Source organism: Syngnathus typhle, linkage group LG8, assembly GCF_033458585.1.
Source record: "Syngnathus typhle isolate RoL2023-S1 ecotype Sweden linkage group LG8, RoL_Styp_1.0, whole genome shotgun sequence".
Lineage (NCBI taxonomy): Eukaryota > Metazoa > Chordata > Actinopteri > Syngnathiformes > Syngnathidae > Syngnathus > Syngnathus typhle.
The window spans coordinates 15,232,480-15,374,831 of NC_083745.1; the positions used below are offsets into that span (position 1 = coordinate 15,232,480).

Consider the following 142,352-nt stretch of genomic DNA (forward strand, 5'->3'; position numbering starts at 1 on the left):
TCTAGAGCATTTTCTATTCGGGCTCCAGAGCTTTGGAATGCCCTACCAATGGATATCAGGACTGCTGCCTCAGTAGAAACATTTAAGACACGTTTAAAGACACATTTCTATGACATGGCCTTTAACTAACCTGTAGTGGCCGATTCGGCTGGAGTTTGTTTTCTCTCCCTCTACACCCCCTCCCTCCCCCCTCCCCGGCCGGGGAGGTGGTTAGGTGGCACCCATGCTGACAGCGGCTATCTGGATTCTCGTGGGCCAATTCAGGATGGGGGAACTGCAGCTCAACCTCCTCGAAGACACTGCCAGGACAATTGAGGGCTCCTTCGGCAGCCCTCTGCTCTGACATGGACATCCACTTTTTATTTCATTGATTTTCATGTTGTATCATTTGTGCCCTCTCTGCATCCATTTCAACCTGGTGATCCTGAAAGGGGGATCCTTCCATCTGTGGTCCCTTCTCAAGGTTTCTCATTTTCCCCCGGTAGGGTTTTTCTGAGTTTTTCCTTGCACTTTTGGGAGCTTAAGATCAGCTTTGAGAATAATTGTCAATTTCTGTCTATGTGAAGCCCTTTGAGACTGCTTGTGATTTAAGGCTATACAAATAAACTTGACTTGACTTGACAAGACCAGCGACGAGATGGTCTCGGTTACCAAGAGAACCAAGAAGGAACTTGCCGCGCACTGGTCTGGCGCTGATGAGGAGGAGAGCGAGTTACCCCGGGAGGATTGCGGCCAGTATCCCGATGGGTTGGAGGATGTCAGGTTTATTTCGATGACTGAATAACTATTAAGAGAAGAGCAACAGCAAACAAACCACAAGTGAGACAGAATATTAAGTCTTTTCTCACGAGGAGTGCAGTACAGATAGCTTACAACAATCTCTACACACACTAAATCTCTGTATGCACTCCCGCTCTTTTTATTTGGATTTGCCCTACCCACAATTTGTGAGACAAGCCCCTAAAGGACGGAGGGGGAAAGCATGTGGGCTTTGCCTCGTAAGGAAAAATCACTAGGTGTTTACATACTAATAAAAACATCTGGGAAGAGGAGTTTGAGTGGACTGGATATAGAAGAGAAAACCTTTGACCTCTAGTTAAAACATAGCAAGGGGAGTTTTACGACATCGTGTAGGATGCAACAAGCTAAGTTATTTATTACTGGTTATATACATTCCAACCTAATCCTACGATCAAGATAGTTAGGAAACCCTGACTTTAATGGTCACTTGGAGGTTCATCTGGGGTGCAGGACAGCAATGAGGCATGTTGTCTAACAAAGTGGTCTTTGTTAGAAAGGAACTGTCCTTCTGTGGTACATCATAAAAACAGCAAGGCCAAACAGCAAGCATATATTGCAGTAATATCAAAGTCAAAGTCAAAGTCAGCTTTATTGTCAATCTCTCCACATGTCACAACACACAAAGAGACCGAAATTACGTTTTTCTCTATCCCACGGTGACGAGACACATAACACGATAGACATACATGTACGCGACACAATATAAAAACAAGAAGGCAAAAATTCAAACAATCAATAGTAAGAGTGATGAATAAATAATAAATAAACAGATAACACAATAAATAACGGAGCCAGCAAGCATAGCGCAAAAGTAAAAAACATCATAAACAAAAAGGCACAAACAATAAATAAGAGTAATAACAAATAATAAATAATAAGAGCCAGTGTGCATTCAGACAGTTCAGATAGTAAAAGTACAGGACGCTACGCAGAACGGGGGAGCGAGTTCAGGATCCTAACAGCCTGGAGTATGAAGCTGTTTGAGAGTCTGGAGGTGCGGGAGCGCAGGCTTCTGTACCTCTTCCCAGAGGGCAGAAGCTCGAACAAAGAGTGAGCGGGGTGACTCGCATCACTCACAATCGTGGTCGCCTTGCGGGTGAGATGGGAGGTGTAAATGTCCTTCAAGGAGGGGAGCGAAGCACCAGCAATCTTACCAGCAGTGTTCACTATGCGCTGCAGGGCCTTCAAGTTGTAGTCAGTGCAGCCGCCACCCCAAACAGCAATACAGCTGGAGAGGACGCTCTCAATGGTGCCGCGGTAAAATGCAGTCATGACGGCCGGAGGAGCGCTATATTGCGGTAAAGCATTGATTAGAGAACGCATGCTAACATATATATACATTTTTCTAACAGAGGACATGCTGAAGGGTGAGTTGCACGCAGCTATCTCAAGTCTTCATGCTTCTTGCGCAATGAATTTGGCCTTCTCATCTTCTCGTTTTGCCATAACTTGTCTTCACCTTGACCTGCTTTTGGCAGCATTTCCTTTCTTTTCTTTCTCTCACCGAGGTCCACTTGGTGTCCTTCCACATCACATTTACAATTGTCTCGGCTGCTTTGCCAACGGTTGGCTGGAGCACAACATTTTATGTGATTTTCAATCTTTTCTTGTGAAGAAGCTAAGTGTTTTTTTTTTTAAGCTGACGCCACGGCCGAACATCTATATCTGGCTGTCGTTTGTCCGCAGCCTTTAACGTGTCCTGGGGAAGAAGACTGTGCTGGAGAAAGTCGGGGGGGTGATGGACATCCTGAAGAAAGAAGGCCCGCGACGGGACCCACTGCAGAACCTGGCTGGCGTCATCTTCATCCGCTGGCTGCTGCGGGAGAAGAACTCGTCCAGAAGCGACTCTGTCCCGAGCGTCCAGTGAGGCTGGCCTTCGCAAGCCTCCTGAGTTGACATTTGCCTCTTGTTGACTTGGCAGTGTGTCTTCTTGGCATAGAGACAAAGTTGTGAAGCTGCTGGTAGAGCTGCTTGGCTCGCCATGTCCAAACCTGGTCGGCTGCACACTGAGGCTGGCGCATTCGCTCATGCGCCGACACGAGTGGAGGGTTACCTTTGCCACCAAGGGTGGCGTCAAAGCCGTCCTGACGTGCATGCAGGAGATAGCCGACATGCCTCATGTGCAGCAGCTGGTGCTGGTGGTCAGGAACTGCACACACGCACGCACAGTCCCCACCAAGAGTTTGTTGCTTTTGACGCCCACGTTCTCAGACGCTGAAAGTCCTGATGGGGGCCATGTGGCAGCGAGGTTCCCATGCTCTCTGAGGCAGGCGCTCAGATGATGCTGGAGCTCTTCGCCAGCCTCGGCTCGGCCACGCCCGAAGGCTCCAAAGGCCCGCTGGCTGCCATACCTGCCGCCCTTGACCTCATGCTGCGGACGCCAGAGTAAGGGCTCGCGGCTGTCTTGCGCGTCCGGCTTTGGCGTCGGGTTAAGGAGGTTCCGGCGTCGGTTCTCCGCAGCTGCGCAATGGCTGTGCGCGATGGCCTGACGCTCGTGGTGATGCTGGTCTCCGACCACTAGAGCTTGGCCTCGCAGCTGGTGTCCTGTGGCATCACGGCCGTCCTGGAGAAGTGTCTGGCGCTGTCCCAGGACGAGACCATGCTGGCCATCGTTGCCCTCAACCACATCTTGATGGCGCAGAAGCTGGAGAACAAAGGTGAACACATCGCTCCAAAATGTGCCTTTGCACCTCCTCGAGGTCCGCCGAAAAAGCCTTTGTAGCGATTGGAGATGAAGAACGTAACTTTTTGACAGTTTGGCATTGAAGCGCTCGCTTGAAGGCCAGTCTTGCTCTAAGCCTGTTATCCGCGGCCATCTTGGAAATGACGTTCAGTGAACGCAGAGCCGTGGTTTTGCATGGGGTCTGTGCCACACCGGGAGGGAGGCCCCTCCCTAGTTCAGCTTGCCTGAAGCTTCTTGAGTGTGACCAAGGTGTTTGTGGCATGGGGGACGAAACACATCCAAAACTGCATCAATGGAAGAAAGCCTCAAGCGCTGAACAGGAGGACAAGCTTTTTGGAAAGAAACCTTCATACAAGTATGGCAACTACAATTTTGGTTGGATTTAAGTGGTCTCCTGACTGTGCTTGATACTAAAGAAAGCAGTACATTGCAGAGGCCTTGCCTCATTGGGTGGCTTTTAGCAAAAAAGATGGCAGCGCCGAATCGCGTTTGCTCTATCCTCCATGCCCCACTTTGCTCGTCCTGCCCTGAAGCCACCCTCTCTGCCCCTCTGCGAGCCCCTCAGATCCTCCAGAGCAGTTGCAGCTGAAGGACATCCAGCTGCAGAAATTGCCGATGAGTCTGAAGGGGATGACGGCTACTGCCAAAGAAGTCATCCACATGCTGAAGCAGCTGCTGTGCCAGTCGGCGTCTCTGCCCGAGGGCCTGCGTAGCCAGGTAGACGATGGAAGACGGGCTTTTGTTGCAACCAGCAGCTTTGGAAACTTTATGTCCACAGGTATCTCAGAGTCGGGACGTGTTTCAGGACCTCCTGCGTCTGATGAAGCCGCTGAGAGCGGACCGGAACGTCCAGCTGTCCATTTTTAGGTGACGCCACGCACCTCGCGTTTGTACCGCGCCTCGGGCTGACCACCCACTCTGGGCCCCGCCAGGACCTCAACAAGTCTCTGTACAGCTACCAGGAGGACGCGCTGCCCTGGCATGACAGCATCAAACCCTGCCTGGCATCTTTGAGCGCCTTTGTCACGGACAAAGAGGTGGGTAGGGAAGGCCGCAGCTGCGGATGCTGAACGAGAGGCGCACCTGAAGCTGTACGTGTGTCCTTCTAGGTTGTTCAGCAGCTGCTGCTCTTCCTCCACCGCCTGACCCGCGTCAACATAGACTATGCTGTGGTCATGTGCCGGCATGGCACCAAAGAGCTTTTGAACAAGGCCCAGGACAAACAGGACGGCGCCCTCAACGCCGCAGCCGGCTTTCCGCTCGGCCAATAGTGAGCTTGCCCTTGTGCCATCAGATGACGTTAGATCAGATTGAGGAGCATCGGCGCAGCCGCGAGCCCATCAACGTTCCCTTCTTTGATGTCTTGCTTCGGAATCTCTGCCAAGGTCAGAACCGCAAACGTCATTGACCTCCTTTTGGTCTCACTCCATCACTGATAAAATAACAGCACTTAGCTTTTCTTGGGGGCGCAGGCAAACGTGAATTGCCCCAAATGAAGCATTGTGTTGATGGATGCTTCGTGTTCCTTCCATCAGTTTTTCATCATCCCAAACGCTTGGCCAATACAACTTAAGTACAACATCTTCATGCACAGAGGTGTCGTCATCAGGTCAGCGGAACTCCCTCTGTTTATTTTGGGTTTGTTTTTTTGTCAACAAAGTCAAAGTCCGCTTTATTGTCAATCTTTTCACATGCCAAGACACACAAAGAAATCGAAATTACGTTTTCACCATCCCACGGTGACAAGACATAGTACACGACATACATACAAGCAAACAACACAAAATAAAACCAAGAAGGCACAACCAATGAATAATAAGAGTGATGAATAAATAAACAAATAACACAATAAATAAATAAATAAATAAATAAATAAATAAATAAATAAATAAATAAATAAATAAATAAATAAATAAATAAATAAATAAATAAATAAATAAATAAATAAATAAATAAATAAAGTTTTTTTCCGTGTATAGTGCGCCCCCATGTATAATACGCACCCTAAAAATGGCATGCTGATGCTGGAAAAAAGCCTGTACCCATGTATAATACGCACCCAGTTTTTATGAATTTTTTTTTTTTTTTTTTTTTTTTAAGTCCCAATGATCGTCACACAGGCAGGGAGGCAATGGGTCCCATTTTTATAGTCTTTGGTATGGTCTTAACTAGGCTGGATGTAATTTTTTTTGTTGGCGTTGATTTCTCCGACTGCCCGTAAACGCACCACCGCGCTCCGTGCGCGCATGTAAAAAGGCGTGCGGACGTGAAAAAGGCGGCTCTGTATGGGAGAGACGTTGAAGAGGAATAAAAACACCCTTGGAAACCAAAACTTGGCCCTCGTCGTGACTCGGAGCCGCAACAAATGTTTCGGATTTGTGTAGGGTACATTGTGACAGCAAACGAGCAGGTGATCGAGCAAGCGTCTGATACGAGAGCATTGCGGTCGTATGGAGCGTGTTTGAAGTGAACAGCAGAGACGAAAGGAACAAGGCAAAGTGTGAAATAAAATATTACCTGTAATACGCATTTTGTTATTTGCTGATTGAAACTGCAAATTAAACTGTGAATTGAAACTAATAGGTGGAGAACTGAACTCTCGCTCTTTATGTAGCTGACGTGTCTTGCGCATCCGTTCTGCGCATCTGTAATGGCGGCCTCCGTATGACGTCCGGTCCGCGATGGAGATTAAAAAACAAACAATATTTGACAATAACACACCATCAAGGATTGCACCATCGCATCAAACGATGTGTCGTCAATTATGAATTTTACTAAGTGTGTTGGGCAGGATGGCTGAATGCGATGCGCGATTGACAACAAACAAGAAGAAAGGTGATTTCAAGTTTTATTTCGAGGGAGATTTGTCATGTCTTGTTCCCAGTTTTGCTATGTGTCTAGGTTGCCATAGTTTCTGTTCGCGTCGCCCTTCTCTTCCTGTGTCACCTCAATCGATGTAACGTGTTTTGTATTTAAGTCCTGTCTGCCCCTCGCTCACCGTCGGATCATTGCATGTGTTACTGTCATGATGTCTGTTTGGTTTCTGTTCCTGTCTTTGGTAATGTCACCCTGTCTTTTTGTTCCACGACTTTGTCGGTCAGTCCTGTTGTTGATTTTGTTGTACCATGACTTTCTTTAAAAAAAAAAAAAAAAAAAGAAAAAATTAAAGGACAATAAATTAGTTAAATTTTGCGCACTATACACGGAAAAAAACAGTAAGAGGAGCAAAACAGAGCAAGTGTGCATACAGCAGACAGTCGGAATATAGCGCAAAGGTACAGGACGCTAACCAGAAGGGGGGAGAGAGTTCAGGAGCCTAACAGCCTGGAGTATGAAGCTGTTGGCGAGTCTGGTGGTGCGGGAGCGCAGGCTCCTGTACCTCTTCCCAGAGGGCAGAAGATCGAACAAAGAGGGAGCGGGGTGAAATGCGTGTGTTCGCATCTTTGTACAGGTAGCTGGCCATCCTGGTTGCCAACGAGGACTCCAGCTACATGCCGGCCAAGATCCTGGTACTGGGCGGAGACAACCAAGGAAACATTAGTACTGAACTCAACATGGTGACCGACATCTTTCTCTCAGACAATAGTCATTTCTTTTGCCCCAACCTCCTTCACTTTGAACTTTGTGTAGGTGAATGTGACGACGTCAGCCACTCGGATTGTTCTGCTAGAAAATATGACCAGATGCTGGTCCATCGTTCAGGGCCGCATCAAGAGATGCCAGCAGGTCAGACTTGTTGTCGCTCACATAGCTTGGTACCTTTTGAGGAGAACTGTCAAATGCTTTAAAAATGCTTTCTCTCTGTGTCACTCTCTCTCTGGCATGCACACTCTCGCACTCTCTCACTGTCTCTCTCTCTGGCACTCTGTGTGTCTCTCTGTCTCTGGTACAATCTCTCTCTGGCAATGTCTCTCTCGCTGGCACTCTCTCTGGCACTCTCCGTCTGTGTGTGTGTCTCTCTGTCTGTGTGTCTGCCTGTCTCTGTGTATTTCTCTTTCGCTCTCTCTCGCCGCCACGTCACACACGCCTGTTGCAGGATGAACAGCGCCTTCAGGCACGAGCAGATGTTTGCTGAGCGCTTCCTGCCGGATGCCGAAGCCGCCGAAGCCTTGGGCCGAACCTCCTGGGAGGCGCTGGTCACGCCGATCGTCCGCGCCATCACATTGTCAGGTTTGAGCCCACCTTTCTTACGCGGTCCCTCAGAAGAGAGACCAATGTTGGGTTGCGTTTCCTCCCCAGAACAAGGCGGCCCCAGCCCGCTGTCCTGGCTGCTCGACGAGTACCTGGCCAAGTCGGACTCGGCCCCCTACCGCTGCAAATTCAGGGCGGCCATCTTTAACTCCTGCGTCCGACGCCTGACTCATCTCCTGGTGCACGCCGACACTCGCCCAGAGCGCCCGGGCCTTCCCGCCAAGTCTCGTGAGTCCTGCAAGACGAAAGGCATCCGATTTGAGCAAGCGCGCAGGCACGCACACACAGGCAAACAAGCCAAGTGGACTTTTGTTTTGCTTGGATGTGCTAGCGCTCTACCTCCTCACTTTGCTTTCCACGCCCGACGTCCATCAGCTCATTCCAATTGGCTGTTTCTGTTTGGAAATGCTTCCTCCAGAAGACAAAGAAGCCCAGAACAAAGAAAGCGCAGCGGCTCCAATGAGGAGCCGGACATCCGCGTCCTGCTTCTGTCTCCTCGCTGCTGGACTGTCTCGCCCCTCTGCTTCATGGACAAGCCGTCGCGCCACTTGCCGGACCGCCTGAGCTTATACCTTGCTCAATTTGCACACTTCTAGTGCCACTGTCAGTCAGCAGCTTGAATCTCTTTGCAAAGCCGTCTGGTTCCTCGCAACTGCTATGACCGATATTTGGGTGGGTGGGATTGAAGCAAGCAAGGTTGAATTATTGGTGGCTGCTTTGTCAGTGTTCTCATGTCATGCGCTCAACGCTTTTGTGGGCCATATGACGGTGTGCGCGTTCCTTTAGGCCAGTCTGTGTCTTTCGGGAGTCGGGGTATACCTGGGGGTCTACAGTGGACGTGGCTCGGGCACGCCGATGTGCAGTTTGGCTGTTTGACGCTTCACGTTTCCACGCTCCAGATGTTCATCCTTCTGCAATTTAACACGCAGCAGGTAACACGCACACGCAGCAGGTAACACGCACACGCACGCACACACAGGTACTGAGTGTAACAGGTGCTGCTCTGCAGGAAGTGGGTGTGGCCCCGTTGCTGAATGGGCCTGGCCTTTCAAAGGAGCTAGTGCTTAACGCTCTGCAGCCTCTGATTGATGATGAAGGGCCGCTCAACTGCAGCCATCCGCTAGACCCTTGCCAAGGTCTCTTACACTCACACACACACGTGCGCTGAAGGCGGGCAATGCGATCTGGGCCTGGACCACGCGACAGGCAGACGCGGCTCTGACTTGCGCTGTGCTTCCAGGCATGCTGCAGCCCAAGTGGCAGGCAGCGCCTGGCCCATACAAATGCGTGGAGCTTCAGCCACCACAGACCTACTTGAATGTGGACAAAGATGCCACCCCCGCCCTGGAGACCAAACGGAACTTCATCTACTGCCTCATTGTCAACATCCTCAAGCAAGAGAAGATGTATATCGACAACCTGGTATTCAAGGTCGCGCACTACTTCTCAGCCGGCCTGCCTGCTTGCCAGCCACTCTCACACGTCTCGTGCGCGCCGCAGGTTCTCCAGTACCTCAGCGCTGGCGTGGAGCAGAACCTGGTGACAAACTTTAACTGTCCCATACCCGACGGCCGGGGCCAGGCCACATCCCGCTTCTTCCTCTCCATCGTCACAGACAAGGACACCGTCGCCAAGGTGCCTGCATTTTGTAAGGAGCACGCGTTATCAAGAGCAGTGGTCCCCAACCTTTTTTGCGCCACGGACCAGTTACGTGTCAGAAATATTTTTGCAGACCGCCCTTTATATAAATAAATAATAAATTTATATAAATAAATAATACATTTATAATAAAAATATAATTACGATGAAATAAAATGATACGACTGGCATAAAAACAAGTATAAACGACATAAAAATAAAACTCACCATTTCGTTGAATTAGTGGGAGCACTGAGCTTGTTTCTCAGAAACGAGCCGGTCCCATCTAGGCGTAATCGGAGACAATGACACCCGAAGTTGTTAAGGTTTGTCTTTTAATGCAGGATGCTTGGTCTCCATGTGCCGAAGCAGTTTTGAAGGCTTCATTGCCCTCGTTAGCTAGCTTGTTGCCACATATTATGCAGAGAGGGCTTGGCGCGTCAGAGTCACCTGTGGCAATAAATCCATACAAAGTAGGACTCCAGGAATTTTCTTTGAAATGCAGCATTCCTTCTCTTAGAAGTCGTAGCCTCTTCTTCTTCCGTCTCCTCATTGGGCTTTCCCTTTCCAAAGAAGCTTTCCAAACATCTCTGTTTCTTGCTCATACTTGCTTGCTTCGCGGGCTCAACTGAGGTGACGTGCCATGTGACCGAGACGAGTGTCTTGACCTGAACGTACTGATGTAATTGGGAGAGAATCGGCAATATTTTTTTTATATTTTGCAAAATAAATTCTTACTCGTTTTTGCTAGCTTTGTGGGCTCGACTGGGGAAACATGTCACGTGATCGGGACAAGCATCTTGACCTGAATTAATTGATGGTCGATAAAAAAAAAAAAAAAAAATTCTGTGCGGCTTGGCGGCCCGGTACCAATTGACCCGCGGCCCGGTGTTCGGGGACCCCTGGTCATGAGGACATTTAGCACGTCGCCTATAAAAGGTGTTCCACACTGTCTGCTTGTGTCACACATTTGTCTTTTTGCTTTCTTTTGCTGGTTGCCTTTAGTCAAAGTCAAAGTCTGCTTTATTGTCAATCGCTTCACATGCCAAGACACACAAAGAAACCGAAATTACGTTTCCACTATCCCAGGGTGACAAGACATAGTACACGACCTACATACAAGCAAACAACACAAAATAAAAACAAGAAGGCACAAACAATGATGCGAGTCACCCCGCTCACTCTTTGTTCGAGCTTCTGCCCTCTGGGAAGAGGTACAGAAGCCTGCGCTCCCGCACCTCCAGACTCTCAAACAGCTTCATACTCCAGGCTGTTAGGATCCTGAACTCGCTCCCCCGTTCTGCGTAGCGTCCTGTACTTTTACTGTCTGAACTGTCTGAATGCACACTGGCTCTTATTATTTATTATTTGTTATTACTCTTATTTATTGTTTGTGCCTTTTTGTTTATGATGTTTTTTTACTTTTGCGCTATGCTTGCTGGCTCCGTTATTTATTGTGTTATCTGTTTATTTATTATTTATTCATCACTCTTACTATTGATTGTTTGAATTTTTGCCTTCTTGTTTTTATATTGTGTCGCGTACATGTATGTCTATCGTGTTATGTGTCTCGTCACCGTGGGATAGAGAAAAACGTAATTTCGGTCTCTTTGTGTGTTGTGACATGTGGAGAGATTGACAATAAAGCTGACTTTGACTTTGAGAATAAGAGTGATGAATAAATAATAAACAATAACACAATAATGTATTGTGATCTTTACTTACTAAAGATACTAAATGAGAAGACGCGTCTGCGAGGCTTTGTGGAGTCCTGCTCCAACCTGACATGGTGCACCAACCCGCAGGGCTGCGATCAGATCCTGTGCAAAGAGAACATGGGCAGCATGAGCAAGTGCGGAGGTCGGTGCGCTTGACGGAAGGCTGGCTGGATCGCTGTCTGTCTGAGTGACCTACAATCACGCCTTCCCCGCAGGCACACTGCCCGGCCAGCTGCAGTCACATGTCTCAGTGGATAGACGATGGCGGCTTCTACGAAAGCATGAGCGCAGACGCTCAGAGCAAACACTTGGCCAGGCTCATCTCCAAACGCTGCCCCAACTGCCAGGCACAGATCGAGAAGAATGAGGGCTGCCTCCAGTGCGTGAGTCGGGCAGCCGTCCCCCGCCTCGCCACTTAGCATGCGCTGACGTGCCGCTGCGGTGTGTCTTCAGTATGACCTGTGCCAAGTGTAACCACGGCTTCTGCTGCATGGCGCTGCCTCAAAGCATGGAACCCCATGCACAAGGACTACTACAACTGCGCCGCCATGGTGGGTCACCTAAACTCGCCGGCAACACATCCCTGCCAATATATCTTTGTCAAATTTCAGAATCAATAAAGTGCTTACACCTCTGGCCACTCGTATTCATTTCTCTGTGACACATGCGCGTTCACACACACATATGCTTAGTCATTTTATTTCTTACTGTCTCTCACTCACAAAGTCACCAAATATTTAAGTTATGTATCCCGCTGCACTGAACACTAATAACGGATGTTCAATATAACACTGTCTGCTTTTATTGTTATGTATGCAGTGTGTACTGGATTCCACATCATCGGGGATAATCGTTCCATACATTACAATCTAATTTTATCAACAAATCGAAGTGGTACTTAAGAAATGTCCCTTGACCTACAAACGAAAGCGTCACATTGAAACATGAACTGAACTTTAGACGGCGCTAAAGAGCCTGACGTGTGAATGCTTGCCCGCCGCATGGAAGAAGAAGAAAACCGAAGAGGATAAAGCACCAACTGACAACGCATGACTCACTGGCGAAGCCGGAGAACACCTCGCTCGCATTCTTCGGTACGCTTGTTCGTTCCAACATTTTGTCATTCAAGTCAGCAGAAAAAAAGAGACGATTAACCACCAACACGGACGTCGATTTCTGAACATAATGACTTCATGACTTTCCTCAACTCGTTAGCTTCCTAGTTTAGCTCTCTAGCACAAAACAGCGACGCGATGGGTCGAAGACGAAATCCCTACCAAGACGGACCGCCACCTCCGGGCTGTTGGGCGTCGCCCAGAGAATGGGGCCCCTCTCCTCCAGGGGGATGGGGCCCGCCGCTGCATGGAGGCTGGGGCCCGCCGCCGCCCCCAGGCTGGGGCCCTCCGCCTCCGGGAGGATGCCGCCCCCCGACGCCAGCCAGTTGCGGCCCACGACCACCTGGGGGCTGGTGCCCGCCAGGCCCACCTCCCCCCGAAGGCTGGGGCCTGCCCCCTCCTGAGAGCTGGGGCCCGCCCGGTTTACCCCCTCCTGAGGGCTGCGGCCCTCCCGGCCTGCCCCCTCCTGAGGGCTGGGGTTCCACTCCTCTGGGAAGCTGGGGGCCCCTTCCTACCGGAGGCTGGGGTCTGCCCCCTCCTGGAGGTTGGGGCCCACCCCCACCGGATGAATGGAACACTGGCCGACCCCCGTCACCAGGCTGGGGTCATCCGATTCCTCCCCCTCACTGGGAACCCGACACTCCTCTTCCGGGCTGGGACCCATATGGCCCGATGCACACTCCTTGCCTGCCTCTGCTTCCGGATGTGGGTAAAGCGGTCCCCCCTCAGGGCTGCATCCCTCCATTTGGCTTCCCCGGACCGCCTCCTCAAGACTCGGTGAGTTTTGATTTCCGCCTGTTTTGCTTCATGTCCTTTGCAAAGTCCGGTTTCCTCCCACATTCCAAAGGCACGCATAGTAGGCCGAGTGACCGCTCCAAATTGTCCATTGTGTCAATTGGGATTGTGAGTGTAAATGTTTGTTTGTCTATGTGTGCCCTGCGATGGGCCAGCAACCATTTCAGGGTGTCCCCCGGCTACCACCCAAAGTCAGCTGGCATCAGAACGCCCGCGAGCCTCGTAAGGAAATGTGATACAGAAAATGAATGAATGGAAATAGTGAAATCAATCAATAATGAGTGTGACTTAGGTCAAATAAAACCAATGTTGTGCTTAGTTGAAAACAAAGTTGACTGTGTGTTGTCGGCTGTGGTTCAGCTGGTCCAGTGGGTCGTCCGGTCTTCAGAAGGTTGGCGGTTTGATTACTGACTCCAACAGCTCCAAAGAAAGAATAAAGGATGAATCCAGGTCAAGCATACTTGGATGGTTCCCCTTTATCTTCTGAACTCACCCAGGTCACCATTTTGTCCGAGACTTGTTTGAGTCTGGCATGGCAGCCTGCTTATCTGACCACGAAGTGGCAAAGTGTTCCATTCTTCTTTGGAGTAAATACATTATCACAAAATGAAATGACTTTCACAGTGCACACTAATGCTATCCATCTTTTCCAACAAAGTGTCCGTTTTGTTGCAGATGCCCGTGCAGGGAGCGGCAAGCAATCCGTTGCCGGAGCAGCCCCAGTGGGTGAGTGAGCGGCCCCCCTTACCGGGCGGCGGCGTTAACGTCTCTGAATTTTGTCCGTCAGATTAAAGCGTTGATTTCAGCCCCACCCACGGACGGTGCCACGGCTGAAAGTAAGCCGGTGCCTGACGAGCTTGCTGCCGTCCCGGAAACAGCGGTCACCTCCAAAACTGCATCTGCCGACTCTGCCCTGGCAGCAGAAGCCGGCGGGACAGCCAAAGTCTTGGGACTGTTGGGAAATCGATCATTTGACAAGTAGGTCTACGCCGCTCACACTCGTCTGATGGCGTGTGATTGGCCGCTTGACCAGCCATGTGATTGCCCTTGTTGTCAGGCCTCCGGCGGGTAGATCGACAGGCATCATCTCATTCATCGGGGTAGGTCCTGCTCAACTTGGCCTGACTCGGCCTTTCTGGCACGATGGCTAACAGTGAGCACAAATGAGGAAATCAATCAATCAAGTTAGTGATCGAGCAGCACCTGAGCCCCCCCAGAACTGCGAAGTCATTTTCAGTCATGGGCAAGTGGCAAAATGGCGCTGGATATTGCACAAAAGCGCTACGAATCAGACTACCGTGTTTCAGCTTGTGGGGGCGTTGTGTACCTGCTGTTCAATGACGTTTTCTATTCTATAATCATGTCATGACGACACTTTTTGACCTGATTCACACTAACTCTTTTGGCAAAAGTCAAAGATGTGGACGTGAGCCGTGGTGAACATGCAAAGATTGGAATGAATTTTGTTGGCATGCTTTGCGTCCTCAGCCCACATTTGGCCACATCGAGCGAGAAGACATGAAAAAGTTCACCTTTGACTTTGGCGTCTTCTTCGGGAACCCCAAAGCCATGAAGCCCGGCGTGCGAGTGCATTTCACCGCCTGTATCTTGAAGGTGTGACGCTCATTGTTGGCTAAGACGCCGGCAACAGTCCAATTGTTACCGTGGTGTACGTTGCTGCCAGAACGCCCAGATCGCCACGGATGTGAAAGTGGCACCTGGGGGCACGGAGAACGTGGACCAGGACATCTACGAAGGTGTGGTCAGCCAGCCCATCGTGGAGGCACAGGTGAGCTCTGTCCGGCCAGCCCGCAGGGATGAAGGTGGCGGCCTCCCCTTCCCGTCGCCCAGTCTTGTCTTCCCGCAGGCCGGCGAGCGGCAGTTACCCGGCCAGGTGCACGTGGACATTGTGCCGGTGAGGCTCAACCTGCCCTTCGACAGGAAGGACAGCACTGTCACTTTGCTAAAGAACGATCAAGTTCTCATCAACTTGCTGAGTGACATAGTCACCGAAAAGAGGCGCGCCACCAACATCCGACCCAAGATCCCTGAAACCTTCCAGTTTACAGCGGAGACCCGTGAAACGGTAAGGCTGTGCCAATGGAAGCCCTTTTGACACCAATCCTTTCAATTGGTCTGCGTTCAGCTCCCCGTCAAGGTGTTGTACTCGGACACGTCTTCGTTGGATTCTGGTCAATCCACGTTGGACGGCGCTGGCATTTTGCGCATCCCTCCCATCCTCTGGTCACGCTTAGTGTCATGCCACTTTGCAGGGCACCATCGTCAGCGTGGGTGACACCGAAGGCGTGATCAAGTTGAATGCGCATGGCGAGCTTCCCTTTGATCTCAAGGAGAACTTTAGCGAGGTGGACTTTACCGCTGAAGACGTGGACGAACAAGTGGAGTTCACACTCCACAAGGTAAGACCTTGGTGAGGCTGGGAACCGGGACCAAGCCCCAAATGTCTGTCTGTCCTCCCATCGATCAGCTGCGAGCGGGCCAGCGGGCAATTCGGATCCAGCGGGTGAAGGAGCCTCTCCTGCTGACCCTCTGCAGCTCCACCTCAAAGACGGCGCTGTCAGCAAAGGTCAAGCTGCTGCCGGCCAATATGTGGCTGGACCCCGAACTGTACGAGGGCGTGGTCAGCCAGCCCATTATCAAGGCCACGGTGAGCGGCCGTCCCGTCCGTCGCTTGATGTCTCGGGAACCCTCGGTTTTGAGTTTGTTTGGCGCGCAGGCTGGTAAGCAAGGCTACCCGGGGCAGATCTTTGCCAACATCGGACCCCTCCACACCAACGTGACCTTTGACCAACGGGACTGTAGTGTCACGCTACTGAAGAACGACCGCGTGCTCCTCAGCCTGCTGGTGGACACCAGGACCCAGAAGAAGCGTGCCACCAACATTCGTCCCAAGACACCCTTCACCTTTGTCCACACCAAGGAGAAGCGACAACTGGTAGGGGGGGTCTGCTGACGTGTCTGCACGTACACACCCACGCGCACGCACGCTCGCACACACACACACATGCACACGCAGCACTTTGGACTGTGCCGCCGCTCCAGGGTGTCATCAAGAGGTTGTCTGGGTCTGAGGGCATCCTGACCTGCGAGGAGCATGGAGAGTTGCCCTTCAACCTCTGCGAGAACTTCAGTGACACAGAGTTCGATGCCCAAGACGTTAACAAAGAGGTTGAATTCACCTTAACCCAGGTTAGTCCTGTCGTGAATGATCCTTATAGATTACAAGCGGACCCTGACGGCTCTGTACCTGCAAAGGTTGAGGACGAAAAGAGGGCCATCAGACTCCGTCGGACCAAGATGGTGGAGGACCGAATCGAGACTGAGAAGAGATGGCAAGAGGAGGAGGACAAAAAGAAAGAAGAGAAGAAGTCGAAAGACAAGAAGTGGAAGGAGGCGGCGTCTGTGGGACTTGCTGCCGCCAAGGACAAGGTGAGTTTTGTAGCGTGCTCCCTCGAGAGTCTCCGTCGGCCATTGGTCGCCAGCTTCCTGCCTTTTGATGCTGCGTCTACCCGCTTGCCACAGTGGACGCTGCTGGGCTTCAACGTGCCCATTCCTGACAGTCAGCTGGAAATCAGCAAGGAACGCTTCGACGGTACTGTCCTCAAAGCAGCCAGAAGACAGCGCATGGAAAAGGAGATCCGGGACGAGCAGGTGAAAACGTCATTGTTGGCTACTAAGAACGAGGATGAGGATGATGATGTGCATTGCTATCTCTCAGGAGAAAAGCAAAGCGGAGGAAACAAAAATCAAGCAGGAGCCCCAGGATGAGCTTGTATGAGCGTTTCTGCTTCTCACGGTGTTCGTGCAGGCGGCGGGGCATTAGTTAAGTAATCGTGACCCATCGTAAGCTATCGTAAGCCATTGTAAGGCATCGTAAGCCATCATACGTCATTGTAAGCCATCACAAGGCATCGTAAGCGATTGTCGCGAGGACTTTCACTTCTCAAAAGATTCCTTTTGTGTCCTTTTGTAAGTAAAGGGTGAAAAACAGGCAATGATTGATAGAACTTTATTCATCCCACAGCGGGGAAATTCACTTGTCACAGCAGCGCATACGAGTGCAAGAATAATACGAGAGCTTGAAGTTCGTGGCCATATGGGCCAGCCAAAATGCTTAGGGAATGCGACCAGCCCCGTGCTGTCTTGCAGGGAACAATTGCAGAGGAAGACGTGAAGATCAAGCAGGAGCAAACGGACCCCAAACAAGAAGTGGATGGCCAGGGAAAGACACAAGAGGAGGTCGGGCGGCTGGTGATGACCATGGAGGGTCGCCAGAAGCAGCTTCCTTTTGGGCCCGGTGACCTCCTGACCGGTGCCACCATGTTGACTGGAGACAAGGTGAGCAGGAAAACGCTCCTGCACTCACAAAGGTCCCCAAACACTTGTCACGAAGGTGGGGCCCACTTTTGACCGGGCCAATGCGCACGCGAGGCCTGCCGCCACTCGTCAAATGGACTGTCAGTCACCGCCCGCCATTGGTTTGAATCGATGACACGAAATCCAAAACAAGTATCTGCTTGAAATGTCCTTGGCACAGTGCACTTCAAGTTATTCTTTTGACTTTGATAGTATGAATGCCACTCTGCACAGTGTGTCGTTTCCATTTTGCTCAACAAAAAATGCAAGGCACTCAATTTCAGGTGCTCAAAATGTCAGGCACCATCAGTATTGTCTTGACAATTCCTTTAAATTCAGGCTGGAAGCCAACCACGGTGGCCACAGGTTCTGTACAGCGCCATTTACATTGGCTCCATTTTGTGAGTGGACTCACAGCGACGACTGTTAGCGATGAGTTGACGAGCAAAATACAGGACAAGCACAATGCTGTGCCGTGCTGACAGTCACCGTTTGCAGGTGCGCTTCAACGTGGCTGTCAATCGGGAGACCAAAGAAGAGCGAGCCACTTTGGTGGAAATCCTTCCCGCCACCTTTGAAGAGTCCACGGAGCAACGGCGACACGTGAGCTGTTTTACTCAATCGGCGGTGAGGGCGGGTGACGCTTGACGCTTGCGCGCCTTTGCAGGGCATCGTCATCGAGTTCTCAGAGGAGCACGGCCTCATCAAGTGCACGCAGAACCCACAACTCTTCTTCTCCTTGTCTGAAGTCATTGGAAAAAGGAAATTGCAGTTGAACGAGAAGGTGGAGTTTAGCGTGGTCCCGGTAAGTCAAGTTAGGGCTGGTCTCTGGGCCCAGCCCTCGCTCGGCGGTGCTCATGTGTGCTTTTTGCTCCAGCACGACAATGCGGCGGGCGGCCACCAGGCTATCAGGATCAAACACTGCGCCGAGAGTGTTTTCTTACCAGCCAGAAAACTGATCGCCGCCACCGTCGGCAAAGGGAAGGTGAGTTTGAGGTTTTTTTTGAGTTTTTATTCACGCAATATCAAAGACATACAACATGAAACAACAAACAGTAATTAAGGATGCGTGAAAGGTCACCCCAAGCAAGCTATTTAAAGCTTTTAATAGGGTGCCTGGTTTCCCATAAGTATCAGATATTGGCCAGATATCCTTACATTTTGGACAACATACAGATATATAATAGACAACAATAACAAACACACAACAAGGTACAGCACACAACAACCATACGACAAGCAATAGACAACCTCAGTATTGTGGTTACACTGGATGTGATGTAAAGTACATTTGCAATTTATAAATTAACAACTAATATATTAACAACAGGACACAGGTGTTCATGCGATTTATAACCAGCATATTAAATATACATTGACAAGAGTTGATTTTTTAGATTTGCCTTGAAGATGGATATGGATTGCAACATTTTTAGTGTTTCATCAAGTTCATTCCAAATCTGTTGCCCTCTGCACACAATACTAAAGCTTGTAGATTTTAGTTTCCGTTTTTTCCCAATGATTAGATTTCTATTCCTGGTGGTGTGGGTGTGGCTGGGAGTACAGATTGGGTTGAGTTGACAGAGTTTGTGGTTTCGTTTATGGACAGTCTGATACATGACGCAAGCATTCTGGAAATAGTTATATTCAACAAGCCTCAGAAGATTGTGTTGGTGAAAGATTGTTTTAGTGGGGGCGTTAAACTCAGACCATGTTATGGCGCGTATCAAAGTCAAAGTCTGCTTTGCTTTAACGTCTTCACATGCCGAGACACACAAAGAGATCGAAATTACGTTTTCCCTATCCCACGGTGACAAGACATATTACACGATAGACATACAAGTAAACGACGCAATATAAAAACCAAGAAGGCACAAACAATAAATAATAAGCGTACCGTATTTTCCGCCCTATTAGGCGCATCGGGGTATAAGGCGCACCTTCAATGAACGGCTCATTTTAAAACTTTGTCCATATATAAGGCGCGCCGGCCTATAAGGCGCATAAAATAGAAGCTTTCTGCAACAAACTGAGGTTGACTAGGGTTGCGGTATGCACCCACTAGCCAATAACCAACGAGCCCTCTGTAAACAATTGCGTTTCTAAAACGATCTCCTATAAAATGATTGGAACTGACTAAAGTTCAATCTAACGCATTGGTACTACTTACCTATGTTTCCCTTCCATACCGATCCGTAGATTTACTCGAAACATGAACAGAGCAGCCTATTTTGACATGAAATAGCCTCGCGCGTATAGCAGCTATCGTTATAGCATTAGCCATCCGCAAAAACCCATGACCCTCAGCTCGCAATCTCCCATGAGCCTCAGCAAAGTGTAAACAATCGCGTCTCTCAAACGAGCTCCTATAAAATGATCAGAACTGACTAAAGTTCGATCTAACGCATTGGTACTACTTACCTATGTTTCCCTTCCATATCGATCCGTAGATTTACTCGAAACATGAACAGAGCAGCCTATTTTGACATGAAATAGCCTCGCGCGTATAGCAGCTATCGTTATAGCATTAGCCATCCGCAAAAACCCATGACCCTCAGCTCGCAATCTCCCATGAGCCTCAGCAAAGTGTAAACAATCGCGTCTCTCAAACGACCTCCTATAAAATGATCAGGACTGACTAAAGTTCAATCTAACGCATTGGTACTACTTACCTATGTTTCCCTTCCATATCGATCCGTAGATTTACTCGAAACATTAACGGAGCAGCCTATTTTGAAATGAAATAGCCTCGCGGGTACAACAGCTATTCGGTGACGCCCCCTGACTACAGTTACCGTAATGCTGGGAAGCGATGTGACCTTGTAATTTACTAGTCGTACTAAAATGTACTAAAACATTTTGGCAGAGCACTGTGTACTACCAGTATGGATCAACAAATTCATCACTTGATCCATATATAAGGCGCACCGGACTATAAGGCGCACTGTTGACTTTTGATAAAAATTTAGGTTTTTAGGTGCGCCTTATAGAGCAGAAAATACGGTAATAATAAATAAACAGATAACACAACAAATAAGAGCCAGTGTGCATACAGACAGTAAAAGTACAGGACGCTACGCAGAACGGGGAAGCGAGTTCAGGATCCTGACAGCCTGGAGTACGAAGCTGTTTGAGAGTCTGGTGGTGCGGGAGCGCAGGCTTCTGTACCTCTTCCCAGAGGGCAGAAGCTCGAACAAAGAGTGAGCGGGGTGACTCACATCACTCACAATCGTGGTCGCCTTGCGGGTGAGATGGGAGGTGTAAATTTCCTTCAAGGAGGGGAGCGAAGCACCAATAATCATACCAGCCGTGTTCACTATGCGCTGCAGGGCCTTCAAGTTGTAGTCAGTGCAGCCGCCACCCCAAACAGCATTACAGCTGGAGAGGACGCTCTCAATGGTGCCGCGGTAAAATGTAGTCATGACGGCCGGAGGAGCTCTCGCTCGCCTGAGTTTCCGCAGGAAGTACAGGCGGCGCTGGGCTTTCTTTGTCAGTGATGCGGTGTTGGTGGACCAGGAGAGATCCTCACTGATGTGCACCCCCAGGAACTTGGCGCTGCTCACTCTCTCCACCACAGCACCGTCGATGGTCAGCGGCAGGTGTTGGGTGTGACCCTTCCGGAAGTCCACAACAATCTCCTTGGTCTTGTCGACGTTCAGCAGGAGGTTGTTGTCCCTGCACCACGTGGTCAGAAGGTCAACCTCCAGCCTGTATTGAGTCTAGTCTCCCTTGGTGATGAGACCCACCAGAGTCGTGTCGTCAGCAAACTTCACTATACGGTTGTCGCTGTAGGTTGCAGTGCAGTCATGCGTCAGGAGGGTGAAGAGCAGCGGACTGAGCACACAGCCTTGGGGGGCCCCCGTGCTCAGCGTGATGCTGGCGGAGATTTTGTCGCCAACACGTACTACCTGTGGCCTCTGACAGAGGGAGTCCAGTAGCCAGTTGCAGAGGTAGGTACTGAGGCCCAGCGTGTCAAGTTTGCTGATGAGGCGTTGTGGCACAATGGTGTTGAAGGCAGAACTGAAGTCCACAAACAGCAATCTCACATACGAGTCCCTTCTCTCCAGGTGGGTGAGGGCCGAGTGGAGGGCAGAGCAGATAGCATCCTCAGAGGACCGTTTGGCTCGGTACGCAAACTGGAAGGGGTCAATGGTGGGGGGGAGAACGGATCGGATGTGCTCCATGACAAGCCGCTCAAAGCACTTCATGATGATGGGCGTAAGTGCCACGGGGCGGTAGTCATTGAACCAGGACGGAGCGGGTTTCTTCGGCACAGGTACGATGGTGGCAGCTTTGAAACATGACGGGACGATGGCCTGCTGCAGGGAAGTGTTAAAGATGTCTGTGAAGACATCCGTCAGCTCACCAGCGCAGTCCTTCAGCGCTCGACCCGGGATGTTGTCAGGACCCGCCGCCTTACGGATGTTGATAGCGGCAAGCGCCCTCCTCACGCTGTCGGCGGAGAGGCACAGGGGCAGCTCGTGTGAAGGGGGAGTGGCCTTCAGCGGGCAAGTGCTGTTCTGAGCGTCGAAGCGAGCAAAGAAGCGGTTGAGGTCATTGAGCAGACGGACGTCGCCTTCACAGCTCTGCGGCGCGGGGTTGAAATCCGTGATGGTCTGAATGCCCTGCCAAAGGCTCCGTGCGTCCCTGCTGTCCTTGAAGTGGGCGGTAATTTTGCACGAGAACGCCCTCTTTGCATCTTTGATGCCCCGGGACAGGTCAGCCCTCGCAGTCCTCAAGCCAGCCTCAACCCCCGCTCTAAAGGCTTTGTCCCTGGTCCTCAGCAGCCTGAAGACAGCCCCCGTCAGCCATGGCTTCCGGTTAGCCCGAGTGACGATGGATTTTGAGTGAGTCACATCATCAATGCACTTCCTGATGTAGAAGGAAACAGAGTCAGTATACTCCTCAATGTCTGTCCGATCGTCGCAAGTGGCAGCCCTCCTAAACATGTCCCAGTAAGTAGAGCAAAGCAGTCACGCAGTGCATCAGAGGCACCCTCAGGCCACACCCGTACCTGCTTGCGAACTGGCCTGGACGCTCTCACCATTTGTCTGTATGCGGGCAAAAGCATAACAGTGATATGGTCAGAAAGTCCAAGATGGGGGAGGGGGGCGGCTTTGAAAGCTCCTTTATGCGAAGAGTAGACCAGGTCCAGGAAGCTGTCGCCACGCGTAGGAAAATTAACATGCTGGTGAAGCCTCGGAAAAACAGACTTCAGGTTAGCATGATTAAAATCCCCAGCGAAGATGGTGAAACCGTCAGGGTGCCCTGTCTCTTATTCACTGACAGCCTGGTACAGTTCACTAAGAGCCGCGATCCTGTCGCCTTCGATGTTGGAAGGCGGGATGTAAACCGCGACGAGCAGAATCGCGGTAAATTCCCTTGGCAGGTAAAAAGGACGGCACTTAATGATCACAAACTCCGCCAGTGGCGAGCAGTGCTTGCATACCACTACAGTCCCGGCACCATTCGTCACGGATGTAGACTCATATTCCACCTCCACGAGATTTCCCCCCCCTTGTACAATGGCCCGGTCCGCCCGATAGCACGCTAGCCGTATGACCTTTTTCTGAAGTATCGCCAGCTTTTTTAGATGGGTTGGAAATGTGTTACACCATATAATATTGCAGTATTTTAAATGAGGTTCAAATAAGGATTTGTACAGAATAAGAAGTGCAGTGAGTGGGAGATAATGTCTCAATTTGAAGAATAAAGCCCCATATTTAGACAGTTTGATTGTGAGATCATCAATATTTTTTTTTCAAGTTCAGGAATTCGTCAATGTGGATCTCCAGGAATTTAGTAGAGCTGACTCTTTCAATGGTTTGTCCGTTAATTATTATGCAAATTTGGTCAATGTCCTTTTTTTTATGGGACCGGAATACAATGGAGTACCGGTTTTTTCCGTGTATAGTGCGCAAAATTTAACTAATTTATTGTCCTAAAATCTGGGGTGCGCATTATACATGGGTACAAAAAAAAAGTAAAATTTTTAAAAAAATTTTTTTTTTTTTTTTTTTTTTTTTTAAGTCCCAATGATCGTCACACACGCAGGGAGGCAATGGGTCCCATTTTTATAGTCTTTGGTATGGTCTTAACTAGGCTGGATGTAATTTTTTTTGTTGGCGTTGATTTCTCCGACTGCCCGTAAACGCACCACCGCGCACGGGAAAGAGGCGGCTCTGTATGGGAGAGACGTTGAAGAGGAATAAAAACACCCTTGGAAACCAAAACTTGCACCTCGTCATGACTCGGAGCCGCAACAAATGTTTCGGATTTGTGTAGGGTACATTGTGAGACAGCAAACGAGCAGGTGATCGAGCAAGCCTTGTCTGATACGAGAGCATTGCGGTCGCATGGAGCGTGTTTGAAGTGAACAGCAGAGAAGAAAGGAACAAGGCAAAGTGTTACCAAAGACTATAAAAATGGGACCCATTGCCTCCCTGCGTGTGTGACGATCATTGGGACTTAAAAAAAAAAAATAAAAAAAAAAAAAAAAAATTTTTTTTTTTAAAAAATCATAAAAATTGGGTGCGTATTATACATGGGTACAAGCTTTTTTCCAGCATCAGCATGCCATTTTTAGGGGTGCGTACTATACATGGGGGCGCACTATACACGGAAAAAACCGGTATGTTTTATTGACATTTAGGGAGAGTTTGTTGCATTTAAACCATGTGCTTATTTTCGCTAACTCACTATTTATAATTTGTTCAAGTGTATTTGGATTTTTGTGGGAAAGAAACAAGTTTGTATCGTCAGCAAATAATACCGTTTTTTTCCGTGTATAGTGCGCCCCCATGTATAATACGCACCCTAAAAATGGCATGCTGATGCTGGAAAAAAGCCTGTACCCATGTATAATACGCACCCAATTTTTCTGAATTTTAAAAATTTTATTTATTTATTTATTTTTTTAAGTCCCAATGATCGTCACACACGCAGGGAGGCAATGGGTCCCATTTTTATAGTCTTTGGTATGGTCTTAACTAGGCTGGATGTAATTTTTTTTTGTTGGCGTTGATTTCTCCGACTGCCCGTAAACGCACCACCGCGCTCCGTGCGCGCACGGGAAAGAGGCGGCTCTGTATGGGAGAGACGTTGAAGAGGAATAAAAACACCCTTGGAAACCAAAACATGCCCCTCGTCGTGACTCGGAGCCGCAACAAATGTTTCGGATTTGTGTAGGGTACATTGTGACAGACAGCAAACGAGCAGGTGATCGAGCAAGCGTCTGATACAAGAGCATTGCGGTCGCATGGAGCGTGTTTGAAGTGAACAGCAGAGAAGAAAGGAACAAGGCAAAGTGTTGTGAAATAAAATGCACAGAACGGATGCGCAAGACACGTCAGCTATATAAAGAGCGAGAGTTGTTTTCTTCCTATTAGTTTCAATTCACAGTTTAATTAGCAGTTTCAATCAGCAAATAACAAAATGCGTATTACAGGTAATGTTTTATTTCACAACACTTTGCCTTGTTCCTTTGGTCTCTGCTAGAGATGCACCGATCCGATATCTGGATCGGATATCGGCCCCGATATCAACAAAATAGATGGATCGGGTATCGGAAAATACAGCCGATCTGTGAGCCGATACTTTCCTTAATCTATTGGGACGCGGGCTACGTCATACGTCAGCAGCACGTGTGCCGCATGCCACGAGAGTTTTCTAAACAAACGCAAACATGGAGCGAACGTTCGCTTCTCTTCCCCGGGTTGCTAAGCGGACGTCAAACCCTGCGCGTTCGCTTCTCTTCGGGTTGCTAATGGGACGTCAAAGGCTGCGCGTTCGCTTCTCTCCCGAATGGGGGGGGGGGGGGGGCTAATCGGATGTCAAACGCTGCGTGTTCGCTTCTCTTCCGGGGGGGTGTTAATGGGACGTCAAACGCTTTGTGTGGCGGGCTCCATCTAGTGTGGAAACTGAGAAGCTGAGCTCAAGCTTCTTGTGCGGGCCATATTCAATTATGTTTTCAGAATTTGCTGCGGGCCAATAAAAACTGGACCGTTAGTTTGGACACCCCTAATTTAGAGCAAAGAACTGTGTAGTCTGCCTGATGCCATTGCCTTTGGTCTTTTCTGTTCCACATGTAGAGTTATGTAGCTTGTTAAGTCAACCATAATATCGGATCGGTATCGGGTATCGACCGATACGCAAAGCCACGGCATCGGTATCGGTATCGGAACTGAAAAAGTCGGATCGGTGCATCTCTAGTCTCTGCTGTTCATCCTAAAACACAAAGGCGCTCTTTAAGCAATGCGACAGTGAGCGCCCGGCGCGCTGCGGTTGCGCGACCGCACCAAATTAAGCTCCCTGCGCAGTGCGCACTGAGGTCCACTTAAATTTTAGAAAGTACATCAGGACTTTAAAAATATCTTCTAAATTTCAGCGACGGCTCTGTCACAATAATGCGACCAGCGTGGTGCAGTTGGGCGGTCGGCGGCGCGCTACGGTTGAGCGTTCTCTCTCGCTCTCTCTCGCTCTCGCACACATGCGCACACACGCAAACCGGATATCATACGGAGGCCGCCATTACAGATGCGCAGAACGGATGCGCAAGACACGTCAGCTATATAAAGAGCGAGAGTTCAGTTCTCTACCTAAATCCGTATTACAGGTAATATTTTATTTCACAACACTTTGCCTTGTTCCTTTCGTCTCTGCTGTTCACTTCAAACACGCTCCATACGAGCGCAATGCTCTCGTATCAGACAAGGCTTGCTCCATCACCTGCTCGTTTGCTGTCTGTCACAATGTACCCTACACAAATCCGAAACATTTGTTGCGGCTCCGAGTCACGACGAGGGGCAAGTTTTGGTTTCCAAGGGTGTGTTTATTCCTCTTCAACGTCTCGGTGGTGCGTTTACGGGCAGTCGGAGAAATCAACGCCAACAAAAAAAATTACATCCAGCCTAGTTAAGACCATACCAAAGACTATAAAAATGGGACCCATTGCCTCCCTGCGTGTGTGACGATCATTGGGACTTAAAAAAAAAAAAAAAAATTAAAAAAAAAAAATTAAAAATTTTTTGTACCCATGTATAATGCGCACCCCAGATTTTAGGACAATAAATTAGTTAAATTTTGCGCACTATACACGAAAAAAAACGGTACTTAATGTAGTATGGGTGAAGTATTAACAATGTCATTGATGTATAAGATGAAAAGGAGCGGCCCTAAGATGGACCCTTGAGGAACTCCATAATTGATGGGCTTGTATGAAGAGTTATGGTTCTTAATAGAGACATATTGATGTCTTCCAAACAGATAGCTGCGGAACCAGTCTAACGCCAGGCCTCTAATACCATAGTGTTGTAATTTATTTATAAGAATGTCAATCGTGATGGTGTCAAAAGCTTTAGACAAGTCCAGAAAAATCCCAATACCATATTCGCCTTTATCGATTGCCCCGTAGATTTTATCAGTCAAGTCAAATACTGCCATACATGTAGTGTTTTCCTTTCTGAAACCATACTGGGATGGGGCAATGATGTTTAGTTTGTTTAGATAGTTGTTAAGTTTATTGTAAACTACTCATTGGTCTGTAGTTGCTAAGATCGTTTTTGTCTCCTGATTTAACGACCGGTGTGATACGTGCTATTTTTGCTATTTGTGGCACTACTCCAGAGAGTAGAGACAGATTGATGCAATATGTAAGAGGTGCAGTTAATATATTGGAGATGCTTTTCAGAATTTTACTTGAGATACCATCTGTTCCAGCTGAGTTTGAATTCTTCATATTCATGATTATTTTTATTATTAAGAAATAATAATTCTTAATAATTACGATTATTTTTGCTCTTTCAAAAGTCAACCTCTGCGCCTCGTCGCCGACCCCCCCAAATGCCTTTACCAACCTCTATATTTGATACCAAGCAAAAACGCTATGATGCCAAGCAAAAAGGTTATGGCCCGCCATCGCTTGGTGATTTGGATTCTTTGTTTGTTTTGTTAGGCAAGGTAGTTGCGAGCCAGCTTCAAAGAAGGTGGCTGGGTGGGTGGATGAGTGTATGGATCAAGGCAAATGTGTCATGTCCTGGCATCACAGTCACCATCATCCACTGGCTAACTGTGTAAAAAGACACAGGAACACACTCATATCAGCCAACATTGCGCATAAGTACCGAGAGCGGGCCTGACATGAGCTGCTTTGCACTGGCGACAACAACTATCCAAGCAGAGCAGGGACCCAGCACTGACACTCTGCTTCTTAAACAGGACAATTACAAACCAAAGAGCATGGACAGAGCACATCTCACATCCAACTAAGCATGCAGTCAATGCCCAATGCGTTTTCCTACTCATGTTGTTAACGCTTCCTTCTACTCCTCAGATGAGCATCAAGCTGGCAAACTCCTCAGATGACTCCAAGTAAGTCATTTGATCCCGCCCCATTGAATGTTTTGAACCATGGCAATCATTTCGTCTTCCCTTAAAGGAAGGAGGCGCCGAGCAGCGACAGGCTGAAGACAGTGGTGAAACAATTGCGAGCTCAGGACAAGTGGACGGCGAGTCTGGATCGAGGCTACAGCCGGAGTCCGAGTCCAAGTCCGCCCAAAGACAAGTTTGGACGACAAATGAAAAGGAGACTCAGCACGAGTCTGGAACGCAAGCAAAAAACCAGCCGGCATAGACGGAGCGCCAGTCGGGAACGCCACTACAGGCGTACCAGAAGTCGTAGCAGGAGCGCTAGCTGGGAAAGAGCTGGAGCGAGAAGGAGCAAAGTCAGTGGGGAGCAAGACCAGGGGCACAAGAGGAGGAGGGAGCGCAGTCCTCTTCCCAGGGCTCGTGCAGGACCGGTAGATGACGAGCTGGCAAGAAAGAAGCGAGAACTGGAGGAGCTCAATGATATGATTGCCTTCAAGAAGTCTCTGATGGCTGTCCGGGGCCCGGAGCCCCGACAACGAACGTGCATAGACTACGACCACGGTCGCATCGCCAACCCTTTGGCGGATTTCATACCTGTCCGCTCCATTTTGAAGAAACGGCAAGAAGAGCCGGAGTACCCCCGCCGTCTTCCACCAACGTACGACAAGCTTGACTTTGGCCAGCCATACCCACACTTGGCCGAGCGCTATGCTGATGGCTATACTGATAGCTATGCTGATAGATATCCTAGCGTTTTTGCCAGTCCTCTGTACGGTGAGCGAGCGTACGACAGCTATGGTAAAGGTCCGTTTGAGAGCCCTTCCTCTGTTGGCCAGCGTTACATGGATCGCTACGACGTTTACGATGAGCCCTACGATGATCCGTACCGTGACCTGACATCTGCGGAGCGACCGCATCACAGTCACCAGCCAAAGTGCCAGGCTCCAGAAGATTGTGCGCCGTCGTCAGCCTCTGTCTCGTGTGCGCCGTGCCAGTCTCCGGAAGATTGTGCGCCGTTGTCGGCCTCTGTTTCAAGTGCGCCGTTGTCGGCCTCTGTCTCAAGTGCGCCGTCATCGGCTTTTGTCTCGTCATCTCTGCAAACGTCCTTCAGACCATCCTCTCCCACTCAACCGCTGTCCAAAAGCCCCTCGCCAGCCTGCGCAAATACGGCGAAGCCCCCACTCGATCGCTTTCTTGATATGCTTCAGAAGAAGGAGAATCCTGAAATAAGAGCAGAACCGGTTCCTGTCATCGACGAACTTCTGCCACATGAACGGGCGCTTGAAGATGGCAAAGACTTCTCTTGGATTGTTGGTTTGGCTCAAGAATCTTCTGGCACCCGTGTGGCTGTGCACGATGAGAAGAAATCAGCGTCTGTGGAAAGGACTGCTCAGGTGCCTAAGACTGCCCCCTATCGCCAGATCCAGACTTTGCTGCGTACAATTGGCCTGAAGTTGACCACGGAAGACATGGCGCAGCTGGCCAGCCATGCCTCGTCGCCCAAGAGAGAGGGGACTTCAACAAAATGGGAAGGAACCTTGAGACACGGAGGCTCATCCCTGCAGGCGGACACTGTCCCTTCCCCATGCCCCACCAGATCATCCAGTTCGGAGCCCTCTAGCAAAAAAAAAGGTATTTCCGAGTATGAAGAATTCCTCGATCAACAAGAGTTGGAGATGCTCAAAAGGGCTCAAGAGCTGCAAGATCTTACCAAAACAATGGGAAGCGCCTCATCTGCGCCCAGCCCACCTGCTGGGCCTCCCCCTGCACACTACCGCCATCCGTCCCCTCCAGTCAACTGGCCGCTGGAGATTTCACCCAAAGTTCCTCCTGCTGCTATGGGCCGTCTTCCCCCTGGACCACCTCCCGGACCGCCTCCTCGACGTCTTCCTGGACAACCTATTTTTACGGTGGCCTGTAGGGACGCAAAGCCGTCTGTAGCTCCAGCCCTTTGGTCCTCGGACCCGCGCCCCCCTGGCACTGCCACCCGAGGAACCTCGCCATTGGTGACTGACACCAAGGATCAGTCCAACATCTCCACAACAGTGGCCAAATGCCTGCAGGTCATTAAAAGCGTCAAGTGTTTGGCTGCGACACCAGCAGCAACGCCACTCAAATCGGTCCAGTTTAGTTTGCCGTCGGAGTTGCCGTTGGCTTATGGTCCCGCTGGCTCACTCAAGCAAGTTGGTGTCGTGAAAAGCAAGCAGAAAGAGAAGGTACAGTCTGCTGCTGCAGCATTTGCCTGCTCCAGCTGCTCCAGCTGCTGTATTTTGTTGTGTTGCAGTTGGATTTGTACAACCAGAAGCTCGTGGACCTGCAAGAACAGCAGTCCAGGGACGCACAAGGCCACCAGAAACCAGGCAATGGTGCCATGATTGCCTCAGGTATCAATGTTCATTGTCTTGACGATGCGTTACCTCGTGAGTCTCAGCCTTGGTCCTCCTGATTTGATATGGATTGTCGTGCTGAGGAACTGTCTGACTTTCAGTAGGTTTCATGAAGATACCTCAACCACAAAAGGGAAAAAAAACGTGGTACGTAATTATTAGTGATGGGTCCATAAGGCGTCATGTGTCTTCCTAACACACTGTGTCGCTGACTGCTGACACCCGCTGGACCTTAAAAATACTACAGGCAACCTAGTTGACAGACACGACTGACACTGATTTGATGACCTAGTATATACATTCAGTAATTTAAGTAATTTTATATTGTATTGTTTCACATATTCATTTAAATTGAAAATATATTTTATAGTGACAGTCAATCAATAATGTGAACATGTATCGTAACAAAAATCGGAGTGAACGTGTTGTGAAAGAGGATGCTTGTGCACCGAGATTTGTTTTTTACTAATTTTTATTTAAAACAAGTTTTTCCAATGTTTTGAAATTGAGCCTGTTGCGCTTTTTGGACACAATTTCTCCCACCGTTGAAAACACACACACAGCACAGATGAGGCTGGAGTGCAATGTAGTGGGTCTATTGATTGTCCCAGTATCTCACTTGGGGCTGCACCATAATTCTTGATAACTTTGAGGATGAACCGCAAAAGATCAGATATTGTTTTAGCAGATCCATCCTGTTGACAATGCATTTCCTTTAACAGAGCTAAAGCGCGCTTCCTTGACAGACTACAATGCTGCTCGTTCGGTCACGTGGCGTTTTTAAAGAGATATGCGCACCGACACGGGGCTTCGCTCTACGAGCTCGACACATGCGCCGAGGCATCGGTGTTGCCGGACCCATCACTAGTAATTATGTTTGGCTGTCGGTTGTCAGCCATCCAGCTCAAGATCATCTGCTGAAGTTGAATGCTGGGAACCAGACTCTTGTTGGCTCTCAAAAGTGTTTTGCCCTGAATACAAAAGGTGAGATGTCTTCAAAAGCAAAGAAGAGTTCCATCGCCTCATTTCAACTTAGCAGAAAATCATATTGAGCTTCTAAGGTTTTCGTCCCTCGCACCGCGCGCTAGTGAACGCTAGTGTTTGAGTACAGATGTTAAGAAAAGAAGCTAACTGCAAGTGTCTCCGCCAAGTAACTTCTATGTCTTCGTAAACTTTTGCTAGCATCTTCCTAGCATCTTGTGTCAAAACTGCTACCGGCGGTGAGCAGCACTCGCTAAGGCGCACAAACTTACCATGTCTTGGTAGCGACTCGTTTGCCAGCAAATGTTTTCAATGTCAAGTCATTGCTTAAGTCATGGCCTAGATCAGTGCTTCTCAAATAGTGGGGCGCGCCCCCCTTGGGGGGCGCCGTGCTATACCTGGGGGGGCGCGTGTGACCCTGGGGAACAGGCTTTTTTTTTTTTTGCAGTACTAGAATAAAGTGTAATTGCGCATCTTCCCAGCAGGGGGCAGTGGCGCTCTCATTGTTACTTCTGTGACGTTTGCGACAGTGCAACATTTTACGACTTACAAGACAAGTTAGGATAGTCACGGTGGGGAGGGGGGGCGCGAATAGTTTTCTTCTTGCTAAGGGGGGGCGTAACAGAAAATAATTGAGAAGCACTGGCCTAGATAGATAGATAGATAGATAGATAGATAGATAGATAGATAGATAGATAGATAGATAGATAGATAGATAGATAGATAGATAGATAGATAGATAGATAGATCTCATTGCTGGCAAAAACGAGTCCTATTTTGCAGGTGTCCAATGTTTTTGTGAACTTTTCACAGCCTGCTGGATCTTTACTTCACGTGCAGCAATTTTGACCAGCGAGTGTTTTGCTGCTCAACTCCTTTTCTGCATTGCGTTGATCGATGTTGCGTTTCCAGCGATGTGGTGGTCAGCGTTCGAGGACATGGCTTCAAGTTGTGTGGCGTGAGAACAAAGACATTAGGTACAGAGCTCCTGATAATATAAAGTTGACCCGGCAAAAAAATGCAATTTTTGTTGGAGCCACATATGTAAGCCATGTTGACAAAAGCTTTCACCCATGAAAACATTTCTGCATCAAGACGTCACTTTGGACAGATTGCCATGCACGGTGAGACAAGGTGTTAACTGTAGCTTGTTGTCAAAGGCTGTTCTGTTTTGTTTCAACTGTGGTAAGTCTTGGTACAGAGTCAGGGTAAGTAAAGTCAACATCTTTGCTATTCTGACAACATTTTAATTTTGACAGCAGCCAATTTAGCGCACCGTCCTATCCATGTTTGTCAGCTAAAATTAGCCACGTCATCTCCGTCGGGTTCGTAGCCAGTTCTTTGAAGAGCTTTTCGACTTACCTGAAACATGTCGTGTGTGTGGTGGCATGCATGTACAGTATAAAACCTCATATTTAGCTTGACAAAAGCGATTGGTTTAAGGATGCGCCTTCTGAGACCAAGCTAGCCACGATAGCTAGACAAACAGGAAAATGTCTTACACTAAGCCTGCTGCCAAGTTTAGCCTCTCCCCTGCCCTTGGAATCACACAGCTAGTAGCATTTTCTTGCTAGTTAGCCACAATCATGTGGAACTTTGTCTTTGTGTCATTTTTTCACGGAAGAGGCATCCGCCACGTACCAAGGATGCAAGTCCTACGACACATCATTTGTTTGCAGTAGACGTCTGCTCATATGACATTTTGAGTGGCAGAGGAAGCTAACCTAATGAATAATTACATTGTCTGATCCAGTGTTTCCCAGCCTTTATTGAGCCAAGAAGGCACATCTTTGGCGATAGAAAACTCTCTGTCCCGGCTATCGATGCTAGTAACTTATTAAAAAAAAATCTAAACAAAAAAAACACGATCCGGGTTTACAGTAACGACTCGTGTAACACGTTGCGTCCATCTGTGAAGTGTTATGTCTCCAGTTACTTTGCAGTCACAAATGGATGCTGCGAATATTACTATGAGTGTTGGCAAGTATCAGCTATAAAAGTATCACAGATATCTCACTGCCACCAGGGCCAAGGGTATTTGTCGCCCTAGGCCAATGGTTCCCAAACTTTTGCAGGCTGGCTCCCCAGTGAATTCCTAGCGACCCCCCTCCCCTCCCCCCCCCAACAGACGCATATGGAAACAAACACTTCTTTCTAGATATTTGGTATGCTGCAATTTGAAAAGAGAAAGGTTAAACACAAATGTGTATTTCACAAATAAAACCCAGTTTAGGAAACCAATTTATTTTTTAGCAGTTTTAACTGTTTCAGCAACATAGAATGGTAAATAAACATTCCACCAGTAACCTTCATTGTCTCACACTTAATATTAATGGGATGGATGTGCTTGGTGCAGGGACATAAGCTTCTCAACATCAGGCTGGAACTCACTAAGAAGAAGTCGTAGATCCCCGCGGTCAGTAATTTTCAGTCGTTTTTGTTTTCAGTCAAACAAACGTCGACTTCGGACTGCCGCCCCCCTACCGCCCCTTTCTTCCTCACTGCCCCCCCCCCCCAGATCTTTCCACCGCCCCCAGGGTGGCGGTACCGCCCACTTTGGGAACCACTGCCCTAGGCAATTTCCAAAAATGGTGCACCCGTCCCAACCACCACCAATTTCCAAGTTATCGTTGAACTACTAATAGTAGTTTGAACTACTACTAATAGTTCAAAGATAACTTGGAAATTGGTGGTCTGAGTGAGAGCGCTGGAGCTGATGGCAAAAATGCCGGGGCACAATTATTCACTTGATGATTGTGCCGCCCACAAGATTTTGCCGCCCCTTAGATTTTGCTGCCCTAGGCGGCTGCCTAGCTCACCTAACAGTAGGGCTGCCACATGGTTTATTCTTCACGTGTGAGCTGATGTCATGGCTCAGCGGTTGGGAACCACTGGTCAGGTTGTCTGGGCTTTTGCTCATCTGCTTCTACAAAATGAATTCAATAGGCCAAGGTAGGTTATTGTCATTTTTCAACCTGTTTCAACCTTTGACTTTACACATGCTGAGAAGGTCGCTAACTACCTACCTTTGGATGTGAACACTAATCTGTAAACATCTGTAAACATCTAATAAGAGGCGCTAATGCACTATGACAAGCAGCTTAGGAGCGTCACCCATCAGTTTTCCTCCATGTCCGCAGGAAAACCAGTTGGCCTTGGCCCCCGCAACGTTTGGATTTGCGGCCATTCGCTGGTGTACTGGGCAGAGTCGCGGGCCAAATCAGTGGGGGTAGGTGCGCAGCTGGGCATGGACTCCGACAAGGTGGTGCTCTGGTGGAAGGGAATCCAGGGCTTGACCTGGGCCGAGCTGCTGCCCCTGCTCCAGCAGCTCAAGGTCAGCTGGCCTGACCCCCACGTCATCATCATGCACCTGGACGGCAACGACTTGAACACGGAAACGCCCAGCGATCTGCTGTCATCTGTCAGGAGAGACCTGGTTTCCGTGAGGACTGCCTTCCCGTACTGCGTCTTGGTTTGCTCCCAGATCCTCCCCCGTCGGGCGTGGCGTCACTTAGCTGATGCCCACGAAGTGGATCTGGTCCGAAGCACAGTCAACCGCCGCATCCACAACATTATTGCCGAGGTGGGTGGCATGTTTCTGACCCACGACAACATCCGCTGTGGGGCCAACACGGGCCTCTACCAACCCGATGGAGTGCATTTGTCGCACAAAGGAATGGATGTGTTCAATGGGAACCTGCAAAACTTTCTGGAGAAGTGGACTGAGGAAATCACTGCCACAGCCGCCTCCCAATAATGCCACCTGCAGTCTTCTTGTCTTGGCTCAAACAGCATCTTTACTTCAGATTTTTTTTTTTTTAAACGTTTAAATAAATCTCGTTTGACCTTTGCTCTTGATGTACCGTTTTTTTCCATGTATAATGCGCAAAATTTTAACTAATGTATTGTCCTAAAATCTAGGGTGCGCATTATACATGGGTACAATTTTATTAAAACTTTAAAAAAACATTTTTTTGAAGAAGAAGAAAATCATGGTACAACAATTTTTGAAGAAAACTTGTCACGGATAGAGTGTGGAAAGGAGCAGGGCGACCAAGTGCAGCTTGGACTAGGGTTCATTGGAGGAACTCAAAACACAGACTTGGTAAACTAACATAACTCTCGAACAAAACCAACAACAGGACTGACCGACAAAGACGTGGAACAAAAAGACAGGGTGACATTACCAAAGACAGAAACCTGTGTTATTGTCAAATATTGTTTGTTTTTTAATCTCCATCGCGGACTGGATGTCATACGGAGGCAGTATCACTGCGCATGCGCACTATAGATCCGATGCGACTAGTCCTCTTCTAATTCTCTGGTTCTTCTATATCAAACAATTTTGTTTTAGGTTTATTTACCTGACATGTTTCGGCGGATTCTTCCGCCTTCATCAGTGTCACCGATGTGGTTGTGACGCGTCTTAATCAGCTGATGGATGAAGGCGTGGCTCACCTGTCAGATTTGACAGGTGAGTCACGCCCTCTGCTGTCAGTTCACCTCTCCAAAACACTGTTCCAGGTTGTAGAGAGCATGTAGGCTCCCTCGTCCCTGTTGATGGTCCTCGGGCCCCGCTTGCGGATCTCAATGGCCTCCCTGATCCAACGCTGATGTTTGTTTTCTTCAGTGGGGATGACTCTGGCCCTCTCCCAGTCCATGATGTGGTTTTCCCTTTTACAGTGGTCGGTGATGGCTGACTTGTAGTGTTCCTGCTGTGCTTGTAGTTTTATTGCTCTTGTTTGTCTTGTTGCGGTCTCCTTCTCACATTCCTTCTTGTGTTCCGTTTTTCTTGTGATGAAGTTCCTCCCTGTCTCCCCGATATATGATTTATTACATGATTTGCATGGAATTTCGTATATGGAATTGCATTTATTTTCCGGATTGATTCTGTCCTTTGGGTGGACCAGTATCTGACGGAGTGTTATATGTGGTTTGATAGGCGTGCTTATGTTGTATTTTTTCATTGCTCTTTTGATGCGTTCCGTAATTCCTCTCACATACGGCAACGTCACCATTCCGCTGGGTTCCTGTTTCCTTGTTTGTTTCTTTCTTTGTTCCTGTGTTTTTTGTTTTTTTACCTGTTCTGCACCTTTGGTTATTGCCCATTATGGATACTGACATTTTTTGAATGCGTGTTGTATGTATTTTTCTTCCTGTGTTATGTCGTCCGGATCTGTGATTATTGTTGTACGTTCGTATAGTGTTCTGACTACTGACAGTTTGTGTATAGTGGGATGTTCTGATGTCCAGAGGAGGTATTGGTCGGTGTGTGTGGGTTTTCTGTGTACTTTTGTTTTTATGTCACCATTGTCTGTGTGGTGTATGTTGATGTCTAAAAAGGCTATGGATCAAGCTGTTTCCTCTTCATGAGTGAATTTGATGTTACCCGTGGTGTCTATGGTGTTGAGATGGTCTGTGAGGTGTTGTGTATGTCCTGTTTTTGTTTTTTCCAGAATGTCGTCGACGTAACGTTTCCATAGAGTGAGTTTGTATGTGTCCGGGGCTGTTAAGAGTGCCTTCTGTTCTAAATCTTCCATAAAGAAATTGCACATGATGGCAGAAAGAGGGTTTGGAGAGGTGAACTGACAGCAGAGGGCGTGACTCACCTGTCAAATCTGACAGGTGAGCCACGCCTTCATCCATCAGCTGATAAAGACGCGTCACAACCACATCAGTGACACTCTGATGAAGGCGGAGGAATCCGCCGAAACATGTCAGGTAAATAAACCTAAAACAAAATTGTTTGATATAGAAGAACCAGAGAATTAATTGAAAAAGAAAAAACAAGATGAACCTAGTACAACTAGTCCTCTTCTCTTCTTGACTGACAATGAATGTGATAGTTTAATACAATCAGCAAATAACAAAATGCGTATTACTGGTAATATTTTATTTCACAACACTTTGCCTTGTTCCTTTCGTCGCTGCTGTTCACTTCAAACACGCTTTCACCACACCCAGATATGTGTGTGACGATCATTGGGACTTATAAAAACTAAAAAAAAATAATAATAATTTGGGTGCGTATTATACATGGGTACAGGCTTTTTTCCAGCATTGACATGCCATTTTTAGGGTGCGTATTATACATGGGGGCGCATTATACATGGAAAAAAACGGTATGTGCTTTTCTGCGAGTGGCGTCAGTGTGGGGATGAAGCAGCAACGTAAAGGCACAGATCATTTTCCAAAAGCCTTTGCATCCTACCCTATCGACTTCAACGCACACGGTCACACTGACGCTCACCGGGTTGTTCTATTTTCCCAGTTCTTTATCTTGAATGCTCAATAAGCCCATAGTAATTCCCAGGAGGCTGCATTCTCAGTCGAACTATAACGTATGCCAGAAAAGTCGAGACATGGCCGTGGAGCCTTTTTCCACTGAGATTGTGGAAAGTCTAACCCAGGGGTGGGCAAACCTTTTGACTGGCGGGCCGAATTTGGTTCTAAATTTTGACCGGGGCGCTGAACTAGGAGCAGATGGATGTAGTGTTTGTGTGAAGTAATAGAAGTGACATGTAAAGCTCATTGCATAAAAGGTTTGTACTTTTAGTAGGTAGTAAAGCATGAATATTCAAAAAAGCTTTTTGAAAACAAATGGATTTATTAACAGCATTAAAAAAATATTTCACCAAAAAACGTATCAGTGATTCTCATTAAATGACACTGTTCTTATGAATAGTTTCCATCACTTCAGCGCCTGCAGGTCAGATTTATGAAATATGTTTATCTAATGAGGTGAAATCACATCAAATGGCAAACATTCTGACCAAATACATCATCTTGAAGAATCAGTGAAAGAATACATCTAAATAAAGTAATAAAGAAATCACTAGTATTGTTGGTCTCCCTTTTTTTGCTAGTGCATCATGGTCTGGAGTAAAATTTGTTGTGATTCTTGCGATAATTCTTTCTTTTCCTCGGCCCACTCATTTTAATGGAAGGATTCCAGGGTAAGGTTTGTGGGTGGCATTAGCGTAAAACTATCTGAAAGCTCAGTGCGCGAATTACGAGACGTCACAGCCCACACTCGAAATTCGGCACTGATGGAAATAGAGCGCGGAGTGTTCCGGGTCCGTACTCCTTAGTACGTACACGCACTTGTGAGTGTGCACGAGCTTTCTGACACGGCTTCCGGGAGTAAATGCGCGGACGGGCTCTTCGCTTACATAGTAACTGCAGGAAGAACGACCAAGAATAAGTTTATTAATACCATTTATTGAGGTTTGGCGGGGCGGTGTTGTGCTAGATTTTGTTCCCCCGTGAGATTTTGTTCCCCCTGCCGCGGGAGCGCGCACGCTTTATTTGGAAAGCGAAAAACCGATGTCGTACTTACTTTAAGAAAGTGTTTCCCGTTTCCTCACCTCTGTTACCAGGTGTTTGTGAGTTAAAACTCTGCTCTGATTTTCAGATAACCCTCACCGTCAGAGGCGTAGCCAAGCCGGGGCGCCCCGGTTAGGACTCCCTGCGCCCCGGTTGAAAAAAATCGAGCTTTTTCGATTGTTCATTTTCATGCCGTTTTTTTCTTTCAGTCTTGCGCGAATGTGCTTGCGCTATTCTATGTGCGCGATGTTATCCATTCACCGTTTGCCTCCCGGACCCGGATGTTGTTTTAGCGATCAGCGAACGGCGTGGGTGATGTTAGATTTTTTTTCCTGTGGGCGTGCGCCCCTACTGGAAAAATTCTTGGCTACGCCTCTGGTCACCGTGTTGCCGTTTTGATTACTTTATTTGGACGTATGCTTTCACCGATTCTTCAAGATGATATATTTGGTCAGAATGTTTGCCATTTGATGTGATCTCATAAGATAAACATCTTTCATTAATCTGACCTGCAGGCACTGAAGTGATGGAGACTGTTATTCATAATAACAGTGTCGTATTTTATGAGAATCACTGGTAGCAGTTTTTTAGTGAATTATTATTTTTTTAATGCTGTTAATAAATGAATTTGTTTTCAAAAAACCTGCTTGGAATATCCATGCTTTACTACCTACTAAAGGCCAAAATCTTTTATGCAACGACCTTTACAGGTCGCTTATATTACTTCACACAAACACTACGTCCATCTGCTCCTGGTTCGGCCCTCCGGTCCAAATTTAGAACCCAGTTCGGCCCGCGAGTCAAAAGGTTTGCCCACCCCTGCCTTAAGAACTTTACAGGTTAAGATTAGTCTCAAACAGGTGGTGCATCAATGTCCTTGAGCATCCTGCATTGTTTGAAAATGAGAATGGTCGCTAGTTTCAATCCCTGTTATGTGTACAAATCATATTCAAAATGCTTTTTTTTTTACAACAAACTTGAGAGCCTCCCCTTTATTTTCAGTGGGAACAGTGTTGTTGGTCTCCCTTTTTTGCTAGTGCATCATAGTCTGGAGTAAAACTTTAGCGTAAAACTGTATCTGAAAGCTCAGCGCGCGAATTACAAGAATGCTGTCGTCACAGCTCACGCTCTAAATTCGGGACTGATACAAATAGAGCGCGAGTGCGCCATGTCCGTACTACTAAGTACGTACACACACTTGTGAGTGTGGACTGAGCTTTCTGACACGGCTTCCGGTAGTGAATGCGCAGGCGAGCGGTTCCCCATCTACTGGGGAAACGCAGTCATTGCATGCAAAATGACCAAAACAAATGTTTAATAATACAATTTATTCAGGGTTGGCGGGCCGGATTAAACGGTCCCGTGGGCCGGATTAAACGGTCCCGTGGGCCGGATGTGGCCCGCGGGCCGTAGTTTGCCCACCCCTGTGCTAGGCTAACGACACCACCCGCCATGGCAACGAATATACCACCACCGGAGGCGATGAAGATGAGCGGCGACCTAGCAAGCAATTGGGACAATTTCAGAGGGGAATTTGAAGACTATTTACTGGCAACGGGGTTATCAGATGAAAGGGCAACCAGTGCAAGCAGCAACCCTACGGAGAGTAATGGGTAATGAATGTCGTCACATTTACAAGCATAACTTGGGTCTCACGGTAGACCAAGGGAAGGATGTTAAAGTTATTCTTGATGCTTTGGGGGAGTACCGTTTTTTTCCGTGTATAGTGCGCCCCCATGTATAGTACGCACCCCTAAAAATGGCATGCTGATGCTGGAAAAAAGCTTGTACCCATGTATAATACGCACCCAATTTTTATGAATTTTAAAAAAAAAAAAAAATTAATTTTTTTTTTTTTTTTTTAAGTCCCAATGATCGTCACACACGCAGGGAGGCAATGGGTCCCATTTTTATAGTCTTTGGTATGGTCTTAACTAGGCTGGATGTAATTTCTTTTGTTGGCGTTGATTTCTCCGACTGCCCGTAAACGCACCACCGCGCTCCGTGCGCATGGATCGTGTTTCAAGTGAACAGCAGAGAAGAAAGGGACAAGGCAAAGTGTTGTGAAATAAAATATTACCTGTAATACGGATTTAGGTAGAGAACTGAACTCTCGCTCTTTATATAGCTGACGTGTCTTGCTCATCCGTTCTGCGCATCTGTAATGGCGGCCTCCGTATGATATCCGGTTTGCGTGTGTGCGAGAGCGAGAGAGAGCGAGAGAGAGAGCGCGCGAGAGAACGCTCAACCGTAGCGCGCCGCCGACCGCCCAACTGCACCGGGCTGGTCGATTATTGTGACAGAGCCGTCGCTGAAATTTAGAAGATATTTTTAAAGTCCTGATGTACTTTCTAAAATTTAAGTGGACCTCAGTGCGCACTGCGCAGGGAGCTTAATTTGGTGCGGTCGCGCAACCGCAGCGCGCCGGGCGCTCACTGTCGCATTGCTTAAAGAGCGCCTTTGTGTTTTAGGATGAACAGCAGAGACCAAAGGAACAAGGCAAAGTGTTGTGAAATAAAATATTACCTGTAATACGCATTTTGTTATTTGCTGATTGAAACTGCTAATTAAACTGTGAATTGAAACTAATAGGAAGAAAACAACTCTCGCTCTTTATATAGCTGACGTGTCTTGCGCATCCGTTCTGTGCATTTTATTTCACAACACTTGCCTTGTTCCTTTCTTCTCTGCTGTTCACTTCAAACACGCTCCATGCGACCGCAATGCTCTCGTATCAGACGCTTGCTCGATCACCTGCTCGTTTGCTGTCCCGTGCGCGCACGAAGCGCGGTGGTGCGTTTACGGGCAGTCGGAGAAATCAACGCCAACAAAAAAAATTACATCCAGCCTAGTTAAGACCATACCAAAGACTATAAAAATGGGACCCATTGCCTCCCTGCGTGTGTGACGATCATTGGGACTTAAAAAAAAAATAAAATAAAAAAAAATTAAAAAAAAAAAAAAATTTTTTTTTTTTTTTTTTTTGTACCCATGTATAATACGCACCCCAGATTTTAGGACAATAAATTACTAAAATATTGCGCACTATACACGGAAAAAAACGGTACTTCAAACCAGCTAGAAACTTCATATTTGAGAGATTTGTTTTTGGAAATTGCAAGCAAGATGAAGGGGAGCCCATTGATGTGTTTGTAACGAAACTGAGGGAGAAAGCTGCTTCATGTGAGTATGGACAACTCAAAGAGGACTTGATCAGAGACAGACTGGTGCTGGGTGTGTGTGATGAAAGTGTGCGCCGCCGGCTGCTCAGACAAAAAGATCTCACACTGGCATTGGCCATAGATATATGCAGAACAGCAGAGATGACAGACACGAGGATACAAGCAATCACGCAGGACAGGCCTCCGGAGACAGTGCACACAATGGATGGCCCGCGGCCATGTCCCCCGCCCAGGCAGGAGCGTCCGGACAGAATCCGAAATCAGACACCTAACACATATGACAGCGCTGTGTGCAGATTCTGCGGCAACACGCACAGGCGTGGGCGTGATTTTTGCCCAGCCTTTGGAAAAAACTGTAGGAGCTGTGGGACCGCAAATCACTTTGCCAAGGTTTGCATGAAGAGGGGCCAAGCCACAAGACAGCTACACGCGGAAGACGGTGAAGTACCCGAGGACATGAACAGGTCTGACATGGAAGCACACATTTACACAGCGGAGAGCATAGGGGCAGTTCAGGGGCGAGGGAAGAAATGGTTTGTTAACTTGAAAATGCATGGTGGGTTTCAGAGGTGCCAGATAGATTCGGGGGCAACATGTGATGTCATGAGCATAAAAGACATGAGAAGACTTGACCCGGGGGCAAAGCTACTACCTAGTCAGACCAGGCTAGTATTGTATTCAGGCCAATCCATGCAATCCGCAGGCATATTCCGCACAAAGTGCGTAGTGACGGGTAGAGTACACAGGCTATGGTTTGAAATAGTGAGAAGTGGGCAGAGACCTCTGTTGTCAGGTGAAACGAGTGTGCGGCTAGGATTGGTGCACTTCACCATCCCAGAAGAACTTCTTATGGTGAGACACAGCAGCTCAGGGCCATTAACCAGACAACATCTTGTACAGACGTACGCAGATGTTTTCAACGATCCAGTTGAGTCACTCCCAGGGGATGTTCATTTTGTGCTAGATAGTAATGTCCCCCCGGTGCAGGCTTCCCCACGCAACGTCCCGGTGGCCTTCAGGGAGGCAGTCAAGGCCCAGTTAGATAGGTATGAGGCTGATGGCCACCTAACGTCAGTGTCTGAGCCTACTGAGTGGATTAGCAACATGGTGATTGTCAGGCAGGCAGAAAAGTTGAGAATTTGCATAGACCCCAAGTCATTAAATCAGGCTCTAAAGAGGTCCCACTACATTATGCCAACACTGGAAGATGTGTTGCACAAGCTGCCCAGGGCCCGCATCTTTACACTAGTAGATGCAAGAAATGCCTTTCTACGGTGCAAATTGGACAAGGAGAGCAGTTACACCACCACGTTCTGGACGCCGTGGGGCAGGAAGCGGTGGTTAAAGCTGAGTTTAAAGAAACTAGTGTTCAGGGTTAGAGAGGTCGACTTTCACGGACACATCCTATCAGCGGAGGGCCTTAGAGCAGACCCGGAGAAAATCAGAGCGGTCCAGGACATGCCACACCCCGAGGACGCCAAGGCCGTGCAGCGATTCATTGGGCTTGTGACCTACCTCGCGAGGTTCATGCCACGCCTCTCTGAGGTGTGTGAGCCACTACGGAGATTGTTGGACAAAGATGTCCCATGGCACTGGCTGCCAAAACATGACGCAGCGGTCGAGGAGATTAAGCGACTCGTCACGTCGACCCCGATCCTGCAATACTACGATGTGACCAAGCCAGTCACCATACAGAGTGACGCGAGTCAGAAGGGACTTGGCTGTTGCCTGCTGCAGGAGAATCAGGCGGTAAGCTTTGCTTTGCGGGCACTTACTCAGACGGAGGGGAACTATGCACAAATTGAAAAGGAATGTCTGAGCATAGTGTTCGCGTGTCAGCGATTTCATTACTATTTGTATGGGCGGGGGGAGATCACAGCGGAAACCGACCACAAGCCACTCATCTCCATTTTCACCAAGCCACTCCTCTCAGCGCCCAAACGACTCCAGAGCATGCTGCTCACACTACAGGGATACAATCTGAAGGTGGTGTACAAGCCAGGGCCCGACATGCACCTCAGTGACACCTTGAGTACGGCCACGGCTTCACCGCAGGGGCCTGGCACGAGATATTCGAAACAGACTGTTTGCTGCAGGCAGAGAGCACAAGTGGACGCTGAACAGATAAATCAGGCTGAACGTCACCAGCCAACGGCTGAGGCAGATACAATTGCACACAGTGGGTGATGGGAGTCTTCAGCTGTTGCAGGAGGTGGTGCTCCGTGGTTGGCCAGATCGCCGGGAGGATACTCCATTGGCAATCAGAGAATACTGGTCCATCAGGGACGAGATCAGCGCACAGGATGGAGTGCTTTTCAAGAGTCAGCGAGTTATCGTGCCCAAATCATTGCATGCTGAAATGTTGAAACGCATCCATGCCAGCCATGTAGGAGGAGATGCCTGTTACAGACAGGCCAGAGACACGCTATACTGGCCCAACGGTGAGATCAAGGACTATGTGAGCCACTGCTCAGCCTGCAACAAATATGCACACGGACAGCAGCGGGAGACGATGATGTCCCATGCATTCCCTACACGACCATGGCAGATCCTCAACATGGATCTGTTCACGCAGGCTGGCAAGGACTTTCTGATCACGGTTGATCATTATTCGGATTTCTGGGATGTAGAGTTTGTAGAGGAAGTGTGGTAGCGGGGGTTCCAGACAGGCTGCGAGTAAAACACCAGACAGCCAAACTCTGGTATGACAAATCGGCCAGAGATCTGCCTGAGTTGTGTATCGGACAGGACATAAGGATGAAGCCCCTGCCTGGGGACAGGACGGGCAGGTGGCGGAGAGGAGTATGCGTACGGCTGGTGGGCCCCAGGTCATACCTGGTGGACGTCGAAGGGACACTGTACCGCTGTAACAGGGTGGATCTGCGACCTGCGGAGAGTGACGCCGCAATGCCAGGGCAGCACGGAGTGCAGCACAACAGCCCACCAGCTGACAAACCCGGGGATCCAACTGACACCGCGATTGACACTGAGGTCGCACTGCAGGGGCAGAGTGACGTCCATCAGCCTCAGAATGCGCAGGACGGCCAGTGGCAGGATTATAAGAGCGCCGAAGAGACTGGACTTGTGAGCTGTGTGGGTACTGTGGGGCCTCGCGGTCAATTGGGTTGTTGATGGAAACGAATGTGTAAACAAAAAAACCCAAAAAAATCTATGTTGTACACTGTTCTTTGAAATGTGAGTTAGTTGTTTAAGTGTTCGCTGATACCTAAAGACAAGAGGGGGAGACATGTTGTGGGAATTTAATTTTGACCTTCATGTATAAATTGCCATCTATGAAAGGGGAGAGCCGCGGCAGTTGAATACAGAGAGAGACTGGAACAACAGCTGTTGTCTTGGGTTTCATTCATATATTACGCACAAACATCAGCACTATGTTGTTTTCAATAAAAACATCAAAAACTCACATTTGCGTCAGTCAATTTTAATTTTTAGAAAGGATTATTCTCATTTGATGTCTTTAAATTCATCCGCGTTCTGCCATTGAAGCAGGGTGCATTCAAAGACCAGTCGTACTGACGGAACACTCATTCACTTCACCAAAAAGCAACGATATAATTACGTGAGCTCTTTGCATAAACCTCGATGCAAAGAAACTCCTCTTTTTGGGTACCATTACATGCTACAAGGAGTATATATTACAAAGGAGACTTTCTACTTAATTGTGATCATCATTCATCCATCCATCCATTTTATTTTATTACTCAGGTATTTTCAAAGCAAATTAATATTGTTGGATTTATTAATTTGCTTTAAAATGACAGCACCATATAATTAAAAGCTGACACTATAGCAATGTCAAACGTATTCATTTAAGAAAAAGCCACACACGTTTTATGATCAAATCTTTCATAACGAGAATGATTTGAGTGAACTGATTTGAATGAATAATTGAGAAGAAATTTCAGTTCCGAAGGCTCCTTTTGTCCCAAGGAATTTGACAGGTGGTGAGGAGGGGGGATAGTAATTGCAACAGGAACTTGATAAAAATTGTCAAGCCGTGAAAATGTGTGCCCCCTTCCAATTTTGAGAACGGTGAGTCCTGGACATCGACTGGCTTTTTTTCTATCTTCTCGGGGGTCTGTTCAGGTTGTGTGGCAAATTTGAACAGAATCCCTCATTCCTAGGCCAAATTACAGGGGGGAACACATCCTGACGGCGGCCTCGTGAGAATATGTCCCCCCCCCCCCCCCCCCTTATTTTCAGAACGGTGAGTGCTGGACACCAGCGGTTTTTTTTCTGTCTTCCTGGGGGTCTGTTCAGGTAGTGTGGCAAATTTGAGCAGGTTCCCTCATTCCTAACCCAAGTTACAGGGGGGGGACATATCCTCACGGGTGCCCTGTGAGAATATGTCCCCCCCCCATTTAAAACGGTGTAAATGTAAATAAATGATTTGTGCACTGATAACTATACAATATTGGATGTTAAATAAATAAATAAACAAATAGATAATAATGTTTTCTTTCCTTTGTTGGTCAAACAATATTGTCTTGAATTCAAACTTGTCACCAAAGCACCCATTTTACCCCACCTTGTAAGTGCGCACTTCGTGTCATTTCCCCATTGTTTTCTGACAACAATACGCTGCCGCACAATGGACCCAACTATTTACCAACAAATTATTGCGTACAAAACAAAACAAGAATACCCAAATGGTATTACAAAGAAGGAGAAGTACGTATTGAGAAGAAAAGCTTCTTTTTACGACGTTGAGGGTAAGATACACAACGTACATAAATCAAGCAAATTGGATCCAGAGATGCACCAAAAATTCACATTGCAGAACCTGCTCATTTCTACACTAACGTCAGAAACTTAGGTTTTGGAGTAAATATCGTAATCTTTGGACTAGAAGTCGCACCGGAGTATAAATCGCACCAGCCATAAAATGCCCCAAAAAGCGAAAAAAAACATATATAAGTCGCTCCGGAGTATAAGTCGCATTTTGAGGGGCAATTTATTCGACAAAATCCCACACCAAGAACAGTCATGAACGAGCAACAACAGGCTAAACGATAGCTATGCTAACGTGACATAAACACGAACTAAGAGCTGAGAACGGCCCTGACGTAAAATTCAGAGTCATTCAAAAAACTATTACATAAATAACACGCTAATAAAACCATCTGCGTCACTCCAATTCATTAAATCCATCAATCGTCCTTTGTCAACAACCGCTGACGGCTCTTGCACTTCAAAATATTCCACAGGCCCATATAACGATATATAAATTATATATCAGATAACTATTGTATAAGCAATAATGTTATCAAACCATCTGTGCACTCTAAATCATTAAATCCATCGATCAAATTCCTCGTCCTTTGTCAACATCGCCGCGCGTGCGCCCTGATGTCAGCCTCGTCGTTATTCCACAGATCTACTATATAACTATATTGTAGCGTTAACAAAGTTCAAGGAAAGACGTGGGTTTGGTAAACGGCTCTTTATTTAACAAAACAAACTTACCGGCGTGTGGCGGCGTGGATTTCCAGCCACGGAAGTGGAAGAGAGCTCCATAGAATAGGACCGGACGTGCGTAAAAGCCATGACCGAGCCCCATCCACCGTCCTCGGACAGCTACTCGGCCGAGCGCCGGTCGCGGGGGCAGCAGCTTCAGGAGGGACTCCCAGATTTCCCTCTCCCCAGCCACTTCTTCCCGGGACATCCCAAGGCGTTCCCAGGCCAGCTGAGAGACATACCGTTTTTTTCCGTGTATAGTGCGCCCCCATGTATAGTACGCACCCCTAAAAATGGCATGCTGATGCTGGAAAAAAGCTTGTACCCATGTATAATACGCACCCAATTTTTATGAATTTTTAAAAAAAAAAAAATATTATTATTATTTTTTTTTTTTTTTTAAGTCCCAATGATCGTCACACACGCAGGGAGGCAATGGTTCCCATTTTTATAGTCTTTGGTATGGTCTTAACTAGGCTGGATGTAATTTTTTTTGTTGGCGTTGATTTCTCCGACTGCCCGTAAACGCACCACCGCGCTCCGTGCGCATGGAGCGTGTTTGAAGTGAACAGCAGAGAAGAAAGGAACAAGGCAAAGTGTTGTGAAATAAAATATTACCTGTAATACGGATTTAGGTAGAGAACTGAACTCTCGCTCTTTATATAGCTGACGTGTCTTGCTCATCCGTTCTGCGCATCTGTAATGGCGGCCTCCGTATGATATCTGGTTTGCGTGTGTGCGAGAGCGAGAGAGAGCGAGAGAGAGAGCGCGCGAGAGAACGCTCAACCGTAGCGCGCCGCCGACCGCCCAACTGCACCGGGCTGGTCGATTATTGTGACAGAGCCGTCGCTGAAATTTAGAAGATATTTTTAAAGTCCTGATGTACTTTCTAAAATTTAAGTGGACCTCAGTGCGCACTGCGCAGGGAGCTTAATTTGGTGCGGTCGCGCAACCGCAGCGCGCCGGGCGCTTACTGTCGCATTGCTTAAAGAGCGCCTTTGTGTTTTAGGATGAACAGCAGAGACCAAAGGAACAAGGCAAAGTGTTGTGAAATAAAATATTACCTGTAATACGCATTTTGTTATTTGCTGATTGAAACTGCTAATTAAACTGTGAATTGAAACTAATAGGAAGAAAACAACTCTCGCTCTTTATATAGCTGACGTGTCTTGCGCATCCGTTCTGTGCATTTTATTTCACAACACTTTGCCTTTCTTCTCTGCTGTTCACTTCAAACACGCTCCATGCGACCGCAATGCTCTCGTATCAGACGCTTGCTCGATCACCTGCTCGTTTGCTGTCCCGTGCGCGCACGAAGCGCGGTGGTGCGTTTACGGGCAGTCGGAGAAATCAACGCCAACAAAAAAAATTACATCCAGCCTAGTTAAGACCATACCAAAGACTATAAAAATGGGACCCATTGCCTCCCTGCGTGTGTGACGATCATTGGGACTTAAAAAAAAAGAAAAAAAAAATTAAAAAAAAAATTAATTTTTTTTTTTTTTTGTACCCATGTATAATGCGCACCCCAGATTTTAGGACAATAAATTAGTTAAATTTTGCGCACTATACACGGAAAAAAACGGTAGTCTCTCCAGCGCGTCTTGGGTCGTCCCCGGGGTCTCCTACCGGTGGGACATGCCCGGAACACCTCTTCAGGGAGACGTCCAGGAGGCGTCCTGATGAGATGCCCGAGCCACCTCATCTGGCTCCTCTCAACGTGGAGGAGTAGCGACTCTACTCCGAGTCTCTCCCGGATGACCGAACTTCTCACCCTATCTCTAAGGGAGAGGCCGGACATCCTGCGGAGAAAACTCATTTCGGCCGCTTGTATCCGGGATCTCGTTCTTTCGGTCACGACCCATAGCTCGTGACCATAGGTGAGGGTAGGCGCGTAAATCGACCGGTAAATTGAGAGCTTTGCCTTTTGGCTCAGCTCTCGCTTTACCACGACGGACCGGTACAGAGTCCGCATTACTGCCGACGCTGCACCGATCCGCCTGTCGATCTTGCGCTCCATCCTCCCCTCACTCGTGAACAAGACCCCAAGATACTTAAACTCCTCCACTTGGGGCAGGATCTCATCCCCAATCTGGAGAGGGCATTCCACCCTTTTCTGATTGAGGACCATGGACTCGGATTTGGAGGTGCTGACCCTCATTCCAACCGCTTCACACTCGGCTGCGAACCGCTCCAGTGCGAGCTGGAGATCACGGCCTGAAGAAGCCAACAGCACCACGTCTTCTGCAAAAAGCCGAGACGCAATGCTGAGGTCCCCAAACCGGACACCCTCGACGCCTCGGCTGCGCCTAGAAATTCTGTCCATAAAAATTATAAACAGAATCGGTGACAAAGGGCAGCCTTGGCGGAGTCCAACCCTCACTGGGAATGAATCCGACTTACTGCCGGAAATGCGAACCAAACTCTGGCATCGGTGATACAGGGACCGAACCGCCCTTATCAGTTGGCTCGGTACCCTGTACTCCTGAAGCACCCCCCACAGGACCTCCCGAGGGACACGGTCGAACGCCTTCTCCAAGTCCACAAAACACATGTGGACTGGTTGGGCGAACTCCCATGCACCCTCGAGGATCCTGCTGAGGGTGTCGAGCTGGTCCACTGTTCCACGGCCAGGACGAAAGCCACACTGTTCCTCCTGAATCCGAGGTTCGACCTCCCGACGGACCCTCCTCTCCAGCACCCCTGAATAGACCTTACCAGGGAGGCTGAGGATTACCAGGGAGGCTGAGGAGTGTAATTCCCCTGTAATTGGAACACACCCTCCGGTCCCCCTTCTTAAAGAGGGGAACCACCACCCCAGTCTGCCAATCCAGAGGCACTGTCCCCGATGTCCACGCGATGCTGTAGAGACGTGTCAGCCATGACAGCCCCACAACATCCAGAGCCCTTAAGAAATCCGGGCGGATCTCATCTACCTCAGTGACTTCAACCCCAGAGATTGGAGATTCCGCCTCAGAGTCCCCAGGCCCTGCCTCCACAATGGAAGGCGTGTCGGTGGAATTGAGGAGGTCTTCGAAGTATTCTCCCCACCGACACACGACGTCCCAAGTCGAGGTAAGCAGCACGCCATCTCCACTGTAAACAGTGTTGACGTTGCACTGCTTCCCCCTCCTGAGACGCCGGATGGTGGACCAGAATTTCCTCGAAGCCGTCCGGAAGTCATTCTCCATGGCCTCGCCAAACTCCTCCCACGCCCGGGTTTTTGCCTCAGCAACCGCCGAAGCCGCGTTCCGCTTGGCCATCCGGTACCTGTCAGCTGCCTCGGGAGTCCCGCAGGCCAAAACGGCCCGATAGGACTCCTTCTTCAGCTTGACGGCATCCCTTACCACCGGTGTCCACCAGCGGGTTCGGGGATTGCCGCCACGACAGGCACCAATGACCTTACGGCCACAGCTCCGGTCGGCCGCCTCAACAATGGAGGCGCGGAACAAGGTCCACTCGGACTCAATGTCCCCCGCCTCCCCCGGGACGTGGGAAAAGTTCTGCCGGAGGTGGGAGTTGAAGCTCTTCCTGACAGGGGATTCCGCCAGACGTTCCCAGCAGACCCTCACAGAACGTTTGGGTCTGCCAGATCGGACCGGCATCTTCCCCCACCATCGGAGCCAACCCACCACCAGGTGGTGATCAGTTGACAGCTCCGCCCCTCTCTTCGCTCGAGTGTCTAAAACATGCGGCCGCAAATCCGATGACACGACTACAAAGTCGATCATCGAACTGCGGCCTAGGGTGTCCTGGTGCCAAGTGCACACATGGACACCCTTATTGTTAGGGTGGTGCACACTCTAACTTATTTTGCAAGAACCACACTGGAGATAAGTTAGTCGTTTTAGATACCTGCAGGCGGAGAGTTCACTCGTCGCTGTGCTTACAGCGATGGTCGAATGAAGTCTGACTCAGGCCTCGTCAGGTGCTTATTTATTGAGAGAAACAGAGTGGGGTTGAAAGTGGGGGTGTGTGAACACACAGGATAAGGTGGAGACTGTCCCCTGCTGATCAAAGCATAGCAGGGGACCTTTTACGACGTTCTGTAAACAAAGCAACTTTGATTGCTTCCTCTGCAGCTAGTCAATAAGTTGAAAAGATTTTAGCACTTTGGTAAACTAATTTTGTCTAGACAGGACAAACTAGTTAAATTATTACAGGTTGCATTCCAACATTATCATATGATGAAGATATTCTGCAAACCCTAACATATCCCTCCTGTTTTATCATATGATTATGTCAAACCCGAACAATCAAACATAAGTAAGAAAATACAATGAAAGCAATAACTTCCAGTGAAGATGAGGTTTTTCCTCAATACTCCAGTCCAAATTGTGTGTGTAATTTTAAAAACCTGCGGCCAGATTAAATGCAGGAAAAGAGTTACACGGTCCCTCTGCCTTAGGCGACCAGAATGTTATCAATCAAGATAAAAATTGCTCGCGATTGTTCAGCCGTTGGGGGCTTGGCACGCCCACTGGTGGAGGGTGAGCACGATTCTCACCCCCTTCGCAGATCTGCTCCGTCCGGGGAGAATTTGGGAATGTCTGCTGCGTGGTCGTTGTCTTCAGTGGCTCAGGGTGGACTACCTGGCCACCAAGGGGGAAGAGGATTATTCTGCCTCTGTATGAACTGGGGCGGGGACTGTCGATGGCTGATCTGGTTCCTTGCAGGAACCCTTCACTGGGACACACTGGGACAGACGACGAATCTCCTTTGCCGGCCAGCCGGACGGCATGTGAGATGCGCTCCACCAATTTATAGGGTCCAGTCGACGCAGGCTCCGTCCCCCTCCTTCTTGGGACCTTCAGCCAGAATGTTGGGGTGATCTGGACCTCGGTTTTTGCTTCCGTATCCGCAGTAGTTTGCTGACCAAATCCCGATCTGGATCCGCCACCGAAAGAACAGCAGCACGTCCGGAAAACAACAAAAAACAGCACCTTTTCTGCAACCTTTGCATTAGTCATTTGAGATGTTTCTTCTGCTCCTTTTATCACTGTTTTGGTTGCCCTGGTTACAGAGGCGTTGCTACACCAAAGGGAGGGAAGATTGTGTCTGTAGCAACGTTGATTAGCTAAGGAATGTGGTGTGAACTAGCACTTCATTGTCGGCCCGTGACCCCCGCAGAGTTTGTCCATCTGTTCTTCTCCAGTTGTTGGCTGAGTCGTCCGCGAGTGAGATCAGATAACTTCAATTGCCGCTTTCCTGTGGAACAATGCAACTAGACCTTTGCTAGACTTTATCTACTTAGTAAATTAACACTCAATAACAATAAGTAACTTGTCCTAAACACTAAAACAAATGTTAAGTAAATGTAAGGTAACTGGTATGCAGTTCCTTAAACAAACATTGAGTAAATATAGGATAACTTGTACGCAACTACTTCAAACTGTGTTTAACACTTAACAAAGAAAAACAGTTCTGATCAACAACAATCTATGAACCAAACCTACAGTTAACTAAAAGGAATGGAGTTTCTTTCAACCGAATAAGAACATTTCGCCTATGCAAATAAGCTCTGCTCATTGTTAGTGAAGGCCTCTTACAGGAACAAAAGCACACAGATAACATAAGGACAGGAAGGATACATATGGCTGACAGGGATCAAAAGACATCCCTGTCACTAAAGAGGAAGAACGTAGACAAAAGGAAAGCCATAAACTCGTAAATGACAAGGCTTTACTTAAATTATTCCAACATTTCCCCCCTGTTTATCCCATATTTGCTCAATGTTTATATTACCAAAGAACAACCACTTCTCTCGATTTTCGGTTGTCGGATCACAAGTATGAATTTAATCTGCTTCTTCTGTGTATAAAATTTGAAGCGTCTTTTGCACTACAGCTATGCAGTTCCGTCTGCAAGCTTGTTACGTCTAGGCACCTTATCAGTCTCGTGTGTGCCCTGCACACGTGCATATAGCTATTTTCCGTGGCAATTGGACTGCTACTAGCTTAGTTGTAGTTTCTTTTCAATCATCTTCTCATCGTTTATCACAAGAATCTTAGCAATTTGAATAAAAATCAAAATGTATGTTTTATGTAACTCAATAGTACGATTTAGGGAATCCATATGTAGTAAAGTGTTGTATTACTACATATGATTTCATCTCCATTCAATTTGACACACCTTCCAAAATGCTTCCCAGTGTCCCAGTAACTGGTTGTCTAAACCCGTGTTCCACATCCTAATTTTTTCCTTCCTCAATGTGTCAAACCAATCCACTAATTGGAAAAGATAAAAATCAACAAAATAACCGTCAGTAAATTAATATAATAGTTAATTGTTGTTGTTTCTTAACTTCAACTCGATCGCTCTCTTATTCTCAAATGTAAAAACTTAAAAGTCTTGACACAACCAATTGACTATACCCTTTAAATTTAGCTTCAAAATGTCATTATTTTATCATTTTTCTTCATCCAATTCCAGAAAGCAAGTTCTTTCCATCTCTCAAATTCTGTTTCATCAAGGCTAGGCATTAATTCCTAGCCTTAATGGTAGTTTCTAATTAAGTTTCATTAATATAGTTTCTGCCCATAAACTAATTGCTTGTTTTTTTTTACTTCCTATTTTTACAAAATCGTTTTTGTTTTGCGGTGCAAATAAGATAGACTACAGTGTAGGAAATTCTTTTTTGCACCTATATTAGCTAATTTCCCCCTTTTAACACATAACACCTACAGCACACAGACAACACAAAAACAGTAGAGACACAGCTCACAAACAATACCAACAAACAACGCAAACGTCATCCTCCTCTGACGTTTTGGTTATACTCTTTTTTTTTTTTTTTTTTTTTTTTCCATCAGTGCCTTTCATCCTTAATGCAAACATTGTCACGTCTTCCTTAAGCATCACCCTGCTCCAAATATTCAAACATTCTCTGAGAAACTCACACTTTCCCTGCTTCGTCCGCAGCCATAGCACCCCTCGTGCGAGGGGGGGGGGGGGGGGCGCAGCATCAATGTTGGTTGGTCACAGGCTGGCCATTTCCTGCAACAATCATGATGCCGGCCCACCGCCCACACGAGCATAGCACAGGCCCATGCGGACAGCCCCGCCCCGCGGCTATGCGCAAGCGTAGGCCCGCCTATCAGTCTCACCTTCTCAAAGGGCAGGCCAACTTTGCTGTTGCCCCCTTCATCATTATCACATTCGACATTTTTCACTGTCTTCTACACAACATTTGCCGTCCTTATTCTCGTCCTACCAAGCCACCGTTCTAGTCACTTTCTGCCACACACGTCTTATTTTCTCTACTTCCACACAGTGCTCATCTTAGTTTCTCCAACCAACTTAAACACACCATCATCCACTTCTCAGTTTCCCTATTATTGCTCAACAGCCTCCAGAACATTCTCCATGACTGATTTCTTCCATAGAACACACCTCTCACTCGCACTCATACGCACACCCATTCATGAGGATCCTCTGCGCGCACACGCACACGGTGCTGTGGTGGAGCGAGTGAGCAGCGCCAAGTTCCTGGGGGTGCACATCAGTGAGGATCTCTCCTGGTCCACCAACACCGCATCACTGGCAAAGAAAGCCCAGCGCCGCCTGTGCTTCCTGCGGAAACTTAGGCGAGCGAGCGCTCCTCCGGCCGTCATGACTGCATTTTACCGCGGCACCATTGAGAGCGTCCTCTCCAGCTGTATTGCTGTTTGGGGTGGCGGCTGCACTGACTACAACTTGAAGGCCCTGCAGCGCATAGTGAACACTGCTGGTAAGATTGCTGGTGCTTCGCTCCCCTCCTTGAAGGACATTTACACCTCCCATCTCACCCGCAAGGCGACCACGATTGTGAGTGATGCGAGTCACCCCGCTCACTCTTTGTTCGAGCTTCTGCCCTCTGGGAAGAGGTACAGAAGCCTGCGCTCCCGCACCTCCAGACTCTCAAACAGCTTCATACTCCAGGCTGTTAGGATCCTGAACTCGCTCCCCCGTTCTGCGTAGCGTCCTGTACTTTTACTGTCTGGACTGTCTGACTGCACACTGGCTCTTATTATTTATTATTTGTTATTACTCTTATTTATTGTTTGTGCCTTTTTGTTTATGATGTTTTTTACTTTTGCGCTATGCTTGCTGGCTCCGTTATTTATTGTGTTATCTGTTTATTTATTATTTATTCATCACTCTTCCTATTGATTGTTAGAATTTTTGCCTTCTTGTTTTTATATTGTGTCGCGTACATGTATGTCTATCGTGTTATGTGTCTCGTCACCGTGGGATAGAGAAAAACGTAATTTCGGTCTCTTTGTGTGTTGTGACATGTGGAGAGATTGACAATAAAGCTGACTTTGACTTTGACTTTGACACCAGCACAAAAGCATGACGCACAAGTTCACAACATATAAGAACACACATAGAACGCACTAAGAACACCTTTTTGCTCGTATTACTTGTCAGATTTATTCTCTATTTTACTTTTAGAAGCTATTTGTAATTCCTTTCCATTTATTTTGCAAATTTTAACTTAAGTGTTACTTTATATTACTTTATCCTTTTAACACAAATATCTCCTGTATATTTAAGCTAATTTCTCTTTGATTTTGGCAGCCAGGTTCCCACTTCATTACATGGAAATCTGATTTGATTTTGGCCTAGTCATAACTGTCTTTGTTGATTTGTGCAGTCGCGTGCCATGTGACCGTTTTCCCCGCAACTCCAGCATTCTATTGGTCTACCGGAAAAGTGTCTTTTGAAGCTTTCATATGTTTTTGTTTTTGTTTGTCGATTACTACTCTTTCCGCATGGAGGGTGTGATTTATGTATACCTCCCGCTATGATCTTTAGTTTTGAATTTGTAGCATGTGTTTTCTCTACATGCTTCTCTACTTTCTCTAGACCTCCCCCTTCTTCTCTAGCTCTCTGTAAATTTTGGTTTTCTCTTGCTTGCCTACTGTTAGGCCCAGTCTCATCATCTTCCTACCTGCAATACAGTGCTTTCTGAGCTCTCTCTCTCTCTCTCTCTCTCTCTCTCTCTCTCTCTCTCTCTCTCTCCTCTCTCTCTCTCTCTCTCTCTCTCTCTCTCTCTCTCTCTCTCTCTCTCTCTCTCTCTCTCTCTCTCTCTCTCTCTCTCTCTCTCTCTCTCTCTCTCTCTCTCTCTCTCTCTCTCTCTCTCTCTCTCTCTCTCTCTCTCTCTCTCTCTCTCTCTCTCTCTCTCTCTCTCTCTCTCTCTCTCTCTCTCTCTCTCTCTCTCTCTCTCTCTCTCTCTCTCTCTCTCTCTCTCTCTCTCTCTTTTCTTTTCTTATTCTGTCCCTTCGTCATCCTATCTACACTCTCCTCCAAAACATCAACCTCTATCTTCCACACCACTATCTTCCACACTTCAACTTTCAACTTCCCTTCTACACCATACTTTTTCTTCCACTTCGGCATGTATTGCACACAATTAAGACATTTACTCGCCATGAACTTCTCATCTTCTTCAAGAGCTGGAGATCGACCGTTCTTATTTCCCATCTTAATTTGGTATTTTAGGTTTATACATTTTTTTTTCTTTTCTTTGAGGATGCAGGTTTAAATTGACCTTCCACCAAATTCTCTTTGCAGTCAATTTATCCTACCAGTCGCACTCTCTCAACCACACAACATTCATGCAAACAGCTTGGAACAACGGACAAAAAAAAAAGGATCTACGCCCTTCTTCAATTCAGAAAAAGAAGCTCTGATCTTTTTCTTAGCCCGTTCCTTCCACTGGGACTTGAACCCCAGCTGTTTCATAGCTTGGAAACACCAAAGCCGTATCTCATAGCTAGGACAAACCAAAGCCGTATCTCATAGCTCGGACAAACCAAAGCCGTATCTCATAGCTCGGACAAACCAAAGCCGTATCTCATAGCTCGGACAAACCAAAGCCGTATCTGCGCTTTTTTCCATGACTTACTTCTCTTCCCAGGACCTTCGTTTCCAGGTCTCCATAAAGGACGCTGGCTTGTCGACAATGCAGCACGTCCTCCTCCGTCAGCCAGATGGCGGGTATGAGGGTCCCGGGTTTCGGCACCAAAATGTTAGGGTGGTGCTCACTCTAACTTATTTTGCAAGAACCACACTGGAGACAAGTTAGTCGTTTTAGACACCTGCAGGCGGAGAGTTCACTCGTCGCTGTGCTTACAGCGATGGTCGAATAAAGTCTGACTCAGGCCTCGTCAGGTGCTTATTTATTGAGAGAAACAGAGTGGGGTTGAAAGTGGGGGTGTGTGAACACACAGGATAAGGTGAAGACGGTCCCCTGCTGATCAAAGCATAGCAGGGGACCTTTTACGACGTTCTGTAAACAAAGCAACTTTGATTGCTTCCTCTGCAGCTAGTCAATAAGTTGAAAAGATCTTAGCACTTTGGTAAACTAATTTTGTCTAGACAGGACAAACTAGTTAAATTATTACAGGTTGCATTCCAACATTATCATACGATGAAGATATTCTGCAAACCCTAACACTTATGTTCGAACATGGTGTTCATTATAGAAAATCCGTGTCGTGCACAGAAGTCCAATAATAGAACACCGCTCGGGTTCAGATCGGGGGGGCCGTTCCTCCTAATCACACCCTTCCAGGTCTCACTGTCATTGCCCACGTGAGCATTGAAGTCACCCAGTAGAACGATGGTGTCCCCAGAAGGAGCGCTCTCCAGCACCTCCTCCTGGGACTCCAAAAAGGGTGGGTACTCTGAACTGCCGTTTGGTGCATAGACACAAACAACAGTTAGGACCCGTCCCCCCACCCGAAGGCGGAGGGAGGCTACCCTCTCGTTCACCGGGGTGAACCCCAATGTGCAGGCGCCCAGCCGGGGGGCAATAAGTATACCCACACCTGCTCGACGCCTCTCACCGTGGGCAACTCCAGAGTGGAAGAGAGTCCAGCTCCTCTCGAGAGGGCTTGTACCGGAACCCAAACTGTGCGTGGATGCAAGTCCGACAATATCTAGTCGGAACTTTTCTGCCTCGCACACCAGCTTGGGCTTCTTTCCAGCCAGAGAGGTGACATTCCATGTCCCAAGAGCCAGCTTCTGCAGCCGGGGATCAGACCGCCAGGGTTCCTGCCTTTGGCCGCCGCCCAGCTTGCAATGCACCCAACCCCTTTGGCCCCTCCCACAGGTGGTGAGCCCATGGGAAGGGGAACCCACGTTTCCTTTTCGGGCTGAGCCCGGCCGAGCCCCATGGGCGAAGGCCCGGCCACCAGACGCTCGCCTTCGAGCCCCGCCTCCAGGCCTGGCTCCAGAGGGGGGCCCCGGTGACCCGCGTCCGGGCGAGGGAAAACGAGATCTAATAATTGTTTTCATCATAAGGGGCTAATGTGAGCCGTGCTTTGTCTGGCCGCTCACCTAGGACCCGTTTACCATGGGTGACCCTACCAGGGGCATGAAGCCACAGACAACATGGCTCCTAGGGTCATAGGGGCACGCAAACCCCTCCATCACGATAAGGTGACGACTCACGGAGGGGATATATATATATATATTGTAAAATTTGTGGGTAGATCTTTGTGACTTGCTCATTTCAAAAGTAGCTCGCAAGCTGAAAAAGTTTGGGTACCCTTGCACTAAATAATTAAATTGAGAATATGTAGTCTTTTGGTAGTTACTATTAGCATAGCGAGCGTCGAAAAGAAAATAATCGGGTAAAGGATTCTGCTGCACGCAGCCCTGCTTTTGGAAGAGATTTCCGATGGTGACCGTTAGGTGGCGGTGATGCATCTGAATGCTGTGGGCCAACTGCCACTGAAAGAAAAAGAAGGAGGAGGTTAGCTAGACTAGTAAGCATCGCATTGTCAAAACAAAGCTTTAGCTTCCGCCTGTGTTTTTGTTGGCTCCACTTTTCACCACAAAGCCGTGCGCAACGACCGGCAGCGTCTGTTGCTTTCGGTTCGACCGTTGTTCGTTCTCGTCGAAACATGTTCCGCGGTCGGCCTTCGCCGAGGGGCTCTTATGGGCCGCCTTTCGACAACTGCGGCCCGCCGCCGCGGCTGCATCCGAGAGGCGATGAGCGAAATCGGGCCAGATCACCGCACCACTCGGACTACCACCACCGCGGACACCCCGACTACCATCGCCCTCCGCCGCACCGCAGCTACTATCCTCCCGCTTCAGCAGGACACCGAGGGGGGCAGCACCGCTCCGCTGCTCCACCCCGGGAGGTCAGCGCAATCAAACTCGCACACGCGCAACTTTCGGTTTTGCACACGTTGGCTTGTTCCGGGCTTGTGCTCGGTAGCGGGACGAAGAGATAAAAAAAGAGTCTCAAGTTTATTGCAGTGTTCAATGAAAATAGTTTATTGGACGCGATGACAAACTTGTTTGCAGATGTCGCCGTCTCCTTGCCATCGTCTTCCCGTTGACCACAAACTCGTCATCACGGTGGGCAACGAGCTGACCAGCTCCACGACTCCGCGTCAGCACGACAGGTCCGAACTTCTTATTCCCTCATAAACCTACGTAGCAATGTGACAACGTTTCTGATAAATGACAGTCTAGCTGGAACGGCCACATCGCTTGTTACCGCATCAACCCCCCCCTTAATGGTGACTGCGAGCCAGTAAGGAACGAGTGAAGGATTGCCGATTCACATGCGTGAATCATTGTGCATTGCCAATCCTTCACTCCCCAGTTTTTCCCAAAATGTCAAAAGCCTTTCATATCTGGAAACAGCCCAGATTGCCATACCTACCGCTTAGGCTACCAGAACCGCAGACACCCCGCGGCAGCATGCTCAGTGGTAAAGTGGCGTTCTCCCAACCAAGAGGTTGGTGGTGTGATCCCCAGCCATATGTCTCGATCATATTACACGCACCATAATCTTGTTTATGTACAAAAGCCTCAACAACCTCAGTGAATGAATAACTCATCAATGGTCATCCCTTAATGGTTTTGTTTTGTTTAAGCGTGCTGGTCACACATTTTGGAGAAAATCCCTCAAACATGTCACTCAGAGACCGATTGCCCACCATGGAAATGGAGGATGTCAACATTGGCTCTGTGTGTCGCCACAGAGACAGAAGTCCGGACCGCAGTTGCATCCGCAGCAGTCGCGCAAGGAGCAAGAGCCGCCATCGCAGCCAGCGGTGCAGTAAGTCTCGGTCCACGTCCAGAGGGCGCAGTCGAGGGCGGGCGTCCAGCCGGGCCTCGAGCCGGGCCCCAAGTCGGGCCAGCAGTCACAGCAGGAGGCGCAGCACCAGCAGCAGCTCCAGCAGCCCCCGTGCCAAACCTTTCAGTGAACTGGAAGTGGCTCGTCGCAGGAAGGAGCAGGAAGAGTCGTTGTGTCTGCCCACCAAATCCATCCTCAAGAAACGCTCCGACTACGAGCGCTCACCGTTGGTCAGGGTGCGTTCCTTCCGATGACACATTGAACACATTGAATATACACTTTGAACGCGCCCTGGTCCTTTTCAGGTGGCTCGGTCGATTCCACCCAGTGTGGAGTTTGCATGTTCTCCCCGTGCCTGCGTGGGTTTCCTCCGGGAATCCCCACCTCCCTAAAACAAGGCTGATTGAGCACTCCAAATTGTCCATAAATGCAAATTGTTGTTCGTTTCTGTTTGCCCTGCGATTGGCTGGCCCAGTTCAGGGTGTGTCCCCCGCCTACGATGACTGCTGGGATAGGCTCCAGCACACCTGCCACCCCTGCGGGAACAAGCGGTACAGAAGATGGATGGATGGTCCTTTCCAATTTACCCAAATGTCCCTCGACAGAAGCTAACTGGCCTTGTTGTAGACTCAGTCACATCGGCACATTGAATCGCTCTGTGCTGAAGAAGGCGACTGTTCAAGTTGCGATTGCTTTGAAACCTGAGTGGTGCAGTGAAAGTGAGCGGCGTTGCCTCATGCGCGTTCACCCGGCCAGCATGGCCTCCTTAAGCTGGCGAGAACCATTTCCACAGCTTGCGACTTGAAGCGACTTTTTCAATCCCATCCTTTGTCACTTGGTCCTGTCTTAAGCTGCGCCGTGGTTCTGTTGCTTTGCTAACATATTTTTTTCTCACGAGCTGCGCAACTGGTGACATTTGCAACCAAAAGGAGGCTTCAGAAACTTGACCTGACCACAGCCCACTTTGGAGTTTGCGCTTTGGGTTGTTAGGCAATTAAACGATTTGAGTTCTCCGTGGCAGCTGCGGGCGCGGCAGCACTCGCCAAGCAAATTTCACGTCCCAATGCCGGGAGGGCCTTTTGTATTTGGGCCTGTGCCAAAGGACACCGACTGCAATTTGGTGCCAATAGTTCTGGTGCCGGTCTTTGTTCACGAGGTGACTTTGTGTGTGCGTTTGTTTCGTTCAGACTTGTGACTCGGGCCTGTCTCACGTAGCGGAAGAGCTCCTGCGGGCCGTCAAAGGAATGGATTCGGCCGCCGTGGCGTCTGTGTTGAACGAGCTGCGGTCTGACCCGCAGATGTCGCAGCAGGCCGACTTCAACGCGGAAATCAAGGAGATCCTGAATTTGCTGGACCTGGCGGCGGTGGCCCAAGAAGCCAAGGGTTTGGCCACTGATATTGACGACGAGGAGAAGTTCCTGTATGGAGACTCTGCAGAACCCGATATAGTGGTTCCGCCCGAGCCACTCCAGAACCACGCCTTTGATCTGTACGGCGATGTCACGGAGGACGTTCTCTACGATGATCTGCTGCCAGCCACCATACCGCCAGTGGTCTCGCCTCCCATTGCTGGCGAGGTCTGTACGAATTGGACCCCCTCGGCTCACGCCTCAGTTTCCCATGCTTCCGAACCGCCGCCGGACAAGGAGAGCGATCAGCAGGCACTGGAAGACTACCAGAAGCTTCAGAACCTCTTGAAGACCATTGGCTTGGATCTGGGTGTGACAGAGATCAGCAAACTGGCTGCCAGGACCAAGGAGCGCTTGCATGGTAATAAGATGCCCATGCGACGGCGTACACGTTACTCCTCCGGCAGCTCTAACGAAGGTCGCAGCAGGCGCAGCCGCAGCTCAGATGAGGAAGAGGACGACTACAAACGGGTCCGCCACGCCAGACGTGCGGGCAGTTGGAACAAAGATGTCGGCAGCGCTATAAGTGAGGCGCCGCAGCAAACGGCCGCCATTGACACCGCAGCCCCTTTGTCGGCGACGGCCGTCCCTGCGACCGTGGCCGTCCCTCCCTCCTACCCGCCCTCGCATGCTCCAGATATGCTGGCGCCCAGCTATCTGTCGCCGGGCTACGGCCAGTACGGGAACTTCCTGCCATACGCGCAAGCGCAGTGGCCCCCGCCTTTGTACCCGCCCCCAAGCTTGCCGCCGACACCCGGCGCCACCAACTTTCCGCCGACGCCCAGTGCCAACAACTTCCTGCAAGCTCTGCCGTACCATGCAGCTGAGCCCCAGCCGTCGGCACTTCCTGATCCTGAGGTTAAAGGTCAGTCAGTGTCCGCTTAGCCGAGGGCCGGTTGTCCGTTTGATTGGATGACAAATAAATCTCGGAAGTTAAAGTCCCAATGATCGTCACACACACATCTGGGTGTGGTGAAATTTGTCCTCTGCATTTAACCCATCCCAGTGTGATTTTAATCCATCCCCTGGGGGAGGGGGGAGCAGTGGGCAGCAGCAGTGCCGCGCTCGGGAATCATTTGGTGATCTAACCCCCCAATTCCAACCCTTAATGCTGAGTGCCAAGCAGGGAGGCAATGGGTCCCATTTTTATAGTCTTTGGTATGACCTGGCTGGGGTTTGAACCCACAACCTTCCAGTCTCAGGCCGGACACTCTACCACTAGGACACTGAGCTGGTGAAAGGGAAAAAACAACGAGTGAAACTTGTCACTGAGTGGAAATGTCCCTGTTGTTTGCTTTTGTTTCTGTGGGGGCGGGCATCAATTGAAAGATAAATGTCATCCGGGGCCTTTAATTGCAGCCCTAGCTTGGCCCGTGACCCTTGAAGGGTGACCTTGGTTTGTTGCTCAGGTGCCGTCAAGACTCCTTGGATCTCCGGGAAGGGAGCGGGACCGGCTTTCTGTCAGGTGTCAGAGCAGGAGAACAACGAAAGCCAGAAGCAGAAGGTTGGTGCGCTTTCTCCCCTTGCCATCGCCAAGAGTCTTGCCGATGACCTGGTTTTCAGGTTCTGGAGGAGCGGGAGAACCTGAGACAGGAGCGAGAGCAGCGCATGAAAAAGAAGGAGTACCTCATGAAGGAACTGGAGCGACTCCGCAAGCAACAAGGTAGCGCATGCACGCACACAAGCGGGAGTGTCCGTCATGACGTATACTTGTGGGCACCTTCCAAGGCCAGATGCCAACTGGCTTGAAGGGTGACTGCATTAGGACCGACGGTGCTGTGGCATGAAGGTAGTCAGCCAAACAGATTCTGAATTAGGACCGTGTATGATGGCCTTTAGGTCAGCGTTGACTGCTTATTTCGGAGTGGAGCGTTTCTAATAGTCAGTTGAACCAGCCAGCCAGAGAGGCGAGATGTCATCCTGAGTGTCGGCAGCAAGCTAATGACCCACTTGGCACATGCGTTGCTCGGAACGCTTGTTTTCTTCTTCCTCCCTTTCGTCTTCCCTGCCTTATTTTGGCGCATTACACTGGACCGAAAATCGCGCTCAGGAATTTGCCCCAAGTCTGCACAGTGTTGGCATCTACGCTGTTTGATTCATCTACACGTGGCCTGTGCCTTTTGACATGACTGACAGTTCCTGCTGTGTTCTTTGCAGCCAGCGCACCTCTCAAGATATTGCATCGCGACAACCAACTGAGTGGCGTTTTTTCTTTTTTTTTTTGTGCTTTCAGGCGAGCTGCTGAGGAAGAAGCGTCGCGAGAAGGATGGTCACAAAGACCCCCTCCTGCAGGAGATCAGCCTCCTGCAGGAGGACATCATGATGCAGATCTCCAACCTGCGCAAGGAGCACGAGGTAGCCGAGAAGAAGCGCAGTGAGATCGATAAGGTGGCGCTTATCCTGGGGCTCGGATCCTCTGACCGTCCCCGTTCGACATCCCGGGTGGCGCAGGAAGCCCACGCGCTGGCCAAGCCCGATATAAGTAGGTCGCGCATGCAGCACAGTCCAGAGCACCAACAAGATGGCGAGCGCCAACAAAATGACGCTGGCGGCGGTGGCATCTCCCTGAAGGTACAAACAAATCAACAAGCTCTTCATGGAGCACTTCAAAACAACACTTGAATGTTGTGATCAAACCTTTTGCCATCACAGCAATGCTCACAATCATCTTTATTTCTTAGCAGGACGTGTCAGAAGCAAACCGGCGACTGCTCATTCCCACGACTCCACCCCCTGAGCCCTTTGAGTACTACGACGCTGGGAACCATTGGTGCAAAAGCTGTAACCTCACCTCGGGATCCATGTTTGATTTTCTTAACCACCTGCATAGCAAAACCCACCGCAAGGTTTTTCATGCTTGACCTTTTTGGACTTTTATTGAGTATGCGTCACATGTAGGGGTTTAACGATACATCGATACACATCGATTAATCGATATAATGCTCTACGATTTATTGGCATCGATGCTAAACGTAAACATCGATTTATATCGCCGTGTTTGACCTCGGACATTAGACGCGACTTTATTTTGAAATCCAGTTCATTGTTGCTTGCTTCCTCTTTCCGGGAGCAGGGAGCAGTGCTCGCCGTTGAGTTGTGAGCAGAGCAGGCACGTGAAAGGGGAGTCGACAACTAGTACGCGGCTCCTGGGCTGGTGCTATGGCTAGTGTCCAAAAAGACGAGGAAATTTGCTCCCCTTTAGGCTTCAAGTCATTCGTTTGGAAGCACTTTGGATTCCAAAGAAAATATGGCTCAACGGACAAGACACGTGCAGTTTGTAAATCCTGCCATGCGGTGATCAAATATTCAGGGAGCACAAATCTCGCCGCACATTTAAAGAAAAAACACGACATCAAAGTTCAGTGTTAAAATAAGCACTTTGTATACTACAATACTCTTGTAATTTCCTAAATAAAGAGTTTGCAGTACCTTGTTGATTTTGCGTATGAATAGTTATAAATCAGGATATTGTTCTATGTTTTTTATTAAAAATATATATATATATCGATCGTAGAGCACTATATCGCGATATATCGTGAATGAATCGCAGCAGGCTTTAAGATATCAGCAAATATCGTATCGTAGTTCTTTGTATCGATATATCGTATCGTGACAAAACCTGCGATTTACACCCCTACTAGCCATAGCACCAGCCCAGGAGCCGCGTACTAGTTGTCGACTCCCCTTTCACGTGCCTGCTCTGCTCACAACACAACGCTGCCGCGCACTGCTCCCGGAAAGAGGAAGCAAGCAACAATGAACTGGATTTCAAAATAAAGTCGCGTCTAATGTCCGAGGTCAAACACGACGATATAAATTGATGTTTACGTTTAGCATCGATGCCAATAAATCGTAGAGCATTATATCCATTAATCGATGTGTATCGATGTATCGTTACACCCCTAATCGTGAATGAATCGCAGCAGGCTTTAAGATATCGCCAAATATCGTATCGTAGTTCTTTGTATCGATATTATATCGTATCGTGACAAAACCCGCAATATACACCCCGAGTCACATATCATGACTTAGCCAAATGGTCGTGAATTCTGTCAGATTTCCAGATGTCGTTGGGCCAAACACGAAGCCTATCTGAATTTTGCCAGTTTTTGTTTTGTTTTGTTTTTTTCCCCCCCGTCTCCCTGTCTTTTTACCATCTCGTGACCAAACTTGCTCTTTTTGCCAGTTTCAAGCTGATGTTGCCTCCGGGTCTTTTCCAGACTCTGGACCCTTACGAGCGTCCGTGGGCCTCCTCACCCACCCAAGCAGCGGAGAAAGCACAGACAGAAGAGAAGCTAATGAAACCGGCCAAAGGTACCTCAAATCTATCATCTGGTCATGCGAGCATTTGGGACGTCTTGAGGTTCCTGGTTGACTCTGTCACATTTATTGTGGTGCTATCTTGCAGGTTCTGAGTTCTTATTTCCTGTGCGCGGATTTTTCTGTTTGCTGTGTGAAAAGTTCTTTGGAGACGCAATCTGCGCAGAAGAGCATGTCACCACTCACAGCCACAACGACAACTACAAGGTATTGAACAGCCGCCTGTGTCGCCTCCTGTGACAGCAACTCTGCGAGTTTGACCCGGCACGTTAGCTTTAACTTTGGCATTGGGCAGAATCCTCATATGTCCAAAACCATCACTTTGCGGGGGACCCCCAAAATGGCAGCTTTGTTCAATCGTTAGCATTGCACAAGCCACACTTTAGATTGCTCAATCATTTGTAAAAGTAACACCCAAAAGTGTTGACTGACCAAAAATATAAATTTCTGAAACAAATACAGTAATCTCTCCATATATCGCGGTTCATTTATCGCGGTCTCAGTACATCGCAGATTTTTTTCCAAAAAAAAAAATAAAATTCTAAATAAAACTTCTAAATTGAGGAATTATGGCACGAAAGTTTCCCACACGCCAGCAGAAGGCAGGGAGTGCACACACAATTGCAGTACCTTGTTATAAAAAAAAGTTGTTATAATAAGAGTTCTCAAAACATATTTACTAGGGGTGTAACGATTCATCGATACACATCGATTAATCGATATAATGCTCTATGATTTGTTGGCATCGATGCTAAACGTAAACATCGATCTATATCGCCCGTTTTTTACCTCGGACATTAGACGCGACTTTATTTTGAAATCCAGTTCATTGTTGCTTGCTTCCTCTTTCCGGGAGCAGTGCGCGACGTGTTGTGTTGTGAGCAGAGCAGGCACGTGAAAGGGGAGCCGACAACTACGCGGCTCCTGTGCTGGTGCTATGGCTAGTGTCCAAAAAGACGAGGAAATTTGCTCCCCTTTAGGCTTCAAGTCATTCGTTTGGAAGCACTTTGGATTCCAAAGAAAAGATGGCTCAACCGACAAGACACGTGCAGTTTGTAAATCCTGCCATGCGGTGATCAAATATTCAGGGAGCACAAATCTCGCCGCACATTTAAAGAAAAAACACGACATCAAAGTTCAGTGTTAAAATAAGCACTTTGTATACTGCAATACTCTTTTAATTTCCTAAATAAAGAGTTTGCAGTACCTTGTTGATTTTGCGTATGAATTGTTATAAATCGTAGAGCACTATATCGTGAATGAATCACAGCAGGCTTTAAGATATCTGCAAATATCGTATCGTCGTTCTTTATCGTATCGTGACAAAACCCACGATTTACACCCCTAATATTTACAATATTGTACCTTTTTATTAAAAAAAAATAGTAAGAGTTCTAAAAACATATTTACAGTATGTACACTTGTACTTTGTTATAAAAAAGTTGTTTTAATAATAGAAGAGTTCTAAAAACATATTTACAGTATACTTTTGTTACATCTACATATGTTACACGCACACACATTTTTTGAACCGCTTAATCCCCACGGGGGTCGCGGGTCTGCTGGAGCCTATCCCAGCCGTCAACGGGCAGTAGGCGGGGGACACCCTGAACCTGTTGCCAGCCAATCGCAGGGCACAGAGACAAACAACCGTTTGCACTCGCACTTAGGGACAATTTGGAGTGCTCAATCGACCTACCAAGCATGTTTTGGGGATGTGGGAGGAAACCGGAGTGCCCGGAGAAAACCCACATGGGGAGAACATGCACAGGGAGGGCCGCAGGTGGAATCGAACCCGCACCCTCCTAACTGTGAGGCGGACGTGCTACCCAGTGCGTCACCGAGCCGCCACACGCACACACGCACACACAATCATATTTATATTATTTATACATTATTTTCTGTATGTAATTTATACTACGTATTAATATAGTATTTACATGTTTGAAACTATTATTTAATGTTCTAATGGTAACATATGCACTCATGTGGTTTAATATACATTTATTGATACACAAAAATGTATGTACGTATGTCAAAAATGAGAGGGTGACACTACTTCGCAGATTTTCGCATATAGCGGGTGGTCTTGGAACCAATTATCCACGATAAACGAGGGATTACTGTATGATATGTGACTTGTGAGGCTTTGGCCCGAGGCCGGAGATAAGAGCCACGTCTAAAGCGTCTTGGAGTGTCTTTCACCCTAACCCAGGCGTCGGGAACCTAGGGCTCGCGAGCCAGATACGGCTCTTTTGGTGATGTTATTAAAAATAATACATTAGTACACTCAAAAATGTGTTGGTTTTAATTAAAATACCTGCATTTAATTGTATCTAGCCTATCTTTTTTTTTTTAAATGGTATGGCTCTCACAGGAAATTATTTGTAAAAATGGGCATGTATGGCTCTGTCCGCCAAAAAGGTTCCCAACCCCTGCCTCAAGCAAAGTAAGCAAGGTGGCGGCGGCTCCTGCTTTTGGTCGTCAGCTGTATTGCATGTGGTTGTCGTGGTGACATATTTGCTAGCGTCTTTCTCATTGGCCCAATTCCATTCTGCACTGAATTCAGAACATCAAAGTTCACACTGTTCCACAGCCTGTCGTTGGGAATCTTTGACATTACCATTTTTTTCTTTTCTCATCCACTTGTTCAGAAAAAAATGCACAAGAATCCCCTCTATGAGCAGAGAAGGAATCTGGATCGCCAAGCTGGGCTGGCCTCCAACCAGACAGGCAAAAAACGTAAACATGAAGAAGACAAGGGTGAGAAAACCAAAGGCAAAAAAGAGAAAAAAGGTGGAATAGACTTTGGCACAGAGGTTGCCTCATCCAAAGCTGGTCAGGCGGAAGAGAGAGCCAAAGTGTTGAAGAGGGAAAATGATCGTCAAACTATGAGGATGTCTTGTTATGCCAGGATAGAAGAGGACAAATTGAGATCCAAGAAGAAAAGTGACAAGTGCCATTGGGCTGTAGAGGAAGAGGAGAGGCCCAATTGGAGGAGAGATGAGCAAGAACGACACAAACAAAGCCAAGAAGGACGTCAGTATCGGAATCACAAGCAGGAAGAAGAGCAGTACGAGCGCCGGCCACAACATGACGACAGGCACAAGTTAGACAAACACCAGCGAGAACAACAAGACAAGGAGAAGAACGTGCAAAGTGCCTCAGAGCAAGTGGAAGCTGTGCTCAAGCCCTACCACCCGCCCAAAGTCATCTGCGGACCCAGTCTGGCCATGAGAGCCAAACTACTCAAGCAGAACCCGGACGCCGCAAAGCTGCCAGCAACCATCGGAAAGTTCACCTGGAAGAAACGGGGGAACCAGCTAGCTAAAGATGCCCAGAAAGCGGCTGCCGAGTTCATCAAGGACGACCAACAAGATGCCAATGACGACTCGTTTGCAAAGTCTGTGGCCTTCGCTAAGGAAATTGCGCAAAGGTTATCTGGTACTGGCAGCTCATTGGCGCCGTGGGTGTCGAGTGGCGCCAACCCGTCGCCAGTGCCTGCCGACTTTTCGGCCCCTCCCGCAGCTCAGAGGAGAAAGTGCACTGTGATAAAACCCGCAGCTCTTAGCACCGGCAGCCCCTTCGTAGTTCGTCAGGGCTCACCCACACCGGACCGAGCCATTGTTCCTCCTCTTGAGAGACTGCCGGAAACCAAGCGGGACACTCTCAATCCAGCCGCTTCCAAAACCGAGTCCCAGCCTGGCCAACTTTTGTCTCAGTCTCACCATTTGTCTGATCCCAGAGCAGCGTTCCCAGCATCGAGTCACACCCTCGCATTTGTCAGACCAGTGTTGACCACATTCCATTCTGCACCGTCGGGCTTGGGCTCATCCTTACCTAGGTCAAGTTCTACCCTAGGCGTTGTTAGACCAGCCCCCCCTCAGTTCCCTTCGACCCCATCGGACACCAGCTGTTTACCTGGGTCAAAACCAGCCTCGTCAGCGAGCAAACCAACTCAACCCGTGTTGAGGCCTGAGGTTTACTGGGCCATTCCCCCGCCTTCAAGGCCTGAAGTTAACTCGGCCAATCCCCCGCCTTCAAGGCCTGAGGTTAAGCCTGAGGTTAACTCGGCCACTCCCCCGGCATCAAAACCCGAGGTTATGCCAGAGGTTAACTGGGCCACTCCCCTGACTTTGAGGCCTGAGGTTAACTGGGCCACTCCCCTGCCTTCGAGGCCTGTTAATCCGGCTCCCCAAGTGTCGCAATTTGTTCACTCACCCATTGAAGTGGAAATGGTGGACATGGAGCCAGATGTGGCCGCTCCCGGTGTCCCAGAGAGTGAGCAGACTCACATGGTATTTGTCAAACCACCGCCGCCCTTCAGCATGGTGGATGGCGCTCAGAAGTCTGACAAACCGAAAACTAACCTGGCTGCTGCTAAAGCCCAGGATTTATTTGGTATCTTCTACAGTTCAAAGGACAAGACTCGACCCTTGTCCTTGTCAAAGTCAGGGGTAGTAGACATAAGTGAGACCCAAAGAGGTCCATTTATTGCTGAACCAGTGGCGCATTCTGCAGCCCAACCTTCAAATGAATCTCCTCAGCCAAATTCCGCATTGCCAGAAAGCCTCCAACTGCAGTCCGAATCAGAGCTCCTAATCAAATCAGTTTGGTCTTTGCAGACCACCCCCGAGGGAGCACCTGAGGGAGTTCTGCTTGACACTTGTGTTGCGAGTCCACATGGAGAGGGTCCTGAAAGCATGCCAGCACATGCGTCGCAAACTCAACATGTTAAAACTTGTGAAGCCAAACCAGATGATGAAAACCCGAGGAGCTTTCCAAAACCACTTTGCGAAACATCGGCCAAGATCAAATCTATTCCCGCTCCTAGAATGCCAAGGAAAACTCAAAAAAAGAAAACTCCTCCATCCTCCCATGTCCCCATCCGACAAACCCGATCCCAAACCAGGCTGCATCATCTCAAGCAGACCGTAGAAGATGCTGACCACAAGCTCTCAGAGTCTCTAGGAGACGCTGAGCCAGACCTCTCAGATTCTCCAGCAGATGCTGACCTCAAACTTTCAGAGTCTGCAGGAGATGCTGACCAGAAACTCTCAGAGTCTGCAGGAGACGCTGACCCCAAGCTCTCTGAGTCTGAGGGAGATTCTGACCAAAATGTCTCAGAGTCTGCCCAAGATGTTGACCAAAAAGTCTGAGTCTGCCGAAGATGCTGACCAGAAGCTTGGAGTCTGTAGGAGATTCTGACCAGACGCCCTCAGATTTTGCTGACCAGAAGCTCTTGGAGTCTGTAGGGGATTCTGACCAAAAGCCCTCAGATTCTATTGGCCCAAAGCCAGTTTGCAGGAAATTCTGACCAGAAACCCTCAGATTCTGCTGAAGCCATTGGAGTCCCCAGGAGATGCTAAACCAAAGCTCCCTGGGACACCTCAAAATGACGAGACAATATTAATCACTCTTCTGGACTCCTTGCTAATTTCAACCTAGAGTAGGAAGAGACACGAGGGAGGCTCTCGTTTGAAGGCTTTGTTTGTCAACTTTCTTTTGGTTTTTCATCTGAGAATTCAAGACGGATAACATGTTCTTCTCTGTTATACAGGGATTGGTCCCATACCTAGAGTACCACATAACAAAAAAGAAAAAAAAGTCATTCCAAGATTACAAACATAAGGATTTTTTTTCCCTCATTTATTTTCCTGGCTGAACATTTGTGAGGTAAAGTACGCTTTCCTTTTTCTACTCAACTTGAGTCGTACTGTTAGTAGATTTGCGTAGGTGGTCTTCCGCTTTGAAAAATGATGGACTGGTGCTTGTAAACTTAGTCTAGGAAATCCATAATATTTGGTTCCCTCTGCTTGTCTTGTGCAACCATGTTTTAATAAAAGTTACTTTGGGACACTTTTTCTCCTGTCCTTTTTAAAAATCAATGACAGTTTAGCTGTAGTATGCCTCAATCAACTATAGGTCACATAGAAATGAAAAAAGTCACAAATGAATGAGTACTATTGGTTAATATAGAGTACAGTTTTTTTCCATGTATAATGCGCAGAATTTAACTAATTTATTGTCCTAAAATCTGGGGTGCGCATTATACATGGGTACAAAAAATATATATATATATATATATATATATATATATATATTTTTTTTTTAAATCCGGATATGATATGGAGGCCGCCATTACAGATGCTCTGCTGTTCACTTCAAACACGCTCCATACGAACACAATGCTCTCGTATCAGACGCTTGCTCGATCACCTGCTCGTTTGCTGTCACAATGTACCCTACACAAATCCGAAACATTTCTTCGCTATCGAGTTTGCTAGCGCATGCGCAGTGATACTGACCGGCAGAATAACATCCGGTTGTTCCCAAAGATGATCCTTTTTCTGAAATAATTTTACGTTTACGGACTTAAGTAGGAGTCAAAATTTGGGTGCGTATTATACATGGGTACAGGCTTTTTTCCAGCATCAACATGCCATTTTTAGGGTGTGTATTATACATGGGGGGACATTATACATGGAAAAAAACGGTAAGTGTTTGTAATTGTAGCTCCAGCATAGAAGATGACCAATGTGTTGTCCATTATTTCTCATTTTAACAAAGTGACATTTAAGCTCTGACGGACATCATTGCTGTGCACTTGAGTTGCTTGATGTGGTTTAGTTTACGCTGCTGACAATCTTCAGGTTGAAGGTGTTTCTTGGAGGAGGCCTTGTCGTTCCACTGAGGTGGCCAATTGCAAAAGGGCGCCCACGGGACTCAAAGCAGATGTGGACGTTGGTGGCCAATGAGGTGACCGACCGCACTGTGAAGAGGAAAGTAACCGAGTGCCGAGCCCGCAGAACAAGCAGAATGCCCAACCGAATCAAGAAAGATAAGTCAAAGTCAAAGTCTGCTTTATTGTCAATTTCTTCACGTCAAGACACACAAAGAGATCGGAATTGCGTTTCCTACTATCCTACGGTGACAAGACATATTATATATTATACTATATAGGTCCACGGACAATGAAACATTCAAGGAAACAATACAAAAAGTAAAAACAAGAAGGCACATACAATGAATAATAAGAGCAATGAATAAATAAGAGCAACATGGTTGAAATGGAGCAATTGTGCATACAGCAGACAGTCAGGATGTAGCGCAAAAGTACAGGAGGAGTAGTGCAAGGCAGCCAACAGAGCCCAAAAGGCCAGGACGTTATGCAGCCGAGGATGGAGGGGGGATAGACTTCAGGATCCTAACAGCCTGGAGTATGAAGCCGTTGGTGAGTCTGGTGGTGCGGGAGCGTAGGCTTCTGTACTAGGGGTGTAACGATTCATTGATAGACATCGATTAATCGATATAATGCTCTACGATTTATTGGCATCGATGCTAAACGTAAACATCGATTTATATCGCCGGGTTTGACCTCGGACATTAGACGCGACTTTATTTTGAAATCCAGTTCATTGTTGCTCGCTTCCTCTTTCCGGGAGCAGTGCGCGCGGTGTTGTTGTGTTGTGAGCAGAGCAGGCACGTGAAAGAGAAGTCGACAACTAGTACGCGGCTCCTGGCCTGGCGCTATGGCTAGTGTCCAAAATGACGAGGAAATTTGCTCCCCTTTAGGCTTCAAGTCATTCGTTTGGAAGCACTTTGGATTGCAAAGAAAAGATGGCTCAACGGACAAGACACGTGCAGTTTGTAAATCCTGCCATGCGGTGATCAAATATTCAGGGAGCACAAATCTCGCCGCACATTTAAAGAAAAAACACGACATCAAAGTTCAGTGTTAAAATAAGCACTTTGTATACTACAATACTCTTGTAATTTCCTAATGAGTTTGCAGTACCTTGTTGATTTTGCGTATGAATTGTTATAAATCAGGATATTGTTCTATATTTTTTATTTTAAAAAAAAATCGATCGTAGAGCACTATCGCGATATATTGTGGATGAATCGCAGCAGGCTTTAAGATATCGGCAAATATCGTATCGTAGTTCTTTGTATCGATATGATATCGAATCGTGTCAAAACCCGCGATTTACACCCCTAGCGTGTACGTTGTAAGTCGTCCTCCGCACTCTATTTCCATCAGTGCCGAATTTCAAGTGTGGGCTGTGACGTCAGCATTCTCGTAATTCGCGCGCTGAGCTTTTAGATACAGTTTTACGCTAATGACACCCAAAAACCTTCCCCTGGAATCCTGTTTAAAGTTTAGAGTGTTTAAAAAAAAGAGTCGACAATTTGGCTCGACCTACGTGTGTGAGCAGACGTTCAGCCACATGAACGTTAACAAAGCCCGTCACAGATGTAGGTTAGCGGACCGACACCTTGGCTGTATCCTAAGAATTACCACAACAAATTTTACTCCAGACCATGATGCATTAGCAAAAAAGGGAGACCAACAATAATATTGATTTCGTTATTACTTTATTTAGATGTATTCTTTCACTGATTCTTCAAGATGATGTATTTGGTCAGAATGTTTGCCATTTGATGTCATTTCGCCTCATTAGATAAACATATTTCATAAATCTGACCTGCAGACGCTGAAACTATTATTCATAATAACAGTGTCGTATTTAATGAGAATCACTGATAGTAGTTTTTTGGTGAAATATTTTTTTTAATGCTGTTGATAAATGCATTTGTTTTCAAAAAGCTTTTTTTGAATATCCATGCTTTACTACCTAGTAAAAGTAAAACCTTTTTATGCCATGACCTTTACATGTCATTTCTATTACTTCACAGAAACATCGCAAGTCAAAAAGTTTGCCCACCCCTGGCTTAGCTCATGTTGCTTTCGAAGTGTCTGTCTTTAGCGGCTAACAGAGCTAGCTGCTACTCCTAGCCCGCCCGCCATTGCCTCACTCACACCGGAGCGGAACGGCTGCGGCGTGGTCTTGTATAGAAAGCATTGGAGTTGACGAACTCACACTGGCTGCGGCGCGCCAGTGGAACGTTGCCGTCGTTCGCTTGCTATCCGCAAGTCTTCGATTTTTTCCCGGACGCCGGTGTACGAGGTGAATCAGGTATATTTAAAACGTTCAGCAAACTCGTTTTTCCTTTTAATTCACGAAATGTCAACCTACAAACAGATCAATTTAAAGTTAAAGTCCCAATGATCGTCACACACACATCTGGGTGTGGTGAAATTTGTCCTCTGCATTTAACCCATCCCGTGTGATTTTGATCCATCCCCTGGGGAAGAGGGGAGCAGTGAGCAGCAGCGGTGCCGCGCTCGGGAATTTTTGTGGATCTAACTCCCCAATTCCAACCCTTAATGCTGAGTGCCAAGCAGGGAGGCAATGGGTCCCATTTTTATAGTCTTTGGGATGACCCGGCCGGGGTTTGAACCCACAACCTTCCAGTCTCAGGGCGGACACTCTACCACACAGATGTCAAACTCAAGGCTCGGGGGTCAGTTACGGCCCGCCACATCATTTTATGTGGCCCGCGAAGACAAATTGTGAATCAAATTCGTATGTCATTACGAGAATTGCAAATTGTCTTCACTTTTAATAATATCTTTTTTTTTTTAAATGTTTGACCAGTTTTTACTTGTCTGATTTGAAAATGAGTTATTTGTCAGTTTGTTTTGTAGCTTTTACTGTATATAATATGAGGTGCTCGTACATTTATTTGGTTTGACAGTCATAATGGCCCTCCGAAAAAAGCTATGAGCATAATGCGGCCCGCGAAAAAAACGAGTTTGACACCCCTGCTCTACTACTAGGCCACTGACCTGTTTCAGGCCATTTCAGCTAACTACACAGCTTGGCATGAGTTGAACATTTGAAAGGCGAAAAGAGTTCGAAATGAATAGAACATTACCAAGAAAAAAACTAACAAAACGTGATTAATAGGGGTGTAAATCGAGGGTTTTGTCACGATATGATATAATATCGATATAAAGAACTACAATACGATATTTGCCGATATCTTAAAGCCTGCTGCGATTCATTCATGATATATCGCGATATAGTGCTCTACGATCGAATTTTTTTTTTTTAATAAAAAATATAGAACAATATCCTGATTTATAACAATTCATATGCAAAATCAACAAGGTACTGCAAATTCTTTATTTAGGAAATTACAAGAGTATTGTAGTATACAAATTGCTTAATTTAACACTGAACTATGATGTCGTGTTTTTTCTTTAAATGTGCGGCGCGATTTGTGCTCCCTGAATATTTGATCACCGCATGGCAGGATTTACAAACTGCACGTGTCTTGTCCGTTGAGCCATCTTTTCTTTGGAATCCAAAGTGCTTCCAAACGAATGACTTGAAGCCTAAAGGGGAGCAAATTTCCTCGTCTTTTTGGACACTAGCCATAGCACCAGCCCAGGAGCCGCGTACTAGTTGTCGCCTCCCCTTTTACGTGCGTGCTCTGCTCACAACACAACAACGCCGGGCGCACTGCTCCCGGAAAGAGGAAGCAAGCAACAATGAACTGGATTTCAAAATAAAGTCGCGTCTAATGTCCGAGGTCAAACACGGCGATATAAATCGATGTTTACCTTTAGCATCGATGCCAATAAATCGTAGAGCATTATATCGATTAATCGATGTGTATCGATGTATCGTTACACCCCTAGTGATTAACCATGGTAGAAGAGTGAAATAATGGATGGGTATTGTTTACAAATAGCGCTCTTTTAATCACGTAAACTCAGACCTGCGTGAAGCTGGCCCCCCACCCCACACAAAATTTAAGCAAAATAGTCTTTCGTTTGTGCTGGTTTGTGCAGCAAAAATTTTCGTTTGTGCTGCTTCCGTTTCGGAGATATTACACATTCATTTTATGGCGATGACGTCAAATGGACCCAAAATGGTACCGTTCGTTTGTCCTTCGTTTGTGCAGGTTTGTGCAGCAAAACTGTTCGTTTGTGCTGTAAAGGGAAATGTACTTTCGGCAGTTTGCAAACACATTTGATTAAGGCTGTGTTAGACACATATAATCATATCAATATAATTTCTAGTAGTAGTGTGGTCGCTTAATAAGTGGAGAGGAATGTGCAGACTACATGAATTTGTTTTCTACAAAGTACTGTGGAACAGGAGTTCCAGACAGGGAGGATATCTCAAGGCCGGTGAGGAACGCGAATAACAACTCGTCTTTGTGGTCCAGACACCTGTGCTGAGCAGGAGAAAACCCAAACAAGGAGGAGATGACCATCAACCAATCACCACACAATATTTTTCATGCTTGAATATTCATATTGTGTTTCTTTAAAACTGGGCAACCCGGAAGAATGTGTTGTCTCTTGATGGTCACAAGAACACACGAATCTTAGTGTGAGGGACCCGGGGGACCCAGGCGCCTGTATTAGCTTGCTTTGTCAGGATTAAACAATTGGTAAATTCGGCCTAATTGATCTCCTGGTCTTCTCTTTGACAGAACGAACTCGCAAAATTGTTAGGTGCGACAGTGTGTGGATTTGGACATAATAATTCTTGTGTTAAGTGTTGATCGCAGTTTGGAGTCACATCAATAACTAAAATCCGTAGCCTAACAGCTGCTATGTTTTTTTTAGTTATGAACGATTCTTTTATAGGTCATCCAGAGTTCACCCAGCCCCCCATCTGCTCAAAATGGACCCAAAATGGTACCGTTCGTTTGTGCTTCATTAGTGCTGGTTTGTGCAGCAAAAGTTTTCGTTTGTGCTGCTTCCGTTTCGGAGATATTACCGGGGGTTGGGGACCCCTGCGCTAAGTCTGGAGACTGGCTAGGCCACTCCAGGACCTTGAGAAATTTCCTATGGTTAGTAGGGGTGTAAATCGCGGGTTTTGTCACGATACGATATATCGATACAAAGAATCACGATACGATATTTGCCGAAATCTTAAAGCCTGCTGTGATTCATTCACGATACATCACGATATAGTGCTCTACGATCGATATCAAACAATATCCTGTTTTATAACAATTCATACGCAAAATCAACAAGGTACTGCAAATTCTTTATTTAGGAAATTACAAAGTGCTTCCAAACGCATGACTTGAAGCCCAAAAGGGAGCGAATTTCCTCGTCTTCTTGGACACTAGCCATAGCACCAGCCCAGGAGCCGCGTAGTTGTCGGCTTTCCTTTCACGTGCCTGCTCTGCTCACAACACAACACTGCACTGCACGCGCACTGCTCCCGGAAAGAGGAAGCAAGCAACAAGAACTGGATTTCAAAATAAAGTCGCGTCTAATGTCCGAGGTCAAAAACGGGCGATATAGATTGATGTTTACGTTTAGCATCGATGCCAACAAATCGTAGAGCATTATATCGATTAATCGATGTGTATCGATGAATCGCTACACCCCTACTGGTTAGTTGCCCTGGCTGTGTGTTTTGGGACGTTGTCATGTTGGGAGACCCAGCCGCGACCCATCTTCAATGCTCTTACTGAGGGAAGAAGTTTGTTGGCCAAGATCTCATGATACATGGCCCCATCCATCCTTCCCTGAATACAGTGCAGTCGTCCTGTTCCCTTTGCAGAAAACATCCCCAAAGTATTATGTTTCCGCCGCCATGCTTCACAGTTGGGATGGTGTCCTTGGGCTTGTACTCATCATTCTTCTTCCTCCAAACACGACGAGTGGAGTTTAAACACAAAAATTACGTTTTTGTCTCATCAAACCTTCTCCCATTCCTCCTCTGGATCATCCAGATGATCATTTGCAAACTTCAGACGGGCCTTGACATGCGTTGGTTTGAGCAAGGGCACCTTGCGTGCACTGCAGGATTTTAATCCTCGAGTGTATTACTGATGGTTTTCTTTGAGACTGTGGTCCCAGCTCTATTCAGGTTATTGACCAGGTCCTGCCGTACAGTTCTGGGCGACAGGTGAGCTCTTGCATGGCGCCCCAGACCGAGGGAGATTGACCGTTTTCTTGAATTTCTCTCATTTTCTAATCCCTTATTTTCCGGACTATAAGGCACACCTAAAAACCTAAAATTTTCTCAAAAGCCGACAGTGCGCCTTATAGTCCAGTGCGCCTTTGTGTGGACCAAATTCCTAAATTTAAACTGGCCCGAAGTATTGTGTCATGAAAACAATCATTAGTGGCCCGCTGAAGCATGAATCAAAAATTATTTTGTGATTATAAAGTAATTTGTTACATCTGAAGTTGAAATAAAAAAGATAAAATGGAGAATGATTTGATTTGGATTAAAACTCTGACATGATGCATTAATGGTGTGCCTTAGTCCGGTGCGCCTTAGTCCCTTATATAATGACAAAGTTTTAAAATGGGCCATTCGTTCAAGGTACGCCTTAATAGTCCAGTGTGCCTTATAGTCCAGAAAATACGGTAATTGCACCAACAGTTGTTGCCTTCTCACCGAACTGCTTGCCTATTGTCCTGTAGCCCATTCCAGCCTTGTGCAGGTCTACAATTTTGTCCCTGATCTCCTTACACAGCTCTCTGGTTTTGGGCATATTAGAGAGGCTGGAGGCTGATTGTGTGGACAGGTGTCTTTTATACAGGTAATGAGTTTAAACAGGTGCAGTCAATGGGTGGAGAAGAGGCAGGCTTCTTAAAGAAGAACTAACAGGTGTGAGAGCCAAAATTCTTACTGGTTGATAGATCAAATCTGTATGTCATGCAATAAAATGCAAATAAATTACTTGAAGATCTACTGTGAGTTTCTGTATTTTTGTGTTACTACATGCTTTGCAAGTTGCAAAACCTGAACAATCAGCAGTATTCAAATACCGTTTTTTTCCATGTATAGTGCGCAAAATTTAACAGATTTATTGTCCTAAAATATACATGGGTACAAAAATTTTTTTATTTTATTTATTTTTATTTTTTTTTAAGTCCCAATGATCGTCACACACGCAGGGAGGCAATGGGTCCCATTTTTATAGTCTTTGGTATGGTCTTAACTAGGCTGGATGTAATTTTTTTTGTTGGCGTTGATTTCTCCGACTGCCCGTAAACGCACCACCGCGCTCCGTGCGCGCACGGGAAAAAGGCGGCTCTGTATGGGAGAGACGTTGAAGAGGAATAAAAACACCCTTGGAAACCAAAACTTGCCCCTCGTCGTGACTCGGAGCCGCAACAAATGTTTCGGATTTGTGTAGGGTACATTGTGACAGACAGCAAACGAGCAGGTGATCGAGCAAGCATCTGATACGAGAGCATTGCGGTCGCATGGAGCGTGTTTGAAGTGAACAGCGGAGAAGAAAGGAACAAGGCAAAGTGTTGTGAAATAAAATGCACAGAACGGCTGCGCAAGACACGTCAGCTATATAAAGAGCGAGAGTTGTTTTCTTCCTATTAGTTTCAATTCACAGTTTAATTAGCAGTTTCAATCAGCAAATAACAAAATGCGTATTACAGGTAATATTTTATTTCACAACACTGCCTTGTTCCTTTGGTCTCTGCTGTTCATCCTAAAACACAAAGGCGCTCTTTAAGCAATGCGACAGTGAGCGCCCGGCGCGCTGCGGTTGCGCGACCGCACCAAATTAAGCTCCCTGCGCAGTGCGCACTGAGGTCCACTTAAATTTTAGAAAGTACATCAGGACTTTAAAAATATCTTCTAAATTTCAGCGACGGCTCTGTCACAATAATGCGACCAGCGCGGTGCAGTTGGGCGGTCGGCGGCGCGCTACAGTTGAGCGTTCTCTCTCGCGCTCTCTCTCTCGCCCTCTCTCGCTCTCTACCGGAGAACCGGATATTATACGGAGGCCGCTATTATAGATGCGCAAGACACGTCAGCTATATAAAGAGCGAGAGTTCAGTTCTCTACCTAAATCCGTATTACAGGTAATATTTTATTTCACAACACTTTGCCTTGTTCCTTTCTTCTCCGCTGTTCACTTCAAACACGCTCCATGCGACCGCAATGCTCTCGTATCAGACGATTGCTCGATCACCTGCTCGTTTGCTGTCTGTCACAATGTACCCTACACAAATCCGAAACATTTGTTGCGGCTCCGAGTCACGACGATGGGCAAGTTTTGGTTTCCAAGGGTGTTTTTATTCCTCTTCAACGTCTCTCCCATACAGAGCCGCCTTTTTCACGTCCGCACGCGTCTTTCCCGTGCGCGCACGGAGCGCGGTGGTGCGTTTATGGGCAGTCGGAGAAATCAACGCCAACAAGAAAAATTACATCCAGCCTAGTTAAGACCATACCAAAGACTATAAAAATGGGACCCATTGCCTCCCTGCGTGTGTGACGATCATTGGGACTTAAAAAAAAATAATAAAAAAAAAAGAAATTCATAAAAATTGGGTGCGTATTATACATGGGTACAGGCTTTTTTCCAGCATCAGCATGCCATTTTTAGGGTGCGTATTATACATGGGGGCGCACTATACGCGGAAAAAAACGGTACTTGTTCTCCAAACTGTACAGCCGATTGAACTAGAGCAGCTTAAGTCTTGTTTTTAATGTCAAACATTTTGTTGTCCATGGGACCACACCACATGATGGAAATATATTCAATGTCCTGTTGTAACATGACAAGATTGAATTGCACATGTGGCCCAAAAAGAAAGCAAAGAGTGCTCAGTAAACAGCGTCACTGGTAAGGAGTCCATCTTACATCTTCTTAACTTGTCACCTGAACTGAAAGTTAACATGACAACTATTGTGTACCAGTGTGTGCTTTCTGGGAGCAATACACTTGCGTCAAAACGCAAAGCAGAGACTGGAGAAAATCAACTGGATCAAAGACAATATAAAGAAGAGGTGCCTCGGCCCATGTCGTTTGGGTTGTTTGTCATGTTGAAGGTGGAAAACGGCGTTCGTCAAGTGTTGTTGAGGCCTGCGCACCGTAAGGCAGCGGCGCGGCGGCCACTCAGCGCACGCCGCACGACGTCCCGCCACTGGTCGTCAGAGATCTCCTGCGCCCAGGGCGGCACGCCCGGTGACGGCAGCGCCACCGCCGCCATGGTCCTCTTCACCAGCTCCACATGGGCTGCGCCAGAAAGATGTTAGATGGTTTGGCAGATGGGGCATTCACCTGGCCAGTTCCTCCAATCCAAATGCCGTCATAGGCACCAGCGGCTTTTGGGGTGCAGGAACCATCCAGGTCCACGAGGCAGTGCATCTGATTTGGAACAGACTACCGTAATTTTCTAACTAAAAGTCGCACCGGAGTATAAGTCGCACCAGCTATAAAATGCCCCAAAAAGCGGAAAAAAAACATATGTAAGTCGTTCCGGAGTATAAGTCGCATTTTGGGGGGCAATTTATTCGACAAAATCCAACACCAAGAACAGTCATGAACGATGGATGGATGGATAACTATTATATAAGCAATAATGTTATCAAACCATCTGTGCACGTTAAATCATTAAATCCATCGATCAAATTCCTCATCCTTTGTCAACATCGCCGTGCGTGCTCCCTGACGTCAGCCTCGTTATTCCACAGATCTACTATATAACTATATTGTAGCGTTAACAAAGTTCAAGGAAAGACGTGGGTTTGGCAAACGGCTCTTTATTTAACAAAACAAACTTACAGGCGTGTGGCGGCGTGGACTTCCAGCCACCGAAGTGGGAGAGCTCCATAGAATAGGACCGGGCGTGCGTAAAAGCCATCTTTGTCCTTTATGTAAACAACCGCCGCGCTGCTGACGAGAAGAAGAGAGCTCCGTCGAGTGACCCGCGATCGCGACGTCGCGTCGCGCTGCTGACGTCAGCATGACCATTTCCCGTGACTCCCGGTTCAAGATGGTGGACAGGTCTGCACGTCGTCAACCAGCTAAAGCGATGATCTAGTGTTTCTATGTATCTCTATGAAGCCAAATCCCGTTGTAGTAGAAGAAGCACATGTGATTGGCGCTTTGCTGAAGGGCTGCCGACGACAGCAGCGCGACGCGATGTTGACAAAGGATGAGGAATTTGATCGATGGATTTAATGATTTAGAGTGCACAGATGGTTTGATAACATTATTGCTTATATAATAATTATTTGATGTATAATTTATATATCGTTACATGGGCCTGTGGAATATTTTGAAGTGCAAGAGCCGTCAGCGGCGCGCACGCATTGTTGACAAAGGACGATTGATGGATTCAATGAATTGGAGTGACGCAGATGGTTTTATTAACGTGTTATTTATGTAATAGTTTTTTGAATAACTCTGAATTTTACGTCAGGGCCGTTCTCAGCTCTTAGTTTGTGTTTATGTCACGTTAGCATACCTATCGTTTAGCCTGTTGCTCGCGTGTTGTTGCAACGCTGCGTCAGCAGCGCGGCGGTTGTTTACATAAAGGACAAAGATTGACTCGACAGCTGCTGCTGACTGTTGCGCTGCTGTCGTCACTTGAAATTCAAATTACACTAATCCCTTGCTACATAGCGGTTCGTTTATCGCGGTTTCCCTTTTTTTTTTTTTTTTTTTTTGAAAATTTAAAAAAAAAACATTTATAAGTCGCTCCTGAGTATAAGTCGCCCCTCCACCCAAACTATGAAAAGAAACGCGATTTATAGTCCGAAAATTACGGTAAATACAACTACATTGCCCATCCCCATGCAGTAACTGGGCAATGAATGAATGAATGCATGTAGTCAGTCATTCAGTCACTCATAGTCAAAGTGCCACATTTTCAATCCCAAGATTCCGTCTCCTCCGAAAAAAAGCCCCACTGACCGGCATCCATTGGGATGGAAGCGCGGCTTCTCTCGGCCGCCGCTTCCTCTGGGTTGTCCTCATCGTTGTCAGAGGGCGGGGCTTCCAGGAGGTGTAGACCCATTACCTGCACCACAAAAGAAGGCCATGACACCGTGACTCGCGGCCAGTGCAAAACAAAGTCCAGTCTCGGCTGGCTCCGACCTCCATCCTGTGCTGGAGATTCGGGGCGTCATCCCCATCCTGGTTGAGGGGCTGGTACGAGTAACCCCCCCCGTCCTCCTCCCAAGGGACCTGCTGGATTGTCCCCTCCCCCTCCTGATCCTCCTCACCCCCGCTCCATGCCGCTCCGCTGACTGCATCTCCGTCACATGGGTTCTTGTCGTCATCCTCGCATGGTGGGAAGACTCGCTCTGGTCCCATGGTGGGGGCCACCACTGATTGGGTGGGGGGGGCAAACAGCACAACTTGCTCAAATGACCTCGACTCATAATTGAGTAATGTTAGGTGAAGACAATGGTCATGTTAATGACTTCAAATTCAATGTGCATCACCTTTCCTTTGAGTGTGTGTGTGTGTGTGTGTGTGTGTGTGTGTGTGTGTGTGTGTGTGTGTGTGTGTGTGTGTGTGTGTGTGTGTGTGTGTGTGTGTGTGTGTGTTTGTGTGTGTGTGCTGGGGGGGGGGGGGCTGTCGCGTCTTCTCAATCTGTTGCTTGAAAGGTTTCTGGCGTCAAGATTTGTGGGTAATGTCTGCGTTTTTTCCGTCCTAAAGACGCCTTCAAGCTGGCATCCAGGCATCTTTGCACGCATTATTACAATTGCAACGACCTACCATTCCTCGGAGTATTGCCGTGACATCTCGCCCGAATAGGAAAAGAAAGGTCAGTTTCGTTCCGAAGCCAACGAGAGAGTGAAGAGGGCCTCGAATTTCAAACAAGTCCAGGTTGGTTTGCATGCCTGCCTGGTGAAGCTAACCGCTAACTAGCGCTCGGACTCGTTAGTGTTTTTACTAGGTGACTTCATCCAGGTGACATTGGTACTACTCGCCGGGCCGTAAGCGAAATGCTAAAAGTAGAACTCACCTGTTTTTGGCCAATTCTTCCGTTTGATCGCGAGGAGCTGCTTAAACTAGCTAGCCCGGAGCTTTGCGGTGCGTCATAGCAAGGCCGCTGTCCAATCAGCGGTCGCATTCTCGTGACGTCACCAAAGCGTAACAGCAATGTTTCAAGAACAAATTCTCCGGCCGTTTAGAATAAAAAGAGCAAAATTTATTTTCCAGTTGTAATGTCGTCCTGACATAAAACAGGCCACGCCGTGTGCTGAACTGAAAACTGGTGTTCTTTATTCTTCAACTCCCGAGTAGCAACTTCGAAAACACACTCAAGCTCTCGCGATAGAGTATGGGCCGTTCAAAGACCAGCTAGTGTGGGAAATTACAATATTCGTTCATTCATTACACCAGTCATTTGCGAATAAACTAAAGACTGCAAGTGAAGTAGCCCCTCGAACTGTTCTTTGGTGCCATTTCACTATAAAGAAATTCTATCCTCGTAATTGACCAAATTAAAGTCAAAGTCTGCTTTATTGTCAATGTTAGAAAAATGTATGTATATGTTATCATGCGTTCTCTAATCAATGCCTTACCGCAATATTACTGCAATATATGCTTGCTGTTTGGCCTTGCTGTTTTTATCATGTACCACAGAAGGACAGTTCCTTTCTAACAAAGACCTCTTTGTTAGACAACATGCCTCATTGCTGTCTTGCACCCCAGATGAACCTCCAAGTGACCATTAAAGTCAGGGTTTTTCCTAACTATCTTTTTCGTAGGATTAGGTTGGAATGTATACAACCAGTAATAAATAACTTAGCTTGTTGCATCCTACACAATGTCGTAAAACTTCCCTTGCTATGTTTTAACTAGAGGTCAAAGGTTTTTTCTCCTGTATCCAGTCCACTCAAACTCCTCTTCCCAGATGTTCTTACCAGTATGTAAACACCTAGTGATTTTTGCTTACGAGACAAAGCCCACATGCTTTCCTCCTCCCCTTTAGTGTCTTATGTCTCACACTGTGGGTAGGGCAAATCCAAATAAAAAGAGCGGGAGTGCCTACAGATAATCAGTGTGTGTAGAGATTGTATTAAGCTATCTGTACTGCACTCCTCGCGAGAAAAGACTTAATATTCTGTCTCACTTGTGGTTTGTTTGCTGTTGCTCTTCTATTCACTTATTCAGTCAGCGAAATAAACCTGACAGAAATTGGGGGCTCGTTCCGGGATCTCAACACGCCCTGAACGGTTCCAGCGGGCTCTTTGACGCAGGTGACAATCTTCGGCCGAGGTAAACAAAAGCCCTTTGACGGGACTGTCTCGATCAGTCCGGCTGGACACCGGGAGGGTTGACGAGATCTTCCGAGGAAGAGAATCAGCAGACCGTGAGTAGGAATATTAATTTTACTAAATAGAAACAGTTAAATTACGCAGGGGCGGATGTGGAGCCCCCTAGCTTTCAAGCTAGTTAAATTCCGCAGCAGGAGGGGCGGACTCCTCTGTTATTAAAAAAAAAAAAAAAAACCTTGAGAATTCTAGACCCTATCAAGTACAATTAGAAACAGTTAAATTCCGCAGGGGCGGATGTGGAGCCCCCTAACGTTTTATGTTAGTTAAATTCCGCAGCAGGAGGGGCGGACTCCTCTGTTATTAAAAAACGCGCGTGGTATGCTTGTGAACGGTTTGACTGAGAGTGATCTCATTTGAGCGCTCCTCTATATAAACACACAGGATTGTAAACGGTGGCTTTGTGTGGGTGCTGAGGCAACAACTCTTTCGGGGGAGGTGAAAGGAGACTTACCACACATCGAATTTTTAACCACTGTCCTGTGAATAAAGTTGGTTTTAGGACACTGTAGGTGCCATTCAAACTACCAACTCCAAAATTTAGAAAAATAAGCCATGGGAAACTTAATAAGCAAAAGTCCCTACCCCGACATGAACTAAAATGCAAAGATTGGAAAATAATTGAAAGGCAGGATCCCAACCGATTAAGAAAAGATTTCGATAAATCGGTTAAAAAATATAAATTTGAGGGAGAACTATAAGCAGTACAAGAGCAAGAAGAGAAAACACATGCTACAAATTCAAAACTAAAGATCATTGCAAAGTTGTATCCGCAAATGCATGACACACACAAAATTGAGGAATCACCTCCTCCTTATGGGATGACGGACAGAGCCACTAGGCAGAAAAGCCCGCTAGAAATGGATTGGTCAAAGGAAATCAGAGCAAATTATACAGAAATAGGCAGAACAAAGCAAAATGATAATGAAACCTTTGATGAGTATCGAGTGCGCATGACAAAAGTGTTTAAAACACACAGTGGACTGGTGGAAGATAATGCGCCTCAAGGTGCTTATCAGCAACAATTAAAAAATGCCATCCATGTAGGGTCCAAGCCTGCAATACAAATTAGGGTGATCAATAATCGTATAGGAATGAACACCGGAACTTTGGAGGAATACATAAATCATGCCCTCCATGCGGAAAAAGTAGTAATAGACAAACAAAAACGAAAACAAATGAAAGCTTCAAAAGACACTTTTCTGGTAGACCAGGATAGTGACACTTTTTACCAAAATGCAGGCAGAGGACAGAAAGGCCAGAGAGGGCAAGCAATGTCTAACAGAGGAGGCTTTAGAGGCCGAGGAGTTGTGCAACCTCCAATAAAATGCTGGAATTGCGAAGAAAACGGTCACATGGCACGTGACTGCACAAATTAACAGAAACACTATGACTAGGCCAAAATCAAATCAGATCAGGTTTCCATGTAATGAAGTGGGAACCTGGCTGCCAAAATTAAGGAGAAATTAGCTTAAATATACAGGAGATACTTATGTTAAAAGGATAAAGTAAGATAAAGAAACATTGAAGTTAAAATTTGCTAAATAAATCGAAAATAATTACAAATAGCTTCTAAAAGTGAAATAGAGAATAAATCAGAAAAGTAACACGAACAAAAAGGTGTGTTAGTGGGATCGATGTGTGTTCTATATGTTGAGCGTCATCCTTTTGTGCTGGTGTGCGTGTGCGTGTACGCGCAGAGGATCCTCATGAATGGGTGTGTGTATGAGTGCGAGTGAGATGTGTGTCCTATGGAAGGAATCAGTAATGGAGAATGTTCTGGAGGCTGTTGAGCAATAATAGGGAAATTGAGAAGTGGACGATGATGTGTTTAGGTTGGTTGGAGAAACTAAGATGAGCAGTGTGTGGAAGTAGAGAAAATAAGACGTGCGTGGCAGGAAGTGACTAGAATGGTGGCTTGATAGGACGAGAAGAAGAGACAGCAAATGTTGTGTAGAAGACTGAAAGATGTTGAAGGTGAACATGATGAAGGGGGCAACGGCAAAGTTGGCCTGCCCTTTGAGAAGGTGAAACTGATAAGCGTGCCTGCCATTGCTATGCTCGTGTGGGCGGTGGGGCGGCATCATGGTTGTTGCAGGAAATGGCCAGCCTGTGACCAATCAACATCGATGTTGCGCCCCCCCCTCGCACGAGAGGTGCTGTGGCTGCAGGCGAAGCAGGGAAAGTGTGAGTTTCTCAGAGAATGTTTGAATATTTGAAGCAGGGTGATGCTTAAGGAAGATGTGACAATATTTGCATGAAGGATAAAAGGCACTGATGAGAAAACAAAAGTATAACCAAAACGTCAAAACAGAGGATGACGTTTGCGCAGCGTTGTTTCTTTGTATTGTTTGTGAGCTGTGTCTCTGCTGTAAGTTTTTGTGTTTTCTGTGTACTGTCAGTTATGTGTTAAAATTGGCTAATGTAGGTGCACAAAAGAATTTGCTAGATTATAGTCTATATGATTTGCACCGCAAAACAAAAGCAATTTTGTGAAAATAAGAAGAAAAGAAAGGCAAGCAATTTTTTTTTGTGGGCAGAAACTGGTCCACACTGCATTAATGCCTAGCCCTGATGAAACAAAATTTGAAAGATGGAAAGAACTTTCTTTCTGGAATTGGATAAAGCAAAATTATTAAATAACATTTCAAAGCTAAATTTAGAAGATATAGTCGATTGGTTGTGTCAAGACTACACAAGTTTTTACATTTGAGAATAAGAGAGTGATTGAGTTAGTTAAAGTTAAGAAACAACAACAATTAACTATTATATTAATTTACTGACGGTTATTTTGTTGATTTTTATCTTTTCCAATTAGTGGATTGGTTTGACACCTTGAGGAAGGAAAAAATTAGGATGTGGAACACGGGTTTAGACAACCAGTTACTGGGACACTGAGAAGCATTTTGGAAGGTGTGTCCAATTGAATGGAGATGAAATTATATGTAGTAATACAACACTTTACTACATATGGATTCCCTAAATCGTACTATTGAGTTACATAAAACATACATTTTGATTTTTATTCAAATTGCTAAGATTCTTGTGATAAACGATGAGAAAATGATTGAAAAGAAACTACAACTAAGCTAGTAGCAGTCCAATTGCCACAAAAAATAGCTATATGCACGTGTGCAGGGCACACACGAGACTGATAAGGTGCCAAGACGTAACAAGCTTGCAGACGGAACTGCATAGCTGCAGTGCAAAAGACGCTTCAAATTTTATACACAGAAGCAGATTTAAATGACTGAAACATTTTTAAAGATGTGCAGCGACAAAATCCATCGACTGAAATTCAATTATGGACGAAAAGAGGAGCAAGAGTGGAGAATGGTATCTATAAATGACCAGAAGACTGACCTATTCTTCAAAAAAACCTATACAAGCGGGCAGCAATATTGAGCCATGGTTGTGTGTCGCATGGCTCAAGCGGAGGGATAATGGGGCAGTTCAGTCAGCTTTATACAACATACGGATTTGATTCATATTCAAAACATTTTCAAAAAATAAATAAATAAATAAATATAATAAAAAAATAAAAAATTATAGAGCTTGTTTAACATGTGCTAAACACAATCCACAGGGTTATAATGCCTGGTCATAATAGATGCATTCTCAAAATGGTTTGATTTGGTTTAAACCAGGGGTCCCCAAACTTTTTCCTGTGAGGGCCACATAACCTTTCCCTTCTCTGATGGCGGGCCGGTGTCAGTTTGTAACAGAAAAAGTGTGACGATCGTAGGGTAGCTTAAAAAATTTATTGTTTTCCAGAAAGCCACACATAACCAAATAACGGTTATTTAATAACCCTTTCCAGGTTCTTTACAGAAAAAAAGTCAGGAAACAAATAATAACACTATTAATGAAATAAATAATAACTAAATAACCCTCTCTGAGTTCTTCACAGAAAAAACGGGAAATAAATAATAACTAAGTAACTCTCTCTGGGTTCTTCATAGAAAAAAAACCATGGAACATTAACTTTCTGTTGTGCCATGCACAATCTTAACAGATAAAAGTTCAGCTCAGTTGTCAGAGCAGAACCTCTCTGACAAATATGAGCAGTCTCTTAAAGTTCTTGTGTTCCTTCCTTATAATCCTTTTGTAGGTTGTAGTTTCCAGCAAAACTGCATCTGAAAGCTCAGCGCGCAAATGACAAGCATGCTGTCGTCACAGCCCACGCTCTAAATTCGGGACTGATACAAATAGAGCGCGAGTGCGCCATGTCCGTAGACGCACTTGTGAGTGTGCACCGAGCTTTCTGACACGGCTTCCGGTAGTAAATGCGCAGGCGAGCGCTTCCCCATCTACTGGGGAAACGCAGTCATTGCAGGCAAAATGAGCAAAAAAAAAAGTTTAATAATACAATTTGTTCAGTGTTGGCGGGCCGGATTAAACGGTCCCGTGGGCCGTATCCGGCCCGCGGGCCGTAGTTTGGTGACCCCTGGTTTAAACAAAAACACTGAGTGCCTTAACAGTGGCAAAAACGTTATGTAAAAATAATAATAATAATAATAATACAGAGATATGGGATTTTGAAAATTAATTCTCGTGACAGAACTGGTATAAAGTGTGAAAATGTGCATGGGAAAAATGGAAGATCATGGACAAAATGTTTAGACCTGGTCAAACTGTACATAAATATTACAAGTACTGTGGGTTTAACCCCGTATGAAAAATTGTTTGGGCGACAATATAGATTACCATGTTTTAAAACCAAGTGGGAAACTAAGGATGATTTAAATTTGGCATTTACATTTTATATTTATAATTAATATTTTAAAGGCAAAAAGAACAAAGCACGTTCTCATTAAGAGCAGTGAAAACAAAACACTGGTGTTCTTCCAAGGGAGAAGGCCACATTGAATATTGATAATTACGTCAACTGCCATTAAAATAGCAGAAAGGTCAGTTGAGGTGGTCCTAGCAAATTAAAAAAGGGTAATTTCTTTTGAGGTAACGTTCGATCGGAAAAAGTGACCCAAAGGGAGCCTTACCTCTTAGAGAAATGCCGGGAACAAGAAAATGGAACAATGACGTTATTGCATGTAAGGTGGCTATCTTTGTTGCCACTTTGTTAACTTCACCAATATGGTATTTGTGGGAACTAAGTCATAATGAGTAGGGGAGAGATGAGTGACGAACAACTTATATTGATCACTCCAAAAAAATGTTTTTAATTATGCTGCATTGTAGCAATTTAAAAGATCAATTTGACCTTTGCAGGATGATCTGCTGTGTCAGATCTGGACTGCCATGAGAGTATGATGTTTATATGTATACTTTGTCAACAACCGCTGTAGATGTTAAAGAATGGGATGAATATATCTAAAGTGAATGTGGATAATTTGTTTCAGGTACCTAGTATAAGAATAAACTGCTAAACGAAACAATTGATTGCTAATGGCAAAACAAGCTGTAAAGACAATTGAATATGTCATGTGTATGGGTTTGCGACCATTGCTTTATGTTGTACCGTCACCATTGATCAAAGATCGTGTGAAGTCTATCACGTCGATTGGATTGTAAGATGTGTGACAGAGCATTCTATATAGTAATATCCATTGAAGAAAGAAAAAAGAAGCCATTGCTTTCAGAGAATGTAGTCAAGCTAAATTGTATCAACATCCCAAGATCTGAAAAAAGAAAAGAAAAAAAAGCTGGTAAAAACCAAAATATCTTTGAATTTGACAGCCGACGATGATCTGACCGAAATTGATGCAATTGGTGTTCCCGGAGGAGTGCCGGATAGGTGTAAGCTGGTGAATCAGATAGCTGGTTTTGAATCCACCCTGTGTTGGTGGTGTACTCTTAACAAAAATGTCGACAGGATCAACTACATCCATTACAACGTGCAGAGGCTTGGAAATTGGACCGAGGCGGGTTTCAGGGCGGTCCACTTCCAACTGGCCGCGACTTCCCTCATGGCTTTCCAGAACCGAATGGCCCTTGACATGCTACTCTCAAAAGAGGGTGGTGTCTGCGCCATGTTTGGTGAGCAATGCTGCACATTTATTCCAAATGGTACTGCCGCTGATGGAAGCCTGTCCCAGGCCCTTGAGGGCCTGAGGACCTTGAATGGAAAAATGAAGGAACACAGTGGAGTGAACACGGAGGTTTGGAACGACTGGCTAAACGTGTTCGGACAGTACCGTACCCTGGTTTCCTCGGTCCTAGTCTCCCTTGCCGTTTTTTCTGCTGTTTTGACCTTGTGTGGATGTTGTTGTATTCCGTGTCTACGGTCTCTAATTAACAGGTTAATTACAACTGCTATCTCTCCAGCAGCTGAGACTTTTCAGTTGCTCCAAGGGGAAGACTTTGCGACTGACGAGGGTTGTCGCTCTGGCAATGGCCCCATCTGTGAAGCTCCTGTGGTAAACCTGTCCGATTTGTTTCCCGACTCTGACATTGATTATTAAGGTTCGATCTCCTCCTGTGTTTAAATTTGTTCCTATGAATTGTGATCCTACGGCTGAAAATCTTTTTGAAATGGCCGCTTTTAGGTGATAAGATGGTCTCTGAGAACTTATGATAAACAGGAGGGAATTGTTAGAAAAATGTATATATATGTTATCATGCGTTCTCTAATCAATGCCTTACCGCAATATTACTGCAATATATGCTTGCTGTTTGGCCTTGCTGTTTTTATGATGTACCACAGAAGGACAGTTTCTTTCTAACAAAGACCACTTTGTTAGACAACATGCCTCATTGCTGTCTTGCACCCCAGATGAACCTCCAAGTGACCATTAAAGTCGGGGTTTTTCCTAACTATCTTTTTCGTAGGATTAGGTTGGAATGTATACAACCAGTAATAAATAACTTAGCTTGTTGCATCCTGCACAATGTCGTAAAACCTCCCTTGCTATGTTTTAACTAGAGGTCAAAGGTTTTTTCTCCTGTATCCAGTCCACTCAAACTCCTCTTCCCAGATGTTCTTACCAGTATGTAAACACCTAGTGATTTTTGCTTACGAGACAAAGCCCACATGCTTTCCTCCTCCCCTTTAGTGTCTTATGTCTCACACTGTGGGGAGGGCAAATCCAAATAAAAAGAGCGGGAGTGCCTACAGATATTCAGTGTGTGTAGAGATTGTATTAAGCTATCTGTACTGCACTCCTCGCGAGAAAAGACTCAATATTCTGTCTCACTTGTGGTTTGTTTGCTGTTGCTCTTCTATTCACTTATTCAGTCAGCGAAATAAACCTGACAGTCAACGTCTTCACATGCCGAGACACACAAAGAGATCGAAATTACGTTTTCCCTATCCCACGGTGACAAGACATATTACACGATAGACATACAAGTAAACGACGCAATATAAAAAAACAAGAAGGCACAAACAATAAATAATAAGAGTAATAATAAATAATAAATAAACAGATAACACAACAAATAAGAGCCAGTGTGCATACAGACAGTAAAAGTACACGACACTACGCAGAACGGGGAAGCGAGTTCAGGATCCTGACAGCCTGGAGTATGAAGCTGTTTGAGAGTCTGGTGGTGCGGGAGCGCAGGCTTTTGTACCTCTTCCCAGAGGGCAGAAGCTCGAACAAAGAGTGAGCGGGGTGACTCACATCACTCACAATCGTGGTCGCCTTGCGGGTGAGATGGGAGGTGTAAATGTCCTTCAAGAAGGGGAGCGAAGCACCAATAATCTTACCAGCCGTGTTCACTATGCGCTGCAGGGCCTTCAAGTTGTAGTCAGTGCAGCCGCCCCCCCAAACAGCAATACAGCTGGAGAGGACGCTCTCAATGGTGCCGCGGTAAAATGTAGTCATGACGACCGGAAGAGCGCTCGCTCGCCTGAGTTTCCGCAGGAAGTACAGGCGGCGCTGGGCTTTCTTTGTCAGTGATGCGGTGTTGGTGGACCAGGAGAGATCCTCACTGATGTGCACCCCCAGGAACTTGGCGCTGCTCACTCTCTCCACCACAGCACCGTCGATGGTCAGCGGCAGGTGTTGGGTGTGACCCTTCCAGAAGTCCACAACAATCTTGTCGACGTTCAGCAGGAGGTTGTTGTCCCTGCACCACGTGGTCAGAAGGTCAACCTCCAGCCTGTATTGAGTCTCGTCTCCATTGGTGATGAGACCCACCAGAGTCGTGTCGTCAGCAAACTTCACTATACGGTTGTCGCTGTAGGTTGCAGTGCAGTCATGCGTCAGGAGGGTGAAGAGCAGCGGACTGAGCACGCAGCCTTGGGGGGCCCCCCGTGCTCAGCGTGATGCTGGCGGAGATTTTGTCGCCAACACGTACTACCTGTGGCCTCTGACAGAGGAAGTCCAGTAGCCAGTTGCAAAGGTAGGTACTGAGGCCCAGCGTGTCAAGTTTGCTGATGAGGCGTTGTGGCACAATGGTGTTGAAGGCAGAACTGAAGTCCACAAACAGCAATTTCACATACGAGTCCCTTCTCTCCAGGTGGGTGAGGGCCGAGTGGAGGGCAGAGCAGATGGCATCCTCAGAGGACCGTTTGGCTCGGTACGCAAACTGGAAGGGGTCAATGGTGGGGGGGAGAACGGATCGGCTGTGCTCCATGACAAGCCGCTCAAAGCACTTCATGATGATGGGCGTAAGTGCCACGGGGCGGTAGTCATTGAAGCAGGACGGAGCGGGTTTCTTCGGCACAGGTACGATGGTGGCAGCTTTGAAACGACGGGACGATGGCCTGCTGCAGGGAAGTGTTAAAGATGTCTGTGAAGACATCCGTCAGCTCACCAGCGCAGTCCTTCAGCGCTCGACCCGGGATGTTGTCAGGGCCCGCCGCCTTACGGATGTTGATAGCGGCAAGCGCCCCCCTCACGCTGTCGGCGGAGAGGCACAGGGGCAGCTCGTGTGAAGGGGGAGTGGCCTTCAGCGGGCAAGTGCTGTTCTGAGCGTCGAAGCGAGCAAAGAAGCGGTTGAGGTCATTGAGCAGACGGACGTCGCCTTCACAGCTCTGCGGTGCGGGGTTGTAATCCGTGATGGTCTGAATGCCCTGCCAAAGGCTCCGTGCGTCCCTGCTGTCCTTGAAGTGGGCGGCAATTTTGCACGAGAACGCCCTCTTTGCATCTTTGATGCCCCGGGACAGGTCAGCCCTCGCAGTCCTCAAGCCAACCTCATCCCCCGCTCTAAAGGCTTTGTCCCTGGCCCTCAGCAGCCTGAAGACAGCCCCCGTCAGCCATGGCTTCCGGTTAGCCCGAGTGACGATGGATTTTGAGTGAGTCACATCATCAATGCACTTCCTGATGTAGAAGGAAACAGAGTCAGTATACTCCTCAATGTCTGTCCGATCGTCGCAAGTGGCAGCCCTCTTAAACATGTCCCAGTCAGTAGAGCCAAAGCCGTCACGCAGTGCATCAGAGGCACCCTCAGGCCACACCCGTACCTGCTTGCAAACTGGCCTGGACGCTCTCACCATTTGTCTGTATGCGGGCAAAAGCATAACAGTGATATGGTCAGAAAGTCCAAGATGGGGGCGGCTTTGAAAGCTCCTTTATGCGAAGAGTAGACCAGGTCCAGGAAGCTGTCGCCACGCGTAGGAAAATTAACATGCTGGTGAAGCCTCGGAAAAACAGACTTCAGGTTAGCATGATTAAAATCCCCAGCGAAGATGGTGAAACCGTCAGGGTGCGCTGTCTCTTGTTCACTGACAGCCTGGTACAGTTCACTAAGAGCCGCGATCCTGTCGCCTTCGATGTTGGAAGGCGGGATGTAAACCGCGACGAGCAGAATCGCGGTAAATTCCCTTGGCAGGTAAAAAGGACGGCACTTAATGATCACAAACTCCGCCAGTGGCGAGCAGTGCTTGCATACCACTACAGAGTCCCGGCACCATTCGTCACGGATGTAGACGCATATTCCACCTCCACGAGATTTCCCCCCTTGTACAATGGCCCGGTCCGCCCGATAGCACGCTAGCCGCTCCAGATGTACAGCAGAGGATGTTGACAGTCAACCAAGTCTCAGTGAACACGAGCACACAGCAGTCCCGCACTGTCCGGTTTGTAGATCGCAGCAAGCGAATGTAATCCATTGTCTTGTCCAGCGATCGAACATTCGCCAGAAGAATGGAAGGCACGGCAGGGCGAGCAGGGTTGGCCGCCAGCCTGGCCCGGACGCCCCCTCTTCAGCCTCCTCGCACACCGCTTTCGACGCTTCCCAACCGGGGAAGGAATAGCAGACGAGCCCGGCAACGCTTCAGGACGTAGCAGGCTGAGCTCCTTTAATGTTCCAGAATCAAAGTCCAGAACTCGACAAAACTCGCTTTGGCCGATGTCAACCAGAACCTGCCTGCCGTACTTGTAGACTTATTAAGTGTAATAATGTGTGGCGCTTGTTGTGTAAGTGTGTGACTACATTTCGTGAAGGAGTTATCGAGCAAAAACTGGCTAAAATGTGTCTTCTGTAAACATTATTAATCGATTACGACAGCCTTCAGTCGTGCTCATAGGAGTGGCTGATGGCGTAGGGCAGTGGTCCCCAACCACCGGGCCGCGGACCGGTCCGTGGGTAACTTGGCACTGGGCCACCAAGCCGCACAGAAAAAAAAAAAAAAAAGATCGACGATCAAGTAATTCAGGTCAAGACACTCGTCCCGGTCACGTGACATGTTTCCCCAGTCGAGCTCGCAAAGCTAATATGTGGCGACAGGGTAACTAACCAGGCAATGAAGCATTCAAAACTGCTTCAACACATGGAGACCAAGCATCCTGCAATAAAAGACAAACCTTAATCACTCCGGGTGTCATTGTCTCAGATTACGTCTAGATGGGACCGGCTCGTTTCTGAGAAACAAACTCAGTGCTCCCACTAATTCAACGTAATGGTGAGTTTTATTTTTGTCATTTGTACTTGTTTTTATGTCAGTCGTATCATTCTATTTCAACGTATTTATATATTTATTATAAATGTATTATTTATTTATTTATTAGGGGTGTAACGATACATCGATACACATCGATTAATCGATATAATGCTCTACGATTTATTGGCATCGATGCTAAACGTAAACATCGATTTATATCGCCGTGTTTGACCTCGGACATTAGACGCGACTTTATTTTGAAATCCAGTTCATTGTTGCTTGCTTCCTCTTTCCGGGAGCAGTGCGCCCGGCGTTGTTGTGTTGTGAGCAGAGCAGGCACGTGAAAGGGGAGTCGACAACTAGTACGCTGCTCCTGGGCTGGTGCTATGGCTAGTGTCCAAAAAGACGAGGACATTTGCTCCCCTTTAGGCTTCAAGTCATTCGTTTGGAAGCACTTTGGATTCCAAAGAAAAAATGGCTCAATGGACAAGACACGTGCAGTTTGTAAATCCTGCCATGCGGTGATAAAATATTCAGGGAGCACAAATCTCGCCGCACATTTAAAGAAAAAACACGACATCAAAGTTCAGTGTTAAAATAAGCACTTTGTATACTGCAATACTCTTGTAATTTCCTAAATAAAGAGTTTGCAGTACCTTGTTGATTTTGCGTATGAATTGTTATAAATCAGGATATTGTTCTATATTTTTTATTAAAAAAAAATTATCGATCGATCGATCGCGATATATCGTGAATGAATCGCAGCAGGCTTTAAGATATCGATATTATATCGTATTAGAGATGCACCGATCCGATATCTGGATCGGATATCGGCCCCGATATCAACAAAATAGATGGATCGGGTATCGGAAAATACAGCCGATCTGTGAGCCGATACTTTCCTTAATCTATTGGGACGCGGGCTACGTCATACGCCAGCAGCACGTGTGCCGCATGCCACGAGAGTTTTCTAAACAAACGCAAACATGGAGCGAACGTTCGCTTCTCTTCCCCGGGTTGCTAAGCGGACGTCAAACCCTGCGCGTTCGCTTCTCTTCGGGTTGCTAATGGGACGTCAAAGGCTGCGCGTTCGCTTCTCTCCCGAATGGGGGGGGGAGGCTAATCGGATGTCAAACGCTGCGTGTTCGCTTCTCTTCCGGGGGGGTGTTAATGGGACGTCAAACGCTTTGTGTGGCGGGCTCCATCTAGTGTGGAAACTGAGAAGCTGAGCTCAAGCTTCTTGTGCGGGCCATATTCAATTATGTTTTCAGAATTTGCTGCGGGCCAATAAAAACTGGACCGTTAGTTTGGACACCCCTAATTTAGAGCAAAGAACTGTGTAGTCTGCCTGATGCCATTGCCTTTGGTCTTTTCTGTTCCACATGTAGAGTTATGTAGCTTGTTAAGTCAACCATAATATCGGATCGGTATCGGGTATCGACCGATACGCAAAGCCACGGCATCGGTATCGGTATCGGAACTGAAAAAGTCGGATCGGTGCATCTCTATATCGTATCGTGACAAAACCCGTGATTCACACCCCTATTATTTATATAAATGTATTATTTATTTATATAAATGCCGTGGCGCAAAAAAGGTTGGGGACCACTGGCGTAGGCCCTACAGGTGTCAAACTCAAGGCCAGATACGGCCCGCCACATCATTTTATGTGGCCCGCGAAGACAAATTGTGCATCAAATTCGTGTCATTACTATAATTACAAATTGTCTTCACTTATAATATATTTTTTAAATATTTGACCAGTTTTTACTTCTCTGATTTGAAAACGAGTTATTTGTCAGTTTGTTTTGTAACTTTTACTGGATATAATATGAGGGGCTCATACATTTATTTGGGTAGACAGCCATAATGGCCTTCCGAAAGAAGCTATGACGACAATGCGGCCCGCAATAAAAATGAGTTTGACACCCTACACCAGGGGTGTCCAAACTACGGCCCGCGGGCCGCCAGTTTTTATTGGCCCGCAACAAATTCTGAAAACATAATTTAATATGTTTGCATGTTCTCCCTGGGCCCGCGTGGGTTTTCTCCGGGCACTCCGGTTTCCTCCCACATCCCAAAAACATGCTTGGTAGGCCGATTGAACACTCCGAATTGTCCCTAGGTGTGAATGCGAGTGCAAATGGTTGTTTGTCTCTGTGTGCCCTGCAATTGGCTGGCAACCGGTTCAGGGTGTCCCCCGCCTACTGCCCGATGACGGCTGGGATAGGCTCCAGCATGCCCGCGACCCCCGTGGGGACTAAGCGGTACAGAAAATGGATGGATGGATGGATAATTGAATATGGCCCGCACAAGAAGCTTGAGCTCAACTCTGTTGCACCGCTCAGTTTCAACACTAGATGGAGCCCGCCACACAAATGAAATCAAGCGAAGAAAACCTTTTACCGCGAGTCCCCAGAAATGGCTGCACCGGAGAAACGCAAAATAGCAAGTGAGTGTAGAATATTTCAAACACGTTGGGAAAATGAGTATTTCTTCAAAGAAATCAACAGAGAGTGTGTCTGTTTGATTTGTAATGAAGATTTTCCAGTTGTAATGTCGTCCTGACATAAAACAGGCCACGCCGTGTGCTGAACTGAAAACTGGTGTTCTTTATTCTTCAACTCCCGAGTAGCAACTTCGAAAACACACTCAAGCTCTCGCGATAGAGTATGGGCCGTTCAAAGACCAGCTAGTGTGGGAAATTACAATATTCGTTCATTCATTACACCAGTCATTTGCGAATAAACTAAAGACTGCAAGTGAAGTAGCCCCTCGAACTGTTCTTTGGTGCCATTTCACTATAAAGAAATTCTATCCTCGTAATTGACCAAATTAAAGTCAAAGTCTGCTTTATTGTCAATGTTAGAAAAATGTATGTATATGTTATCATGCGTTCTCTAATCAATGCCTTACCGCAATATTACTGCAATATATGCTTGCTGTTTGGCCTTGCTGTTTTTATCATGTACCACAGAAGGACAGTTCCTTTCTAACAAAGACCTCTTTGTTAGACAACATGCCTCATTGCTGTCTTGCACCCCAGATGAACCTCCAAGTGACCATTAAAGTCAGGGTTTTTCCTAACTATCTTTTTCGTAGGATTAGGTTGGAATGTATACAACCAGTAATAAATAACTTAGCTTGTTGCATCCTACACAATGTCGTAAAACTTCCCTTGCTATGTTTTAACTAGAGGTCAAAGGTTTTTTCTCCTGTATCCAGTCCACTCAAACTCCTCTTCCCAGATGTTCTTACCAGTATGTAAACACCTAGTGATTTTTGCTTACGAGACAAAGCCCACATGCTTTCCTCCTCCCCTTTAGTGTCTTATGTCTCACACTGTGGGTAGGGCAAATCCAAATAAAAAGAGCGGGAGTGCCTACAGATAATCAGTGTGTGTAGAGATTGTATTAAGCTATCTGTACTGCACTCCTCGCGAGAAAAGACTTAATATTCTGTCTCACTTGTGGTTTGTTTGCTGTTGCTCTTCTATTCACTTATTCAGTCAGCGAAATAAACCTGACAGAAATTGGGGGCTCGTTCCGGGATCTCAACACGCCCTGAACGGTTCCAGCGGGCTCTTTGACGCAGGTGACAATCTTCGGCCGAGGTAAACAAAAGCCCTTTGACGGGACTGTCTCGATCAGTCCGGCTGGACACCGGGAGGGTTGACGAGATCTTCCGAGGAAGAGAATCAGCAGACCGTGAGTAGGAATATTAATTTTACTAAATAGAAACAGTTAAATTACGCAGGGGCGGATGTGGAGCCCCCTAGCTTTCAAGCTAGTTAAATTCCGCAGCAGGAGGGGCGGACTCCTCTGTTATTAAAAAAAAAAAAAAAAACCTTGAGAATTCTAGACCCTATCAAGTACAATTAGAAACAGTTAAATTCCGCAGGGGCGGATGTGGAGCCCCCTAACGTTTTATGTTAGTTAAATTCCGCAGCAGGAGGGGCGGACTCCTCTGTTATTAAAAAACGCGCGTGGTATGCTTGTGAACGGTTTGACTGAGAGTGATCTCATTTGAGCGCTCCTCTATATAAACACACAGGATTGTAAACGGTGGCTTTGTGTGGGTGCTGAGGCAACAACTCTTTCGGGGGAGGTGAAAGGAGACTTACCACACATCGAATTTTTAACCACTGTCCTGTGAATAAAGTTGGTTTTAGGACACTGTAGGTGCCATTCAAACTACCAACTCCAAAATTTAGAAAAATAAGCCATGGGAAACTTAATAAGCAAAAGTCCCTACCCCGACATGAACTAAAATGCAAAGATTGGAAAATAATTGAAAGGCAGGATCCCAACCGATTAAGAAAAGATTTCGATAAATCGGTTAAAAAATATAAATTTGAGGGAGAACTATAAGCAGTACAAGAGCAAGAAGAGAAAACACATGCTACAAATTCAAAACTAAAGATCATTGCAAAGTTGTATCCGCAAATGCATGACACACACAAAATTGAGGAATCACCTCCTCCTTATGGGATGACGGACAGAGCCACTAGGCAGAAAAGCCCGCTAGAAATGGATTGGTCAAAGGAAATCAGAGCAAATTATACAGAAATAGGCAGAACAAAGCAAAATGATAATGAAACCTTTGATGAGTATCGAGTGCGCATGACAAAAGTGTTTAAAACACACAGTGGACTGGTGGAAGATAATGCGCCTCAAGGTGCTTATCAGCAACAATTAAAAAATGCCATCCATGTAGGGTCCAAGCCTGCAATACAAATTAGGGTGATCAATAATCGTATAGGAATGAACACCGGAACTTTGGAGGAATACATAAATCATGCCCTCCATGCGGAAAAAGTAGTAATAGACAAACAAAAACGAAAACAAATGAAAGCTTCAAAAGACACTTTTCTGGTAGACCAGGATAGTGACACTTTTTACCAAAATGCAGGCAGAGGACAGAAAGGCCAGAGAGGGCGAGCAATGTCTAACAGAGGAGGCTTTAGAGGCCGAGGAGTTGTGCAACCTCCAATAAAATGCTGGAATTGCGAAGAAAACGGTCACATGGCACGTGACTGCACAAATTAACAGAAACACTATGACTAGGCCAAAATCAAATCAGATCAGGTTTCCATGTAATGAAGTGGGAACCTGGCTGCCAAAATTAAGGAGAAATTAGCTTAAATATACAGGAGATACTTATGTTAAAAGGATAAAGTAAGATAAAGAAACATTGAAGTTAAAATTTGCTAAATAAATCGAAAATAATTACAAATAGCTTCTAAAAGTGAAATAGAGAATAAATCAGAAAAGTAACACGAACAAAAAGGTGTGTTAGTGGGATCGATGTGTGTTCTATATGTTGAGCGTCATCCTTTTGTGCTGGTGTGCGTGTGCGTGTACGCGCAGAGGATCCTCATGAATGGGTGTGTGTATGAGTGCGAGTGAGATGTGTGTCCTATGGAAGGAATCAGTAATGGAGAATGTTCTGGAGGCTGTTGAGCAATAATAGGGAAATTGAGAAGTGGACGATGATGTGTTTAGGTTGGTTGGAGAAACTAAGATGAGCAGTGTGTGGAAGTAGAGAAAATAAGACGTGCGTGGCAGGAAGTGACTAGAATGGTGGCTTGATAGGACGAGAAGAAGAGACAGCAAATGTTGTGTAGAAGACTGAAAGATGTTGAAGGTGAACATGATGAAGGGGGCAACGGCAAAGTTGGCCTGCCCTTTGAGAAGGTGAAACTGATAAGCGTGCCTGCCATTGCTATGCTCGTGTGGGCGGTGGGGCGGCATCATGGTTGTTGCAGGAAATGGCCAGCCTGTGACCAATCAACATCGATGTTGCGCCCCCCCCTCGCACGAGAGGTGCTGTGGCTGCAGGCGAAGCAGGGAAAGTGTGAGTTTCTCAGAGAATGTTTGAATATTTGAAGCAGGGTGATGCTTAAGGAAGATGTGACAATATTTGCATGAAGGATAAAAGGCACTGATGAGAAAACAAAAGTATAACCAAAACGTCAAAACAGAGGATGACGTTTGCGCAGCGTTGTTTCTTTGTATTGTTTGTGAGCTGTGTCTCTGCTGTAAGTTTTTGTGTTTTCTGTGTACTGTCAGTTATGTGTTAAAATTGGCTAATGTAGGTGCACAAAAGAATTTGCTAGATTATAGTCTATATGATTTGCACCGCAAAACAAAAGCAATTTTGTGAAAATAAGAAGAAAAGAAAGGCAAGCAATTTTTTTTTGTGGGCAGAAACTGGTCCACACTGCATTAATGCCTAGCCCTGATGAAACAAAATTTGAAAGATGGAAAGAACTTTCTTTCTGGAATTGGATAAAGCAAAATTATTAAATAACATTTCAAAGCTAAATTTAGAAGATATAGTCGATTGGTTGTGTCAAGACTACACAAGTTTTTACATTTGAGAATAAGAGAGTGATTGAGTTAGTTAAAGTTAAGAAACAACAACAATTAACTATTATATTAATTTACTGACGGTTATTTTGTTGATTTTTATCTTTTCCAATTAGTGGATTGGTTTGACACCTTGAGGAAGGAAAAAATTAGGATGTGGAACACGGGTTTAGACAACCAGTTACTGGGACACTGAGAAGCATTTTGGAAGGTGTGTCCAATTGAATGGAGATGAAATTATATGTAGTAATACAACACTTTACTACATATGGATTCCCTAAATCGTACTATTGAGTTACATAAAACATACATTTTGATTTTTATTCAAATTGCTAAGATTCTTGTGATAAACGATGAGAAAATGATTGAAAAGAAACTACAACTAAGCTAGTAGCAGTCCAATTGCCACAAAAAATAGCTATATGCACGTGTGCAGGGCACACACGAGACTGATAAGGTGCCAAGACGTAACAAGCTTGCAGACGGAACTGCATAGCTGCAGTGCAAAAGACGCTTCAAATTTTATACACAGAAGCAGATTTAAATGACTGAAACATTTTTAAAGATGTGCAGCGACAAAATCCATCGACTGAAATTCAATTATGGACGAAAAGAGGAGCAAGAGTGGAGAATGGTATCTATAAATGACCAGAAGACTGACCTATTCTTCAAAAAAACCTATACAAGCGGGCAGCAATATTGAGCCATGGTTGTGTGTCGCATGGCTCAAGCGGAGGGATAATGGGGCAGTTCAGTCAGCTTTATACAACATACGGATTTGATTCATATTCAAAACATTTTCAAAAAATAAATAAATAAATAAATATAATAAAAAAATAAAAAATTATAGAGCTTGTTTAACATGTGCTAAACACAATCCACAGGGTTATAATGCCTGGTCATAATAGATGCATTCTCAAAATGGTTTGATTTGGTTTAAACCAGGGGTCCCCAAACTTTTTCCTGTGAGGGCCACATAACCTTTCCCTTCTCTGATGGCGGGCCGGTGTCAGTTTGTAACAGAAAAAGTGTGACGATCGTAGGGTAGCTTAAAAAATTTATTGTTTTCCAGAAAGCCACACATAACCAAATAACGGTTATTTAATAACCCTTTCCAGGTTCTTTACAGAAAAAAAGTCAGGAAACAAATAATAACACTATTAATGAAATAAATAATAACTAAATAACCCTCTCTGAGTTCTTCACAGAAAAAACGGGAAATAAATAATAACTAAGTAACTCTCTCTGGGTTCTTCATAGAAAAAAAACCATGGAACATTAACTTTCTGTTGTGCCATGCACAATCTTAACAGATAAAAGTTCAGCTCAGTTGTCAGAGCAGAACCTCTCTGACAAATATGAGCAGTCTCTTAAAGTTCTTGTGTTCCTTCCTTATAATCCTTTTGTAGGTTGTAGTTTCCAGCAAAACTGCATCTGAAAGCTCAGCGCGCAAATGACAAGCATGCTGTCGTCACAGCCCACGCTCTAAATTCGGGACTGATACAAATAGAGCGCGAGTGCGCCATGTCCGTAGACGCACTTGTGAGTGTGCACCGAGCTTTCTGACACGGCTTCCGGTAGTAAATGCGCAGGCGAGCGCTTCCCCATCTACTGGGGAAACGCAGTCATTGCAGGCAAAATGAGCAAAAAAAAAAGTTTAATAATACAATTTGTTCAGTGTTGGCGGGCCGGATTAAACGGTCCCGTGGGCCGTATCCGGCCCGCGGGCCGTAGTTTGGTGACCCCTGGTTTAAACAAAAACACTGAGTGCCTTAACAGTGGCAAAAACGTTATGTAAAAATAATAATAATAATAATAATACAGAGATATGGGATTTTGAAAATTAATTCTCGTGACAGAACTGGTATAAAGTGTGAAAATGTGCATGGGAAAAATGGAAGATCATGGACAAAATGTTTAGACCTGGTCAAACTGTACATAAATATTACAAGTACTGTGGGTTTAACCCCGTATGAAAAATTGTTTGGGCGACAATATAGATTACCATGTTTTAAAACCAAGTGGGAAACTAAGGATGATTTAAATTTGGCATTTACATTTTATATTTATAATTAATATTTTAAAGGCAAAAAGAACAAAGCACGTTCTCATTAAGAGCAGTGAAAACAAAACACTGGTGTTCTTCCAAGGGAGAAGGCCACATTGAATATTGATAATTACGTCAACTGCCATTAAAATAGCAGAAAGGTCAGTTGAGGTGGTCCTAGCAAATTAAAAAAGGGTAATTTCTTTTGAGGTAACGTTCGATCGGAAAAAGTGACCCAAAGGGAGCCTTACCTCTTAGAGAAATGCCGGGAACAAGAAAATGGAACAATGACGTTATTGCATGTAAGGTGGCTATCTTTGTTGCCACTTTGTTAACTTCACCAATATGGTATTTGTGGGAACTAAGTCATAATGAGTAGGGGAGAGATGAGTGACGAACAACTTATATTGATCACTCCAAAAAAATGTTTTTAATTATGCTGCATTGTAGCAATTTAAAAGATCAATTTGACCTTTGCAGGATGATCTGCTGTGTCAGATCTGGACTGCCATGAGAGTATGATGTTTATATGTATACTTTGTCAACAACCGCTGTAGATGTTAAAGAATGGGATGAATATATCTAAAGTGAATGTGGATAATTTGTTTCAGGTACCTAGTATAAGAATAAACTGCTAAACGAAACAATTGATTGCTAATGGCAAAACAAGCTGTAAAGACAATTGAATATGTCATGTGTATGGGTTTGCGACCATTGCTTTATGTTGTACCGTCACCATTGATCAAAGATCGTGTGAAGTCTATCACGTCGATTGGATTGTAAGATGTGTGACAGAGCATTCTATATAGTAATATCCATTGAAGAAAGAAAAAAGAAGCCATTGCTTTCAGAGAATGTAGTCAAGCTAAATTGTATCAACATCCCAAGATCTGAAAAAAGAAAAGAAAAAAAAGCTGGTAAAAACCAAAATATCTTTGAATTTGACAGCCGACGATGATCTGACCGAAATTGATGCAATTGGTGTTCCCGGAGGAGTGCCGGATAGGTGTAAGCTGGTGAATCAGATAGCTGGTTTTGAATCCACCCTGTGTTGGTGGTGTACTCTTAACAAAAATGTCGACAGGATCAACTACATCCATTACAACGTGCAGAGGCTTGGAAATTGGACCGAGGCGGGTTTCAGGGCGGTCCACTTCCAACTGGCCGCGACTTCCCTCATGGCTTTCCAGAACCGAATGGCCCTTGACATGCTACTCTCAAAAGAGGGTGGTGTCTGCGCCATGTTTGGTGAGCAATGCTGCACATTTATTCCAAATGGTACTGCCGCTGATGGAAGCCTGTCCCAGGCCCTTGAGGGCCTGAGGACCTTGAATGGAAAAATGAAGGAACACAGTGGAGTGAACACGGAGGTTTGGAACGACTGGCTAAACGTGTTCGGACAGTACCGTACCCTGGTTTCCTCGGTCCTAGTCTCCCTTGCCGTTTTTTCTGCTGTTTTGACCTTGTGTGGATGTTGTTGTATTCCGTGTCTACGGTCTCTAATTAACAGGTTAATTACAACTGCTATCTCTCCAGCAGCTGAGACTTTTCAGTTGCTCCAAGGGGAAGACTTTGCGACTGACGAGGGTTGTCGCTCTGGCAATGGCCCCATCTGTGAAGCTCCTGTGGTAAACCTGTCCGATTTGTTTCCCGACTCTGACATTGATTATTAAGGTTCGATCTCCTCCTGTGTTTAAATTTGTTCCTATGAATTGTGATCCTACGGCTGAAAATCTTTTTGAAATGGCCGCTTTTAGGTGATAAGATGGTCTCTGAGAACTTATGATAAACAGGAGGGAATTGTTAGAAAAATGTATATATATGTTATCATGCGTTCTCTAATCAATGCCTTACCGCAATATTACTGCAATATATGCTTGCTGTTTGGCCTTGCTGTTTTTATGATGTACCACAGAAGGACAGTTTCTTTCTAACAAAGACCACTTTGTTAGACAACATGCCTCATTGCTGTCTTGCACCCCAGATGAACCTCCAAGTGACCATTAAAGTCGGGGTTTTTCCTAACTATCTTTTTCGTAGGATTAGGTTGGAATGTATACAACCAGTAATAAATAACTTAGCTTGTTGCATCCTGCACAATGTCGTAAAACCTCCCTTGCTATGTTTTAACTAGAGGTCAAAGGTTTTTTCTCCTGTATCCAGTCCACTCAAACTCCTCTTCCCAGATGTTCTTACCAGTATGTAAACACCTAGTGATTTTTGCTTACGAGACAAAGCCCACATGCTTTCCTCCTCCCCTTTAGTGTCTTATGTCTCACACTGTGGGGAGGGCAAATCCAAATAAAAAGAGCGGGAGTGCCTACAGATATTCAGTGTGTGTAGAGATTGTATTAAGCTATCTGTACTGCACTCCTCGCGAGAAAAGACTCAATATTCTGTCTCACTTGTGGTTTGTTTGCTGTTGCTCTTCTATTCACTTATTCAGTCAGCGAAATAAACCTGACAGTCAACGTCTTCACATGCCGAGACACACAAAGAGATCGAAATTACGTTTTCCCTATCCCACGGTGACAAGACATATTACACGATAGACATACAAGTAAACGACGCAATATAAAAAAACAAGAAGGCACAAACAATAAATAATAAGAGTAATAATAAATAATAAATAAACAGATAACACAACAAATAAGAGCCAGTGTGCATACAGACAGTAAAAGTACACGACACTACGCAGAACGGGGAAGCGAGTTCAGGATCCTGACAGCCTGGAGTATGAAGCTGTTTGAGAGTCTGGTGGTGCGGGAGCGCAGGCTTTTGTACCTCTTCCCAGAGGGCAGAAGCTCGAACAAAGAGTGAGCGGGGTGACTCACATCACTCACAATCGTGGTCGCCTTGCGGGTGAGATGGGAGGTGTAAATGTCCTTCAAGAAGGGGAGCGAAGCACCAATAATCTTACCAGCCGTGTTCACTATGCGCTGCAGGGCCTTCAAGTTGTAGTCAGTGCAGCCGCCCCCCCAAACAGCAATACAGCTGGAGAGGACGCTCTCAATGGTGCCGCGGTAAAATGTAGTCATGACGACCGGAAGAGCGCTCGCTCGCCTGAGTTTCCGCAGGAAGTACAGGCGGCGCTGGGCTTTCTTTGTCAGTGATGCGGTGTTGGTGGACCAGGAGAGATCCTCACTGATGTGCACCCCCAGGAACTTGGCGCTGCTCACTCTCTCCACCACAGCACCGTCGATGGTCAGCGGCAGGTGTTGGGTGTGACCCTTCCAGAAGTCCACAACAATCTTGTCGACGTTCAGCAGGAGGTTGTTGTCCCTGCACCACGTGGTCAGAAGGTCAACCTCCAGCCTGTATTGAGTCTCGTCTCCATTGGTGATGAGACCCACCAGAGTCGTGTCGTCAGCAAACTTCACTATACGGTTGTCGCTGTAGGTTGCAGTGCAGTCATGCGTCAGGAGGGTGAAGAGCAGCGGACTGAGCACGCAGCCTTGGGGGGCCCCCCGTGCTCAGCGTGATGCTGGCGGAGATTTTGTCGCCAACACGTACTACCTGTGGCCTCTGACAGAGGAAGTCCAGTAGCCAGTTGCAAAGGTAGGTACTGAGGCCCAGCGTGTCAAGTTTGCTGATGAGGCGTTGTGGCACAATGGTGTTGAAGGCAGAACTGAAGTCCACAAACAGCAATCTCACATACGAGTCCCTTCTCTCCAGGTGGGTGAGGGCCGAGTGGAGGGCAGAGCAGATGGCATCCTCAGAGGACCGTTTGGCTCGGTACGCAAACTGGAAGGGGTCAATGGTGGGGGGGAGAACGGATCGGCTGTGCTCCATGACAAGCCGCTCAAAGCACTTCATGATGATGGGCGTAAGTGCCACGGGGCGGTAGTCATTGAAGCAGGACGGAGCGGGTTTCTTCGGCACAGGTACGATGGTGGCAGCTTTGAAACGACGGGACGATGGCCTGCTGCAGGGAAGTGTTAAAGATGTCTGTGAAGACATCCGTCAGCTCACCAGCGCAGTCCTTCAGCGCTCGACCCGGGATGTTGTCAGGGCCCGCCGCCTTACGGATGTTGATAGCGGCAAGCGCCCCCCTCACGCTGTCGGCGGAGAGGCACAGGGGCAGCTCGTGTGAAGGGGGAGTGGCCTTCAGCGGGCAAGTGCTGTTCTGAGCGTCGAAGCGAGCAAAGAAGCGGTTGAGGTCATTGAGCAGACGGACGTCGCCTTCACAGCTCTGCGGTGCGGGGTTGTAATCCGTGATGGTCTGAATGCCCTGCCAAAGGCTCCGTGCGTCCCTGCTGTCCTTGAAGTGGGCGGCAATTTTGCACGAGAACGCCCTCTTTGCATCTTTGATGCCCCGGGACAGGTCAGCCCTCGCAGTCCTCAAGCCAACCTCATCCCCCGCTCTAAAGGCTTTGTCCCTGGCCCTCAGCAGCCTGAAGACAGCCCCCGTCAGCCATGGCTTCCGGTTAGCCCGAGTGACGATGGATTTTGAGTGAGTCACATCATCAATGCACTTCCTGATGTAGAAGGAAACAGAGTCAGTATACTCCTCAATGTCTGTCCGATCGTCGCAAGTGGCAGCCCTCTTAAACATGTCCCAGTCAGTAGAGCCAAAGCCGTCACGCAGTGCATCAGAGGCACCCTCAGGCCACACCCGTACCTGCTTGCAAACTGGCCTGGACGCTCTCACCATTTGTCTGTATGCGGGCAAAAGCATAACAGTGATATGGTCAGAAAGTCCAAGATGGGGGCGGCTTTGAAAGCTCCTTTATGCGAAGAGTAGACCAGGTCCAGGAAGCTGTCGCCACGCGTAGGAAAATTAACATGCTGGTGAAGCCTCGGAAAAACAGACTTCAGGTTAGCATGATTAAAATCCCCAGCGAAGATGGTGAAACCGTCAGGGTGCGCTGTCTCTTGTTCACTGACAGCCTGGTACAGTTCACTAAGAGCCGCGATCCTGTCGCCTTCGATGTTGGAAGGCGGGATGTAAACCGCGACGAGCAGAATCGCGGTAAATTCCCTTGGCAGGTAAAAAGGACGGCACTTAATGATCACAAACTCCGCCAGTGGCGAGCAGTGCTTGCATACCACTACAGAGTCCCGGCACCATTCGTCACGGATGTAGACGCATATTCCACCTCCACGAGATTTCCCCCCTTGTACAATGGCCCGGTCCGCCCGATAGCACGCTAGCCGCTCCAGATGTACAGCAGAGGATGTTGACAGTCAACCAAGTCTCAGTGAACACGAGCACACAGCAGTCCCGCACTGTCCGGTTTGTAGATCGCAGCAAGCGAATGTAATCCATTGTCTTGTCCAGCGATCGAACATTCGCCAGAAGAATGGAAGGCACGGCAGGGCGAGCAGGGTTGGCCGCCAGCCTGGCCCGGACGCCCCCTCTTCAGCCTCCTCGCACACCGCTTTCGACGCTTCCCAACCGGGGAAGGAATAGCAGACGAGCCCGGCAACGCTTCAGGACGTAGCAGGCTGAGCTCCTTTAATGTTCCAGAATCAAAGTCCAGAACTCGACAAAACTCGCTTTGGCCGATGTCAACCAGAACCTGCCTGCCGTACTTGTAGACTTATTAAGTGTAATAATGTGTGGCGCTTGTTGTGTAAGTGTGTGACTACATTTCGTGAAGGAGTTATCGAGCAAAAACTGGCTAAAATGTGTCTTCTGTAAACATTATTAATCGATTACGACAGCCTTCAGTCGTGCTCATAGGAGTGGCTGATGGCGTAGGGCAGTGGTCCCCAACCACCGGGCCGCGGACCGGTCCGTGGGTAACTTGGCACTGGGCCACCAAGCCGCACAGAAAAAAAAAAAAAAAAGATCGACGATCAAGTAATTCAGGTCAAGACACTCGTCCCGGTCACGTGACATGTTTCCCCAGTCGAGCTCGCAAAGCTAATATGTGGCGACAGGGTAACTAACCAGGCAATGAAGCATTCAAAACTGCTTCAACACATGGAGACCAAGCATCCTGCAATAAAAGACAAACCTTAATCACTCCGGGTGTCATTGTCTCAGATTACGTCTAGATGGGACCGGCTCGTTTCTGAGAAACAAACTCAGTGCTCCCACTAATTCAACGTAATGGTGAGTTTTATTTTTGTCATTTGTACTTGTTTTTATGTCAGTCGTATCATTCTATTTCAACGTATTTATATATTTATTATAAATGTATTATTTATTTATTTATTAGGGGTGTAACGATACATCGATACACATCGATTAATCGATATAATGCTCTACGATTTATTGGCATCGATGCTAAACGTAAACATCGATTTATATCGCCGTGTTTGACCTCGGACATTAGACGCGACTTTATTTTGAAATCCAGTTCATTGTTGCTTGCTTCCTCTTTCCGGGAGCAGTGCGCCCGGCGTTGTTGTGTTGTGAGCAGAGCAGGCACGTGAAAGGGGAGTCGACAACTAGTACGCTGCTCCTGGGCTGGTGCTATGGCTAGTGTCCAAAAAGACGAGGACATTTGCTCCCCTTTAGGCTTCAAGTCATTCGTTTGGAAGCACTTTGGATTCCAAAGAAAAAATGGCTCAATGGACAAGACACGTGCAGTTTGTAAATCCTGCCATGCGGTGATAAAATATTCAGGGAGCACAAATCTCGCCGCACATTTAAAGAAAAAACACGACATCAAAGTTCAGTGTTAAAATAAGCACTTTGTATACTGCAATACTCTTGTAATTTCCTAAATAAAGAGTTTGCAGTACCTTGTTGATTTTGCGTATGAATTGTTATAAATCAGGATATTGTTCTATATTTTTTATTAAAAAAAAATTATCGATCGATCGATCGCGATATATCGTGAATGAATCGCAGCAGGCTTTAAGATATCGATATTATATCGTATTAGAGATGCACCGATCCGATATCTGGATCGGATATCGGCCCCGATATCAACAAAATAGATGGATCGGGTATCGGAAAATACAGCCGATCTGTGAGCCGATACTTTCCTTAATCTATTGGGACGCGGGCTACGTCATACGCCAGCAGCACGTGTGCCGCATGCCACGAGAGTTTTCTAAACAAACGCAAACATGGAGCGAACGTTCGCTTCTCTTCCCCGGGTTGCTAAGCGGACGTCAAACCCTGCGCGTTCGCTTCTCTTCGGGTTGCTAATGGGACGTCAAAGGCTGCGCGTTCGCTTCTCTCCCGAATGGGGGGGGGAGGCTAATCGGATGTCAAACGCTGCGTGTTCGCTTCTCTTCCGGGGGGGTGTTAATGGGACGTCAAACGCTTTGTGTGGCGGGCTCCATCTAGTGTGGAAACTGAGAAGCTGAGCTCAAGCTTCTTGTGCGGGCCATATTCAATTATGTTTTCAGAATTTGCTGCGGGCCAATAAAAACTGGACCGTTAGTTTGGACACCCCTAATTTAGAGCAAAGAACTGTGTAGTCTGCCTGATGCCATTGCCTTTGGTCTTTTCTGTTCCACATGTAGAGTTATGTAGCTTGTTAAGTCAACCATAATATCGGATCGGTATCGGGTATCGACCGATACGCAAAGCCACGGCATCGGTATCGGTATCGGAACTGAAAAAGTCGGATCGGTGCATCTCTATATCGTATCGTGACAAAACCCGTGATTCACACCCCTATTATTTATATAAATGTATTATTTATTTATATAAATGCCGTGGCGCAAAAAAGGTTGGGGACCACTGGCGTAGGCCCTACAGGTGTCAAACTCAAGGCCAGATACGGCCCGCCACATCATTTTATGTGGCCCGCGAAGACAAATTGTGCATCAAATTCGTGTCATTACTATAATTACAAATTGTCTTCACTTATAATATATTTTTTAAATATTTGACCAGTTTTTACTTCTCTGATTTGAAAACGAGTTATTTGTCAGTTTGTTTTGTAACTTTTACTGGATATAATATGAGGGGCTCATACATTTATTTGGGTAGACAGCCATAATGGCCTTCCGAAAGAAGCTATGACGACAATGCGGCCCGCAATAAAAATGAGTTTGACACCCTACACCAGGGGTGTCCAAACTACGGCCCGCGGGCCGCCAGTTTTTATTGGCCCGCAACAAATTCTGAAAACATAATTTAATATGTTTGCATGTTCTCCCTGGGCCCGCGTGGGTTTTCTCCGGGCACTCCGGTTTCCTCCCACATCCCAAAAACATGCTTGGTAGGCCGATTGAACACTCCGAATTGTCCCTAGGTGTGAATGCGAGTGCAAATGGTTGTTTGTCTCTGTGTGCCCTGCAATTGGCTGGCAACCGGTTCAGGGTGTCCCCCGCCTACTGCCCGATGACGGCTGGGATAGGCTCCAGCATGCCCGCGACCCCCGTGGGGACTAAGCGGTACAGAAAATGGATGGATGGATGGATAATTGAATATGGCCCGCACAAGAAGCTTGAGCTCAACTCTGTTGCACCGCTCAGTTTCAACACTAGATGGAGCCCGCCACACAAATGAAATCAAGCGAAGAAAACCTTTTACCGCGAGTCCCCAGAAATGGCTGCACCGGAGAAACGCAAAATAGCAAGTGAGTGTAGAATATTTCAAACCCGTTGGGAAAATGAGTATTTCTTCAAAGAAATCAACAGAGAGTGTGTCTGTTTGATTTGTAATGAAGATGTTTCTGTGATGAAAGAGTATAATGTCCGCGCATTTACTCCCGGGAGCCGTGTCAGAAAGCTCGTTGCACACTCACAAGTGCGTGTGCGTACTCAGTAGTACGTAGTAATTTCATCTATCAGTGCCGAATTTCGAGTGTTGGCTGTGACGTCAACATTCTCGTAATTCGTGCGCTGAGTTTTCAGATACAGTTTTACGCTAATGCCACCCACAAACCTTCGCCTGGAATCCTTCCATTAAAATGAGTGGCCCGAAGAAAAGAAAGGTGGACACTGATCCTGATTGGCTGATGGATCTGTGACGACACTTGGACATTCCATTAAGTACACACCCATTTTCAGATGTACCTCCTGATTGGCTGTTGGATCTGTCGTCACTCGGACACTCCATTAGGTACACAGGTTTCAGGTTTACCTAATTTTTGTTTTTTCTTAAATAACAGGCCACTTGATTAGAGAAAAGTCACGATCAAAGCTTAAGTGAAAGTGAAAAGTACCAATTTTAAACTCGTAAACGTAAGGTATTTCAAACAGTTTGTTCAATGTTATCTGACTCTTCAGATATGAATGAAAGGCAGAATTTGTGTTTTTAGAGTTGTTCACATCTGCCTCAATGGCTTATATTTGGTTATTTTGTCATTTGAAAAATAAAGACAATTGTGACAATGAAATTTGTTTTATAACTGTGTATTTGCATGAAACGTTTGTAGTTAAAAAATGTCTGAAAAAACTATTGGCCCTACAGGGAAATGTACTTTCGGCAGTTTGCAAACACATTTGATTAAGGCTCCGTTAGACACATATAATCATATCAATATAATTTCTAGTAGTAGTGTGGTCGCTTAATAAGTGGAAAGGAATGTGCAGGCTACATGAATTTGTTTTCTTCAAAGTATTGTGGAACAGGAGGTCCAGAAAGGGAGCATATCTCAAGGCCGATGGGAACGCGAAAAACAACTCGTCTTTGTGGTCCAGACACCTGTGCTGAGCAGGGGAAAACCCAAACGAGGAGGAGATGACCATCGACCAATCACCACACAATATTTTGCATGCTTGAATATTCATATTGTGTTTCTTTAAAACTGGGCAACCCGGAAGAATGTGTCGTCTTTTCTGGTCACGAAGGCACACGAGTTTTTGTGTTAAGGACCCAAGACCCAGGCGCCTGTATTAGCTTGCTTTGTCAGGATTAAACAATTGGTAAATTCGGTCTCATTGATCTACTAGTCTTCTCTTTGACAGAACGAACTCGCAAAATTGTTAGGTGCGCCAGTGTGTGGATTAGAACATAGCAATTCTTGTGTTAAGTGTTGATCACAATTTGGAGTCAGATCAATAGCTAAAATCCGTATCCTAACAGGCCCTCGGGCCCCTTCACTTTACTAAATCTGGCCCTCCTTGCAAAAAGTTTGGACACCCCTGCCCTACACTGTAGGGGTGACACGACTTGCTTGCGATGTGTGCAGACACCGCGAGTTCAACTCCCACATATGGTGTGAATGTGTGTGAGTGACAAGAAAAAAAGTCGTGCTTGTACAAGAGCATGCTTTGTGCACGCAAATTGCCCCCCTTCCCCCCCACGTGCTACAAACCAAGTTGAAGTGATTGATGAAAATGGCTACCTGATCTGCATTTTCTTCTGCTAGCGGCTAGCAGCTAGCCATGCACAGATGGTATTCGAGTATCTGGAATTCAACGGAATTCCTCCTCTCCCAAGCTTGGGTGACGGGTCTTTTTTTGTTGCCGATTTTGAATGCTCAATGATTAACACCAATGAACCTTCAAAGCCTTTGATTCAAAGGTTAAACAAAGCCCACGTGGACATTGACCCATGTCCAACATGGGCGTCCTGGGCAGTCAATAAAAAGAGAGCCTTTGCGCCATTTTGCAGGTATCCGTATAAAGAGAGACTTTAAGACTGCCTCATTTTGCAGGTTTCCGCTGGTGACCCGACATGAAGCTACTGCTCTTGCTCCTGCTGCTGCTGCCCGTCTGCTCAGGTTCATTTTCCGCTCGTCCCACTTTGATTCCTAAAGTTCCTCAGTGAATTTGCGTCCCTGCAGAGCAGTTTAGCATCGACTGTTACGGACGAGACCCGCTGGCGATGGTGCCGCACATCCTGAACTGCAACAGCGCAGATGAGCCGCAGGCGTGCTACGAAAGAGGTCAAACGTCGTTGGCCACCGGCGCCAAATAAAGCCGTGTGCTCGAACCAGGCGTGTGACTTTGTGCCTTTGTTTTGCTGCGCAGATAACGGCGAGAAAGGCTGCGTCACGCACGACAAGTGCTCTCTGCCCGGCTGGACCTGTTGCTACTCCTCTCTCTGCAACCACTGAGCCTCGCCCCGTTTCACTGATTGATTCACGCAATGTTGGTGCTCTTGTCGTTCGTCGACCAAGTGAAACAACCAAAGAAAATAAAGGAACTCAAAGTCCATCCATCCATCCATTTTCAATACCGCTTGTCCCCACGGGAGTCGTGGGGGAGGTCAAACTGTGGACGCAAAATGATTGCAATGAAATAAAGCATTCATAATTCAATTCACTCTACTCATTTCATGAAATAAATTGTCGCCGTTTTGTCTATGACTTTTATTCACGATAATTCAACTGAATGCTGATCAGCATTATCTATTGAAGAAATGGGGTAGAAATACAAAAAGTCCTGCCTAGATACAAAAACAGATATGCTCAAACCTCATTGAATAAAGTACATAAGCAGAGAAGTATATTCATATATTAAATCGATAAAAGAAACATTTTAAGCATATGATTATACCTACACACCAAATCAATAAAGGAGACATAACTAGACATTTTTGATATGTGGTAATGACAAAGGTTTTTATAACTTTATGATCCGATATGTATTTCTGTTCACTTTGAAATAACAAATGTTTTATTATATATTGCCTGAATAGCTTAATAACCCTTAAGGAACTGTTTAATGCATGCCTGATGTTTTTCTAAATCACGGACACTGCCAAAGTCGTCTAAAAATGTTCAGTACTTGATTATATCTTATGTTTTGATTAATGCTAGATGTGACGTCATATGTTGCCTAATGCTAGACGCCATCTTTGGATTACTACTGAACCTTCTGGACAGAGGGAAATGTTTTGCCTAACAATGCAAAGATATGTGTCAAAAGATAGTATCAAAAGAAGAAACAAACAAATGCATGGTAAGTGGTGAGTAACAACTTTGCATAGTCAGGGAACATAAACAAATTGATGATGTCACACCCAAATGTTCACATAATGTCACGGGATCGGATGGAGCTGGGCGACCAAATGCAGCTTAGACCAGGGTTTATTTGAAGAACTCAAAAACAACCCTCTAAACTGCGCGCGTGCGCATTCGCGCACTGCCCGCACATTCTCAGCGCACAAGAAAATCTATCCAGCGCATAAACAACATCTCCCCCCCCCCCCCCCCCCCGGGAGCGAAGCGAACACGCAGCGTTTGACGTCCCATTAGTCCCCCCCCCCCCCCCCCCCCCGAGGCGAAGCGAACACGCAGCGTTTGACGTCCCACTAACAACCCCCCCCACCCCTCCACCCCGCCGCGGGTTGGCCACCTGATGTTGCTCACAGTAGTCCTCAGTTTGCTCAGGGAGCTTGTGTGTATGCCCAGATACATGGAAAATTAGAGGGAACAATGCTCGTATGTGAGATTGCTGTTTGTGGACTTCAGTTCTGCATTCAACACCATTGTACCACAGCGACTCATCAGCAAACTCGACAAGCTGGGCCTCAGTACCTCCCTCTGCAACTGGCTACTGGACTTCCTCTGTCAGAGGCCTCAGGTAGTACGTGTTGGCGACAAAATCTCCGCCAGCATCACGCTGAGCACAGGGGCCCCCCAAGGCTGCGTGCTCAGTCCGCTGCTCTTCACCCTGCTGACGCATGACTGCACTGCAGCTGACACTAGCAACCGCGTGCTGAAATATGCCGACGACACGACTCTGGTGGGTCTCATCACCGGGGGGGACGAGACTCAATACAGGTCGGAGGTCGACCTTTTGACCACGTAGTGCAGCGACAACAACCTCCTGCTGAACGTCAACAAGACCAAGGAGATTGTTGTTGACATCCGGAAGGGTCACACCCAACACCTGCCACTGACCATCGACTGTGCTGTGGTGGAGAGAGTGAGCAGCACCAGATTGCTGGGGGTGCACATCAGTGAGGACCTCTCCTGGTCCACCAACTGGCGAAGAAAGCTCAGCGCCGCCTGTACTTCCTCCGGAAACTCAGACGGGCAAGTGCTCCTCCGGCCATCATGACTACATTCTACCGTGGCACCCTTGAGAGCGTCCTCTCTAGTTGTATCGCTGTTTGGGGTGGTAGCTGCACTGAATACAACATGAAGGCCCTGCAGCGCATAGTGAACACGGCTGGTAAGATTATTGGTGATTCACTCCCCTCCCTGAAGGACATTTACACCTCCCATCTCACCCGCAAGGCGACCACGATTGTGAGTGATGTGAGTCACCCCGCTCACTCTTTGTTTGATCTTCTGCCCTCTGGGAAGAGGTACAAGAGCCTGCGCTCCCGCACCACCAGACTCACCAACAGCTTCATACTCCAGGCTGTTAGTATCCTGAACTCTCTCCCCCCTTCTGCGTAGCGTCCTGTACTTTAGCGCTATATTCCGACTGTCTGCTGTATGGACACTTGCTCCATTTTTTGCTCCTCTTATTTATTATGTTATTTGTTTATTTATTATTTATTCATCACTCTTATTTATTCATTGTTTGTGCCTTCTTGTTTTTACTTTTTGTGTTGTTTACTTGTATGTATAATGTGTACTATGTCTTGTCACCGTGGGATACTGGGAACGTAATTTCGATCTCTTTGTGTGTCTTGACGTGAAGAAATCGACAATAAAGCAGCCTTTGACTTTGATTCAATGGGAGTGGGTGCTGGTTCGGTGAGAGCTGGTTTCGTGGGTGTGGGTGGTGATTATGGGCGATTCGGTGTGTGTGGGGACTGTTGTCTTCCATCCCGTCTTTCGGGCTTGGCGATCACCTTTGGCCGGGTTCTTGGTTGTTTTCCTCCTGCCGCTCTTCCTCTGGCACCTCTACCGGTTTTATCTCCGTGTCCTTCCTGTAAACCAGTGGTTCCCAAAGTGGGCGGTACCGCCCCCCTGGGGGGCGGTGAGGAAGAAAGGGGCGATAGGGGGGCGGCAGTCCGAAGTCGACGTTTGTTTGACTGAAAACAAAAACGACTGAAAATTACTGACCGCGGGGATCTACGACTTCTTCTTAATGAGTTCCAGACTGATGTTGAGAAGCTTATGTCCCTGCACCAAGCACATCCATCCCATTAATATTAAGTGTGAGACAATGAAGGTTACTGGTGGAATGTTTATTTACCATTCTATGTTGCTGAAACAGTTAAAACTGCTAAAAAATAAATTGGTTTACTAAATTGGGTTTTATTTGTGAAATACACAAGGGCGCTAGGAATTCACTGGGGAGCCAAGGGGGCGCCAGCCTGCAAAAGTTTGGGAACCATTGCTGTAAACCATTCTTGCACATACATCCACTTTGCCTACTGTCGCACACCGCCTATTCATCATTCTTTCAATTGTGTCATTTTGTACGGAATTATGTGAGCTTTTGGCTGTGACATCATCAATTTATTAATGTTGCCTGATTATGCAAGGTTTGTACTCACCACTTACCATGTTTTTGTTTGTTTGTTCTTTTGATACTCCATGTACTTGCTTACGTCATCATATTCTTAGTTTAATCATGCTTCCAACCATATTTTCTTTGTTAGGCAAAATATTTCCCTCTGTCCAGAACATTCAGTAGTAATCAAAAACTGGCATCTAGCATTAGTCAAAACACAAGATATAATCAAGTACTGTACATTTTTAGACGACTTTGGCAGTGTCCGTGATTTAGAAAATCATCAGAGATGCATTAAACAGTTCCTTAAGGGTCATTAAGCTATTCAGGCAATATATCAAAAAACATTCGTTATTTTAAAAAGCTCAGAAATACATATCAGATCATAAAGTTATAAAAACCTTTGTCATTACCCCCTATCAAAAATGTCTAGTTATGTCTTCTTTATTGATTTGGTGTGTAGGTATAATTTTATGCTTAAAATGTTTATTTTACTGATTTAATATGTGAATATACTTGTCTGCTTCTGTACTTTATTCAACGAGGTTTGAGCATATCTGGTTTTCGATCTAACACATTGGTACTGTTTACCTAGGTTTCCCTTCCATATCGATCCGTAAATTTACTTGAAACATTAACAGAGCAGCCTATTTTGAAATGAAATAGCCTCGTGCGCATAGCAGCTATCATTATAGCATGAGCCACCCGCAAACTCCCATGAGCCTCAGCTTGCAGACTCCCATGAGCCTCAACAAAGTGTCGTGGCAGCCCCCTGTAAACAATTGCGTTTCTCAAACTATCTCCACAGTGGTTCTCAAACTTTTTTCAGTGATGTACCCCCTTTGAAATATTTTTTCAGCCAAGTACCCCCTGACCAGCGCAACACATTTCTGGTCGAAGAGAAAGAGGTACAGAATTGTGCCATCAGTGTTTGATTTATTAAAGTTAAACAACTTGTAGCAATGTACCTGACAGACACATTTATGTTTCAAACATTGCATATGGAAACAAAAAAGATAAACAGTAAACAGTGACCACCAAGAAGGCATAAATGCCATAAACCCTTTCAAAACTCAAATACTGTATGCAGAACACACAGCTAATCTATATTACCGTTTTTTTCCGTGTATAGTGCGCCCCCATGTATAGTACGCACCCCTAAAAATGGCATGCTGATGCTGGAAAAAAGCTTGTACCCATGTATAATACGCACCCAATTTTTATGAATTTTTTTTAATTTATTTTTTATTTTTTATTTTTTTTAAGTCCCAATGATCGTCACACACGCAGGGAGGCAATGGGTCCCATTTTTATAGTCTTTGGTATGGTCTTAACTAGGCTAGATGTAATTTTTTTTGTTGGCGTTGATTTCTCCGACTGCCCATAAACGCACCACCGCGCACGGGAAAGAGGCGGCTCTGTATGGGAGAGACGTCGAAGAGGAATAAAAACACCCTTGGAAACCAAAACTTGCCCCTCGTCGTGACTCGGAGCCGCAACAAATGTTTCGGATTTGTGTAGGGTACATTGTGACAGACAGCAAACTAGCAGGTGATCGAGCGAGCGTCTGATACAAGAGCATTGCGGTCGTATGGAGCGTGTTTGAAGTGAACAGCAGAGACGAAAGGAACAAGGCAAAGTGTTGTGAAATAAAATATTACCTGTAATACGCATTTTGTTATTTGCTGATTGAAACTGCTAATTAAACTGTGAATTGAAACTAATAGGTGGAGAACTGAACTCTCGCTCTTTATATAGCTGACGTGTCTTGCGCAACCGTTCTGCGCATCTGTAATGGCGGCCTCCGTATGACGTCCGGTCCGCGATGGAGATTAAAAAACAAACAATATTTGACAATAACACACCATCAAGGATTGCACCATCGCATCAAACGATGTGTCGTCATATATGAATTTTACTAAGTGTGTTGGGCAGGATGGCTGAATGTGATGCGCGATTGACAACAAACAAGAAGAAAGGTGAGTTTTATTTCGGGGGAGATTTGTCATGTCTCGTCCCCAGTTTTGCTATGTGTCTAGGTTGCCATAGTTTCTGTTCGCGTCGCCCCTCTCTTCCTGTGTCACCTCAATCGATGTAACGTGTTTTGTATTTAAGTCCTGTCTGCCCCTCGCTCACCGTTGGATCATTGCATGTGTTACTGTCATTCTGTTCCTGTCTTTGGTAATGTCACCCTGTCTTTTTGTTCTACGACTTTGTCGGTCAGTCCTGTTGTTGGTTTTGTTGTACCATGACTTTCTTTAAAAAAAAAAAAAAAAAAAAAAAAAATTAAAAAAAAAAAAATTACATTTTTTTTTCTTTGTACCCATGTATAATACGCACCCCAGATTTTAGGACAATAAATTAGTTAAATTTTGCGCACTATACACGGAAAAAAACGGTAATCTTTCTTGTAATGATCTCTTGCAAGGAAATAAAAATATACATAACTAAAATGTGTCCACAAAAATAAATTAACTTAATTATAAATAAATATCTCGTTTACTAAATAAATTGATAACTTAATAATAAATAAAGATTTGCTCATAAAAAATAATCAATTGACCTCTTCTGGGAGAAAAAAAAGATACTTTTTTTTCTCTTAAAATTGAATTGTTGCATTCAACATTTTATTTTGATTTGACAAGCATTGAACACTCTTGAAGCTTGAATGAGTCTTTTGCACTCGTACTACATTTTAGTGAGAAACATGGGCTTGTGCCTCACTGAGGATCTTTGTCACCCTGGCAGGGAGGCAACTGCTGTGATTAAGTACTTCTCCAAGCTCAGTCTGTTTCTTTGCTTTGGTTTGATCACAGTCATTGGAGAAAAAAAAGCTGTAAAAGCTGCACCTTCTTGCACTGACAAGGAGCATATTTGTCAGTGCATCTGTGCACTGATAACAGCTAAAATGACCAAACTGCATAGTAGCATTTGGCAAGAAGCAAAATGTGAAATGGATTCAAATCCCTTTGTCTGTCTTCTGTGTTCGTGTGTAATCTCTGTGAAGCATGTGTCAGTCTAATGTCTTCCGTTTGAGCTTGTCTGCGCGCGCGAAGACAAAGTCAAAGTCAAAGTCAGCTTTATTGTCAATCCCTTCATATGTCAAGACACACAAAGAAACCGAAATTCCGTTTACTCCATCCCACGGTGACGTGACACAGTACACGATAAACATACAAGTAGACGACACAAAATAAAAACAAGGCACAAACAATAAATAATAAATAAATAAAATGAGTGATGAATAAATAATAAACAAATAACCCAATAAATAAGAGGAGCAAAACTGAGCCAGCAGACAGTAAGCTTAGCGCAAAGTACAGGACGCTACGCAGAAAGGGGGTGCGAGTTCAGGATCCTAACAACCTGGAGTATGAAGCTGTTGGAGAGTCTGGTGGTGCGGGAGCGCAGGCTCCTGTACCTCTTGCCAGAGGGCAGAAGATCAAACAAAGAGTGAGCGGGGTGACTCACATCACTCACAATCGTGGTCGCCTTGCGGGTGAGATGGGAGGTGTAAATGTCCTTCAAGGAGGGGAGCGAAGCACCAATAATCTTACCAGCCGTGTTCACTATGCGCTGCAGGGCCTTCAAGTCAGTGCAGCCGCCACCCCAAACAGCAATACAGTTGGAGAGGACGCTCTCAATGATGGCGCGGTAAAAATGTAGTCATGACGGCCGGAGGCGCGCTCGCTCGCCTGAGTTTCCGCAGGAAGTACAGGCGGCGCTGGGCTTTCTTCGCCAGTGATGCGGTGTTGGTGGACCAGGAGAGATCCTCATTGATGTGCACCCCCAGGAACCTGGCGCTGCTCACTCTCTCCACCACAGCACCGTCGATGGTCAGCGGCAGGTGTTGGGTGTGACCCTTCCGGAAGTCAACAACAATCTCCTTGGTCTTGTCGACGTTCAGCAGGAGGTTGTTGTCCCTGCACCACGTGGTCAGAAGGTCAACCTCCAGCCTGTATTGAGTTTCGTCTCCCTCGGTGATGAGACCCACCAGAATCGTTCGTCAGCAAACTTTACTATGTGGTTGTCGCTGTGGGTTGCAGTGCAGTCATGCGTCAGGAGGGTGAAGAGTAGCAGACTGAGCACGCAGCCTTGGGGGGCCCCCGTGCTCAGCGTGATGCTGGTGGAGATTTTGTCGCCAACACGTACCACCTGTGGCCTCTGACAGAGGAAGTCCAGTAGTCAGTTGCAGAGGTAGGTACTGAGGCCCAGCTTGTCAAGTTTGCTGATGAGGCGTTGTGGCACAATGGTGTTGAAGGCAGAACTGAAGTCCACAAACAGCAATATCACATACGAGTCCCTTCTCTCCAGGTGGGTGAGGGCCGAGTGGAGGGCAGAGCAGATGGCATCCTCAGAGGACCGTTTGGCTCGGTACGCAAACTGGAAGGGGTCAATGGTGGGGGGGAGAACGGATTGGATGACAAGCCGCTCAAAAGCACTTCATGATGATGGGCGTAAGTGCCACGGGGCGGTAGTCATTGAAGCAGGACGGAGCAGGTTTCTTCGGCGACACATAAAACTGCCGGACAAACACTCATTAGACCAGTGTTTCCCAGCCGCTTTGCCGCGGCACACAAGTGTGCCGTGACGAATCATCAGGTGTGCCGCCCAGTTTCGTCTAATTGGTTCAAAGTGAGAAGCATGTGGTGATAGACAGGGCAATTAAATGCTCTTCCAATATAGGGCAGTGTATCAGCGCGATATGTCTACTCTAGGAGTAGGAAGTTCATAGTTATCCTCGAGTGAGACAGTGCAGGTAATAGCAATGGATAAATATTTGAAAAGAAAAAGTACTCAATCTGACCTGGGTCCTGAAGAAAATTCTGACCCAGATGAAGGCCCTAGCATGAGCACTGGTCAGAAGAAAGCAAAAAAGCTGAGCTTAAGACAATACAATGAAGGCTATCTTGCTTTTGGATTTACTTTTACCGGAGAAAAAAGTGCGGCAACTCCGCTATGCCTGGTGTGCGGGGAAAAGTTGTCCAACAGTGCCATGGTTCCCAGTAAACTCAAACGCCATTTAGAGACAAAACACCCGTCACTACAAAACAAGAGTATGGACTATTTTGTTCAACTGCGTGAACGGACTGGGAAACAGGCAGAGCTACTGAGGAAAACCACCAAGACGGGTGAGAAAGCTCTTAGAGCTAGTTACCAAGTTGCTGAACTCATCGCCAAATCAAAACAGGCACACACCGTAGGAGAGACGTTAATAATGCCCGCCTGCAAAATTATCTTGAAAGAGATGCTCGGCCCTGGCGCTGTTAAAGAAATAGCCCAAGTCCCTCTATCAAATAATACAATTTCCAGACGTATTCAAGACATGTCTGCAGACATTGAGAAGACAGTTTTGGAAAAGTTGCACATTAGTGGGAAATTCGCTTTGCAAATTGATGAATCTACTGATATCAGTGGACACGCGCAGCTTCTGGCAAATGTGCGCTTTGTAGACGGAGACACCATCAGAGAAAACTTTCTGTTTTGCAAGGAATTGCCAGGAAGAACAACAGGAGAAGAAATATTTCGAGTTGTATCAGAGTACATTGAACAAGGAGGACTAAAGTGGCAAGATTGCGTAAGTGTTTGCACCGATGGAGTAGCTGCCATGCTCGGGCGCACCAAAGGATTCGTAAACAGAGTGAAAGAGCAAAATCCAAAAGTCATCGCGACGCATTGTTTTCTGCACCGGGAAGCACTTGTTGCCAAAACATTACCAGCAGACCTAGCTCCTGTAATGGAAGATGTTGTGCGCATGATAAACTTTGTGAAGACGAGACCAGCAAAAAGCCGCATGTTTACATCATTGTGTGAGGAAATGGGGCAGGAGCATAAAGTGTTATTGCTCCACACGGAGGTCCGGTGGCTTTCCCGTGGCAAAGTTTTAAGTCGTGTTTATGAGGTGAGGGAGGAACTCAAAGTGTTTTTGACAAATGAGAAGCATGATGACGCTAACTTGCTCTCAAATGATGAGTGGTGTGCAAGACTGGCATATCTGGCAGATACATTTAAACATCTGAATGACTTGAACACGCGAATGCAAGGTCGAAACGAAAACCTGCTCACAAGTACAGATAAAATACAGGGGTTTCGTTCAAAGGTGCTGCTCTGGGAACAACACGTGGAAAGTGCCAACCTAGAAATGTTCCCAAACACCCAGAAATGGCAGAGTGTCAACAGAGCTGCACTGTGTGAGACAATAGGTAAACATCTGCAAAGTTTGGAGCAGAAGTTGTCATGTTATTTCCCTTCACTTTCCACTGATTGCCTTGACTGGGTGAGGAACCCATATAGCTCAACTGCAGTTGGAAGGGACATAACTTTGCAGGAGCAGGAAGAAATAACTGAACTGAGACAAGATCGTGGTCTTAAGCTGCGCTTTTCGGATGTACCTTTGGACAGTTTTTGGCTGACTGCTGCCAAGGAGTTCCCTATTCTGGGAAACTAAGCAATTTCAGCTCTTCTCCCTTTCTCCACAACCTATGTGAGCTGGGCTTTTCAAGCATGACTACTTTAAAGACTAAGAAAAGAGCGAGACTCAGAGCTGTTGAAGAAGATCTTCGTGTTTGTCTTTCTTCAATTCCTGCAAGAATATCAGCGTTGTGTTCAACCAAACAGGGCCAAATTTCACACTAAGTGAATTGACAATAAATGTTCATTATATATACGTTTTGTGACATTTTTGTTTGGTGGTGTGCCGTGTGATTTTTGTAACATAAAATATGTGCCATTGCTCAAAAAAGGTTGGGAAACACTGCATTAGACGAACAAAACACCTTGGGATCCCATGTGTGTGTGCGTGCTCCCTTATGTGTGTGCGTGTGCGTGATCCCGTGTGCTAGGGTTTACAGAATATCTTTATCGTATGATTATGTTGGAATGTAACCTGTAATAATTTACCTACCTTGTCCCGTCTTAACAAAAGTAGTAGACCAAATTGCTAAGATCTCTTCAGCTAATTGAATAGCTGCAGAGGAAGCAATCAAAGTTGCTTTGTTTACACAAGGTCGTAAAAGGCCCCCTGCTATGCTTTGATCAGCAGGGAAGCGGCTTCACCCCATCCTGTGTTCCCACACCCCCACTTTCAACCCCACTCTGTTTCTCTCAATAAATATGCACCTGATGAGGCCTGAGTCAGACCTCCATTCGACCATCGCTGTAAGCACAGCTCTGAATGGACTCCCCACTTGCAGGTGTTTAAAATGACTTGCTTGTCTCCTGTGTGGTTCTTGCAAAATAAGTTAGAGTGAGCACCACCCTAACACCGTGTGTGTGATCCCATGTGTGTGTGTGTGTGTGTGTGCGCGCTCGTGAGTGGGTGCGTGTGTGTACATGCTCGTGAGTGTGTGCATGTGTGGAAGTGAGACTGGGCTCCTCTGGGGCACGTGGCCAATTGCGGGGTTCGGGTAGGTGGCTGGCGCAGTGGGCACGGCAGGGTGGCCAACCTGTAACGACGAGTCATTGTGTTTGAAGGCCGGGCCCTCCTCGCTTGAGTGACATTGTGGCTGCGTGCGGGGTCAGAGGTGTGCGGTTTTGGGGGACAGAATGATGGAAGAATGAATGACGACAGGCAGAGAATTCATACGCGGCATTGCCTACTGAAACTGTTGCTACTGAAACTGAGATGAACAGCTTGTTAACAGGTGTAAATGGAGCATCCTTGGACTAATCATTACAATACTAACATATTTGTAAATAAGGACCTACCAAAGAATGATAGGTTTTTCCATAACACTGGAAGAGAGATAGGCCGGTCAACAATAATTTATGACAGCAAGAAAGGTATCAGATAAGGGCCACAGGGGCAGCTGGAGTTAAAGGAATTCTCTGGATTTAGACATAGGGCTGAATTGTATGCACAGAGAGCCTGCTCGTAAATTACGTTGGCCCGACAAGGGTGACCAGCGCCTCACTGTGACATGACTCACAGGCCAAAAGCAGTAAGTCTAAAATAGAGGTGGAGATGTCAACGAGGAGATATTGGATTTGGTAGTAATTCCTAGTAGTTCCTTTAATACCCTTTTTAAAAGTTTACTCGGTACAAATAAATTAGCGATATGGGCAATTAAGAGGTCCAAAAGTAAGAAATTCAAATGAAAATCGCATCCTAGATTCGAATAATGGAGCCTAACAGGAGTATGGGAAGAGTGAACAGCTGAGAGGGGGCCTTCGATGTAGTGGCGGAGAATTAAAAATTCAAGATAGTCCAGTAATATCAGTAAGTGAGCATAACACCAATAATACTGAGGTCAAAACAGAGATGATGCTATGTTTGGAATATGAGTTAATTATGAATAATGTACATTCTGTACGCAAGATTTGGAAACTTTATCTGAAATTGAAGGCTCGAATCAGGAAAGATGGAAAGGTGATGGAGAGGATTGCTTAAAATCAAAGTTAGGAAAACAAAAGATAGAATGTAGCCTGAAAATAGGATGAGCTGCTGGAAATTACAGTATATTAAATTATTGTTAATAGTAGAATTTGAAGTTTGATCAACAAAAGGTACTAGGAAATTAATGGCAAATTGGAAGACGATATTTTAAGTTTGGTATCCCAGTCTGTCTTTTCCAGTATCCATCAGTGACCCTGAAACTCGATCCCGAGATTCCACCTACAGCCGTGAACGGCAAGAAAACGGTGCTTGGCTCTGAGGCACCTTTGACCTTTTGCAAGAACAAAGAAGGACTATATTTGTGCTTGGGAGGGGCACAACGCTCCGGAGGAAAACGACATCCTCGGAGACGAGCACAAAATGCGAAGGAACTTACAAGATGAGAATGGACTCAGTTGAAAATGGACTCATCCGAGAGTGAGGAATGAGTTGGCTCTGAGGCTACAACAAAAGACAACAACTTGACAATGAGGTGCTGCAAAAGACACATGAGACATGAAGTGTGCAACAAGCAAACCGGACTCCTTGCTGAGTCGTTATCAAACTTGGTGGAGCTTGTGTCAAAGTTGATGGAAGCTTGCTTGGGCACTGAGTTTGACACAACTGAGGAGTCCTAATAAAAGATAAATCAATCAATGAATAAATAAATAAAGAGCAAAATGTGTAGTGTTACAGAGAGAGCAAAAGCATCATAAAGTCACACAAAATGACAGTTAACGAGATGACAAATGTGGTAGGACTCGAATAACAAATGCCTTGACATGGCAAAGTGAAAACAACATAGTTGAGTAGACTGTCGGAGGGATCCTTTTGAGTATCTTTACCTGGTTGGTCGATTAGAATGATTGATTAGGATAAAAGTATTTAAGGACCATCTGAGGCTGCATCTTTCCCCATGCTCACCCATGAACAGGCTCAGCAGTAGAAATAACTGAATTCTTTAGGCATTTAATTTACAATTTTATGGTAAAGGTGAGGTACGATTGTATGAAATATTGAATTGAGAAGAATATCCAGAAATGAAGGGTTACCTTCAGTATTCACTGATTACCTGCTTACTTACACATACTAAATTTGTTTGTTGTGGGATGAGAGCTGAGTAATGAAGGCGAAGGAATCAGCACTTGTGTGGTTAGGAGTGCAGTATGAACAGCCAATGTACTTTGGAGTGGGTATGAGATGATCACAGACATTATACCGTTTCTTTCCGTGTATAGTGCGCCCCCATGTATAGTACGCACCCCTAACAATGGCATGCTGATGCTGGAAAAAAGCTTGTACCCATGTATAATACGCACCCAATTTTTATGAATTTTTTTAATTTTTTTTTAATTTTTTTTTTTTTTTTTTTTTTTTTAAGTCCCAAAGATCGTCACACACGCAGGGAGGCAATGGGTCCCATTTTTAAAGTCTTTGGTATGGTCTTAACTAGGCTGGATGTCATTTTTTTTGTTGGCGTTGATTTCTCCGACTGCCCCTAAACGCACCACCGCGCTCCGTGCGCAGGGGAATGAGGCGGCTCTGTATGGGAGATACGTTGAAGAGGAATAAAAACAACCTTGGAAACCAAAACTTGCCCCTCGTCGTGACTCGGAGCCGCAACAAATGTTTCGGATTTGTGTAGGGTACATTGTGACAGACGGCAAACTAGCAGGTGATCGAGCGAGCGTCTGATACAAGAGCATTGCGGTCGTATGGAGCGTGTTTGAAATGAACAGCAGAGACGAAAGGAACAAGGCAAAGTGTTGTGAAATAAAATATTACCTGTAATACGCATTTTGTTATTTGCTGATTGAAACTGCTAATTAAACTGTGAATTGAAACTAATAGGTGGAGAACTGAACTCTCGCTCTTTATATAGCTGACGTGTCTTGCGCATCCGTTCTGCGCATCTGTAATGGCGGCCTCCGTATGACGTCCGGTCCGCGATGGAGATTAAAAAACAAACAATATTTGACAATAACACACCATCGAGGATTGCACCATCGCATCAAACGATGTGTCGTCAATTATGAATTTTACTAAGTGTGTTGGGCGATGCGCGATTGACAACAAACAAGAAGAAAGGTGAGTTTTATTTCGGGGGAGATTTGTCATGTCTCGTCCCCAGTTTTGCTATGTGTCTAGGTTGCCATAGTTTCTGTTCGCGTCGCCCCTCTCTTCCTGTGTCACCTCAATCGATGTAACGTGTTTTGTATTTAAGTCCTGTCTGCCCCTCGCTCACCGTTGGATCATTGCATGTGTTACTGTCATTCTGTTCCTGTCTTTGGTAATGTCACCCTGTCTTTTTGTTCCACGACTTTGTCGGTCAGTCCTGTTGTTGGTTTTGTTGTACCATGACTTTATTTAAAAAAAAAAAAAAAAAAAAAAAAAATTTAAAAAAAAAAAAATTAAATTTTTTTTTCTTTGTACCCATGTATAATACGCACCCCAGATTTTAGGACAATAAATTAGTAAAATATTGCGCACTATACACGGAAAAAAACGGTAGATTGGAATACCCCAGATTGATGAGTGATGAGTTATAACCTTAACAGCTAATGGTTGATCGAAGGCACCATGGACAACAAAATAGTTCATGGAGAAGGCCCATTTCAGTAACACGGATGGACAAGACAGGACTAATATCAAACACTAGGACAATGGACGATATGACATGACAAACCTGGACCCATCTGACAGGGTGACGGACTATGTGGATGACGACCAAACATTTGAAACTTAAGCATGCTTGTGGCAAGAGCGAGCTTTGCTATGTTTTTGTGCGTCACTTGACTTATTGCAGCATCAACAGCCAGCCAAGGAGCAGATTGCTGGTTGTTTTATAACTTGTATTAATTTTGCAGGTTGGCGATTGCAGTCTTGGAGAGTTTACGTTGAATTTACGTGAAAATGTTAACCCTAACCCTTTTGATTTTTATGATGAATTTGTCAATGATTGATGAGTGATTGATTGATGATTTTCAGGACAGAATCCCCGGGCGCCATGATTCATTGTGTGTCTATTTTTATTTTGATACTCGATGCCTGTGTAGTTTTGTGTCCGCTGTCAGCAGGGCTGTGTGCTCACTGGCAGGGGTGCGATGATTTTTGTTTGTGTTGCCGAGTGTGGGGTGGACAGTCAATTTTCAGGAACTTGGGGATGACGGTCCTGGATGAGTGAAAGGTTCGACAGGGCTGGCTGCAAGGCATATGATGATGTGGTAGGACATTTGGCCGGTTCCTTTTTGAATGCCTAATGACACATTGGGCGAATGTGTCAAAGGGGGGTGGGGTTACATTTGAATGAGTAAGTAGATATAAAATTTAATTGTGACATTCAATGTTTTTTTGGATTCACTTATTTTTTAGGCTTTAACAGGACGTGCCAGAATTCAACAGGCAGTGATGGAAGGAGCAGAAGAAGCATCTCGAAAGGAAAGGAGTTAATGGGAGACAACAATCTGGAATGGATGCAAAGCGTGGTAACAATCTAGCTACAGTAACGGTTAAGGTGTTTCAACGGAAAAGCACGAATGATGACAAATCATACAGCTAATAGGGATTAGACTGCCGCACAATAGACAACAAATGTTTGTAAGGTAATTAAATAAAATAGGAAACTGGACCAGAAACAAGGAATAGGGAAAATGTCAGGCTTGGAGCAGGGAGAGGACTCGAATGCAAATTTCCAACCAAAGGTGTTTTATTTTCTCCAACGGAAGACAGCACCAAAAACAAAAAGCGCCTCAAGATGAGGGAAAAAAGGCAAAAACAAAAGCGCCTCAACACGAGGGAAAAAAGGCTGAGAACAGCAAACAAAAAACGCCTCAAACTGAGGGAAATACCAAGGCAAAGATTTAACGAAACAAAACACAGAGCTTGGACAAAAGGTATCTTCTATCTAGGCTTTCTTGGGGAATTTCTGTGACTTCGGGATCGCTAGTGTTCGTGACAAGCAAGACGCACTGGCAAAAGCCAATGGAGAGACGTAGGATACATACACGCCCGGGAGGAGGAGGACACAGGTGCAGACAATCAGGCCAACGACACAGGTGTACGCAGTTGGGGAACCGGGAAGTCAAGTGGACTGACGTGCAGAGGAAGGACCCACAAACTGAAATGAGAGTTACAACAATAAAACAGGAAGTAACATGACACGACAAGACAGCCCACTAAACAGGACAGCATGACATAACCCCCCCCCTCTAGGACCGGATCCCAGACGGGCCAGGAGCATCGGGGTGAGCCGCGTAAAAGTCATCAACAAGTCCGGGATCCAAGATGTAACTTTGCGGCACCAGAATGGAAATACCATAGATCTGGTATTATCCCGAGGACTTGCAACCTCAAATATACCAGTACTGCCATACACTACTGTTTTGTCTGATCACTACTTAATAAAGTTTGAAATTGTAGTTCCTTGTCAAAGACAAGAGAGCAATCAGCATTATAGGAGCCGTCATCTCAACTCCATGACTTCAACTGCGCTATCTGAGATACTGTCGCCGGCAACCGCTATATTTCTCACATACGCCGGCTCTATTGATAATCTTACAAATGAATTCAATGCGACATTGTTAAATGCCATTGACTCTGTGGCACCGTTACGTCTGAAAACTCGCCATAGAGTGCCTACTCCATGGTTCACAGATGAAACGCGTACGCTTAAGCAATTATGTAGAAAGCATGAGCGCAGATGGCGTCTAACCATACTTGGTTTTCCATCAGGCATGGCAGGATAGCCTCCTGAAATATAAAGATGCGCTTATCTTAGCAAAAACTCTGTATTTTTTGCAAGTTATTAATCTCAATAAAAATAATCCGAAACACCTATTTGATACAGTGGCAAAGCTGACTTTGCGCCAGCCGACCCCCGATAGTTCCTTCCACTCAGCTGACGAGTTCATGAAATTTTTTGCTCAAAAGATTGAATCCATTAGGGATGAGATCAAGAATACCATTCCAATCGCTCGGTTGAGCCCGCCGTTTACCAACGCTGATGATCATGCAACAACCCTCAACTTTTAAAAGCGTGTCTCTTGAAAGGCTTACACAATTGGTTAGTGCGGCTAAACAAACAACATGTTTACTCGACCCTCTTCCAGCCAAACTACTTAAAGAATTATTTCAAATTTTAGGACCGTCCGTCTTAAATATAATCAATCTGTCTGTCTCCTCTGGGATAGTGCCAACAGCCTTTAAAACCGCTATCATTAAACCGTTACTTAAGCGACCAAATCTTGACCCGGACTGTCTCAGTCATTATAGGCCAGTTTCAAACCTCCCATTCATAGCAAAACTTCTTGAAAAAGTAGTAGCGCAGCATCTTATCGATTACATCAGGGGTCTCAAACTCAATTTACCCAGGGGCCGCTGGACGTAGATTCTGGGTGAGGCTGGGCCGCAGCAGGTGTTTCACAAGAAAAGCTTTTACAAAAACATTCCAGTGTTATCAAATGTCTTTGTTTATTCATCCTTTTTTGTCTTAGAAAATTTAAATAAATTAACAACTCATAAGAAAAAAATTAATCAGTAAGAAATAAAATGATAATAATAATTCAGCAGATATAGAAGACTGAATAAACCAAATATAGTTGCTGACTAGAGAAATGTAATTATTATTCAGATTCAAATGTCTGTATTAACAGCTCTTTAACCTGTAACTTTCTGAACATGAATGGAACATTGAACATAAACTGTTATGAACATGGCTTCTTCTGCCTACTTCTTACTGCTAGAGACCTGGCAGCGCTTCCTCTTGCATAGCCGAGCCACATTTGGCTTAAGGGAGGTATTTCTCATACTCCTCAGCATGTCTAGTTGTGTAATGACGTCTCAAGTTGTATTCTTTGTGCACTGCAACTTTCTCTGTGCAAATAAGACACGTCGGGATGCCCCTGTGCTCAACAAAGAAATATTGCACTTCCAACTTCTCCTGAAATTGTCTGTGCTCATCACCAACCTTTCTCTTCACTGCAGGCTTTGAACAAGACATGTTTGGGGCTTTTGTAATATTATTTAGTTCTACTTGATGTCACTGTCGCGTTTCAGTTTCGGTGTTTTTCGGCGCTTCCGCATCCGGTCACATTGTCGCGCGTTCGCAATCATAGACATAATAAAAGGGTAGACCCCGCTGGGGGTGCTGCGCGGCGAGAAATGCGGCCGCCATCTTGGTCAGATGACCAATCGCTAATTCTGTTGTCACGAGCCTGAGCTACGGGAGCCCACAGGTGTTAAAAATATAAAAACCCCAGATGCATGTGAGAAAAAATGCGCGGGCCGCATTAACACAAAGATTTTATTTCAGGCAGGGGGCCGCAAAACATTGTCCTGAGGGCCGCAATTGGCCCGCGGGCCGCGAGTTTGAGACCCCTGGATTACATGGTCGCCAATAATCGATATGACACTTTTCAGTCTGGTTTTAGAGCTAATCATTCCACTGAGACAGCACTTGCTGAAGTGACTAACGATCTCCTCATAGCTATGGATTCAAACACTTCGTCTGTACTGTTGCTACTCGATCTTAGTGCTGCCTTCCACACTGTAGACTTCGATATTTTATTAGGGCGTCTTAAAAGTTGTGTTGGTATTTCAGGTTCAGCACTAGGCTGGTTCCATTCCTATCTATCAAACAGGACGCACCGAGTGGTCCATGGCAATGCGTCCTCGGAGCTCTATAATGTTACGTGTGGTGTCCCACAGGGATCGGTTCTCAGACCAATTCTTTTTAATATTTATATGATTCCGCTTGGGGACATAATACGTAAATATTAGGGGTGTAACGATACATCGATACACATCGATTAATCGATATAATGCTCTACGATTTATTGGCATCGATGCTAAACGTAAACATCGATTTATATCGCCGTGTTTGACCTCGAACATTAGACGCGACTTTATTTTGAAATCCAGTTCATTGTTGCTTGCTTCCTCTTTCCGGGAGCAGGGAGCAGTGCGCGGCGTTGCTGCACGTGAAAGGGGAGTCGACAACTAGTACGCGGCTCCTGGGCTGGTGCTATGGCTAGTGTCTAAAAAGACGAGGAAATTTGCTCCCCTTTAGGCTTCAAGTCATTCGTTTGGAAGCACTTTCGATTCCAAAGAAAAGATGGCTCAACGGAAAAGACACGTGCAGTTTGTAAATCCTACCATGCGGTGATCAAATATTCAGGGAGCACAAATCTCGCCGCACATTTAAAGAAAAAACACGACATCAAAGTTCAGTGTTAAAATAAGCACTTTGTATACTGCAATACTCTTGTAATTTCCTAAATAAAGAGTTTGCAGTACCTTGTTGATTTTGCGGATGAATTGTTATAAATCAGGATATTGTTCTATATTTTTTATTAAAAAAAAAAAAAAAATCGATCGTAGAGCACTATATAGCGATATATCGTGAATGAATCGCAGCAGGCTTTAAGATATCGGCAAATATCGTATCGTAGTTCTTTGTATCGATATTATATCGTATCGTGACAAAACCCGCTCAGATGCGCCGACAGCGTCTCACCACGGCGCGCGCCGAGGTAACGGACACCTCTGGCTCACTATCGGGGAAGACCGGGCGCTGATAGCCAAATACGCACATGAAAGGGAACATCCCGGTCGCCGTGGTAGGAAGGGAGTTATGGGCGTATTCCACCCATGTTAGGTTTTTACTCCACGAGGAGGGGTTCTGGGTCACTAGGCAGCGGAGGCCTGTTTCCAGCTGCTGGTTAATGCGCTCCGCCTGGCCGTTTGCCCCCGGGTGATAACCCGAAGTAAGGCTCACGGTGGCCCCTATGAGTTTGCAAAACTCCTTCCAGAACCTGGACACAAATTGAGGGCCCCTATCAGACACGACGTCCCGCGGGAATCCGTGCACTCTAAAAACCATGAGTGTTAGAGTGGTGCTCACTCTAACTTATTTTGCAAAAACCACATGGGAGACAGTTAAGTCTTTTTGGGCACCTGCAGGCGGAGAGTTCATTCGTCACTGTGCGTACAGCAATGATCGAATGACGTCTGACTCTCGCTTCCCACAAGGGTGGGGGTGACAGTGGACTGAATAGACAAGTTAAAAGCCCTTAACCTCTAGATTAGCAGAGCAGGGGATGTTTTACAACATTGTGTAGGATGGAACAAGCTAGGTTATTTATTACTGGTTACACACCAACATAAGCAATAAACTAATCTACCTAGGTTATTTATTACTGGTTACTAGGGGTGTAACTATACATCGATACACATCGATTAATCGATATAATGCTCTACGATTTATTGGCATCGATGCTAAACGTAAACATCGATTTATATCGCCGTGTTTGACCTCCAGTTCATTGTTGCTTGCTTCCTTTTTCCGGGAGCAGTGCGCCCGGCGTTGTTGTGTTGTGAGCAGAGCAGGCCCGTGAAAGGGGAGTCGACAACTAGTACGCTGCTCCTGGGCTGGTGCTATGGCTAGTGTCCAAAAAGACGAGGAAATTTGCTCCCCTTTAGGCTTCAAGTCATTCGTTTGGAAGCACTTTGGATTCCAAAGAAAAGATGGCTCAACCGACAAGACACGTGCAGTTTGTAAATCCTGCCATGCTGTGATCAAATATTCAGGGAGCACAAATCTCGCCGCACATTTAAAGAAAAGACACGACATCAAAGTTCAGTGTTAAAATAAGCACTTTGTATACTGCAATACTCTTGTAATTTCCTAAATAAAGAGTTTGCAGTACCTTGTTGATTTTGCGTATGAATTGTTATAAATCAGGATATTGTACTATATTTTTTATTAAAAAAAAAAATATATCGATCATAGAGCACTATATCGCGATATATCGTGAATGAATCGCAGCAGGCTTTAAGATATCGGCAAATATCGTATCGTAGTTCTTTGTATCGATATTATATCGTATCGTGACAAAACTCGCGATTTACACCCCTACTGGTTACATACATTCCAACATAATCATATGATCAAGATAGTTTTGGAAAACCCTGACATATCCCTCCTGTTTTATCATACGATTATGTGAACCCGATCAATCAAACATAAGTAAGAAAATATAAAGAAGAATAGTAAAAACAATAATAATAAAAAATCAAAAAATCAAAAGCACCTTGTGCTGCCGTCAACAAGTCCAGAACCATCCTGTTTTGCAAGACCATCAGCCTAATAGCCTGAATCTCTCTATTTTGTCCATCGTTGACTTGTAGTGAGAGATTCGCAAAGGATTGAAAACGATAGTTCAGTGTCTTGATGAAGAGTGAATGTTTTCCAACTCCGACCCAGGGAAAAAGCGCATGAACAACTTTGTCTCCAACGGACCATACTTTATGGTCGTCTGGAACATTCGCACCCCAGATAGGGTCATGAGGGTCAAAGGTTGCAACCGCTCTGCGTTGACGTCCAGAAGAGTTGCGTGCTGTCGTCAGCTGTCGACGTCGTATCCTGTAGGTGTGGTCCGTCACCCACACTGGTGCACACACTCCTGTCCAGTTGGCGGGCAGCATTGGATAAACCTTGTGACCACAAAGCCACCAGCCATTCTGTATGAAGTATGTTCCGTTCGATGGTGCAGACATGTTAGTCGGAGAGCCCTCCCCAACTGGAATGGCTCTCCTATCCTGACACTCAGCGGCGATGTCCAAAGCTCCCATCCAGTTTCCTCCTGGAGAGCAGTCACTGTCAATGCATTTGTGGGTCTTACTTCCTTGGATGTAACACGTATAGTTCACTCCAGGTCGCCGCTCTGTGTAGGCCACCTGCGGTAATGTTCGTCCTTTAACAGTCACATTGAGATTTGTCCAGAAAATCTGATCAGAGGTGCCTTCCGCAAGTCCAGGGCGGAAAGGGTCGTCATCACTCACTTTGACAGCACGGTGTTGATATCCAACTCCTCCCATGGATGCCATACATTTTGCTTCAGTGACATTCATTGCTCTGGCCTCCAAGTGAACTTGCGTGGAGGAAGGGGAGAGTTTCGAACACACATAACATCCCTCCTGTGTGTGGGCTCTCACAGTGAACTTCACGTACCGGTACCACGTGTTGGTTTCGTATGGGTTTTTGGGGTCCCATGACCAGTCCTCAAAGTTCTCATCGTGTGACCATCATTTTCCACGGTCAACATTGTCACTTGGTCTGTTCAAATGAGCCCATAGACCAGTGGTCACCAAACTACGGCCCGCGGGCCGGATACGTGTGACGGGTAGATGGGGAAGCGCTCGCCTGCGCATTTACTACCGGAAGCAGTGTCAGAAAGCTCGGTGCACACCCACAAGTGCGTGTACGTACTCAGTCGTACGGACATGGCGCACTCGCGCTGTATTTGTATCAGTCCCGAATTTAGAGCGTGGGCTGTGACGACAGCATTCTTGTAATTCGCGCGCTGAGCTTTCAGATGCAGTTTTGCGGTAAAGCCACCCACTAACCTTCCCCTGGAATCCTTCCATTAAAATGAGTCACCCAAGGAAAAGCAAGGTGGACACAGTGCCGAGCGTTTAAAAAAAGAGTGCCCAACTTGGCTCAACGTACGCGACGTGACGGTCAGCCACATGAGCGTCAACATCAACCCGTCACAGATAGAGGTAAACGGACCAACACCTCGGATCTCGCCTAAGAATTGCCACAACAAATCTTACTCCAGACTTTGACGCACTAGCAAACTTTAACAAAAAAGACAGCGGTGTCTACAAGCCTACTGGAACCGACAAAAGGATTATAAGGAAGGAACACAAGAACTTTAAGAGACTGCTCATATGTGTCAGAGAGATTCTGCTCTGACAAGTCTGAGCTGAACTTTTATCTGTTAAGATTGTGCATGGCACAACAGAAAGTTAATGTTCCATGGCTTTTTTTTTCTATGAAGAACCCAGAGAGAGTTATTTAGTTATTATTTATTTCCTGTTTTTTCTGTGAAGAACTCAGAGAGGGTTGTTTAGTTATTATTTATTTCATTAATAGTGTTATTATTTGTTTCCTGACTTTTCTTCTGTAAAGAACCTGGAAAGGGTTATTAAATAACAGTTATTTGGTTATGTGTGGCTTTCTGGAAAACAATACATTTTTTAAGCTCTCCTACGATCGTCACACTTTTTCTATTACAAACTGACACCGGCCCCCCATCAGAGAAGGGAAAAGTTATGTGGCCCTCACAGGAAAAAGTTTGGGGACCCCTGCCATAGACCATAGCACCCTCCAACCACAACGCAGCAGAGGATCCATCTGGCATATGGAGCCCCGTTGCTACTAGGATGGCAGAGACACCAGGACCTCCCCTCGCCTAGCGGAGTGGGGATCGTTGTTTTCTTCACCAACATTGAGACGTCCCACCCTAAACGATAGGACCCCTTTGAAGTTAGCCTTCCCCACCACTCCGAATTAGGGGTCCAGCACTCTCTGCAACTTGCAGTGGCTGAGGTAAATCCAGCTGGGCCGTTCAGCAATCTTCACTGCGGTGGGGGTAGTTCGCAAGACTTGGAATGGTCCCTCCCACCGTGGGCTGACCCAGTTCTTTCTTTTAACGACCTTGATGTAGACCCAGTATCCTGGATTGATGGGGTTGTCGACCTGTGAGGAGGAAAGATCAGGCGGCAGTAAATTTGCATTTGACACATCTTTCAGTTTGAGCGTCCTTATCATATAGTCTGCCAAGGACTGTTCTTCATCTGCTTTTTGCAAATCTGCAGGGAACACAGGTAGTCTATATGGTCTCCCATGGATGATTTCAAAAGGTGTTAGCCCTTCTGAAGTGGGAGTAATTCTCATATAGAGCTTCACTAAGTCTAGGCACTCAGGCCAAGATCTGCCTGTTGTTTCCATGCATTTTTTCAACCTGCTTTTGGTAGTGGAGTTTGCTCGTTCAACCAGGCCAGCGCTCGCAGGATGCCAAGCGCATTGGTTTTTTAATGTTATCCCAAGGTGTACAGCCATGTTCTGTACAACTTGGTTCACAAAGTGTGGACCATTGTCACTGTAAATGGTTTGGGGGATGCCATGAGTCGGTATGATGGCTTTGCAGATGGGTTTTGCCACTGTTAAGGCATCTGCTCGTTTAGATGGAACTATTTCCACCCATTTGGAAAATGCATCAATCATCCAAGCAGTATTTGTGAGGTCCACTTTGTGTGAGCTCGATAAAATCCATGTGCATGATTTGAAATGGGTAAGACGGTTTTGGAAATGAGCCTCTCTTAGGTCTCATATTTCGTTGTGGATTATGTTTCACACAAACAGGACATGCTTTACAAAAACTTTTTAAGTCAGCATCTAAACCATGGGTGTCGGGATCCAGTCCTCGGGGGCCGAATCCCTACATGTTTTCCAAGTTTCCCTCGTTAAACACACCTGATTCAATTAATCAGGCTCCTGCTGAAAGTGAGGACGAACTGGACATTTGAATCAGGTGTGTTTAACAAGGGAAACTTGGAAAACATGTAGGGGTCCGGCCCCCGAGGAAAGGAGTTTGACACCCCTGAAAACCAAAAGTAGTGAATTGTTGATGTATGATAGACTTCATCCCTCCTGTCGACACATGGCAAGGCCCATGTGTCGCAATCGCTGCTGCCTTAAAAAGTGATTTTGGTAAAACAGGTTTGTCATTGATGCGGTGGATATTATCTGTATCCACCTGTTGGAATAATTTAAGTAAAGCCTTGTCATTTATGAGTTTATGGCTTTCCTTTCATCTAGGTTCTTTCTCTTTAGTGACAGGGAAGTCTTTTGATCTCTGTCAGCCATATGTGTCCTTCCTGTCCTTATGTTATCTGTGTGTTTTTGTTCCTGTAAGAGGTAAACACAGTTTGAAGTGGTTGTGTACAAGTTATCCCATATTTACTCAAGTCTTGTTCAAGTGTTTAGGACAAGTCACTCATTGTTATTGCGTGTTAATTTACTAAGTAGATAAAGTCTAGCCAAGGTTTACCGTTTTTTTCCGTGTATAGTGCGCAAAATTTAACTAATTTATTGTCCTAAAATCCGGGGTGCGCATTATACATGGGTACAAAACATTTTTTAATTTTTTTTTTAATTTTTTTTTTTTTTTTTTTTTTTAAGTCCCAATGATCGTCACACACGCAGGGAGGCAATGGGTCCCATTTTTATAGTCTTTGGTATGGTCTTAACTAGGCTGGATGTAATTTTTTTTGTTGGCGTTGATTTCTCCGACTGCCCGTAAACGCACCACCGCGCACGGGAAAGAGGCGGCTCTGTATGGGAGAGACGTTGAAGAGGAATAAAAACACCCTTGGAAACCAAAACTTGCCCCTCGTCGTGACTCGGAGCCCCAACAAATGTTTCGGATTTGTGTAGGGTACATTGTGAGACAGCAAACGAGCAGGTGATCGAGCAAGCCTTGTCTGATACGAGAGCATTGCGGTCGCATGGAGCGTGTTTGAAGTGAACAGCAGAGAAGAAAGGAACAAGGCAAAGTGTTGTGAAATAAAATATTACCTGTAATACGGATTTAGGTAGAAAACTGAACTCTCGCTCTTTATATAGCTGACGTGTCTTGCGCATCCGTTCTGCGCATCTGTAATGGCGGCCTCCGTATGATATCCGGTTTGCGTGTGTGCGAGAGCGAGAGAGAGCGAGGGAGAGAGCGCGAGAGAGAACGCTCAACCGTAGCGCGCCGCCGACCGCCCAACTGCACCGCGCTGGTCGATTAGTGTGACAGAGCCGTCGCTGAAATTTAGAAGATATTTTTAAAGTCCTGATGTACTTTCTAAAATGTAAGTGGACCTCAGTGCGCACTGCGCAGGGAGCTTAATTTGGTGCGGTCGCGCAACCGCAACGCGCCGGGCGCTCACTGTCGCATTGCTTAAAGAGCGCCTTTGTGTTTTAGACGAAAGGAACAAGGCAAAGTGTTGTGAAATAAAGTATTACCTGTAATACGCATTTTGTTATTTGCTGATTGAAACTGCTAATTAAACTGTGAATTGAAACTAATAGGAAGAAAACAACTCTCGCTCTTTATATAGCTGACGTGTCTTGCGCATCCGTTCTGTGCATTTTATTTCACAACACTTTGCCTTGTTCCTTTCTTCTCTGCTGTTCACTTCAAACACGCTCCATGCGACCGCAATGCTCTCGTATCAGACAAGGCTTGCTCGATCACCTGCTCGTTTGCTGTCTCACAATGTACCCTACACAAATCCGAAACATTTGTTGCGGCTCCGAGTCACGACGAGGGGCAAGTTTTGGTTTCCAAGGGTGTTTTTATTCCTCTTCAACGTCTCTCCCATACAGAGCCGCCTCTTTCCCGTGCGCGGTGGTGCGTTTAAGGGCAGTCGGAGAAATCAACGCCAACAAAAAAAATTACATCCAGCCTAGTTAAGACCATACCAAAGACTATAAAAATGGGACCCATTGCCTCCCTGCGTGTGTGATGATCATTGGGACTTAAAAAAAAAAAAAAAAATTTTTTTTTAAAAATTCATAAAAATTGGGTGCGTATTATACATGGGTACAAGCTTTTTTCCAGCATCAGCATGCCATTTTTAGGGGTGCGTACTATACATGGGGGCGCACTATACACGGAAAAAAACGGTAGTTGCATTGTTCCACAGGAAAGCGGCAATAGAAGTTATCTGATCTCATTCGCGGACTACTCGGCCAACAACTGGAGAAGAACAGATGGACAAACTCTGCGGGGGTCACGGGCCAACAATGAAGTGCTAATTCACACCACACTACATTCCTTAGCTAATCAACGTTGCTACAGACACAATCTTCCCTCCCTTTAGTGTAGCAACGCCTCTGTAACCAGGGCAACTAAAACACTAAATA

At 46.2% G+C, this 142,352-nt stretch overlaps 5 protein-coding genes and 1 long non-coding RNA gene across 14 annotated transcripts; 4 read left to right on the forward strand and 2 right to left on the reverse strand.

Moving 5' to 3' along the window:
* The first annotated feature begins 637 nt into the window (after window positions 1–637).
* LOC133158397 (cullin-9) lies at window positions 638–11,665 on the forward strand. Its single transcript, XM_061285620.1, is given in 25 exon segments — window positions 638–747; window positions 2,497–2,664; window positions 2,741–3,032; window positions 3,034–3,035; window positions 3,037–3,186; window positions 3,262–3,458; window positions 4,050–4,201; window positions 4,263–4,349; window positions 4,417–4,521; window positions 4,594–4,720; window positions 4,723–4,869; window positions 4,932–4,956; window positions 5,079–5,093; window positions 6,936–7,041; window positions 7,115–7,459; window positions 7,462–7,654; window positions 7,724–8,270; window positions 8,385–8,607; window positions 8,685–8,811; window positions 8,916–9,106; window positions 9,176–9,310; window positions 11,044–11,173; window positions 11,227–11,410; window positions 11,485–11,518; window positions 11,520–11,665. Coding segments are annotated over 25 exon segments (3,924 nt in total). The 3' UTR covers window positions 11,652–11,665.
* Window positions 11,666–12,029: 364 nt separating this feature from the next.
* On the forward strand, window positions 12,030–34,901 carry si:dkeyp-121d4.3 (uncharacterized). Of its 3 annotated transcripts, XM_061284382.1 has the most exons (21): window positions 12,031–12,923; window positions 13,617–13,667; window positions 13,729–13,919; window positions 13,999–14,041; window positions 14,430–14,555; window positions 14,626–14,730; window positions 14,809–15,027; window positions 15,215–15,361; window positions 15,430–15,609; window positions 15,679–15,897; window positions 16,005–16,151; window positions 16,218–16,391; window positions 16,485–16,613; window positions 17,112–17,300; window positions 17,817–17,921; window positions 17,986–18,123; window positions 18,196–18,303; window positions 27,649–27,686; window positions 27,754–29,899; window positions 29,968–30,067; window positions 34,192–34,901. In XM_061284382.1, the coding sequence occupies exons 1-21, from the start codon at window positions 12,285–12,287 to the stop codon at window positions 34,806–34,808; spliced, it is 5,811 nt and encodes a 1,936-aa protein (XP_061140366.1). In that variant the 5' UTR covers window positions 12,031–12,284; the 3' UTR covers window positions 34,809–34,901. The 3 variants fall into 3 exon arrangements, with proteins under 3 accessions (XP_061140365.1, XP_061140366.1, XP_061140367.1); XM_061284381.1 differs by having other exon boundaries at window positions 12,030–12,923; window positions 14,626–15,027; XM_061284383.1 differs by having other exon boundaries at window positions 12,834–12,923; window positions 13,748–13,919; window positions 14,626–15,027.
* A 23,835-nt stretch (window positions 34,902–58,736) lies between these two features.
* znf318 (zinc finger protein 318) lies at window positions 58,737–79,572 on the forward strand. Of its 4 annotated transcripts, none has more exons than XM_061284388.1 (11): window positions 58,737–59,177; window positions 59,344–59,444; window positions 60,030–60,360; window positions 61,312–62,398; window positions 62,943–63,037; window positions 63,097–63,196; window positions 63,767–64,104; window positions 64,215–64,379; window positions 65,754–65,847; window positions 65,942–66,060; window positions 72,507–79,572. In XM_061284388.1, exons 1-11 carry the CDS (start codon window positions 58,935–58,937, stop codon window positions 72,609–72,611), a joined length of 2,778 nt encoding a protein of 925 aa, XP_061140372.1. In that variant the 5' UTR covers window positions 58,737–58,934; the 3' UTR covers window positions 72,612–79,572. The 4 variants fall into 4 exon arrangements, with proteins under 4 accessions (XP_061140372.1, XP_061140368.1, XP_061140369.1 ...); XM_061284384.1 differs by lacking the exon at window positions 72,507–79,572 and adding an exon at window positions 68,508–71,712 and having other exon boundaries at window positions 58,740–59,177; XM_061284385.1 differs by lacking the exon at window positions 72,507–79,572 and adding an exon at window positions 68,508–71,712 and having other exon boundaries at window positions 58,740–59,177; window positions 64,218–64,379.
* LOC133157817 (uncharacterized) lies at window positions 59,298–63,771 on the reverse strand. The gene is made up of 2 exons (XR_009715090.1): window positions 62,926–63,771; window positions 59,298–59,471 (listed from the first exon to the last, which is right to left on the reverse strand). It is a non-coding gene; the product is annotated as an uncharacterized LOC133157817 (long non-coding RNA).
* Window positions 79,573–81,186: 1,614 nt separating the features above from the next.
* Window positions 81,187–84,749, reverse strand: mea1 (male-enhanced antigen 1). 2 transcript variants are annotated; one of them, XM_061284390.1, is made up of 4 exons: window positions 84,476–84,744; window positions 83,599–83,831; window positions 83,416–83,521; window positions 81,187–81,732 (listed from the first exon to the last, which is right to left on the reverse strand). In XM_061284390.1, the coding sequence occupies exons 2-4, from the start codon at window positions 83,815–83,817 to the stop codon at window positions 81,563–81,565; spliced, it is 495 nt and encodes a 164-aa protein (XP_061140374.1). In that variant the 5' UTR covers window positions 83,818–83,831; window positions 84,476–84,744; the 3' UTR covers window positions 81,187–81,562. The 2 variants fall into 2 exon arrangements, with proteins under 2 accessions (XP_061140374.1, XP_061140375.1); XM_061284391.1 differs by lacking the exon at window positions 81,187–81,732 and adding an exon at window positions 81,791–81,879 and having other exon boundaries at window positions 84,476–84,749.
* wu:fj16a03 (uncharacterized protein LOC335475 homolog) lies at window positions 84,098–116,120 on the forward strand. 3 transcript variants are annotated; one of them, XM_061284395.1, is made up of 4 exons: window positions 84,098–84,336; window positions 115,515–115,580; window positions 115,644–115,745; window positions 115,831–116,120. In XM_061284395.1, the coding sequence occupies exons 2-4, from the start codon at window positions 115,535–115,537 to the stop codon at window positions 115,914–115,916; spliced, it is 234 nt and encodes a 77-aa protein (XP_061140379.1). In that variant the 5' UTR covers window positions 84,098–84,336; window positions 115,515–115,534; the 3' UTR covers window positions 115,917–116,120. The 3 variants fall into 3 exon arrangements, with proteins under 3 accessions (XP_061140379.1, XP_061140377.1, XP_061140376.1); XM_061284393.1 differs by having other exon boundaries at window positions 84,099–84,274; XM_061284392.1 differs by lacking the exon at window positions 84,098–84,336 and having other exon boundaries at window positions 115,434–115,580.
* Window positions 116,121–142,352: the final 26,232 nt, after the last annotated feature.

Coding starts and splice junctions, on each gene's coding strand:
- si:dkeyp-121d4.3 (XM_061284381.1), top strand. CDS start 12,285: ATGGGTCGAAGACGAAATCCCTACCAAGACGGACCGCCACCTCCGGGC. Junction 13,668..13,728: donor TGCCGGAGCAGCCCCAGTGG/GTGAGTGAGCGG, acceptor TTTGTCCGTCAG/ATTAAAGCGTTGATTTCAGC. Junction 18,124..18,195: donor TGGAGTTTAGCGTGGTCCCG/GTAAGTCAAGTT, acceptor TTTTTGCTCCAG/CACGACAATGCGGCGGGCGG.
- znf318 (XM_061284384.1), top strand. CDS start 58,935: ATGTTCCGCGGTCGGCCTTCGCCGAGGGGCTCTTATGGGCCGCCTTTC. Junction 64,105..64,214: donor GCGGTGGCATCTCCCTGAAG/GTACAAACAAAT, acceptor TTTATTTCTTAG/CAGGACGTGTCAGAAGCAAA. Junction 64,380..65,753: donor ATAGCAAAACCCACCGCAAG/GTTTTTCATGCT, acceptor GGTCTTTTCCAG/ACTCTGGACCCTTACGAGCG.
- mea1 (XM_061284390.1), bottom strand. CDS start 83,817: ATGGGACCAGAGCGAGTCTTCCCACCATGCGAGGATGACGACAAGAAC. Junction 83,522..83,598: donor ATCTCCAGCACAGGATGGAG/GTCGGAGCCAGC, acceptor TTTGTGGTGCAG/GTAATGGGTCTACACCTCCT. Junction 81,733..83,415: donor TTCCATCCCAATGGATGCCG/GTCAGTGGGGCT, acceptor TTTCTGGCGCAG/CCCATGTGGAGCTGGTGAAG.
- wu:fj16a03 (XM_061284395.1), top strand. CDS start 115,535: ATGAAGCTACTGCTCTTGCTCCTGCTGCTGCTGCCCGTCTGCTCAG. Junction 115,581..115,643: donor GCTGCTGCCCGTCTGCTCAG/GTTCATTTTCCG, acceptor GCGTCCCTGCAG/AGCAGTTTAGCATCGACTGT. Junction 115,746..115,830: donor GCAGGCGTGCTACGAAAGAG/GTCAAACGTCGT, acceptor TTTGCTGCGCAG/ATAACGGCGAGAAAGGCTGC.